At 35.3% G+C, this 124,570-nt stretch overlaps 8 protein-coding genes and 1 long non-coding RNA gene across 12 annotated transcripts; 5 read left to right on the forward strand and 4 right to left on the reverse strand.

The window, feature by feature from the left end:
- The first annotated feature begins 29,727 nt into the window (after nucleotides 1–29,727).
- LOC133815845 (receptor like protein 29) lies at nucleotides 29,728–31,527 on the forward strand. The gene has a single exon (XM_062248632.1). The coding sequence runs from the start codon at nucleotides 29,864–29,866 to the stop codon at nucleotides 31,295–31,297; it is 1,434 nt and encodes a 477-aa protein (XP_062104616.1). The 5' UTR covers nucleotides 29,728–29,863; the 3' UTR covers nucleotides 31,298–31,527.
- A 21,992-nt stretch (nucleotides 31,528–53,519) lies between these two features.
- Nucleotides 53,520–56,714, forward strand: LOC133817321 (ubiquinone biosynthesis O-methyltransferase, mitochondrial). The gene is made up of 9 exons (XM_062249808.1): nucleotides 53,520–54,012; nucleotides 54,160–54,249; nucleotides 54,360–54,438; nucleotides 54,651–54,728; nucleotides 55,071–55,119; nucleotides 55,558–55,607; nucleotides 55,827–55,976; nucleotides 56,255–56,335; nucleotides 56,455–56,714. Exons 1-9 carry the CDS (start codon nucleotides 53,747–53,749, stop codon nucleotides 56,572–56,574), a joined length of 963 nt encoding a protein of 320 aa, XP_062105792.1. The 5' UTR covers nucleotides 53,520–53,746; the 3' UTR covers nucleotides 56,575–56,714.
- A 1,241-nt stretch (nucleotides 56,715–57,955) lies between these two features.
- On the forward strand, nucleotides 57,956–63,191 carry LOC133817322 (citrate synthase, glyoxysomal). Its single transcript, XM_062249809.1, has 13 exons — nucleotides 57,956–58,291; nucleotides 58,499–58,679; nucleotides 60,009–60,094; nucleotides 60,283–60,387; nucleotides 60,853–60,915; nucleotides 61,067–61,176; nucleotides 61,427–61,546; nucleotides 61,629–61,704; nucleotides 61,850–61,923; nucleotides 62,058–62,178; nucleotides 62,304–62,401; nucleotides 62,504–62,627; nucleotides 62,813–63,191. Exons 1-13 carry the CDS (start codon nucleotides 58,031–58,033, stop codon nucleotides 62,945–62,947), a joined length of 1,554 nt encoding a protein of 517 aa, XP_062105793.1. The 5' UTR covers nucleotides 57,956–58,030; the 3' UTR covers nucleotides 62,948–63,191.
- Nucleotides 63,192–66,073: 2,882 nt separating this feature from the next.
- On the forward strand, nucleotides 66,074–68,710 carry LOC133817323 (V-type proton ATPase subunit D). Of its 2 annotated transcripts, none has more exons than XM_062249810.1 (2): nucleotides 66,074–66,232; nucleotides 67,705–68,710. In XM_062249810.1, the coding sequence occupies exon 2, from the start codon at nucleotides 67,717–67,719 to the stop codon at nucleotides 68,500–68,502; it is 786 nt and encodes a 261-aa protein (XP_062105794.1). In that variant the 5' UTR covers nucleotides 66,074–66,232; nucleotides 67,705–67,716; the 3' UTR covers nucleotides 68,503–68,710. The 2 variants fall into 2 exon arrangements, with proteins under 2 accessions (XP_062105794.1, XP_062105795.1); XM_062249811.1 differs by having other exon boundaries at nucleotides 66,075–66,232; nucleotides 67,700–68,710.
- An 874-nt stretch (nucleotides 68,711–69,584) lies between these two features.
- LOC133817324 (uncharacterized) lies at nucleotides 69,585–73,616 on the reverse strand. The gene is made up of 8 exons (XM_062249812.1): nucleotides 73,388–73,616; nucleotides 72,594–72,816; nucleotides 72,346–72,483; nucleotides 72,000–72,078; nucleotides 70,616–70,684; nucleotides 70,397–70,472; nucleotides 70,030–70,086; nucleotides 69,585–69,945 (listed from the first exon to the last, which is right to left on the reverse strand). Exons 2-8 carry the CDS (start codon nucleotides 72,762–72,764, stop codon nucleotides 69,855–69,857), a joined length of 681 nt encoding a protein of 226 aa, XP_062105796.1. The 5' UTR covers nucleotides 72,765–72,816; nucleotides 73,388–73,616; the 3' UTR covers nucleotides 69,585–69,854.
- A 3,589-nt stretch (nucleotides 73,617–77,205) lies between these two features.
- Nucleotides 77,206–81,737, reverse strand: LOC133817325 (glutamyl-tRNA(Gln) amidotransferase subunit A, chloroplastic/mitochondrial). The gene is made up of 10 exons (XM_062249813.1): nucleotides 80,906–81,737; nucleotides 80,337–80,648; nucleotides 79,846–80,025; nucleotides 79,574–79,668; nucleotides 79,157–79,232; nucleotides 78,916–78,993; nucleotides 78,432–78,525; nucleotides 78,297–78,346; nucleotides 78,037–78,150; nucleotides 77,206–77,518 (listed from the first exon to the last, which is right to left on the reverse strand). Exons 1-10 carry the CDS (start codon nucleotides 81,473–81,475, stop codon nucleotides 77,426–77,428), a joined length of 1,662 nt encoding a protein of 553 aa, XP_062105797.1. The 5' UTR covers nucleotides 81,476–81,737; the 3' UTR covers nucleotides 77,206–77,425.
- A 12,621-nt stretch (nucleotides 81,738–94,358) lies between these two features.
- Nucleotides 94,359–98,480, reverse strand: LOC133817328 (uncharacterized). Of its 3 annotated transcripts, XR_009885527.1 has the most exons (5): nucleotides 97,952–98,480; nucleotides 97,538–97,596; nucleotides 94,935–97,117; nucleotides 94,704–94,808; nucleotides 94,359–94,598 (listed from the first exon to the last, which is right to left on the reverse strand). It is a non-coding gene; the product is annotated as an uncharacterized LOC133817328 (long non-coding RNA). The 3 variants fall into 3 exon arrangements; XR_009885525.1 differs by having other exon boundaries at nucleotides 94,935–97,596; XR_009885526.1 differs by having other exon boundaries at nucleotides 97,538–98,480.
- Nucleotides 98,481–98,572: 92 nt separating this feature from the next.
- On the forward strand, nucleotides 98,573–101,645 carry LOC133817327 (sm-like protein LSM7). Its single transcript, XM_062249814.1, has 6 exons — nucleotides 98,573–98,668; nucleotides 98,843–98,951; nucleotides 99,203–99,284; nucleotides 100,721–100,792; nucleotides 101,235–101,287; nucleotides 101,368–101,645. The coding sequence occupies exons 2-6, from the start codon at nucleotides 98,949–98,951 to the stop codon at nucleotides 101,455–101,457; spliced, it is 300 nt and encodes a 99-aa protein (XP_062105798.1). The 5' UTR covers nucleotides 98,573–98,668; nucleotides 98,843–98,948; the 3' UTR covers nucleotides 101,458–101,645.
- Nucleotides 101,646–105,390: 3,745 nt separating this feature from the next.
- Nucleotides 105,391–114,749, reverse strand: LOC133817329 (probable LRR receptor-like serine/threonine-protein kinase At1g07650). Its single transcript, XM_062249816.1, has 24 exons — nucleotides 114,452–114,749; nucleotides 113,996–114,164; nucleotides 112,612–112,683; nucleotides 112,437–112,505; nucleotides 112,274–112,345; nucleotides 111,815–111,886; nucleotides 111,651–111,722; nucleotides 111,125–111,196; nucleotides 110,972–111,043; nucleotides 110,822–110,893; nucleotides 110,647–110,718; nucleotides 110,430–110,501; nucleotides 110,280–110,345; nucleotides 109,887–109,952; nucleotides 109,776–109,814; nucleotides 109,595–109,647; nucleotides 108,503–108,882; nucleotides 108,227–108,422; nucleotides 107,933–108,085; nucleotides 107,381–107,499; nucleotides 106,629–106,839; nucleotides 106,298–106,538; nucleotides 106,062–106,209; nucleotides 105,391–105,969 (listed from the first exon to the last, which is right to left on the reverse strand). Exons 1-24 carry the CDS (start codon nucleotides 114,561–114,563, stop codon nucleotides 105,562–105,564), a joined length of 3,078 nt encoding a protein of 1,025 aa, XP_062105800.1. The 5' UTR covers nucleotides 114,564–114,749; the 3' UTR covers nucleotides 105,391–105,561.
- Between the last annotated feature and the right edge of the window lie 9,821 nt (nucleotides 114,750–124,570).

Genomic DNA, 124,570 nt, shown 5'->3' on the forward strand with positions numbered 1-124,570 from the left:
TCCTGAAGATATCTCCTATGAAGGGTGTCAAGCGGTTCGGGAAGAAAGGCAAGCTCAGTCCCCGATTCTTAGGTCCTTTTGAGATATTGGACAAAGTGGGACCAGTTGCGTATAGACTAGCCCTACCGCCAGCACTAGCCGATAGTCACAACGTCTTCCACATCTCGATGTTACGCAAGTATGTGTCAGACCCATCTCACGTCCTCAAGTACGACACCATAGCGCTCCAGAAGGACTTAAGTTACGAGGAACGACCGGTTAGCATCCTAGATAGGGGGATGAAGCAGTTACGGTCCAAGAGCTTTCCTATAGTTAAAGTCCTATGGAGCAATAGTTCTGAACGCGAGGCAACGTGGGAGTTGGAAGAGGACATGCAGAGCCGGTATCCGGAATTATTTGGTAAGTAAATTTCGAGGACGAAATTCTTTTTAGTAGGGGAGAATTGTAGAGTCCAAGAACTTTACTTAGCTAATTGTTTAGTAGTATTATAGTATGTTTAGTGTTATCATTGTTACTTTGGATTTTTGGTTCAGACCGGGAGTTATTTGGACACTCATAGTAGTACTTATAGATTTTCTAAGTTTAACCTATAGTTTAAGAATATTAAGTATAACCTAAGGTTTGATTAATGTGTCTGATATTAAGGGTTATATTATTATATTATAAGGTTTAGACATCAACCAATAGGATTTTAAGCACATGTTTTGAATGGTAATTAAGGATTAAGTATTTTTGAGGATTAAATTAAATAAGGGTAAAAGTTTGAATGTATAGGGTCAGTCAGCAGCTTTGAGCACGTTGAGGGCTTAGTCAAGGCTGTTTAGTCCATTCAAACTTAGCTAAAAATGTGTAAACTCGTGTTTAAATATTCTGCGTATGCCGATATATCGCAGCTATAGGGGGCGATATGTCGCAGCACGTAGATACGGAAAACACGAATCGATGCACGGTCGCCTCGGGAACAAAGGTCCAGGCGATATATCGCCTATAGGGGGCGATATATCGCCTCCACCAGCATGAATTCAAATACATTTGAATTCTTTTCCCTTCAGCCATTCAAACTCCTTCAACAGTCCAGCATCTTCTGAACGAGTCTTCAGCCTCTGCTGAACGATTATTCAAATGATTTTCACCTAAAAAGCCATTATTTTTATTCAAGTAAAATCAAGATATTTTCATTCCCAAACTCTATAAATAGGACCTAGTACCCAGCCATTATTCACCATTTGCTCTAAGTTCAGAGGCTGCTAGTGTTAAGTGAGTGAGAGAGTGTAAACACTTGGTTTGGGGAAAAACTATAAGCTTAAACATCATAAGCTTATCAAACACTTGGGAAGTAAGTGAGTGCTATAGTATTTCGGTGGATGTTAGATTGATCTTGCAATCTTTGAGGTAAACCCAAAACTCTAGTCCTTTCTGTATTCTATGTTATTTCTTTTCTCAAAACCTTCTACTCAGTCCCCTAACCTTATTCTTATTTTTGGTTAGGGAATCCAAGTTCTTAAGCACTTAAGTGGTGGTAAGCATATTTTCGTTTAATGGTTTAGTCTTCCTATTCTCTTTCATTTCATCTCCTTTCTTTAGACTCACCCTTGTTCATTGTGGTTTTAGGAGTGTTCCAAAAGTCCTAACTCAGTCCATTTTATCCCGGTAACTTTGGTAAGGAAAATAGGCTAGAATTAATATGTTATGTGCTTATGTTATCTATATGTTTATGTTATTAAAAGCGTCATGATATGTATATGTGTATGTAGGCTTGGGCATATGACCCATATGACTAACAAGACCCCAAATGGGTTATGGGCATATGACCTACTTAGCTAGTAGGACCCCATTAACCCCATGGGCATATGCTTGTTTAGTCTATGGGACCCCAAGTAATAATGGCCATTATAATAAGTGTATGTTATATGTATTATGTTAAGTCTTTATGATTTCTTATGAAATTGTGTATATGACTATGTGTTAGGTTTTTCCTTGCTGGGCATTAGGCTCACTCCTTTCTGTTTATGTGCAGGAAAATAAGCTTAGAGGCGGTAAGATTCGTGATGCTTGGGAGGATGTGTATCGATGATGAATGGAGTCAAGGGGCCGAGCGTTATCGATTCGAGGATGTAGTCTCCTTTTATGTTTTTTATGGTTTTACATGTATTTTCCGCATTATTATGTAATGTCTTTTATTTTAAATCTTATTTTGTTTTAAAGACAATGGGATCCCAAAATCCTTCTTAGTATTCTGTTTCTTTGTAAATAACTCTTATTTTCAAGTTACTCAATAAATTATGGTATTTTCGTAAAATGTAAGTTTTTATGTATAGTTTCGATAATGGTCCAATTAGTCTAGATTAGTGGGTCATTACAGTTGGTATCAGAGCAAACGGTTCCTTCGCATGAAGTTCTCCTCGATACACATGCTCAAAGCTCCGAATCGGACCGCCAAGTAAGTGTTTAAGTTACAAGTTACAAGTTACTTTGTCTATGTGTATAGCTAACAACTTTAGTGTTTATGTTTCAGTTAAAAATGAATGGAGCTTTAACCTACCAAGATATCCGAGCCATTAAGGCCTTAAAAAGAATAAGGGAGCCAAGAAACACCATAGGAGCCTTAGAAAGGATTACACGAAGGTTGCTTTTGTTTCACCAAGCAATAGGTGGCCTTCAAGAGGCTAAACAAATAATGCTAAGATCAACGGAACAATATGTATTAGTGATTAGGTTGTTTAAAGATTTCCATCCTGTAATAGCAGCCTTAGAAGAAATATGGGAAGAAATGAATGATGAGGATGAATCACCATTAGCAATGAGATACTATTTCCTCTTAGTTAGGTTCACCGCAAAATTTGAATTTCAATTCACCAAGGAGCAAAAGAATAGGATTCTCACAAACCTTCCTAGAGGGCATTTTGATGCTCATGATAATGATGACTATGAGGCTATAGATGATGATATGTTAGATGACGGATCGGATGTAGAAGATCCCGATTTTTAGATTAGTAGTTTTTTGTTTTATTTACTTTTATGTTATGATTGTAATAAGAAATTTTTTTTTTTTCAAATGAATATCATGTGTGAGTTTGAAATTTTTTTTCACAATCATAATAAATACTAAATAAAATGAATAATGACTGAGTTCGGTGAGGGTGGATACGAATCAATGAACCTGGTTTCCTTGTTGAGAGTTAGGGGGCCTTAGTAGTGGGAACGATTTTACTGATCCCAGCCCTCCCTCAATATGGTTAACTTTGGAACAAAGATAAGTTTCGAGCCTGAGAATTAAGTCATATAGGATGATTAGAAACACACTTAGAAAATAAATATGACTTGTTTTTCTAAGTATAGAAACCCACTCTAATAATAAATAAAGACCTATATAATTTTTCATAAAAAGTCATAATAAATAGGTCCGAGATATGTTTGTTTTAGAATAAGTTTTTGCCTTAGAGCCTATTAGGAAAAAGTTCTAACATGTTTCTTTTAACTGTTAGAACTCTGCTACGATGTCTCTCCGAAGATCTGCTCGCACCAACGGGAACGCTTCCAACGATGTTCCAGCGACCAATGCGGTCCCTACCGTTCGCCGAAGGAGAGTGCGTGTTACTGCTCGCCGCAACGCGCCGGCACAGCCAGCTGACAACACTGCAGAGATTGCCAGACTGCGACAACAAGTCGAGGAACTTCTGCAGCAACAACGCCAACAGGCTCAATCTCAGCCTCAGCCTCCGCCACAGCCACAGCCGCAGCCGCAGCCACAGCCAATGGCCCCAGCACCCCAACAAGTTGGTCCATATGGGGGATGGCCTATGACGAACTACGCTCCTTATCCTGTACAGCACATGGAGCCAGTGTACGAGAGGTTCCGCAAGCAGCACGCTCCGAACTTCGAAGGGACTACGGACCCCTTTGAAGCAGAAGAATGGCTAAGGAATGTGGAGCCGATCCTAGCCCACATGAACCTTAGTAATGCAGACCGCATATCCTGCGTCTCATCTTTGCTCAAGAAAGATGCCAGGATATGGTGGGACTTGGTCCAGCAATCCCACGATGCTGCCACCATGACGTGGACCCGATTTGTGGAGCTCTTCCACAAGAAGTACTACAATTCAGCAGTGCTTGCTACGAGAGTTGAGGAGTTCACCAATCTAAAGCAAGGGAATTTAACAGTGGCGGAATATGCTCGTCAGTTCGATCGCTTAGCGAAGTTCGCAGCAGAGTTGGTTCCAACCGACTATCTAAGGGTGAACAAGTTTGTTAGAGGACTTCGCCCGAAGATCGAGATGGGGGTTAAACTAGCAAACCCGGGAAACACTTCATATGCCGACGTTCTTGAGACGGCAATTGAAGTAGAAAGGTTGCAAGCCAACGTGAGCAAAGAAGAAGCCAGCAAGCCGGAACCTAGGCAGCAGAGCCAACCTCAGGCCAGTCGGAACAACAATCAGTCCAGCAACAGTCAGTCCAACAACAACGGTAACGGACAGAAGAGAAGGCATCCTGACAACAAGCAAGCCGACAACAATAAAAGGGCACGACCAAGTAATGGGGGAAATAGGTCGGGCTACGTGGAATACCCGCCATGTGCCAAATGTCAGAAGAAGCACCCCGGAGAATGCCGTGCCAACACCAAGGAGTGTTTCAACTGTGGTCAAGAAGGGCATCGTAAAAGAGACTGTCCTCAGCAAAAGCCGGAAGGAAAGAAGGACGAAAAGATGGTTCCTGCTCGGGTTTTTGCTTTAACCCAAGGAGAGGCGGATGCTAGCAACAAGGTGGTCACAGGTCAGGTTTCCATCCTCAATAAATTATGTCATGTATTATTTGATTCGGGAGCCACCCATTCGTATATTTCGTTAGGAATGATAGATAAACTAGACAAACCTAGTGAAAGATTTAGAACTAGGTTTGCAACCGAGTTGCCTTCGGGCAAAGTAGTTCTATCATCACGAATTGTACGAGGCGTACCAATCAAGATTGAGGACAAGGAACTAGAAGGAGACCTGATAGAGCTGGTGATCAAAGACTTCGACGTCATACTAGGCATGGATTGGCTAGCACGGCATGGCGCAACGATCGACTGCAGACGCAAGAAGGTGACATTCGATACTCCTGACGGCCAGAAACTGTGCTTCATGGGACAAGCTTCAGGACTACGCACACCGTTAGTATCATCTCTCAAAGCTCAGAGAATGATGGAGAAAGGATGTCAAGCATTCTTAGCCAACATCACGAATGTGGAGAAGGAGACATCACTCAAAGTTGGAGATGTTCGAGTCATACAAGAATTTCCAGAAGTTTTCCCCGATGACTTGCCAGGATTGCCGCCAACTAGAGAAATAGACTTCACGATAGAATTAGTACCGGGCACCGAGCCTATCTCTAAGGCACCATACCGGATGGCACCTACGGAACTCAAGGAGTTAAAGACGCAGCTACAAGAACTCCTAGACTTGGGTTTCATTAGGCCAAGCCATTCACCATGGGGAGCTCCGGTACTATTCGTGAAAAAGAAGGACGGAAGTATGCGCATGTGCATAGACTACCGTGAGCTGAATAAAGTAACGATTAAGAACAAATACCCGCTACCTCGGATTGATGATTTGTTTGATCAAATCCGAGGCGCGACTGTATTTTCTAAGATCGATCTACGGTCCGGGTATCATCAGCTCAAGGTAAAGGGAGAAGATATCCCCAAGACAGCCTTTAGGACTCGTTATGGACATTACGAGTTCTTGGTTATGTCTTTTGGTCTTACTAACGCGCCAGCCGCGTTTATGGACTTAATGAATAGGGTCTTCAAGGACTACTTGGATAAATTCGTCGTTGTGTTCATCGACGACATTTTAATTTACTCCAAGGATGAAGTAGAGCACGAGGAACACTTGAGGATGATTTTGACGCGATTGAAGGAGCACCAACTCTACGCGAAGTTCAAGAAATGCGAGTTTTGGCTCTCACAAGTGGCGTTCCTCGGGCACATCATATCGAAACACGGAGTTGCAGTAGATCCATCGAAGGTAGAGGCCGTGAAGGATTGGCCTAGACCAAAGAACGCGTCGGAAGTAAGAAGCTTCTTAGGGCTAGCAGGTTACTATAGAAAGTTTGTAGAGGGCTTTTCTAAGATAGCCACTCCACTCACCAACCTGACCCGGAAGCAACAAAAGTTTAACTGGAGTGATAAGTGTGAGGAAAGCTTCCAGTTGCTTAAGGATAAGCTTTGCTCAACACCAGTACTTAGTGTCCCAACACCCAACGACAAGTTCGTTGTCTACTGTGATGCATCAAAGTTAGGATTGGGATGCGTACTGATGCAAAATGACAAGGTAATAGCCTACGCCTCACGTCAGTTAAAGGAGTATGAACAACGCTATCCAACTCACGATATGGAGTTGGCAGCGGTGGTCTTTGCGTTAAAAATCTGGCGCCATTATCTTTACGGAGAACGGTGCGAGATTTATACGGACCACAAAAGTTTAAAATACTTCTTTACTCAGAAGGAGCTTAACATGAGGCAGCGCCGGTGGTTGGAATTAGTAAAGGATTACGACTGCGAAATCCTATACCACCCGGGAAAGGCAAACGTAGTTGCCGATGCACTTAGCCGAAAAAGTTATGGGAACTTAGCAGCCTTATCCGGAATAGAAAAGCCACTGCAACAGGAGCTTATCAGTGCCGGAATAGAAGTGGTTGTAGGCAAGTTGGCTAACTTGTCTATCCAATCGAATCTGCTAGAAGACATACGGAATGGTCAGAGACATGATGATTCACTAGCAACGCACATGGATGCAGTCAGAGAAGGCAAGACTACAGATTTCTCAATATCCAGTCAAGGTTTATTGAGATATAAGGATCGGGTATGCGTGCCAGACGATCAAAGTATTAAGAAGACGATCCTAGAAGAAGCGCACAACACCCCATACTCGGTTCATCCAGGGTCTACCAAGATGACTCATGACATCAAGGCAGTCTATTGGTGGCCAGGGATGAAGAAGGACATAGCAGAGTATGTATCTAAGTGTCTGGTATGCCAGCAAGTGAAGGCGGAGCATCAGCGACCTGCAGGATTATTGCAACCGCTTAGCATACCGGAGTGGAAGTGGGACGATATAGCCATGGACTTCGTGACGGGTCTGCCAAAGACAAATAAGCAGCATGATTCTGCTTGGATAGTCATAGATAGACTAACCAAGTCGGCTCATTTTCTGCCTGTTAAGACTTCTTATACGGCAGACCAATATGCAGACATCTACATCCAAGAGATTGTACGATTGCATGGAATCCCCAAGACGATAGTATCAGATAGAGGATCAGTGTTTACGTCAAGATTTTGGAGAAGCTTACAGCAAGCCATGGGTACTAAGTTAAGTCTTAGTACAGCTTTCCATCCTCAGACAGATGGGCAGTCAGAGCGTACGATTCAGATTTTAGAGGATATGCTACGCGCATGTGTACTTGACTTTGGAGGATCGTGGAACAAGTACTTACCGCTGATCGAGTTCTCGTACAACAACAGCTACCAGTCGACGATCGGAATGGCACCTTATGAGTTGCTATATGGAAGAAGGTGCCGATCACCGTTGCACTGGGACGAGGTAGGAGAAAGGCAGCTTCTAGGGCCCGAAGCTGTTAGGCAAGCTCAAGAAGCAGTAACGCTTATTAGACAGCGTATGCTTGCTGCTCAAAGCCGACAGAAAAGCTATGCAGATACCAAGAGACGCGATGTGGAGTTCCAAGTTGGAGATCAAGTCTTCCTGAAGATATCTCCTATGAAGGGTGTCAAGCGGTTCGGGAAGAAAGGCAAGCTCAGTCCCCGATTCTTAGGTCCTTTTGAGATATTGGACAAAGTGGGACCAGTTGCGTATAGACTAGCCCTACCGCCAGCACTAGCCGATAGTCACAACGTCTTCCACATCTCGATGTTACGCAAGTATGTGTCAGACCCATCTCACGTCCTCAAGTACGACACCATAGCGCTCCAGAAGGACTTAAGTTACGAGGAACGACCGGTTAGCATCCTAGATAGGGGGATGAAGCAGTTACGGTCCAAGAGCTTTCCTATAGTTAAAGTCCTATGGAGCAATAGTTCTGAACGCGAGGCAACGTGGGAGTTGGAAGAGGACATGCAGAGCCGGTATCCGGAATTATTTGGTAAGTAAATTTCGAGGACGAAATTCTTTTTAGTAGGGGAGAATTGTAGAGTCCAAGAACTTTACTTAGCTAATTGTTTAGTAGTATTATAGTATGTTTAGTGTTATCATTGTTACTTTGGATTTTTGGTTCAGACCGGGAGTTATTTGGACACTCATAGTAGTACTTATAGATTTTCTAAGTTTAACCTATAGTTTAAGAATATTAAGTATAACCTAAGGTTTGATTAATGTGTCTGATATTAAGGGTTATATTATTATATTATAAGGTTTAGACATCAACCAATAGGATTTTAAGCACATGTTTTGAATGGTAATTAAGGATTAAGTATTTTTGAGGATTAAATTAAATAAGGGTAAAAGTTTGAATGTATAGGGTCAGTCAGCAGCTTTGAGCACGTTGAGGGCTTAGTCAAGGCTGTTTAGTCCATTCAAACTTAGCTAAAAATGTGTAAACTCGTGTTTAAATATTCTGCGTATGCCGATATATCGCAGCTATAGGGGGCGATATGTCGCAGCACGTAGATACGGAAAACACGAATCGATGCACGGTCGCCTCGGGAACAAAGGTCCAGGCGATATATCGCCTATAGGGGGCGATATATCGCCTCCACCAGCATGAATTCAAATACATTTGAATTCTTTTCCCTTCAGCCATTCAAACTCCTTCAACAGTCCAGCATCTTCTGAACGAGTCTTCAGCCTCTGCTGAACGATTATTCAAATGATTTTCACCTAAAAAGCCATTATTTTTATTCAAGTAAAATCAAGATATTTTCATTCCCAAACTCTATAAATAGGACCTAGTACCCAGCCATTATTCACCATTTGCTCTAAGTTCAGAGGCTGCTAGTGTTAAGTGAGTGAGAGAGTGTAAACACTTGGTTTGGGGAAAAACTATAAGCTTAAACATCATAAGCTTATCAAACACTTGGGAAGTAAGTGAGTGCTATAGTATTTCGGTGGATGTTAGATTGATCTTGCAATCTTTGAGGTAAACCCAAAACTCTAGTCCTTTCTGTATTCTATGTTATTTCTTTTCTCAAAACCTTCTACTCAGTCCCCTAACCTTATTCTTATTTTTGGTTAGGGAATCCAAGTTCTTAAGCACTTAAGTGGTGGTAAGCATATTTTCGTTTAATGGTTTAGTCTTCCTATTCTCTTTCATTTCATCTCCTTTCTTTAGACTCACCCTTGTTCATTGTGGTTTTAGGAGTGTTCCAAAAGTCCTAACTCAGTCCATTTTATCCCGGTAACTTTGGTAAGGAAAATAGGCTAGAATTAATATGTTATGTGCTTATGTTATCTATATGTTTATGTTATTAAAAGCGTCATGATATGTATATGTGTATGTAGGCTTGGGCATATGACCCATATGACTAACAAGACCCCAAATGGGTTATGGGCATATGACCTACTTAGCTAGTAGGACCCCATTAACCCCATGGGCATATGCTTGTTTAGTCTATGGGACCCCAAGTAATAATGGCCATTATAATAAGTGTATGTTATATGTATTATGTTAAGTCTTTATGATTTCTTATGAAATTGTGTATATGACTATGTGTTAGGTTTTTCCTTGCTGGGCATTAGGCTCACTCCTTTCTGTTTATGTGCAGGAAAATAAGCTTAGAGGCGGTAAGATTCGTGATGCTTGGGAGGATGTGTATCGATGATGAATGGAGTCAAGGGGCCGAGCGTTATCGATTCGAGGATGTAGTCTCCTTTTATGTTTTTTATGGTTTTACATGTATTTTCCGCATTATTATGTAATGTCTTTTATTTTAAATCTTATTTTGTTTTAAAGACAATGGGATCCCAAAATCCTTCTTAGTATTCTGTTTCTTTGTAAATAACTCTTATTTTCAAGTTACTCAATAAATTATGGTATTTTCGTAAAATGTAAGTTTTTATGTATAGTTTCGATAATGGTCCAATTAGTCTAGATTAGTGGGTCATTATAGTTGGTATCAGAGCAAACGGTTCCTTCGCATGAAGTTCTCCTCGATACACATGCTCAAAGCTCCGAATCGGACCGCCAAGTAAGTGTTTAAGTTACAAGTTACAAGTTACTTTGTCTATGTGTATAGCTAACAACTTTAGTGTTTATGTTTCAGTTAAAAATGAATGGAGCTTTAACCTACCAAGATATCCGAGCCATTAAGGCCTTAAAAAGAATAAGGGAGCCAAGAAACACCATAGGAGCCTTAGAAAGGATTACACGAAGGTTGCTTTTGTTTCACCAAGCAATAGGTGGCCTTCAAGAGGCTAAACAAATAATGCTAAGATCAACGGAACAATATGTATTAGTGATTAGGTTGTTTAAAGATTTCCATCCTGTAATAGCAGCCTTAGAAGAAATATGGGAAGAAATGAATGATGAGGATGAATCACCATTAGCAATGAGATACTATTTCCTCTTAGTTAGGTTCACCGCAAAATTTGAATTTCAATTCACCAAGGAGCAAAAGAATAGGATTCTCACAAACCTTCCTAGAGGGCATTTTGATGCTCATGATAATGATGACTATGAGGCTATAGATGATGATATGTTAGATGACGGATCGGATGTAGAAGATCCCGATTTTTAGATTAGTAGTTTTTTGTTTTATTTACTTTTATGTTATGATTGTAATAAGAAATTTTTTTTTTTTCAAATGAATATCATGTGTGAGTTTGAAATTTTTTTTCACAATCATAATAAATACTAAATAAAATGAATAATGACTGAGTTCGGTGAGGGTGGATACGAATCAATGAACCTGGTTTCCTTGTTGAGAGTTAGGGGGCCTTAGTAGTGGGAACGATTTTACTGATCCCAGCCCTCCCTCAATATGGTTAACTTTGGAACAAAGATAAGTTTCGAGCCTGAGAATTAAGTCATATAGGATGATTAGAAACACACTTAGAAAATAAATATGACTTGTTTTTCTAAGTATAGAAACCCACTCTAATAATAAATAAAGACCTATATAATTTTTCATAAAAAGTCATAATAAATAGGTCCGAGATATGTTTGTTTTAGAATAAGTTTTTGCCTTAGAGCCTATTAGGAAAAAGTTCTAACATGTTTCTTTTAACTGTTAGAACTCTGCTACGATGTCTCTCCGAAGATCTGCTCGCACCAACGGGAACGCTTCCAACGATGTTCCAGCGACCAATGCGGTCCCTACCGTTCGCCGAAGGAGAGTGCGTGTTACTGCTCGCCGCAACGCGCCGGCACAGCCAGCTGACAACACTGCAGAGATTGCCAGACTGCGACAACAAGTCGAGGAACTTCTGCAGCAACAACGCCAACAGGCTCAATCTCAGCCTCAGCCTCCGCCACAGCCACAGCCGCAGCCGCAGCCACAGCCAATGGCCCCAGCACCCCAACAAGTTGGTCCATATGGGGGATGGCCTATGAAGAACTACGCTCCTTATCCTGTACAGCACATGGAGCCAGTGTACGAGAGGTTCCGCAAGCAGCACGCTCCGAACTTCGAAGGGACTACGGACCCCTTTGAAGCAGAAGAATGGCTAAGGAATGTGGAGCCGATCCTAGCCCACATGAACCTTAGTAATGCAGACCGCATATCCTGCGTCTCATCTTTGCTCAAGAAAGATGCCAGGATATGGTGGGACTTGGTCCAGCAATCCCACGATGCTGCCACCATGACGTGGACCCGATTTGTGGAGCTCTTCCACAAGAAGTACTACAATTCAGCAGTGCTTGCTACGAGAGTTGAGGAGTTCACCAATCTAAAGCAAGGGAATTTAACAGTGGCGGAATATGCTCGTCAGTTCGATCGCTTAGCGAAGTTCGCAGCAGAGTTGGTTCCAACCGACTATCTAAGGGTGAACAAGTTTGTTAGAGGACTTCGCCCGAAGATCGAGATGGGGGTTAAACTAGCAAACCCGGGAAACACTTCATATGCCGACGTTCTTGAGACGGCAATTGAAGTAGAAAGGTTGCAAGCCAACGTGAGCAAAGAAGAAGCCAGCAAGCCGGAACCTAGGCAGCAGAGCCAACCTCAGGCCAGTCGGAACAACAATCAGTCCAGCAACAGTCAGTCCAACAACAACGGTAACGGACAGAAGAGAAGGCATCCTGACAACAAGCAAGCCGACAACAATAAAAGGGCACGACCAAGTAATGGGGGAAATAGGTCGGGCTACGTGGAATACCCGCCATGTGCCAAATGTCAGAAGAAGCACCCCGGAGAATGCCGTGCCAACACCAAGGAGTGTTTCAACTGTGGTCAAGAAGGGCATCGTAAAAGAGACTGTCCTCAGCAAAAGCCGGAAGGAAAGAAGGACGAAAAGATGGTTCCTGCTCGGGTTTTTGCTTTAACCCAAGGAGAGGCGGATGCTAGCAACAAGGTGGTCACAGGTCAGGTTTCCATCCTCAATAAATTATGTCATGTATTATTTGATTCGGGAGCCACCCATTCGTATATTTCGTTAGGAATGATAGATAAACTAGACAAACCTAGTGAAAGATTTAGAACTAGGTTTGCAACCGAGTTGCCTTCGGGCAAAGTAGTTCTATCATCACGAATTGTACGAGGCGTACCAATCAAGATTGAGGACAAGGAACTAGAAGGAGACCTGATAGAGCTGGTGATCAAAGACTTCGACGTCATACTAGGCATGGATTGGCTAGCACGGCATGGCGCAACGATCGACTGCAGACGCAAGAAGGTGACATTCGATACTCCTGACGGCCAGAAACTGTGCTTCATGGGACAAGCTTCAGGACTACGCACACCGTTAGTATCATCTCTCAAAGCTCAGAGAATGATGGAGAAAGGATGTCAAGCATTCTTAGCCAACATCACGAATGTGGAGAAGGAGACATCACTCAAAGTTGGAGATGTTCGAGTCATACAAGAATTTCCAGAAGTTTTCCCCGATGACTTGCCAGGATTGCCGCCAACTAGAGAAATAGACTTCACGATAGAATTAGTACCGGGCACCGAGCCTATCTCTAAGGCACCATACCGGATGGCACCTACGGAACTCAAGGAGTTAAAGACGCAGCTACAAGAACTCCTAGACTTGGGTTTCATTAGGCCAAGCCATTCACCATGGGGAGCTCCGGTACTATTCGTGAAAAAGAAGGACGGAAGTATGCGCATGTGCATAGACTACCGTGAGCTGAATAAAGTAACGATTAAGAACAAATACCCGCTACCTCGGATTGATGATTTGTTTGATCAAATCCGAGGCGCGACTGTATTTTCTAAGATCGATCTACGGTCCGGGTATCATCAGCTCAAGGTAAAGGGAGAAGATATCCCCAAGACAGCCTTTAGGACTCGTTATGGACATTACGAGTTCTTGGTTATGTCTTTTGGTCTTACTAACGCGCCAGCCGCGTTTATGGACTTAATGAATAGGGTCTTCAAGGACTACTTGGATAAATTCGTCGTTGTGTTCATCGACGACATTTTAATTTACTCCAAGGATGAAGTAGAGCACGAGGAACACTTGAGGATGATTTTGACGCGATTGAAGGAGCACCAACTCTACGCGAAGTTCAAGAAATGCGAGTTTTGGCTCTCACAAGTGGCGTTCCTCGGGCACATCATATCGAAACACGGAGTTGCAGTAGATCCATCGAAGGTAGAGGCCGTGAAGGATTGGCCTAGACCAAAGAACGCGTCGGAAGTAAGAAGCTTCTTAGGGCTAGCAGGTTACTATAGAAAGTTTGTAGAGGGCTTTTCTAAGATAGCCACTCCACTCACCAACCTGACCCGGAAGCAACAAAAGTTTAACTGGAGTGATAAGTGTGAGGAAAGCTTCCAGTTGCTTAAGGATAAGCTTTGCTCAACACCAGTACTTAGTGTCCCAACACCCAACGACAAGTTCGTTGTCTACTGTGATGCATCAAAGTTAGGATTGGGATGCGTACTGATGCAAAATGACAAGGTAATAGCCTACGCCTCACGTCAGTTAAAGGAGTATGAACAACGCTATCCAACTCACGATATGGAGTTGGCAGCGGTGGTCTTTGCGTTAAAAATCTGGCGCCATTATCTTTACGGAGAACGGTGCGAGATTTATACGGACCACAAAAGTTTAAAATACTTCTTTACTCAGAAGGAGCTTAACATGAGGCAGCGCCGGTGGTTGGAATTAGTAAAGGATTACGACTGCGAAATCCTATACCACCCGGGAAAGGCAAACGTAGTTGCCGATGCACTTAGCCGAAAAAGTTATGGGAACTTAGCAGCCTTATCCGGAATAGAAAAGCCACTGCAACAGGAGCTTATCAGTGCCGGAATAGAAGTGGTTGTAGGCAAGTTGGCTAACTTGTCTATCCAATCGAATCTGCTAGAAGACATACGGAATGGTCAGAGACATGATGATTCACTAGCAACGCACATGGATGCAGTCAGAGAAGGCAAGACTACAGATTTCTCAATATCCAGTCAAGGTTTATTGAGATATAAGGATCGGGTATGCGTGCCAGACGATCAAAGTATTAAGAAGACGATCCTAGAAGAAGCGCACAACACCCCATACTCGGTTCATCCAGGGTCTACCAAGATGACTCATGACATCAAGGCAGTCTATTGGTGGCCAGGGATGAAGAAGGACATAGCAGAGTATGTATCTAAGTGTCTGGTATGCCAGCAAGTGAAGGCGGAGCATCAGCGACCTGCAGGATTATTGCAACCGCTTAGCATACCGGAGTGGAAGTGGGACGATATAGCCATGGACTTCGTGACGGGTCTGCCAAAGACAAATAAGCAGCATGATTCTGCTTGGATAGTCATAGATAGACTAACCAAGTCGGCTCATTTTCTGCCTGTTAAGACTTCTTATACGGCAGACCAATATGCAGACATCTACATCCAAGAGATTGTACGATTGCATGGAATCCCCAAGACGATAGTATCAGATAGAGGATCAGTGTTTACGTCAAGATTTTGGAGAAGCTTACAGCAAGCCATGGGTACTAAGTTAAGTCTTAGTACAGCTTTCCATCCTCAGACAGATGGGCAGTCAGAGCGTACGATTCAGATTTTAGAGGATATGCTACGCGCATGTGTACTTGACTTTGGAGGATCGTGGAACAAGTACTTACCGCTGATCGAGTTCTCGTACAACAACAGCTACCAGTCGACGATCGGAATGGCACCTTATGAGTTGCTATATGGAAGAAGGTGCCGATCACCGTTGCACTGGGACGAGGTAGGAGAAAGGCAGCTTCTAGGGCCCGAAGCTGTTAGGCAAGCTCAAGAAGCAGTAACGCTTATTAGACAGCGTATGCTTGCTGCTCAAAGCCGACAGAAAAGCTATGCAGATACCAAGAGACGCGATGTGGAGTTCCAAGTTGGAGATCAAGTCTTCCTGAAGATATCTCCTATGAAGGGTGTCAAGCGGTTCGGGAAGAAAGGCAAGCTCAGTCCCCGATTCTTAGGTCCTTTTGAGATATTGGACAAAGTGGGACCAGTTGCGTATAGACTAGCCCTACCGCCAGCACTAGCCGATAGTCACAACGTCTTCCACATCTCGATGTTACGCAAGTATGTGTCAGACCCATCTCACGTCCTCAAGTACGACACCATAGCGCTCCAGAAGGACTTAAGTTACGAGGAACGACCGGTTAGCATCCTAGATAGGGGGATGAAGCAGTTACGGTCCAAGAGCTTTCCTATAGTTAAAGTCCTATGGAGCAATAGTTCTGAACGCGAGGCAACGTGGGAGTTGGAAGAGGACATGCAGAGCCGGTATCCGGAATTATTTGGTAAGTAAATTTCGAGGACGAAATTCTTTTTAGTAGGGGAGAATTGTAGAGTCCAAGAACTTTACTTAGCTAATTGTTTAGTAGTATTATAGTATGTTTAGTGTTATCATTGTTACTTTGGATTTTTGGTTCAGACCGGGAGTTATTTGGACACTCATAGTAGTACTTATAGATTTTCTAAGTTTAACCTATAGTTTAAGAATATTAAGTATAACCTAAGGTTTGATTAATGTGTCTGATATTAAGGGTTATATTATTATATTATAAGGTTTAGACATCAACCAATAGGATTTTAAGCACATGTTTTGAATGGTAATTAAGGATTAAGTATTTTTGAGGATTAAATTAAATAAGGGTAAAAGTTTGAATGTATAGGGTCAGTCAGCAGCTTTGAGCACGTTGAGGGCTTAGTCAAGGCTGTTTAGTCCATTCAAACTTAGCTAAAAATGTGTAAACTCGTGTTTAAATATTCTGCGTATGCCGATATATCGCAGCTATAGGGGGCGATATGTCGCAGCACGTAGATACGGAAAACACGAATCGATGCACGGTCGCCTCGGGAACAAAGGTCCAGGCGATATATCGCCTATAGGGGGCGATATATCGCCTCCACCAGCATGAATTCAAATACATTTGAATTCTTTTCCCTTCAGCCATTCAAACTCCTTCAACAGTCCAGCATCTTCTGAACGAGTCTTCAGCCTCTGCTGAACGATTATTCAAATGATTTTCACCTAAAAAGCCATTATTTTTATTCAAGTAAAATCAAGATATTTTCATTCCCAAACTCTATAAATAGGACCTAGTACCCAGCCATTATTCACCATTTGCTCTAAGTTCAGAGGCTGCTAGTGTTAAGTGAGTGAGAGAGTGTAAACACTTGGTTTGGGGAAAAACTATAAGCTTAAACATCATAAGCTTATCAAACACTTGGGAAGTAAGTGAGTGCTATAGTATTTCGGTGGATGTTAGATTGATCTTGCAATCTTTGAGGTAAACCCAAAACTCTAGTCCTTTCTGTATTCTATGTTATTTCTTTTCTCAAAACCTTCTACTCAGTCCCCTAACCTTATTCTTATTTTTGGTTAGGGAATCCAAGTTCTTAAGCACTTAAGTGGTGGTAAGCATATTTTCGTTTAATGGTTTAGTCTTCCTATTCTCTTTCATTTCATCTCCTTTCTTTAGACTCACCCTTGTTCATTGTGGTTTTAGGAGTGTTCCAAAAGTCCTAACTCAGTCCATTTTATCCCGGTAACTTTGGTAAGGAAAATAGGCTAGAATTAATATGTTATGTGCTTATGTTATCTATATGTTTATGTTATTAAAAGCGTCATGATATGTATATGTGTATGTAGGCTTGGGCATATGACCCATATGACTAACAAGACCCCAAATGGGTTATGGGCATATGACCTACTTAGCTAGTAGGACCCCATTAACCCCATGGGCATATGCTTGTTTAGTCTATGGGACCCCAAGTAATAATGGCCATTATAATAAGTGTATGTTATATGTATTATGTTAAGTCTTTATGATTTCTTATGAAATTGTGTATATGACTATGTGTTAGGTTTTTCCTTGCTGGGCATTAGGCTCACTCCTTTCTGTTTATGTGCAGGAAAATAAGCTTAGAGGCGGTAAGATTCGTGATGCTTGGGAGGATGTGTATCGATGATGAATGGAGTCAAGGGGCCGAGCGTTATCGATTCGAGGATGTAGTCTCCTTTTATGTTTTTTATGGTTTTACATGTATTTTCCGCATTATTATGTAATGTCTTTTATTTTAAATCTTATTTTGTTTTAAAGACAATGGGATCCCAAAATCCTTCTTAGTATTCTGTTTCTTTGTAAATAACTCTTATTTTCAAGTTACTCAATAAATTATGGTATTTTCGTAAAATGTAAGTTTTTATGTATAGTTTCGATAATGGTCCAATTAGTCTAGATTAGTGGGTCATTACAACGGCCGAGGTTTGAAGGAGAGGAACTAGGGTTAAACCTGTTTTGCTGCTTAGATCGGCTGGTTGTAAATATTTTGTTGTAATAAACCTTTAAATTATATTTTTGGGATCCCAATGTATACAGTAAACGTTCTAATGAAACGTTACATCTTAACCGAATTTTTAATCCCTAAACCGCTAATCATACTTAGTTACACGTTTATGGCCAAATGACTCGATTAGCGAGTTTAGCACTGTTTGCAATGTGCACCGTAACAGTCCCTGGAGTTTAGGGCGTTACAGGTATAAACCTTCCACACCGCATTTTTGTGGTGCAGTGCAGTTTGAGGTCTATGCGGTGCGGGTTGCGGTTTGAAAAATTGTTCAAACCGCATATGCGGTGCAGTCCAAAAAAATTAGAGAAAAACCGTACCACCCGCACCACGAACACCCCTACCTAGAGTGGCCTTAACCTCGTCCACTACACTTGATAGTCTGGCCATCTCACCCAACACAACCTCATAAGCCTCGGGAGCATGAGCAGAAGTAGGTACTGCACTAGTATCTGAAGCAGTCTATGTCAGGGCATCCTCCACAAATATGCCAGCCTCAACGGCTATCTCAGCCACCACAGCAGCCTCTGCCTCAGGATCGTAAGGTCTTCCATCCTCTAGTGCAGGCTGGATCACATCCTCTAGTGCAGGCTGGATCATATCCTGCAGCATCGCATACCAAGGAGCATCCACCTCTGTCCTCTGATATATGGTGCCGAAGAAGTCTCCCTCGTCTGGTCGAGGCCTTAGGATAGAAATTCACGACAGCTGTAATGGAAACAAAACAAGAAAATTAGAAACGACATAAGTTTATTAGTATAATTCAAATGTTCTTGAATTATTTAAATTTAAAATAACTTACATGTCTCCTCGCAAGTACATCCTTCACATACAAATGCTTCGGCTGGCCTGTGCTCTCCCACTGTAGCATCCCAGGGAACTTGAATCCACAGGGCTTGGCGTATTCCTTCTACAAATCAAGAATCGACTCGTATGCCCAATATTGCAAGGCTGATGGATACCCCTTACAGGTGTACTTTGCCTCCACCTGAGCACCATTAGAAGACTCCACCTCAGTGGTCTACTTCGCCTTCTTACCAACTATTGTAGCACCAATCGCTTTCATATCTCTACTGAATTATTTCACATTTGTATCGAATGAAAAGGATCCCCATGGATACTTCTTAAAATAATCTAAATCCTCGACCATCGACAATGAATCTCTCCAAATAGCATTGTCCTTCTCAGCGGCCATTGGTATCCCCTCCACAAAGTAAACCAAACCGAGCTTGTACAAATCATCAGGTACATCGCACATAATAAAATCTCATTCCAACATATTGAACCTAATGTCTTTGTAATGCCCCGATTTTCCTAATAAGGGTTAGGACCTTGATTAGGAGGCCGGGAGGGCCATAATTGATTTATTATGCTACTCAATGATTATTTGCATGTTTATGTGAATTATATTATAATATGATGTTATATACATGCATGTGGGTCCACAACTGTTTAGTAAATTGTTTTGGCAATTTGGGCCGTTTAGAGCATAATTGTGTATTTGGGTGCATTTTGTGATTAGTGAATGAGATCCCATCATTATGGAGATATGTTCAAGCCTTTCGGCATGAGACGATCATGAAATGCAAGTGTTCGGTTTAGTCATAACGGGTTTAAGATTGGGGCTCGGGGTGAGTCTCAGGGTTGTTTTAATGATTAGAGCATTACCGGGAATTAAAGGGTAATGGGATATGGATTATTGGTGTTCGAGAATATTGAGAATAGCGGGAATTGGAGAGTGTTAATTATGATTAACGAAATAGGTGCAAAAGGACGGTTTTGCCCTTGGTGGCTGTTAAGGTTATATTTTAGACTTAAGGGCATTTAGGTCTTTTCACCCTTAGAGATTTATATAAGCCATTAAGGCTGTAGAAGAGAAGCAAAAACAGAGTACCCTTTCTCATTCTCTCCCGATGGTCTTTTTCCTCCACTTTCTCTCTGGATTTTCAAGCTTTGTTTGAGGAATCAAGCCGGGATAAGCTAGGGTTATGCTCCACCATTGAAGAGGGTGTGTTGCTGAGATTGAGGCGAGTTTTTAGCCATTAGAACTATAGCTTTTGCTTTGTTTTTTGAGTTAAGTTCCAGCTGGTTTTTGAGTTGGAAAGTTGGGTTTCAATGGGTGTTTTGGCTAGGGTTCTTGGGGTTGTGATGCTTGGGGCATGTGAGGATGTTTTTTAGGTTCATTTGGGACTGAATTTGATGTTGGGAAGCTTTTGATTTGAGTTGGAAATGGTAGGATCGAAGGAGGAAATTTCTGGGTTAAAGTTGGCTGAAGGTAGCGCTACAGCGCCCAGTGTAGGGCGCTACAGCGCTACCTGCAGAGGAGGTGGGGCAGTTTGTGGTTCTGAGTAGAGCGCTGGGGCGCTAGGAGGGCAGCGCTGTAGCGCTACCTTGTTTCTTCAGAACCCTGTTTTAAGTGTTTTTAAGGGTTTTTGGCTCGGGGTTTCAATCCTTAAGGCCCGGGTGAATCTACTCACCGTGTGGGCATGTTTCGAGGTCCCGAGAGTGGGGTTTAGACCAAGACCCTATCATTGTTGATTTTCATTAATTGGAGATTATATTTGGTTATGACTAGGTGCCCGCTAAGGGATTAAAGGATCGATTGTTCTCAAGGGTCGTTGTTGTTCTAATTCTCGCTCGAGCCAGAGGTAAGAAAACTGCACCTCATGTGTGACATGCATGGTCATTCTTGATGCATGTTGGATGTTTAAATGTGAACATTGATAGTATATTGAATGCTTAGCAATCTTGCTCATTTGCATATGGTTATTGTTGAGGCATGCTGGATGATTAAGTGTGATGCATGTGATGCACGAGAAACATGTGATTAGGGCATGCCATGAATATTGACTATGGGATTGATCAGAGCTTGAGTCTCTGTGTTTGTGTATGATCATGATTGTGCTAGCAACTGTTAGGTAAGCATGTTGAATGTTCTACTCTTGGATAAATGACATATGATACATATTGATAGCATTGCTTACTTGTGCATGGTACTGACTCATTAGTCAGAATTGGCAAAGGTGTTAGTATCAACTGTGAAGCCGTGACTCATTAGTCAGGTTCGGCAGTGGTACTGGGCACTGGTCACACGGTGCTGACTCATAAGTCAGGACAGCCTTCGCGTGTTTAACGCAAGCCAACAAAGATTAGATCTAATCGACAATCTGCATTGGATGACTCAAAGAGCATTAATGCCGGACCGACCTCAAGTTCGATGAATATTATAAGCGCTTGTGTAACTTACCCATTAGTGACTCATCTGTTAAGTTAGAGACTTACCCATCAGTCTCTCATCTGTTTAAGGCTAGTGGCTTACCCAGCAGCCACTCTTCTGTTTAAGCTAGTGACTACCCATCAGTCACTCATTTGGTTAGAGCCATTGCAGGAAAGCCCAGGTAACGGTGTCGTTACACGGCTATGGGCACTGAGCCCCTAGTGACTTGTTTGGCAGTCACTCATTATGGTTTAACAGGACCTTAAAGTGATATTCACTCATCTGATCAGAGCTATGAGCTCTGTATGATCATTTTGATCATCATATGCATGGCTTTGGGTGCTGAGCCCCGTAGTGACTTGCTTGTTGGTCACTCAGCGTGGTTTACCAGAACCTCAAGTGTCGAAACACTCATCTGGTTAGGATTGACTTGATAGTCCTCCAATCAGAAGGGCAGGATTTCTTATCCTGGATACCCCAGCATTGTTTGAATTCATTTGCATGTTTGAATAAAGCTATGTTTGCTAGGCATGCCAGATATGATTTGATATCATGATATCACTGTTTATGAGCATATGAGTTTTCTTGCTGGGCTTCGGCTCATGGGTGCTTCGTGGTGCAGGTAAAGGCAAAAGAAAGCTGGACCATCCTTGAGTTGAAGGGCTTAGGTGATAACGTGTACATATGCGGCTGCTCGACCGATACTTGGACGAGGTTTGAAAGAGGAACTAGGGTTAAACCCTGTTTTGCCGCTTAGAACGGCCTGTTGTAAATATTTTCTTGTAATAGACCTTTAAATTATATTTTTGGGATTCCAATGTATATAGTAAACGTTCTAATGAGACGTTATATCTTAACAAAAAAATTTAATCCCTAAACCGCTAATCATACTTAGTTACACATTTATAGCCAAATGACTCGATTAGCAAGTTTAGCACTGTTTGCAATGTGCACTGTAGCGGTCCCTGGAGTTGGGGCGTTACAGTCTTTCTCGGGTTCCACACTGAAATATGTATCAACTAGGCAGGAGGATGTAAGGTGAGGTTGAATGTCAGCAACAAGTGGTGGACAGGCGCAGCTCAGGCCAGTCATAATGGCAAACTCGTGCACCCCAAACTTACATAAGTTTGGGCCCATCAAGAAGTGCACCTCATCGCCATGCGGAGACTTCACCTTCCGCAAAAGCAGTGTATGCACCAATGCCCCAGAGAACGAAAAGGCATGGGCTGTGAAGAATGGTCCAAAAATAGACTCATTCACCCTCCCCAATAATCCATGCCTCTCAAACCTTTTCTTCAATTTCGTTAACCTCCCGGAACCCCTATAGGTCATACGACCGACAAAATGATCCTCTATAGGGTTCTCAAGCGGTGGGATACGTTTGGGTGGCATCTGCAAAATATCCACACAAAAAAGAGAGAATTAGTTGAATTTACAAAAAATACTCAATCTACTAGATTGATGAGTTTTAATATTATGAACATAAAATAAAAGATTGAAAAATAAAGCTATTTAAGAGAATAAAAATAAAGCAATAATGAGTTGAAAATAAGTGTTAAAAGAAAAGATTATTAAGATACTAGAATCCACAAAATGTAAGTTTAATAATATTTATTAGTATATTGATTCCCAAGTTTTAGTGATAGTTAAAATAATTTAAACTATAATTTTCTAAATAGATTTATAATTTTAAGCACAAATTACTTCTAAAAAGATAAGATTTTTCTTCACTTTTCAAAATTATAATTTCAAAGCATTTAGTGTAAATCAATCTAATGAAATAACAAATAAATCAATGAACATTATTTATAAGGCAAAACATAATATTTTTGTTCTAAGCATGGATGTGTACAATTTAATGACACATCTTACACAAAGAATATTATGTTTTTGCAAAATGAAGAACAAAGTGCATATTATCTAACAATCTAAAATATGAGATATTAAAGATGAAAGACAAATATGAAGAAGAAAAATCCATAAACTTGTTGCATTACAAGGGAAATCAACATACAACATAAACATTACCTAGTTACAAGTTGCTTCATCATGATCTTAATACTCTTATGAAAAAGATTAGAAGCACATAACTAGAGTAGAAATTACAAAATAAATGACATACATACTTGCAAAATGCTCTTGAAAAACCCAAAATGGAAGAGAGGATGGTAGAGAGAAAATGGGAGAAAGGAAGATAGTAACAAAAAATTAAGTACCCTCAAATGGTCTTGAAACTCCATATTTATAGCCAAAATGAGATTATTAAAATAATCAATTTAAATTAATTAAATTAATTAGTTTAATTAAATAAAATAAATATGGTATGTAGAGGTAAATTATAGGGTGTAATAATGATGTTGTGGTGAAAAATGTGTAGAAAAATGGGTAAAAAGTGGCATTTTGAGCATAGGGGACAAATGGTACACTTAGGCAATTTTAGGCTAAAAAATGGGAAAATGCAGCTATTAGGCTGCTGGTGGCAGGCGGCTGGCATGCGTTGGGCTGGTGGCTGCTTGGTGCCAGGCGCAGGAGTGGAGAAGTGGGCCTGGCTAGTTGGGCTTCGGAGCTGGGCCTGGGAAGGGGCAGGCGTTGATGAAGCTGCAGCTGGGAGATGGCAGCTTGGAAGTGCACGTGAAGGTGGAAGTGCAGCTGGACACGTGGCGGCTGTGGGAGACTTGCTGGAGGCATCATGTGATGCTGCTTGGGGCTGCTCGGTTGGAGAAACCGTGGGATGGCAGGTGGGAGGAAGAGGAGAGAAACGGGCCTGGGCTGCTGGGCTCTAGCATGGGCCTGGTGGGCATTTGGAGAAAATCCATCAATTTTTCTTTCTTTTCTTTCAAAACTAACATTTTTTCTTCTCTTTTCAAGAGCATTAAAATGCAACAATTTATCTACAAAATAAGTAAACATTAAATTAGAATCAAATATTTTCAATTGTAAAATAACTCAAATTAAGTCCATGAAAATACTAATTGAAATTTAATTTACTTTGGCAATTAAGATCAATAAAATAACATTTTTTAAACTTATAATCTAACAACACAAATTTTAAATAATTAAATTACAACATATTATAATAAAGTATCTATAAAAACATATAAAAAGCAAGAAAACTACAATAAGACTAATAAATTAAAAATTACATAAAAAACTAAATAAGCTAATTAAAAACTCAAGAACTAAGCAATAATTAGCACATAAAAAGTGGGAAAAAAACTCTATTTTGTAGAGTTATCAACTGTTGTCTTCGAAATGCCATCGAATTACCATCGAAACAAAAAGCAAAAATCAACATAAACAAGCATGCATCGAAACAACATCGAAATACTATCGATATACTATCGAAATTAATTTTACAAATAAACAAACAAACTATCGATGTGCCATCGAAATACATCTAACAAATAACAACTGACTAAACCACCCTCGAATCCGCATTGAAATACTATCGATATACCATCAAAACTGATTTTACAGATAAACAAACAAACTATCGATGTTCCATCGAAATGACATTGAAATACTATCAATATACCATCGAAACTGATTTTACAAATAAACAAACAAACTATCAATGTGCCATCCAAAATAAAATCAACAAACAAAATATCGATATTCCATTGAAATAGCATCAATTATGCATCGAATATCTCGACATAGCATCGAATTAACATCGATGCATCACCATCAAATTAAAGTGTTCGAACAACCATCGAAATAGCATCGAAATTAATAGATTTATCAAAATATAACTAAAATCAAGATAACATCGAAATACCATCGAACTATAATCGAAATTGCATCAAAGTCAACATCGACATATCATCAAAATTTCATCGATTTTATACAAAAAAAAAACTAAAAACCATGCAAGCATCGAAATTGCATCGATATACCATCGATTGTGCATCGATTGACTATCGCCTTCATTTAATGGTCCATCGAAATACTATCGATGGAGCATCAATTGCACATCGATGAACAACAATTCAATTATTTAAAAATATACACATGCAATGAATGTCATCGAATTACCATCGATTAAGCATCGAAATGGCATCAATCTAGAATCGAATGAACATCGACCCACAAATTTTTTGCAGAACTTAAATACAATCTTCCAAAATGATGCACATAGAATCAAACCCATTTAAAGCTACATTTTTGCAAAATAAAGATTAAAAATCAAACCCATTTCATCGATTTTATACATTACGATTCATTTTAAAAAAAAAAACCATAAAAACCGACTTACCGTTGCCGACGATGGAGAAGAAGGTGGCGACGACGGCTGTGACGAGAGAGAGAGAGAGCTTCGCCTGAGAGAGATAGTGAGAATGTGAGGGGTCAAAGAGGTTGAGAGAAAATTCCACTGAGAGAGAAATGAGAGAGTTCGGCTGGGGTGGGAGTGTTTAATGCTAGGAGTGTTTTTGTCCAAAAAAATTAGAAATGACATATGTTTGGGAGAGTAAGTTATGTTGGCATTTTAAAAAAATTAAGCATGTTATAGGACATATAGTGTAAAATTATGACATTTCAGACCATGTGTTTTGCAAAATAGATAAAAATAATACTCAAAGCTCGATTTTGATAAAATATTTTTTCAGTAATACTGAAATGCCCTCAACTTTATTAATTAATGAATTAAATTATATTAAACTTAATAAACCCAACAAAATTCAAGATGAGAATCTCACAACCAAAATATGAACTTCAAGATGTACCTTGCTTGCAACATCGTCGACATGACCTCCATAAGCCTAGGTCAACCTGAATCATCTTTATGTCTACTGCAACATAAAAAAAACCTAAGAACCTCCATGCTTGTCCATGAATGATGTGTTTTAGCCCAAATCCAACTTCAAAACCTCGTTGAGCTCACCTTCCATCAACTCAAATTTGTTGTCGTCCTCCTCATTGCTGCTGCCCGCTGACTCCCATATCTGCAACCAATCAAGTCCCAGTCGACCTGATCTGAAAAAACAAAGCTAGGGTCGGCTCCACCATGAAGGCACTGGATAGAAGAAACAAAGGATTCTCTAGGGTCGGCAGAGCAGGGGGAGGAGAGAGAGAGGAGAAAATAATATTATATATTTTTTAATATTAAATCTAATTTGAAATTAATTAATTTTTTCTATTTATTTCCCATTTTAAGATCTATTTTTAATTGTTAATTATTTTAATTTAATGGTATTTTGGTCTTATTAAAAACATATTTGACCAAAATTAGATTAAAAAAACTATTTTGATCCATTTTGTAAAATACATGATACGAAATATCATTTAACAAAACACAAAAATCGATCAAAAATTCATGTATAAGACAAAAGTCAAACTAATATTTTTTCTAAAATATATAATAATAAAGTGTACATAAAAAAATTGAAATATAAAATGGGCAATATAGGGAAACTAAGCTCTAGCAGTGGGGAGTTAGGTCATCAGCAACGCATAGACTGATAGTTGAAGTTGTTCTAAGTTGGAGTGATTCTATAGGCTTCCAAGCTTGATTGCATGATTTTCAGTGATAGCTTACTGTAAAAAGCTTAATTTATAGTTATTATTGAACTCCGCACTTTTATCTTTTTACCTGAATTTTAGGTTGAGACCAGACAATAACTACAATTAACTTTTTTTCTTCTTTTTTAGGTGATGTATTTCCAATGTGGTGTTGATACCTATAGTCGTTATATTCCTATACTTATTTGCTGACTCATGTGCTCACTGATAGGGCTAAAATTTGCTATTATTTGAAATTTAAAAGAAAGAAAAAAGAGACATTACGTAATCCGTACCAAACTAGGAGTAATTGGTCTTCTTGCATTTTAAGTAGTTTAATACTTTAAGAGTGACAAAGATGTATGATAGTTGTCCAGTTAATATGATTAATTTTAAAGGATATTTTAAGAGAATTACTAAGGAATATTATTAGTGCCCATAAAAAAGTAGCGTAGTGTTATTGGTACAATTTTATATCGAATCCCACATATCTAAATTTAATAAATATTATAATATATCACTAACTAAACATAAAATATTACCTCATGTCGTATTAGACATCTTAAAATATCAAACAATAATACTTATTTTAGTGGGGCTATCACCATTTAAAATGATATGTTGTTGTTGATTCAATTTAATATTAAGTTTATATTGAGTATGCTAGCCAATATAAGATCGTGACATTAATTGCAACAATGAATATGTGTTGGGCAATAACAATGCGCTTTTCAAATATAATTTTTTTTTTTTCTAATCAAACTGAGAATATAGAGTAGAGTAGTGCAGCTCCAAAAACCATCTTTGATTATCAACCTCTCCTTTCCTTGGGCTATCAATTTCTACCATACATTATAGGTTGGGTGGAGAATAGAATACATATACATATTAATCAACCCTCGAATAGAACACATATATGTCCAAAAACCATGCATGAAGAATTATATATATATATATAAAAATATTAATTGAAGGAAATATGTATCTGACCCGAAAAGAGATTTTAAAATAAAGAAGACTAAATTATGTCAGGAAAGAGATGAAACTTGCTCCCTCTTTACCAGAACTCAACACAACTGCTCTTTCTGTCTATCAATCTTGAGAGTTGAGACCCTACCTTACCTTACCTTACCTTGCCTTGCCTTTGCTACAAAATAATCAAATTTTGAATCACTGCTACATCTGCATCTGCATCTCCCACAATCACTTCAATCACATCATCTCTCTCTCTCTCACGTCTTAACGCACGCATGCATTTACAAAAGTAATAGCACCATAAATGCTATCTATTAATTATGCATATTATTTTAAATTTAATTAATTAAAGTTGATAAATATTTATTTGAAAATAATTCGAAAATTTAATTAAAGAGAGTAGTATTATTTGATATTTAAGTTGTCACACACCATACGAGCTTACATTTTATTGTTAGCTAACAATAATCTATAATTTTTATTAAAATCAAATATATAAGACCCAAGAGTATCAATTTATGTGATGTTGGACACTAATGGTGTCCCTTAGCAACTCCTAAAAAAAAGAATTGCTAAGGAGCACTGGTAGTATCCAACACTATAAAGATGTGACATACCGCTATTAATGCAATTCAACATCAAGTCTCACATATTTTAATTTAATAAGTATTATAAAATATCACTAACTAATAATAAGATGTCAAATATCATCACTCCTACAAAAATCTACACGGAAAGTATCAATATCATGTAAGATATGAGTACACCTTATCATATTATTTTATATATATATGTATACATTTTAACATAATGGTACACTTCTTTGAAAAAAAAAAAACATAATGCTAATGGTACACTTTATTATTATTATTTTTGTAAAACTAAGTACTTAATTGTAAAAGGAAATTCTAAAAATAAAAAAACCAATTGCCAAACAACAAATCTTGTTTACAACAAATTATTGAACAAAATCAAATCTAGGGTACTAGTTTGATTTATTTTGTAAAACACGGTATCTGAATTGTTATTTAATAAAATATAAGAATCGATCGTACATTCGGAAAAAACACAGAAGTCAAACTGATATTTTTTCTACAATTAATGATAAACTCAAGTCGACTTAAAAAGCCTTTTAAAATATCTAAAAACTATTTCTTTGACAAATTTTGAATTAATTGATAAATTTTTTTTTTAACTCATTAAAGAATTTAACTTTACAAGTACAAGTAAAATTTAAAACTTGCCAAAACTTAATTACTTTACATTTTATTAGGTATTATACCATTTATCATTTAACTGGCTACTTTATTATATGTTTATACAGCTTTTATGTATAGTTAAAACCAAAACACCTCTTATATTTGACAAATTAGAATAAAATTATCACTGATATTGAAAGGCACCATATATATTGGACACCATAGTAATATATAAGATTTACATAAATATTAATTATTATAAGATTTATATGTATGTATGTGCACCACATGTGTTCTATAACAATGTTTATAAATAGTATTATTATGGAGTGTTGTTATTTGGTACCTTAAGGTGCCAATGTGACACTTTATGATTGGTTAGCGATATCCTATAGTACTTATTAAATTAAAATAAGTGGGATCCGATATTGAATTACACCAATAACAGTATGTCACCTACTTGTAGTGTTGTGCATCAGTAATACCTCTTAGCAATTCTCATTATTACGAGGGCATCATGTGGCCCAACACTAACCGATCGGCAGTTTAATATAGAGTTCCATACTTATTTTATTTTAAACTAGAAATATATACGTACTAATATTAAATTATATTAATTATATGTTGTATCACATAGTATTGAACACGATTGGTTCCTTGTACCAATGTCATCTCTTAAACTTGATTTTGGTAAATTAATACTATTTTTTTTATTTAATCTTAATAAAGTTTTAGTTTAACAAAACCAACATAAAAAATAATAATTTAACAATAATGATATAAATAAGTAAGTAAATAAAAATTTATTACCCACCCTGCCCACATTAAAAAAAGAAAAGCATTTATATATATTTGCTCCATGCACAAAAGTCAGATATATACAAACAGTGAGTAGTGAGGAGTGAGTAGAGAGTGAGTGAATGAGTGTGAGCGACATGAATACAAAAAAAAACTCGTCTAAATCAGGGTGAGCAGGCCAAGCTGACCATCCTCTCACTGCACCACCATACTCCATACACACACGACACAACACAACACAACACAACAATGTTCTTCTGTTCATTCTCACTGTTCTTCCTTCTTCTTTCTCTCCCTTCTGCTCTCTCTGTCCTCACTCTCATCGCCACAAGCAACAATCTTGGCCATGCAAACAAACAAACGATTCCTCCTTCTCATCATGATCAAATCCACTTCTCAAACGACAACATCCAGCTTCCTCCATCCGAAGCTGAAACTCTCCTCAACATCATGGAATCCATGTCTTCTGACCAAGCCTGGAAGACCTCTTATCCCCACCCTTGCCAACCAGACTCCTCCTGGCCTGGTATAGAGTGCAAAGTGGGGAACGACAATCGGTTTCATGTCTCCAGGCTCGACTTTGGCACTTTCCCATATCCTGCTTGCAAGAAAACAGCTTCGTTCCCTTCCCAGATCTTTGCCTTGCCTTATCTCCAATCTGTTTTCTTCTTCGACTGTTTTACTCTGACAAAAACCACTCTCTCTGTTCCGGAAGCTACGGTCTTCAACTCCTCACTTCAACAGCTCAGTCTCAGGTCCAACCCAGCTCTCACTGGTTCAATCCCACCTCAGATTTCTAAACTCAAGTCCTTAAAGATCTTGACTTTATCACAGAATAATCTGTCTGGGAAAATCCCAGTTGAGATTTTTAGCTTGAATTCTTTAGTGCACCTTGATTTGAGCTATAACTTGCTCTCTGGTACTATTCCAAATCAGTTGGGCAATCTTAAAAGCCTAGTGGGCCTTGATTTAAGCTACAATAAACTGTCAGGAACAATCCCAAACACAATTGGCCGATTGGGTCAGCTTCAAAAGCTTGATTTGAGCTCTAATTTGCTTACTGGTGGCATTCCTGATGGCATTGGGCAGCTGAGTGTATTGGATTTCATGGCTTTGAGTAACAACCAACTGAACAAACAGTTTCCAGAGGGAATAGAAAAGTTGCAGAGCTTGCAGTACTTCATTATGGATGACAATCCCATGTCCGTACCATTGCCATTGGGACTTGGTAAGCTTGTGAAACTTCAAGAGCTCAGACTTGCTGATTCTGGGTATTCAGGTACCATACCAGAAACATTTTCTCAGCTGAAGAGCTTAACCACATTGTCTTTGCCAAACAACCGTTTGACAGGTGAAATCCCAGTTGGATTTGGTGGTCTCTCACATATTTACCACTTGAATCTCAGCAGAAATCTCTTAGGTGGTATTGTGCCTTTCAATATAAGTTTTTTGAATAGGCTGGGAAGAAACTTGGACCTTAGTGGGAACCCAAGTCTCTGTTTGAGTCCATCTGAAGCATACAGTGTCAAGGTTGGCGTCAATATATGTGGAAGAATGAAGAATGGATCTGCCAGCCAGCCATTGATGAGCTCCCATTCTCCATCTCATCAGCCACCCCACCCATTCTTTATGCTTAGTACTTTTGGTGTCTTAGTCTTGCACCAAATATTATTGTTCATGTAATTTTAGTATATGACTATATTCAAACATGACTTGTACTTTAAGTGATTGTATTAGCTAATTTTCTTGAAAATGTTTGTCAAAAGCTAGAGGTTCTTTGTGATGATGTAGATACTTAAGAATCCAACAAAGAAAATTAGAAGGAAAGTTGATATATAATCATTTTCTTTCCTCCTGATAGTTTCTTAAAAGGTTCCTGGTTTATCAAAGTATTCATGCAGCTATTAGTGACTGGTGTGATTGCTTTGTCTTTTGACAGCTTATTATGACTGATATGTTTTTCTATGCTCAACATGTGACATTATGGAAAAATTGGAAGTAGTTACGCTATTTAGAGACAAGAAGAGATTTCAATTTGATTTATCCATTTGGCATCTAAGCAAAATCCCCATCATATCCATCATTATGGTTTGGAATGGAGCCTTCTGCAATTATTTCCCTTTGAAAATGATGTCCTATTTTGACTACTTTTACTTGGAGGGTTCCATAAACTTCATATATATATATATATATATATCATCAGTGTGGATATATCTCAGGAACATTTAGAGCTGCTTTCCCAGAGTCATTTCTTTGCATGTTTTAATACTAATTTTTGTCCAATCAGAGGACTCTGCAAAGTAAGAGGTAATGCAATTGCTCACTGAGGAGTATGGGGACCCCAGAAACGACCATACATAGCATTATAATCAATAGCTAATGAGAAAAAAATAGATTACTATACTAAGAATTTTTATCTGGATGGAAAGCAACCACACATCAAATTGAGAAAGAAAAATGAACCCAATACAAAATGTACAATTAGCCCATTAGATGATATAAAGATGGGCCATGATCAAACTTCATCAAAATCTCATAAATTTTGCTTGGTGAAATGAAAACATTTTCTATTTAATCTATTTTGAAACATTGACATATAGTGGGGTTTTGGGTTTATGATGAAACAACACTACCAGAGGACCAGACTTCAAATGGGGCATTATAAAAATTTGAAAGAGCTGGATCCCACCACAAACCAGACCCCCCTCTACACTACTCTACAGTCTACTTCTCTACAGATTAAAATTACTTTACTATTTGTCAACAGTTTAATGGGTACAATTTTAACTGCTCTCTTTTACTGTTTTCCCACTAACCCTTATAAAATTCAGCTCAGAAAGTAATCATCCACAGGAGTCAGTGTGTGTCATATCACAAAACAATTTTTATTTATTTATGTAAGTTACCTTATGTGAAAAATAATAATAAGTTTCAGAACCAGTCTGTTAATGATACAAGTTGTTGGAGATATTAATTACAGATATATTACAATTTTGGATGTTCTTGCATCTGATTTTTTTTCCCAAATTTTTTAACAGTGAAAAATTTCAAAGCCCACTTGAACATTTTAGCAAGTACAATTTGCATATTATTATGTTCACCTGAAGCTAATAGATAATATTCTAAAAGAAGAATCAAATCCTTAGTTCCTGTTTCAAGGAACACAACAAACAAATAAAATCCAAAAAGGACCAAAGGGCTCTCTAAATAAATGTATGTATAAATATATATGTAGCTAAGGTCTCAACATATAGCTTAATAAAGAAAAAGAGAAATTAAAGGTTTATCTACAGTCACAAGTCACACAGCCCACATTTATCATTTTTTCATGTTTGGTTCTCTGTGATATGTCTTCTATAGGAAAATTACTGTGCCTACATTGGTTTTTGGCCATGCAAAAGTACTTGGGCAGAGCTAAAAAACACATCTATGAAAAAGGGTAGAGAACAAAATTTTAAAGTGTTTCTTAGTACAATGTTGGGCTACAATTTATACAGGTTGTGGGTTATGAATAAGAGAGAGAAGAGAAGAGAGTAGTAACCTAACCATTATAAAAATGAAAATAAAATTCAGAGCTCACGTGTGGGTAAGCAAGTAAATATAAGTTTCTTACCAAATTGTCGTTTTTATAACACTAGGGGTGGATTTAAGAGGTTCAGAAAGTATTAATGTGGATGTGGTTTGCAATTAAGCTTGTTTGTAAGAAATTGAATTGTTGTGGTGGGTAAAAGACAAGACATAACATGGTCTCAGGTTTGAAAAGCACAGTGAAAAAAGGAATCTTTTAAGTCATTCAATTTCAATAGATGTAACTTAATGAGTTGTCAACAATCAGTATAAAAACAATTTTACCCTTCTCAGATCTTAACATCTCGCTTTAATATTTATCATCCCAAGATTGTGATGACTTTTTTCTTCTTCTTTAAATTAATGAAAATAGAGAAGTTCCGAGCTAATAGAAAGATAGCATCTTCTTAATTAGGCCATCTAAAGTCATCTTTTATTTCTTTTATAATATATTAAAGTAAAGAAAATATAAAATCTAGGATTACAAAGATCTTAACAAAATTGTAGAAATATTAGATTGTCTCAAAAGAGTCATATTGTGTATGTTATAAGCATTGATCTAGCTCTCCATATGCACAACATAAAAATATAATAAAGAGAATGTAAAGTATGTAAGAGGTGAAAGAGATGTTGAGTATGAGTTATTTAGACCATATTGAATGTGGCTTGTGCATGTTTAGGTAAACATTGGTGTTGGGATTTATCATACCATAATGTGAGTATCTTGGTTAGTGAACATTGATTTAGGAATGCACTCATAGTTGTAGACGAGCATAATTTGGTGGAAGTTGTTCAAGAAACGTAAGTGTGCATGAGGAACACGACATGTGAAGAAGATGTGTATATTGTTACTTGAATGGTTGAAAGGCTCGCATAGTCTTTAATGATTCAATGTGTAGCACGAGCATTCCTGTAACTCCCATTTCTTTTTACAAATACATTACAACAATTATGAAAAATAAGAGAAGATATTTTTTTTATTCATACTTTTGAGTGCATTACAATGCTAACTGAATGTTAGAGCTATTAAGTAAAGTGGAAGAATAACTAATGAATATGCAACTATAACATTCATGGGCATTTCATTAGTATAATACCCATAGAATGATGCTAAATACAAGAAAACAATCACTAAAGTTATGAAAAATAAAGAGAAATTCATGTTTAGATGATGAATTTTATCTAGAAGGGGTAAGAGATGAAGAAGTTTGCAAGTAAATAGTTGAAAGAACAAGCATTTATAGTACAAAAACTAGCCGTTTATGACCGTTGGTGAATAGTGATCCTGACCGTTGGGGATATAGTTGTTTTCTATTATGGGATTTTAACAATTCTAAGTTGTTGAAGTAACCAACAAGTGGGAATAATTAATTTATGGGTGTTAGAGAAACATTTTCAGAAAAGGTTGTGAGTCAAAAATGTTAAACTAAGTAATATAAGAAGATTGAGAAATTTTCATTTTTTTACTATTCACCGGGTACTATTCATAGTGGGTCCCACAGTGAGGTCCACAAGAGTCCCACAGTAGGGTCCACATGGGTCCCACAGCGGGGTCCACCCCATGGTTCCCACATGATGATGCAGTAGTGCTATAATAATGACTTTAGCAAACCACCATGTTTATATTTTGAATATTTTATTATTCCACTATGTTTTATATTTTAAATATTTTATTAGCATAGTAACCCAAAATTTTCCTATAAATAGCCATTCCAAAACTCATATTGAAATCACAAAAAAACCTCAATTTCCTTTCTCTTACTCTACCCAAAAATCTTCTTAACACCCTTCTAAAGTTCTAAACCTTGAAGATCTAGGCGAAGTTCTGTCCGAAACGCTAGCCTACGAAAACCTTTTAGGTAAGCTCTTTCCCGAGCCTTTCATTTCAGTTATTTAGTTATTATATATGTATAGATTATTTTACTATGCCGTTATAATGCCAAAAGTTATATATAGATTATTTTACTATGCCGTTATAATGCCAAAAGTTATATATATATTATTTTACTATGCCGTTATAATGCCAAAATTTATATATAGATTAATTTACTATGCCGTTATAATGCCAAAAGTTATATATAAATTATTTTACTATGCCGTTATAATGCTAAAATTTATATATAGATTATTTTACTATAATGCCAAAATTTATATATGGATTATGTTACCATGCCATTATAATGACAAAGTTATATATAGATTACTTTACTATGCCATTAAAATGCTAAAATTTATATTTTGATTATTTTACCATGTCGTCATATTTTACAAATGCCAAAATTGAAATACAAACTATTTTTTTATATATCTTTATAATACTAAACTTATATATGCTATTGTCACACTTTGGATTATTTGGACTTTTATTATATGACCTTATTCCTTATTATTATGGACTGATACTATGACCTGGACATTTCCGTATGACCATGACCATGACTTTTAGACCGGGATCTTGCCATGGACATTTATTGTATGACCATATGCCTGGACATAAAATAAACAATAAAATAAGAAGAAAAGAAAAATAGAATAACAACAACTATAAACTAAAATTACATCATGTAGATTTTATGTAAGTTAATAGTTTGTGTTTTTATCAGGAAGCTAACAATTTCGGTTGTTTTATCAAGATGCAAGGTAAGTAGAATCCTCGTCTACAATACAAGTCGTTTATGTGTCTTATGTGCATTTATATGCTTTATATGTTATTCTGACATGTTGTTATGCATAAGTTATTTTTAAGAATGTTATATTTCTTATGCATAAGCACGCTTAATGTTCACAAACAAGTTATTGAAAGCGTTAAAGTAGAGGTACTGCTTGGGAGACCTACGTCCCAAAAATGTAAGGAGGGAGATGTACGTCCCTATATAATGAATGTTTATGAGGGAGAAATTCCCTATTATCATGTTTATGTTCAGGTGGGAATGTGATTCCCTATGTAATGCCGGCAACAGCATCCTCTAGGGCCCAAAAGAAAGGAAAGTGAAAGAAAGAAAATACATAACATGTTGCACGTTTATTTTAATGCATATGAGGTAGTTATTCTACTTACTGAGCCTTAGCTCATCAGATAATGTTTTGTATTGTAGGTAAGAGACCCCAAATATAAATTATTGATGAGTATACGTGGAGCCAACATGACTGTACATATGGGGCTGACCTGAAGGGAGTGGAGTTCTGCTATGCTATTTTATAAATAAACGAGAAACTTGATTTTATAATTATATTTCATTAAAAGTATTTTGTGAACTTTATAATTTACTTAAAGCTTTAAAATTATTTCATGAACGTTGTAATTTACATAAAGCTTTTCAATTTATCGGTTGGATACACCTTCATTTCTACGTTAAGGTGTAGTAACGCCACGGAAATTATTTATAAAAGTATTAAGATTTGTATGTAAGATAAAGTTTTTATTTAGTTGTGAGTATTGTACAGTTTGAAGTTATGAACATTAGTTTATGTATTATTTAATAAAGTTTTTGTAAATTCAGAATTTCAGTATTGTTATATTCAGGTAAAACTTTGTTTTTACACTATATATAAGTATGTTAAGAAAGGAGGTCATTACAATTCCATTGCATGAAGGGTGAACCCATGACAGTTAATATCAGAGTTAAGTTCATTTAAAGTGGAGATGACTTAGTCGGCCTTTCCTAAATGGGATATAGGCATGTAGAAGGATCAAAAGAGTTCAATTCAAATGCTTAAAATGGATATTATCAAGCCTTTAAGTCCCTTAGAAAGTATATGTATGTTGAATCGGGTTGAGACTTGATTGTTATTCTTCATAAGGATATTGAACATCTTATAGTAATGGTAGTTATGGTTGCTTCAAATCAATTTAGTGATGATATTAAGGCATGAGCAACATTAAGCCATTATCAACTATTGTTGAGTTATGAAATGTATGCATAATGCATCAAAGCCATATGCATCAAAGCCATATATAGTTTTATACCTGCTGTCCATATTTTCCACTAAGAACACGTGGCATTCTCAAATGGGCCTCATGAACTCTTAGGAGAGGCCTGGGCCCAACCAGGGCCCAGCGAACACTAAGTTACTAGAGGCCTGATGTAACGCCCCAACTCCTGGGACCGTTACGGTGTGCCTTGTAAATAGTGCTAAACTCGCTAATCGAGACATTTGGCCAAAATCGTGATCTAAGTATGATTAGCGATTTAGGGATTAAACTTTTTGGTTAAGATATAACGTTTCACTAAAACGTTTAACATATACATTGGGATCCCGAAAATACAATTCAGAGTTTATTACAGAAAATATTTACAAGAGGCCGTTCTAAGCGGCAAAACAGGGTTCAACCCTAGTTCCACTTTAAACCTCGACCGTGGCGGTCGAGCAGCCGCATATGTACACGTCATCACCTAAGCCCTCCAACTCAAGGATGGTTTAGCTTCCTCTTGCCTTTACCTGCACCACATAGCACCCGTGAGCCGAAGCCCAGCAAGAAAACATAACACTTTTCATAAACATTATCAAATGATTATCATTATAATCACACTGAATATAAAGCTTTCAAACCAATGGGTGCACATCACATGATTCTAGCGGGAGAGTGGCTGTTAAGTAAGCCACCAGCCTCCAAGCTCTGTTTTGTAGCGGGAGAGTGGCTGTTAAGTAAGCCACTAGCCTCCAAGCTCTGTTTTCTAGCAAGAGAGTGGCTGATAGGTAAGCCACTGGCCTTCAGGCTCTGTTTTCTAGCAAGAGAGTGGCTGATAGGTAAGCCACTGGCCTTCAAGCTCTATTTATTCATCGACCCTCAGGGTCGGTCAGGCATTAATGCTCCTTGAGTCATTCAATGCTAGTAATCGATTAGATCTAATCTCTGTTGGCTTGCGTGATTCACGCTAAGGCCGTTCTGACAAGTAAGTCAGCGCTTCCTGACCTGTGTCCAGTAACACTGCCGAGCCTGACAAATAAGTCACAGCCTCACAGCTGATACTAACACTTTTGTCAATTCTGTATTCAATCCATGTCCATATTTATACAATCAACATGCCTCACAAATATCCATGCATGTCACACTTTGGGGTGCAGTTTTCTTACCTTAGATTCGAGCTAGTACCAATATAAGAACGATCCTTGAGAACGATCAACCTTTAAGTCCTTAGTGGTCACCTAATCATAACCATATATGGAACACCATTAATAACATGATAATCAAAGGTTCCACACCAATATCTAGCCCCCAAGAGATCAATCCAAACTAATCCAAGTAGTAGGGACACTCCCGAGGCCCATAACTAAGTTCCCAGGGTCAAAATGAGCAAACGGGGCGAAAACAAGGCAAGGGCTGCGGCCCTAGCACCTTGGGCCGCGGCCCCCAGGGTTCTCTGAGGCAAGGGCCGCGGCACCCAGCAAGGCTCACTTCCTGACACCTGCTTCTTCGAACTAGGGCCGCGGCGCACAAGAACAGGGCCGCGGCCCCCAACCCTGGGCCATTCCCAAACGCGTTTTAAACACTCCAAATCCTCCAAAAACATACCCAAACATTCCCCAATCATCAAATCAAAGTTCCCAAGCTTCCCAATACTCCAAAACCTTCAAAACCCAAAGCTCAAACTGACCAAAAACTCAACAATTAACAAAGTCCAATTCTAAGCTTCAAAACTTTAAAAACTTAAAACTTCAAACTTAGATTACCTTCGATTGGGTTGTTTCTCGTCAAATCCTTCGGTTAAGAAGCTTCTAATCTTTCCTAGGATCGCTATGCCTCGACCCTCGCTTGATTCCGACTCCTGGAACTCAAGATTTCCTCAAAAAGGCTCAAACGGTAAAACGGACTGTTCTGAGAGAGAACGAAAAGTTTCTAACGTATGTTCTTATCTGTCAAGCTACTTCAAGCTTAAGTAACCTTAAATAAAACCTTGTGCTCGGGGTCCCGAAAACACCCCCGGGGACACTATAGTCAAAACTTCCAGAATTTCACCCTGATCTCAAATATTCCCAATCTATCACCAAATAAACATTTCTATTACCCCAAAATTGACCCCGTTATGATAAAACCGCTAACTCATTATATATGACCGTCTCATGCCGCATAGCTCGAATATATCTCCATAATAATGAGATCTCATTCACATATTACAATATGCACCCAATTTACAAATATGCCCTCAACAGGCCAAATTACCAAAATGGCCTTATCATTTTAAATACTCCCATACGCATGCATTTATCATCATATAATAATATAATTCACATTAACATGCATATATTCATTTTATAACATATTAAATCAATTATGGCCCTCCCGGCCTCCTAATTAAGGTCCTAAACCTTATTAGGAAATTTGGGGCACTACACCTGAAGACCCAGACCCATTGTAACGCTCTAATCTCCAGGGATCGTCACAGAGTGCATTTTAAATAGTGTTAAATCGCTAATTGAGTCATTTGGCCATAAGCGTGTAACTAAGTATGATTAGCGGTTTAGGGTTAAAAACTTTGGTTAAGATACAACGTTTCACTAAAACATTTAACATATACATTGGGATCCCAAAAAATATAATTTAAAGGTTTATTACAACAAAATATTTATAACCAATCAACCTAAGCGGCAAAATAGGGTTTAACCCTAGTTCCTCTTTCAACCCTCGGCCGTGGCGGTCGAGCAGCTGCATATGTACACATCATCACCTCAGCTCTCTAACTCAAGGATGGTCCAGCTTTCTTTTGCCTTTACCTGCACCACATAGCACCCGTGAGCCGAAGCCCATCAAGAAAACTCAATATGCTCATGAATAGTAACAACATGTTACAAAATCATAATGTGCATGTGTAACGCTCTGCATAGCCAAGACCGCTACAATGTGTACTTATAAAGGTGCAGGACTTGCTAATCAAGTCATTTAGTTGAAAACGTGTTACTAACCATAAATGCGCTAGGGTTAAAAAGGGTTTTGGATTCAAAAGATACATTTTATATAATTAAACTGTTTTACACGTGGGATCCCAAAAAGAAACAGTGTTTAAAAGACGGTTTACAAGATTTCCAAAATACAAACAATCATCAGTCATTCTAAGGCAAAACAGACATTTCTGGTTCCCCTATTCCTGCCTTCCCCTCAACCGTGGCGGCCGAGCAGCTGGTCATGTACATTCAGCTCGCAGAGCTCTCCAAGTCAGGGCTGATCAAGTTTACCCTTGCTTTTACCTGCACCACGTAGCACCCGTGAGCCAAGGCCTAGCAAGAAAACATAATATGCATCACAAACAACAATAACAGATAATTAATCCTTTAGGCATGATCAAACACTTAACACTCATATTAACCACATAGCATGTATTCAGAGTCAAAGCTGCAACCAAGCATAAATAGCAATCAAGTTACATGATTAACAGGGCCGACAACTTAGGCCGCACCCTCTGTTTATCCCACTGACTCCGGCCCGCTTAAACCGAGCTCAGTGCATAATAAGTTGTCCTCGGCTGCCAGTAGCCGAGCCGTGCCATGTGCGCTAGTGTAATCTTGGCACTCTTAGGCCGTTGATTTACTGTTCACATGGCATAATACCATCCTTTCAAAGCATACATATTAGGGAACCCTTAGTCCCATTACAATTACACAACCGGGTGCAGTTTTCTTACCTTTAATTTCCACGTTCACTGACTATGAGCGACCTCCCTCGAGCACGATCCGCTTCCCGAGCCCTAGCTTAACACCTAGTCATAACCAAGGTAATGGATTCCATTAATATTCACGTAAAGGTTTCCAGGTATAATTCTAACTTCCGGGACATCGAGTTCCACCAAACACGGTGGTGGAATCGATACCAAGCACCCTAGGTTAGGTTCCCGTGCTTGAAACCCCCCAAAGGTCAAGAATGCACTTAAGGGCTGCGGCCCTTGAAACCTAGCCGCGGCCCGCCCCTGAAGCAGAAACCAAGCCCCTCAGTAGGCAGACACGCGCCGCGGCCCTGCCCTGTGGTGCCGCGACGCTCCCCTTCGGCCAAGCCTCCCTAGCTCCTTTGCTTCGTAGGGCCGCAGCGCTCTAGAACAGAGCTGCGGGCCACCCCTTCGTGCCCAGAAAATCCACCATTTCTAACATCCTAACCTTATTCAAAACCAGCCCAAAGCACCCTATTAGCAAAACCCATTAACCACAAGACTTTTAGTACGATTCTAACAGCATAATCCAACAGAAATCCAGCTTAAAAACTCATTAAAACTCTACTTTGATTTCTGAAACCCAGCAACTAAAGAACTCAAAAACCAGTCATGCAAACTTAGGTTTTAACCTCTAAATTACGAATTGAAGCTTACCTTCTTTGTTGAACCACTTCCTTAACAGATTCCTGAGCTAAAATCCAAGCTTCTCAGCTTTAATTCAATTCTTAAACATAAAAACCACAAACACCCTTAATACTCAGCCAAAACTCAAAATTATAATGCTCAAGAATATGATTCAGCCCTTACCTTAATCTTGGTTGAGTTTCCTTAGCTGAGCACTAGATTAAACCTTCAAGATTCCAACCCAAACCACTGAGTTCCCAGCTGATTTCCCTTGAATTTAGTGGTTTTTCTTGAGAGAGAAAGGAGAAGGAAGAGAAGAGAAAAATAGGTCGGTTTGTGTTTTATTCTACCAGTTTCTCTTTTGTTTAGTCTAACCCTTGGTTAATTAAGTCAATCCCAAGGCTCGGGGTGCCGGAAACGTCTCCGAGGGCAAAACGGTAAATTTCTCCAATATTCTCGCCTAAGCTTCCTATCCTAAAATATATCTCCATATATTTATTTCCATAACCCAAATAATCATATAATACCCGAATTACCCCTTGACTTGCCCCAAGTCAAGTATTAAGTCCTGTTGTGACTTCCCGCTAACTGGCTCCCTAGGATTGCCTCAAGTCACACGCTGCAGATCTACCCACATAATAATGTGGTTCTCACAGATATAACATTTAACCACACTTACCTTCATATAATCACACAAACATGCTTATCATATAATCACGCATTAAATCAATAAACTCACACATAAACCAATTATGCCCTCCCGGCACCCTAATCAGGGCCCTTAAGCCATAACAGTAATTTTGGGTCGTTACAGCATGCCTAGCATTAATAGCCATATTCACGCATGCAAATAAGTCCAAACAATGATGGTTGTGGGCCACGCCCTCCTGTAAGGATGACTATAAGTCAATCCTAAACAGATGAGTGATTAACACTGGAGGCTCCGATAACCATGCTAGGGCTTATAGCCCTAATCAGGTGAATGATTTAACACTTGAGGTTCTGTTAACCATGATGGGGCTGATAGCCCTAATCAGATGAGTGACAGAGAGTAAGTCACTAATATGGGATTTGCACCCTTAGATGAGTGGCTGATGAGCAAGTCACTAACATGAGATCTGCACCCTTAGATGAGTGACTGATAAAGGAGATACTACGTAAACCAAATGAGTGACTGATAAAGGAGTCACTACGTAAACCAAATGAGTGACCAGGGATTCACTAGTGTGGGTTCCTTACCCTTAGCCATGTGACGATGCGGTTACCTGGGCCTTCTGGCCATGGCTCTAAGTGACTAGTCATAGAACTAAACAAGCGCTTATAGTTTTCATCGAACTTGAGGTCGGTCCGACATTAATGCTCATGATGAGTCATTCAATGCAGATATATTGGATCTAATCTTTTTGGTTCTGCCTTCATGACTCTTATGTCGCTCCTGACTCATAGGTCAATGACATATGACCAGTGCTCAATACTACTGTCGAACTTGACTAGTAAGTCACAGCTTCACAATTAGTTCTGACACCATTGTCGATTCTGACTAGTAAGTCAGTGCCACGCACAAGTAAGCAATGCTACCAAGCATATATCACATGTCAAATATCCAAATGTAGAGCATTAAACATGCTTACTTAACAATTACTATCATAATTAGGATCATGCACAAACACAGAGACTTAATCTCTGATCAATCCCATATTCAACATTCATGGCATGCCCTAACCACATATTTCTCGTGCATCACATGCATCACATACTAGGTACAGTTTTCTTACCTCTGGTTCGAGCGAGAAATAACAATTGAACGACCCTTGAGAACGATCGATCCTTTAATCCTTAAGCGGTCACCTAGTCATAACCAAATACAACCTCCAATTAATGAAATCAACAATAAAAGGGTCTTGACCTAAACCTCAATCACGGGACCCCGAATTGTACCCAAATGGTGAGTAGATTCGATCCCGATCCTTAGGAATTGAAACCCCGAGCCAAAAACCCTTAAAAACACCCAAAACAGGAATCTGAAGAAACAGGGTAGCGCTATCCCCTAGCGCCCCAGTGCTCTAGGCAGATTGGCAAACCCTCAACTAGCGTTGTAGCGCCCCCTTATGGGCGCTGTAGCGGTACAACCAGGCAGAAATGCCCTGGTTCTTCTCCCCTTCAACTCCACCATTTCCAACCTGAACCAAAAGCTTCCTGTAACAACCCAAAATTACTAGTAAGGCTTAAGGACCTTGATTAGTGTGACGGGATGGCATAATTGGTAGTTATGTAAATTACTGATAAGATGCATGATTATGTGATATGCATGATCCTATGACTATACGGATATGTGAAATGCATGTTTATGAGTGTTAGATAAGCATGTGGGCCCTGTTTAGCTTGTAAAGGCATAATATAATTTTGGCCCGTTGAGGGCATAAATGTAATTATTTGTGACAAACTATTGATACCACATTATTATGTGGGTATATTTGCAGCATACGACACGAGGTGATCCTAGGGAGCAAGTTAGCGGGAAAGTCACAACGGGACCAGATACGCGAGTGGGGGCGAGTCAAGGGGTATTTTGGGTAATAGACATTTATTTGGGTTATTGGGTTATGAAAATAAATAACCAGAGATATATTTGAAGTTAGAGAGTTTAGGAGGAAGTATTGGAGAAATTTACCATTCTACCCTCGGGGATGTTTTTGGTACCCCGAGCTTTGGGATTAACTTAAGTAACTTGAGTTAGATAAAACAAAACCAAGAAACAGATAGAATTTGGCCAGAACCGACTATTTTCTCTCTCACTCTTGCTTCCTCTAGAAACACTCTCTCTCAAGCTAACCTTTCAAGCTAATGTGGAATCTTGGGCTAGGAATCACTTGAATTGAGGCTAAGGACTTGGGGATTAGCTCAGCAACTACTAGATGGATTTGTTCTTCAATAAATGTAAGCTTTTAATTATGATTTAGCACTTGAATTCTATGAATTGCATATTGTTTTATGAGGTTTATGAGCTTTTGGGTTTCAAGGATTGAAGTGTGATTTTGATGAGTCTTTAGGCTAGCTTTCCTATGGGTTTTGCTGCTGGGAGTATATTAGAACTATTGTGATAATTAAAATATGTTATTGGGATGGTTTTGGGTTGAATTAAGTGAGGTTTGGTTGTTGAAAATTGGGATTTTTCTGGGTTCGAAGGGGTCGGGCCGCGACCCTCTAGAACAGATTTGTGTCAGGAAAGAGGGCGGGCCGCAGCATGGGAAGCTTAGGGCCACGGCCCATGTGTGCTATTTTGGGAGGCTGGGCCTCTGGTAGGAGGCGGGCCGCGGCATGGAGGGCCTAGGGCCGCGGCTCTTATAGGCATTTTTGGCCTTGAGGAGGTTTAAGGTGCGGGAACTTAACCTAGGGTGCTCGGGATCGATTCCACTACCATGCTTGGTGGAATTTGATGTCTCGAAGGCTAGAACTTGGTCTAGAAACCTTTGATCACTTATTATTGATGGAGTGACTAGGTGTACACTAGGGCTCGGGTCAGGATCGTGCTTAAGGGTCGTCTTTCTTAATCAAAGCACTCATAATTAAAGGTAAGAAAAATGCACCCGGTTGTGTGACTATGTTGGGACTAAGGGTTCCCTATATTTGTATGCAATATTGTATGATGGTATTATGCCATGTGAACATGAAATAAATGGCCTAAGAGTGCTGAAATTAATATTGGCGCATAGGACGCGGCTCGGCCACTGGTAGCTAAGGAAAGCTTAATAATCACTTAGCTCGGTTTAAGCGGACCGAAGTCAGTGGGTTGAACACTGGGCTTGGCCTAAGTGAGCCAAAGATAGTGGATTAAACAGAGGGTACGACCTAAGGGCATTGACCCTAGTCATATATGATATGTGTACTGATGCTAACTTGATGAATATGATATGTTGAATATCTGGATGTTAGATTGTTGATTTATCGACTGTTATCACTGATTAGGTGAATGCTATGGCTTGTTGGATAATTGATTAATGTCTTGTAAATCATTTGGTTATGCTTTGTGAATTATTTGGTTATCGATATTGATTGTTCTATGATGTTATAGTTTTCTTGCTGGGGCTCAGCTCACGGGTGCTTCGTAGTGCAGGTAAAGGCAAGGGTAAGATGAATCAACCATGGGTTGGAGAGCTCTGGGGGCGAGGTGTACATTGTCAGCTGCTCGGCTGCCACGGTCGAGGGATTGTACAGGGACGGAAACCTAAAATGTGTATTTTTCCATTAGAGTGGCCTTGGTTATTTATAACTTTTGGAAATCTTGTAAACACGTCATTTAAACCCTGATTTGGGATACCATATACCAAACATTTATTTTAATGAAAATTATTTGTTTATGACGAAAATCTTTTAAACCTAACCTTTATGACTTAGATTCACATTTTTATTTAAATGACTTGATTAGCAAGTCTTGCACTATTTTAAACACACAGTGTAACGGCCTTGGTTATTCAGGGCGTTACACTTCCAAACCTCATTTTAAGTCCCAATTGAACCCAAAAACCATCTACATATGTCTTAGGCATCACAACCCAAGTAACCCTAGCCAAAAACTCCCATTGAAACTCAACTTTCAAACCAAAACCCAACTGAAACTCAAATAGAAAAATAGAGCAAGAACTAAGGTTTTAATGGCCAGAAACTCACCTCAATCTCAGCTTAGGACCCTCTTCAATGGTAGAGCATAACCCAAAACCCTCAAGGCTTGGTTTCCTAGCTTGGTTCCTCAAAAAGAGCTTCAAAATCCAAAGAGAAATGGAGAGGAAATGATGATCGGGAGAAGGTGAATATGGTGCTCTGTTTTGGTTAACTTCCACAACCATCTAATGGCTAATATATATCCCTTAGGGTGAAAAGACTAAAATACCCTTAGGTCATTTCAAATCCTCTTAAGGCCACCAAGGGCAAAATCGTCATTTCCTGCCTATCTTGTTAATCATAAATAACACCCTCCAATTCCTATTATTCTCAATATTCTTAAATTCTAATAAATCATATCCCATTACCCTTTAATTCCCGGTAATGTTCTAATCCTCAAAATTACCTCGAGACTCAACCCGAGCCCCGAAATTAACCTCGTTATGACCATATCGATAACTTGCATTCCATGATCGTCTCATGTGGAATGGTTCGAAAAAATCCACATATAATGTGGTATTATTCATAATTCACCCACATGCATGAAAATACACAATCATGCCCTCAACGGGCCAAATTACCAAAATGCCCTTATAATTACAAATGAACCCGTATGCATGCATTTATCATCATATTATAATATAATTCACATAAAGATGCATATAATAATTTAATGGCATAATAAATTAATTATAGTCCTCCCGGCCTTCTAACCAAGGTCTTAAACCTTATTAGGGATTTTAGGGCATTACACCCATCCTTGGTTCGGTAATTAGCCAATGATCCAAGTATAACGAGATCCCGGACCTGAAATGAAGGCCCAGACCAACGTCATGGGTGCACACAACCTCGATCCTCTAGGATGAAAATCATTGTCGTGGATATCCCAGTCCAAGGGGCGGTTTCCACCATGTGGGATCCGGATGGAGTTTCCGGGTCCATCCTCACTCTTCAACTCATTGCCAGGATATACTCTTTATTCCGTCGTCACTTGCTGATGTCCACCTGGGTAAATGAACCCGAACCATACGTGCTAGTAGAACAAGACCAACTCTTCACCCGACTGACGTGTTCCCGAGAAATCCGACAGTTGGTCTCCTCAACTAACCTACAAAAGGGATACGCACGGAACGTACAATGCTCCTAGGGATCAATACTGCCACTACTCTGACAGATATTGTCCCCAGAATCCCCCTGATAGCCCACACACATCAGTCCGTATCAACGTACAAGGGGCAGCTGTAATGCTCTACCGCGCTTAAGCCAGCCTAGACTAAATATTATGTAATCACGTTATACACTTGTACTACAGCTCCATTAGAGAGCAATTATGCTTGTATCTTTATTGGGCTCGGATTAGTCTGATCTAAGCTACATGGCCACCTATAAATAGGGCCATTAGTGCACTGTAGCAAGGATCCGACTTTTCATGCATGCAAAAATGCTGCTGAACTTGCAGAAAACCTCCATTGCTAAACCCTCTAAAGTTCAATACAATTGACTCGTGGACTAAGGCTCATTAATGCCCCAATCACGTAAAAAAATTTGATCTTGTTTATTTCCTTCCTTTCTTACTAGCTCTTATTTCTAAATATATTTATAGTTTCTGAAAAAACTCAGTAAACATTTTGGTGCTTTCATTAAGAGGTAGAAGAAGCTTGAACCAGTCTTTGTCATCTACGAGGATGGTGAATACCAGACATACTATGTTTGATCCCGCTTAACAGCAACAACAAGACAATGGAGAACCATTGCAAGAGCAGTAACTTCCTCAAGACCAACTGGAGGACATACCCTATAACGGGCCCCTGCCTGATGACTCCCAGCACTTCGAAGAAGGGGGTGAATATGAAGAAGAGTATTATGAAGAAGACGGAGAGGGGTATGAAGACCATTAGGTCGAAAATCCCGTCGACCTCGACGAGGATGATGTGGAATCTAAACCAGAGGACCTGGAAGTGGTTCGTTTAAGACGACAAGTCCTTGATCAAGAGGCAAAGATGGCGGAACAGCAGGAGACCACCAGCTAGATGCAAGAATCCCTCCTAGCTTTTCAAGAATTTATTGTTGTCCAGGGCTTTATAGTTGATCCCGCGACAGTTCCTCTCACAAGAACTTAGCCAGTTGTCCCACTTACAGGGAGTGGTGTTCCTAACAATGCAACCCCCATTTTTCCTCCTGGACGATCCAATCATCCTGGACCCGGTCCTTCGAAACCCATTCAAGACAAAGGGAAGGCCAAAGCAGTCGATCCCATAGAAAAAACAAACCCCCAAAAGAAGACTCCACTAGCTCTTCCCGCTCCAAAGGCTAAGGTGGACCCCAGGAAAGAACGAGTGAATCATGTCCCAGGACGGAATCACCTGAACAATCCGCAGGGGAAGCGCCTGCACGATACCAGGCCCCATAATGTTCCGGGACCTGATGCCTAGGGAAGACGTTTTTATCCCAGTGCATCCGTGAACAAGGATCACGGAGGGCATAAGCGTGGGGATGAGCCGGAAGCCATTAGTTCGAGAGATGACACATCCTGCGTAGATTTGCGAGACGGCCTCAATGATCGAAAGGAGCAGGCCCGTAAAGAGAAGATTCGTCCCCAAGGAGGTGACTTAAGGAATAACCTTAACGACAGGAGAAACGAGAAAGTTCCCGTCGATGATGGAATGGCCAGGCAGTTCATGGAGCAGCTAGCTAATCTCAAAAAAATCACAGACCGCCTAGTCCGAAAAAAAGAAGACGGAGGTTCTGACTCTGAAGATGAAGAAAAGGGACCATGCGTGAAACACATCCTTGACGTCGTATTACCCAAGGGGTTCAAGATGCTGGATATACCCGCCTACACCGGGACCATCGACCCTAGAGACCATCTATCCCACTACAATCGCTTGATGATTGTAGCCCATGTCTGCGACAACGACAAATGCCTATGTTTTTCGATCACCTTGGCCGGATCCGCTGAAGAATGGTGGAAAAGGCTCAAGACAAGATCAATCAAGTCTTAGTTTGGATTGCATTCGACCTTCCATAAGCAATTCGTATCCGCCAAGAAACTTGACATAGAGGTCAGTGTGCTGGCCAACATTAAGCAACATCCCACTGAGACCCTTAGGGCTTACATCCAACGCTTCATAGAGGAAGCTTCAAAGACTAAGGTGGACAATGGGCAACATTTAGCAGCCCTCCAATCTGGAATCAAAATTGGATTCCCTCTCTGGGATGACATGCAACGTAGTAAGGCAACCACTCTAGAAGATTTTATAAGAAGGGCTAAAGGCTTCATCAACTGGGAAGAAGCTCGAATCTAAGCTTTTGGATGGCCTCTGACACCGCAACCAACAACACAGACCATTCCTAGGTACGGGATGCAATACCCGACAAATCCTTATCTGGCACCACCAACAATGTCCAAACCTGCTGAAACTCCTGGGATGTAGCTCATGACCTCGACCGTCTATGCGCCCGCTTCATCAGGATATGCTCCAATATATTTAGCCTATTTTTCTGGGTACAGAGTGGCACCAACCGGATATAGTGTCGCTCCCGGATCAGTTCAACCATCCTAGATGGAAGCAGTAGAAGCGAGCATAAGTCATTACTAAGGGAACTCTTCCAGCAAGAATCAGAGCCAGACCAAGCCCGCAAAGAGGGGAAGATGGGGTACGAGCCCCAATACACAAAATACACAAACTTGGTGGACACCCGGGAGAATATCTACCTCACAACAGGCAACGTAGTTCACTACCAAAAACCAAGTCCCATGTTTAAAGGGGGAAATAACCCAAGGGATGCAAGCAAAAGATGTGCCTATCACACGGACATAGGCCATACAACTGAGGAATGTCGTCAGTTGAAGGACAAGATGGAGAATCTAATCAAGCTGGGGCACCTACACCAGTGGATCAGGATGCCAGCTCCCGAACAACCTTTTGTCCAGGGAGCACCTGTAAGATCTCATTTATATAAGTCTATATGCATGCTCCCTATTGCACAAAATAACATACAATAGAAAACATAAATACATGCATAGATGTGATTTTAATACAAAGATTCATAAATATAATAACAAAATAATTAAAGTACTTACGAGAAGCGTAGCGGTACAATGACTATACCCTTTGGATTTCCTAACATTTTGTCCTTGTTGAATGCTAGGTATTGCAAGGAATCCAAACCGTGCACTTTGAAACAAGACCACAGTCTTCCAAGTTTTTCTCTAAAACAACCTAGTGTTTGTGTGGAAAGTCTCAATACATGAGAAGAGAATTTCTAGAGAAAAAACTAAGAGAGAGTGGGCAGCTAGGTATAGTATATTAGTAGTGAATTTTTACCTTGTCAAATTCATATGACCTAATGCATTCTATAACACTAATATATAACACTAATTTTCCATAATTTACCATCCTCGCCCCCTAATTTAGGCACAAAGCCTTATTAGGTAATTTGGGACATTACATCTGCTCTCTAGTTTGAAAATTCAAGATCAGTAAAAATGAGGAAGGGAGCCCATTGATGCATTTATAGGAGAGAAATCTGCCATCCACACATTTCCAATCCAACAATTTGCATTGAGTACCCTCAGGAAAAATGCATCTGACGGTTCCAAATAACGAAAGTACATTAATTAGCCCAATCATGTGCTAAAGCGTCGATTCGTCAATCAGTGCCTTTCTCATCCAACGACTCATGTTAACTATCCTAAGAAAATCCACATCCGACGGTTCCAGATAGTGAAGGTACATTAAATATCCCACTCAAGTGCTAAAAGCGTCATTTCACCTAGATGGGACGCTTCGGAAAATATGCTGACATCCATCAGTCCCCAGGACAACAAATGAATTTCCACACGTCTTTTGGGTGTGAGTGGCACCAACGTACCATTCACCTGGAGACACGTACCTAGGTCACTGGGAATTCGAAGGGTTGGGGTTAATCAGTTGGCCCCCAAGTAATTGAACTGGGACATAGGTAATTGATATGGGACTCAAGTTGTTGACTGCGTTTTTAGCCAACGACGTGAGAACGTCAATAACGACAAGCCTTCAAGAGAAATAAAAACGACAACAGACGGTATAAACAAGAAAAGTAAATAACACAAGAGATTTTTATAGTGGTTCAGCCCCGATTGTCGGTAATAGCCTAATCCACTTAGAGTTGTGATTTATAGATCCGTACTCAAGATCAGATGGACTGAGCCAACTGAGTTTCTTCAGTACAGATTGCAAAAATACAAGAATTCTCTATTATTTCAGCACTTTCTCTCTCTAGAATAGACAGTCCCAATTTTCTCCTCTAGAAAGAAGAAGCAGAAGGAAGTCCCTCTCTCATCCCATAAACTCTCTATTTATAGGCCTGGGATCCTCAACTGATATCCCCTTATGATAGGGATATTTTATTATATTTATTACATTTAAACATTCAAAATTCGAAATGTAACAAACCCCCCATTTGTGGGAAGAATGAGAGATTCCCGCGTATATTGTTGGAGTTGTGTCTGACTTAGTCTCCTCTAGCTAGTTGGTCCACCTCCTACTCACTACCCATGCAAGTGCTGGTTGAACATGCATGGTGGTAGGATATGCATGGTGGTAGGACATGTTTTTGTGGGTTGAACGTGCATGGTGGTAGGGCATGCACTTCTCTCCTCTAACATGGCACTCTCCTCTAGCATGCCATGTTCCTTCTTGAACCAATCTCCTTGGCTTCTCCTCGGACCAAGGTGGTCCGAGGCAACCTCCTTGGCATCTCACCTTGGACAACATTGGGGCAACCTCCTTGGTGCCTCACCTTGGACAACATTGAGGCAACCTCCTCCATAACATCTCACCTTGGACAAGGTCAAGGCATTCTCCTTTAGTATCTCCCAAACATGTCTGATCGAACATTGTATAGGCTCTCCTTATCAAAATCTAAGTCTCCTTCCTCTTGCATGAGACTCCTCCTCCTTAGCTACTTACCTTGGACACGCTCGAGCCAACACTTAGAAAACCTTGGGAGGCTTACCTCCTACACACCCTTGGGGTCTCCTAGGACCACATCCTCCTTGGGGTCTCCTAGGACCACTTTCTCCTTGGGGTCTCTTAAGACCACTTTCTTGAGTTCTCCTCGGACCTCATCCTTGGTTCTCCTAGGATCACTCTCTTGGGGTCTCCTAGGACCACATCCTCATTGGGGTCTCCTAGGACCATTCCCCTTAACTCTCCTAGAATGCACTCCCCTTAGTCTCCTAGGATGCATCTTCCTATTTTTTGGGAATAACACAAGTGATTGAACCGGGACGAAGGGGCAAGTCTCCACCGCACAAACATGGACGAAGACTTAGGGGTAAATGTTGTCCATATTTTCCACCAAGAACACGTGACATTGTCAAATGGGCCTCATGAATTCTCAAGAGAGGCCTGGACCCAACCAGGGCCCAGTGAACACTAAGTTACCAGAGGCTTGAAGGCCCAGACCCATCCTAGGTCCGGTAATTGACCAATGATCCAAGTATAACGAAATCCCAGACCTGAAATGAAGGCTCGGACCAACATCATGGGTGCACACAACCTCGATCCTCTGGGATGAAGATCATTATGGTGGATATCCTAGCTAAGGGGCGGTTCCCACCATGTGGGATCCAGATGGAGTTTCCGGGTCCATCCTCACTCTTCAACTCATTACCAGGATATACTCTTTAGTCCGTCATCACTTACTGATGTCTGCCTTGGTAAATGAACCTGGACCATACATCCTAGTGGAACAAGACCAACTCTTCACCCGGCTAATGTGTCCCCAAGAAATCCAGCAGTTGGTCTCCTCAACTAACCTGCAAAAGGGATACGCACAGAATGTACAATGCTCCTAAGGATCGGTACTACCACTAGTCTAACAGATTCTGTCCCCAGAATCTCCCTGATAGCCCACTTGCATCAGCTGTATCAACGTACAAGAGGCAGCTGTAATGCTCTATCACGCTTAAGCCGACCTAGTGGGCGTAGACTAAACATTTTGTAATCATGTTATACACTTGTACTACAACTCTATTAGAGAGCAATTGTGCTTATATTTTTATTGGGTCTGAATTAGTCCAGCCCAAGCTACATAACCACCTATAAATAGAGCCATTAGTGCACTGTAGCAAGGATCTGACTTTTCATGCATGTAAAAACACTATTGAATTTGCAGAAAAACTACATTGCTAAACTCTCTAAAGCTCAATACAATTGACTCGTGGACTAAGACTCATTAACGCCCTAACAACGTAAAAAAATTTGAACTTGTTCATTTCCTTCTTTTCTTATTAGCTCTTATTTCTAAATATATTTATAATTTCTGAAAAGCTAGGTAAACAATACATATAACATTTTACTCACAGTTAGTATAAATAATATTTTAGAACTTTTTTTCAATTTTATCACCAGTTTCTTATTATCTAATTGGACGAGTTCCGTAAAAAAAGAACAGAAAATCTGAAACTAACAAACTTCATTTTGCTTCAGATAAAGCTAGTGTAGTGTAGTGTGTGATAAACTTCTTTTACTGTAATGGGCCTGATCAGAATTTAAGCCCAATCTATTATCGGGTCAAACTTTGACCATTTGCAGACGGGCTATTCTCATTTCCAAGTTCAGTTCTTCCATTCAGACGACCGCCGACGAGCGCCATGGCTTCCAAGCTCCTGAGCAAACTCCGAGCTCTGTCCACAACCACGAACGGCCAAAGCACCCTTGCTCGTCGGTACCCGAGCGGCGAAGAAGCACCGCTAAGCCTCATTTGCAGTGCCGGAGCTAGGCTTTTCTCCGATGCCCCGCCTCTACCCCAAGCTTCTACTCCACCGCCTCAAATTTCTCAGTCCGGCGTGAAATCTTCGACTATTTCGTCTGTGGATCAGACTGAACTCGCCAAATTCGCTTCCATTGCTGAAACCTGGTCTGATTAGCTTATCATTTTCTCATCAATTTAAAATCTCTTGCCCATTCCTCTTAACTAATAATCTGTTTTGATGCTAAGACAATAAAACTTAGGGTTAAAATTTTTGAAGTCTTATGTTTATCGGATTTGTTATGGTATAATTAGGTGGGATTCTGAAGGCCCATTCAAACCATTGCATGCGATCAATCCTATTAGACTCGGCTTCATCCGCTCTACTCTTTGCCGACATTTTAGGTACATTAATTTTATTAGCTTCACCATAATGATTGCGAACTTGCTATGTATATTCATATATATATATATATTTATATAAAAAAAAAATTATATGAACATTCTTGTTTCAGGAGGGATCCAAACTCTGCTAGGCCTTTCGAAGGACTAAAATTTGTTGATGTGGGTTGTGGTGGTGGAATTCTTTCTGAGGTACTTTTCTTTTTGCTCATATTCACTCTAATATAGTTATGTTTTACTTTTAATTTACTGTTACCTTATTATTTGTGGCATATGTGTTAATCATGTCATTATTCCAATCCTGGATTTTATGTACAAGCAGTGTTAAATTCGAATTGGTATTTTCTTTTTGAGCTTGAAATATTGTCAATTCTAATTTGTTAATTTTTTTTTTCATATCTTAGCCTCTAGCTCGAATGGGGGCTTCTGTAACTGGAGTTGATGCTGGGGATAAAAATATCAAAATTGCACGCCTTCATGCTGTAAGTATATGACAAGTTTTGTTTTAAACCTTTGTCTTTTAACATGTATTATAATTGTTTGGTCATTTATTGGTACAAATTGCTGCCCAGAAATTTCATCATATGCTATTATTCCTGCAATGAGCTGTTGTTGTGGGGTCGAAAAGGACAATGTAGAGTGGCAAAGAGGCTTTCAGTTATCTTCCTAGTTAATTCCAACATTGGCATATGTGTTTATTTTACTCTGCTAGGAAGGATTAGGGTTTACTTCTGCTAGCAATGTAATTCATGGGTTCGTACATTTCTTGTGGTCTTATGATTTTTGGTTATGCTTAATAATGAGAAATTACTTGTTGGAAACAGGATTTGGATCCACTGACTTCAACAATCAACTATTGCTGCACAACAGCTGGTATGTGATGAACATTGTTTAGTTCCTGGATAAATCAGAACTTTTGGCCTTTTGGTTAATTTTTGTGCAGTGGCTCATTCAAATGGTATGCCCTTGGTAAAAAAAATATATGGTTTATGGCTACATCTTCTTTACTTGTGTGTCAATGTGAAATCCGTCTAAATAATGTCAACTAAGGAGAGGCTTTCGCTTCATTATTTCTCATAGTTTCTGACTCGATACATCACATGCTAAATGTTATCGTTCATTGCTAAATGTTTATGTAAATAATGTTTAATTGTTTTAGACTTATACACCATTTTTATGGTAATGATGCATGTATTTATTTATAGTTCATTGAGCAAGTAATCAACTGGCTGTAAGTTTTGTTTTCTCACTGTATACGTTTTGTACTTGTTTCTTCAATTTAGAAGCTTATGTTATTAATATTATTGACAGAAAAGATGGTTGAAGAACAGAAAAGTTTTGATGCTGTGATTTCATTAGAGGTGTGTTCTCAGCCCAAACCTGCAGTCCCTATTGTTCACCAAAATCGCAGTTTGCTTTTGTGAAATTTATGTTTTTGTGAGTATTAATTTGAAAAACTCTAGTGGAGCCAACTAAGATTATAGAAATTTCGTTTTCAATTTGTTTACAGCTTTTTTTAGTTTCTTCATGCAGTCTCAAGCTCACATCCAATTTGTTCTATGCTGCGCATTTCACTCTAGGTAATTGAGCACGTAGCAAATCCTGCTGAATTCAGCAAGTCTCTGGTAGCATTAACTGCTCCAGATGGAGCTATAGTGATGTCAACCATTAACCGATCTATGAGAGCATATGCCGCGACCATCATTTTAGCAGAGTATCTTCTTCGATGGGTATTATTTTTCGTTTGTTCTACTGCAGCTCATTATATTTTGTTGCATTGCTATTGAGCATCTTATTTTCCATGAAAGATGAGCTTCATATCATTAGAACTTGTTTCTCTCTCTCTCTCTCTGTACACAACAAAAATCTAGGAACTGCACATATCTTTTTTCCCTCCACAATGTTCTTGGAAACTTTGGTTTCCCATGTAAAATAGTGAAAATTTCTCTACTCGGGGCCTATTTTGGAAAAAGCTTGTGGAGTTAATAATACCAGTTTTCTTTCACAGCTCCCCATAGGTACACACCAATGGTCAAGCTTTATAACTCCTGAAGAATTGACCCTGCTCCTGCAGCGTGAATCAATTTCGGTAAGCCAATACATGTTTACCATTAACAACCTATTAAAATTAAAATTATAACGTTAATAGATCTTTGATACTCTTCACAATTTTTTTCCCTTTTGTGCTGATTGGTTGATTTTGTGTAGCTCAAAGAAATGGCTGGATTTGTTTACAACCCATTGACTGGAAGATGGTCTCTATCTGATGACATTAGTGTAAATTACATCCTTTATGGTACCAAAACAGCCTCTACATCAAATAAATAAAGAAATAAATCAATTTTCTTCTTATGAAATAGAATAAAGTTTTTAATAAATTGGCAATTTCTTTATTTATTTTATTTTTCCTCTATACATTGGATGTTTTAAATTTAATACATCATTGTCCTACTTTTACATTTCTCCAACTTCTTATGCCTCAACAATCATATATATTATTAATTTTTTTTTCCTCCTTAAAAAACCCAATATATGTCATTCTTGATTAAGAACTATTATGAATCTGATAGACCAACAAATGGAAATGGGTATATATAGATGATTCTGATGAAAAATATTCAGTCTACAGCCATCGATTTAGAAGAAATATGTAATTAATATGTTTATGGGTAATGATGAAAAATGTTATGTAGTTATTGAAATGAAAAAGAAAATTCCTGGGGAGTTGAGCAGAGAAAGCTGTTAGAAATGACGTCATCTGTTATCTTCTGAGGTGGAAAATAGGTAATAATAAATAGCCATAATAAAAAAGAGTAATGAAATGTGTGAGGCAGACACGACTAATGAATACGATATAATTATTAAATATATCAAAAATTTAAATACGAATATGATATGATTATTAAATGTGTCACTTAAATTTATTTATTTTCATATTGTGTATTATTGCGCTATTGTATCGTAATCTAAATTGTTATCTTGAAAATGTGTATTCAAAATATAAAAATATATCCTTAAATATTATAAAGTGTCATTTTTTTTTCAAAAGAGTAAATAATAATAGCTCTATTTTAATATATATATGATTGATTTGGTTAAAAATAAATCTATTTTAATATATATTGATATAATTGACTGGGATAAAATTATAGGTCTCAATATATAATTCACTGGGTTAAAGTTACATATAATATCTGAGTATATATTTGGTATCCATACATACAAGTAATTGGATTGAGTGAGCTTCCCAAGATGAGCAAATCGCCGCGTTATGGCGGGTCCCTTCCCTTCCTTTCATTTTGTATTTATTTATTTTTTATCAAGCAAAAGAGAAGATAGACACGTCACGTTTCATCGATACAATCCAACGAAAGCTCATCAGACTTTTTATTTATTTTATTTTTTCCCTCTTTTTAACATTTTGGATATATAGCCTCTTAACTTTTATATGTAATACGCGACAATGAGGAGTGCTAGATTTTCAAAACTTTTTTAATAGTTACAGTGCTGAGAACAAAATTTTTGATATTTTTTTACTTTATAGTTTACTATACTTGTTATTGATAGTATACGTTAAATTATTCATAATTAAAATATTCTAGCAAAACGAAGATTGATTTTTTATTTTCCTCTAAAAAAGATCCATTATAATTGTCCCACAAGCAATAGTTCCCACTTGAATGTGAGTATATATATATATATATATATTGAAATGTGGAACATGTTCAAGAAGCTTTCCATCTATTAATTTAATTAGTTGAAGCAAAAAGAGAGAAGAAAAAAAATGTCAAGAGTCACCACCGCCGAGTTGCCAATCACAGCTCGGAGCCGCTTGGCCGTACTCTCAGCTCATCTAGCCGCTGTTTCCTTCGAACCCAATGACCTCTCCTCATCTCTCGACCCACTCTGCGTCTCCTCTCAGACCATCGTCCAACCGCCTGGGAACCTCAAGGGTTCCTTGTCCATCGTTGACGAGAGAACCGGTAGGAAGTACCAGGTCCAGGTCTCCGAAGAAGGAACCATCAAAGCCACTGATCTCAAGAAGGTATGTCATGTCCTCTATGCAGCTATTTTTTTCTTCAAAAATAAAAGGAAATGTTATGATCAGATACAATTTTGCGATATGGGTTTTGTTTAATTCTCCCTGTATTAATTTGGGTTTATTGGATTTTTTTTTCTTTGTAAAAAGTTTTCTGATTGAAGCGGATCTTCGAAATTTGTAGAAAATTAACTTGAGCTTGTGATTTTTCAGATAACGACAGGAGGAAATGACAAGGGGCTCAAGTTATATGACCCTGGCTATCTTAACACAGCCCCTGTTCGATCATCGATTTGTTATATTGATGGTGATGAAGGAATCCTTAGATATAGGGGCTACCCAATAGAGGAATTGGCTGAGAGCAGTACCTATTTGGAAGTGGCCTATTGCTTAAGTAAGTATTCTTATGGTGTTTCTGGATGGTTCTGTTAATCTGTTTAAAGATTGTAGTATCTGAAATATATATAGTTGTGAAATTAGTTAAGAAGAATGTCAAAGAAAAACATGATACTTTGGTGGATAATTGGCGTTGTTCATAGACAAAATTCTTAGTTGCATGGCTAAGGATATACTTAGTGTTTTGACAAAAATGTAGCATTTATCACAGTTCACAAACATATTGGACGGAGTAATGATAAGGGTCACCTGATGGTGTCCAACACTACCGAAGTAGAAAGGTAATCAACATAAGGTGGTGTTAGGCACCATGGGTACCCTATAGCGCTCTATTAGACGTGCAATGACAATTTTCATGTAGTTGCTGCAATTAAAAATGTGACAAACACTCATTGTAGAGCCCAAATTCATTTTCATTGAATTTCTGGGAACTAAGAGATTAAGTTGAATGAGCATTGCCAACAAATGATTGAAGTCTTTATGGACAATTGGAAAAGAATTTTAGAAGCTATAGCTTACATTGTTGAGGCTAAAATCGACAATTCATTTGTAATTTCTTTTTGGGTGGGGTGATTAAGCAAGAGATCTGGTGTTCTTTCTTCTTTTTATGTTAACTGTGAGTTTTAAGAATGATGATGAGCCCCCTTTTCTATAGATCTTATCTTATTTCCTGGCGCGTGTGGTGAAACCTTAATACAATAAAAATTTATCCAGATAGCTTTATTTATTTGATTATTGATTTCAGACCTTTTTCTGAAGCTAAGTTAGTCACTTCAAATAGTTATTTAACTCATCAAGTCGAGATATCATATCCAATGCTGGATGATGCAATCGCGTTAATTGATCAAACTCTTTCCTGCACGCGGTATAATCTTGTTGATCAAATTGTACAAACTCCTTCTTTTGCCAATCTGCTCCTTTAATATTTAGCACCTATCAAAATTTATCCCCAACATAACACTTTAAAGGTTTATTTTATATTTTCCCCTAGATACTCTAGGCACTCCTCTACTACCATTACATTAGAAACCATATGTGCTTTAGTATAAAGGCATATAATTGGTTTATATGCATCTAATGTGGTATGCTTGAAATACTACGGGTTGCATGAACTGTGACTCTGTAAGGATAAATCTAGTATAGGACTAAGCTATTTTCTCAGAGTTAATTAGATCTCTTCTGTTCTTTTAGTCACACTTTAATGGTACTACTGAAAAATTATATTTTTCTTGCATTATTAGCTATGGATGCATTTAGATACAACATATGTTAAGTATAAGACTATATGTCAATTATGCTCGTAGATTAATATGTTGTCCCTTTTCAGTGTACGGGAATTTGCCTTCTCAAAGTCAGTTAGCAAACTGGGAATTTGCTATTTCTCAGCATTCAGCCTTACCTCAGGGAGTATTGGTGTGCTTCTTCTTCTTCTTCTTCTTTATATTAAAAATCTTTCTACTACAGTATTGGGTGCTTTTTATCATGGCATGGAAGCATGGAAACAGTTTCATATCCATTAATTGCTTTCATGCATTAATTTTGTTTTAGCAAGACTATACTTTATGGTCTGATTTTATTCTTTGTTCTTTATTTATTTGTAGGATATCATACATGCAATGCCTCATGATGCACATCCTATGGGTGTGGTTGTCAGTGCAATGAGTGCTCTTTCAGTATTTCACCCTGATGCCAACCCTGCCCTTAAAGTAAGTTGGATAGCATGATTTTCTTTCAGATCTTGTGCACTACCAGGATCTTGTAGCATTTCTAATGCATGGTACATTGAATACTTAATTCTCTCAGCTTGTTTGTAATAGAAAATTGAGTTTTTTTTTCCCTTCCAAATTATGTTTCCGTACACCCTTGAGCTATAAGGGACTTCAATTAAAGCATAGTAGTGACCAGGCTTTAACTTCAACTTAACTCCTGTAGTAAATTGCCATATGCAGTTTGTTGAATTAATATTTTTTCCCCACATATGTTGTATATATATTTGGCACCTTTGTTTTGTGGAAACAATATTCTCAATATTATGATCTGATGTTGGGCAATGGAAATTGTGTGCTTCCTTGAGATGAGTGGTGTTACTGGATTATAAGTGCCTCTTACATTTTGGTGTTGGTTATGGCTTTTTTTCAATCATTATAATCATGTATGCTATGTGGATGTAGGGTCAAGATCTTTATCGGTCGAAACAAGTCAGAGACAAACAAATAGCACGTATTCTTGGGAAGGTTGTCTTCCTCATTCTTTTCTTTCTTTTAGCGGTTTAATCGGTTTCTATGCAGTAAAGTTCTAGCTTTGCCGCTACTTTCTTTATGCATGTGCAAATAGTTATATATTTTGGAATTGTCAATAAATTACATGTTGCATCTTTATTTTCAGGCACCAACAATTGCAGCAGCTGCTTATTTGAGGCTGGCAGGAAGACCTCCAGTTCTACCTTCTAGCACTCTCTCTTACTCGGAGAACTTCTTATACATGCTAGATTCATTGTATGTTCTATAGAAATTATTTTCTATGTATTTGTAGGATTTTATTTTATTTTATTGTGCACAGGTGTTTCTTTCTAAAATGGCATACCTGTGATAAATATGTTATGGTCTTAAGTAAATCTTTTCATGAAAATTTATGAGGGGTAATAAATATATGATTTCTTCATTGTGAAATTTATCCATTTTGAGACCCAAAATGATGAAATCTGGGGTCTCATTTACCTTGATTTTCTTTTACAAAATTTTGCAGAGGCAATAGATCGTATAAACCCAATCCTCGACTAGCTAGAGTTCTAGACATTCTCTTCGTACTGCATGCAGAACATGAAATGAACTGCTCCACAGCAGCTGCCCGGCATCTTGCATCAAGGTAGGCAACTCTGCACCAATGAAATAAAAATAAGGTTTATTTATTTATTTTTAAAATGGCACATCTTGCCTTGTATTTGCAGTGGTGTTGATGTTTACACTGCTCTTGCTGGTGCTGTTGGAGCACTGTATGGCCCCCTTCATGGTGGAGCAAATGAGGTATGCATAGCCTCTATGAATTGGTAGTGATTTAAAGTCTGTTGTGCATACCTTTTGGTGAACAGATTAAGGCTTGTGCTTTCTCACATTACCATGGTATATTGGATAATTATTTTGTTTTTTTCTCTGTATTGCTTTTTGATAGGCTGTGCTTAAGATGCTAACTGAGATTGGTTCTGTTGAGAACATACCAGAGTTCATCGAGGGTGTGAAGAACAGGTATTTTGAACATATCAGTCGTTTGTTTGACTGATTGATAAAACTTTTATTTATTTAATATCTATCTTTTTCTTTTATGAAATGAAAATATGTCATAATTCTTTTCATCCCAATTCTGACAATTCTTCATTCAGGAAGCGAAAGATGTCAGGTTTTGGGCATCGAGTGTACAAAAACTATGATCCCAGAGCAAAGGTTATTAAAAATCTGGCAGAGGAAGTATTTTCAATTGTTGGTCGTGATCCCCTCATCGAGGTAGTTTGACAATTCCTCACTTTTATATGCACTTATGATAGTCGTTCGTTTAATCCACCTAATAAGCAATAACTTGTACCTGGATAGTGAGTAGTTCTCATGCATCTATCTTATGCCATTTGCAGGTGGCTATTTCTCTGGAGAAGGCTGCACTGTCGGATGAGTATTTCGTTAAGAGAAGGCTATATCCAAATGTTGATTTCTACTCTGGTTTAATATATAGGTAACTACAAATAAGACATTATTCACTCAGCCTAAAATTTTATGAACTTCTCTTCAAGAAGCATACAACCGGGAACAAATTACTGAGTTTCCAATGAATCAGGGCAATGGGATTTCCGACTGAATTTTTCCCGGTCTTGTTTGCAATCCCTCGAATGGCTGGGTACCTGGCCCACTGGAGGGAGTCCCTGGATGATCCTGATACAAAGATAATGAGACCACAAGAGGTACTCCATACTTAAAAACTTTGCATGGTCAATTTGTGGGTTTTTACTATACCTGTCACTGCTTGGATCATCACATACATCTGATTCTGATTCTGATTCTAATCATTTCAAGCAATTCTATTACATATTTCTGATTTTTTTCTACTGCTGAATGATGTTGATGTAATCTCTATGATCTGTTTCAGGTTTACACTGGGGTGTGGTTGAGGCACTATACGCCACTAAAAGAACGGTTGGCAACAGAGGAAAAGGCAGATAGTCTTGGACAGGTCTCCGTTTCAAATGCTTCTAAGCGTCGACTAGCTGGATCTAAAGTTTAATCCTTTACTGGGGTTCCGTCTAAAATTATATATCACAAAGGGAAGAAAAATAAATTTCATGAAAATTTGCAGGGAGAAGCATAAATGTTTACAAATCTGCCTATATTAGCAGCAGTATGTTGGCAGATTGTAGGTTATGAATGTATTTACACCTCAAATAAGTGGAACTTTCTTCACTGCTTGTATCAAGTAATGCCATATTAATGGCGAGTTCCCCATATGAATGCAAAGTTGTTTAGACATACTTCTGCTGCTCTAATTTATATGGTTTTTTTTTTATCTTACATGTGCTACTGCTAATGCCAATTTTAAAAAGGAAAAGACTACATTTTGACACTACTCAACATGGATTTGCATACAGTTCCTTTCTTCCTCTCTCTCAATTTTTTTTTTCAATTGTTGTCGTGTCCTTGAATCATTAGAAAACTACATTTGATTGTTACATTACCATTTCATTATAATATATTTTTTTGTAACTATCAAACATACGCAATTACATTACCATTTTAAGAAAATATTATTATAGAGAGAATGCATTATTTAATTACTCTAATGAGGTTAATGTAAAATGAGTGTGTGCTTAGTATTACTTATCCAAACTTAATTACGTGTGGTTTGAAAATTACATTTCTGAAAGACCAATGCTATCCAAATCCGAGTCCAACAATGTGTGGAAACTTGCCTGAACCCAAAGCAAAATCCAATGCCCAATGCCCAAACTTGCCTGATGCTCATCCGACAGTGATCAAACGAGTTATGGTAACCTGTTTTCTTAACCTAAACATGACTGATCAAAACCTAAGAACTTCACTTGTATGCACATAAGGATACAACATGATGCGAGTCCAACTTAACAAGACATAATTGATACGACGCATCTATATCTCTTCTATATAATAAGTGTTTAGATAGGGAAAATTCTTGATTTTAAGAGTTTTTACTTTTTTTAATGTTAACTTTGATGGAATATTTTTATATTTAACATAATATTCTTATATTTAACAGTAGTTTGTAAACACTTAAACTTAAATAAAATAAATAATTAAAAAAATTAAAATATGATATTTTTGAGATATTTTACAATGATAATTATTTTAAAATAATAAATAATTAAAAAAATTAAAAATATATATTTTTTAGATATTTTACAATGATAATTATTTAAAAAATAATAAAATCATACGTTTTATAACTTAAATAAAATTTAATTAAATTTAAACTTACTTATTATAATAATATCGTATTAAACATATAATATAATTAACAACAAATTTTTATTTAAAAAAATTAGCAGGAAAATTAAATTTAAAATCCATATATAATATTTAATATTACATTAAATGTATAATATATAATATTTTGTTGTAACTCCCAAATTCAAAAAATAGAACAAACATAAACTTAAACAAAAATAAATAAATTATTTAATTAAAATAAGATATTTATTTCAAAATTTATATGACATTAATATAAATTTAATAAAAATAATTAATAAATTCTATAAATAAAATTAAGCAAACATGCATATTGCACGTTGCTTGTATCTAGTATCTATATAAAGGAGAGCTTCAAGAAAATTATGTGTCACTCTAAAATCACTTCAAAACACTATTTCTATAAAAAAATAAATAAGATATTTTTTGAGTTTATATTTATATTTATTTTAAATTTTATTATTAGATTACCCATAGATAGTTTTATAAGATATTTTTTGAGTTTATATTTATATTTATTTTTTATTATATTTAATAATTTAAGATATTTAACAATTTAATAAATATATATGAATAACCATAATAAAAATCTCATTTTGGTACGAATCTATATCGTGTGTAGATAACGGAAATTTTTAGTTTTAACAATTGTTTTTGTTAACTTTAATGAAATATTTTTATATATAACAAAATATTCTTATATTTAAAGGTAGATTGTAAACATAATTTAAACTTAAATCAAATTAAATAAATAAATTATAATAATATATTTTTGAAATATTTTATAATGACAATTATTTAAAAATAATAAAACTATATTGTTTTATAACTTAAACAAAATTGAATTAAACTTAAATTTCACTTATTAGAATATTATCATATTATACATATAACATAATATAATCTACTATCAACTAGAAACAAACTTCTTTAAAAAAAATAGCAACAAACTTAAATTTAAAATCCATGTATAATATTAATATGATTGGAGCTCTTTTTCTTCATCAAATTCACCAAAGATATTGCGAATTACATTAGAAACTAAAAATAGTTGATGCATGTATATTACTCTACACTATGAATTTTTCCATTTTTTATTATATTATTATAAATATATATTTATGTCAATGTTGTGTTTAGATGTCATGTAGAGATTATTGATATAAATATTTATATATATATATTATAAACTGTAATTTATTATACTATATATTGAAAAAAAGTGAACCAGTTTTTATTAAAATTATAAATAATATTTTACCCTAATTTTTTAATATATTTATGTCATACATTATATTAAACATATTTTATTTATTTATATGATATTATTTATTTATTTAAAATTTATATGATAATTAAAAATAATATAAATAAATACATGTTTGAATAAGAATGTTTATAACTTTAAAACTAAATAAACGTGTCTTTCACGTTATTTTTATCTAGATTATAATTTGATTAGAGTTGGGTATAAAATTTCAAAATATTCAATTACAAATATAATAATCCAATCGGGATAATATTATTTTAAATTTAATATAGATTACATACCCAACTTAAATTAAAATTTATTATGAACACCCTAGTACATTTTTATCATCTTATTAAAAAATATATAGTGAAAATTGACATGAAATATTGAAAATCAATGATGAGAAAAATGGATAAGATAATAAAACAAATTAGATTGGAAGATAATTTTCAAAATAATGTCTTGTTGGATCGTGAATGGAACTTTACTAAATTACAGATATCACATATATTTTTTTTAATAATTAAAAAAATGATCAGATAGTAAAAAAAAGTTATTATTCTTATTCTTATTATTTATTTATTGTTTTTATTTTCCCTTTAATTATAATTTAGTCACTGAATCGTAGATATATCGTCCCATGTCCTGTCCTATTTAATTATATAGAAAACAAATTATAAGAAACTTGAGAAGAAAGAGAGAGCCCTAAACCAGACAGACCCGTCAGTTTCTGCGAAATTCTGATTTGTTTAGAGAGAGAAACAGAGAGTGTGTGATCACTCTCATCCGATTTTCCTCCTCAACTGAAGCTTCTCTCAGGTATTTTTCTTCCTTCTGCTTCTAAAACACTTTGAGATTTCGACTCTTTTCGAATTCACTTGGAATTGAGTTTTATGCGAGACCTTCTTATGGGGGCGATAACTTTAGGAAGATGAATTCGATTTCAATCACAAATCACAATGGTTTTGATTGTTTTGAAGTTGATCTTGATCTGTAACATCTGTGAAAACCTCAATTTGGGGAGGCTTGATCGGGAGTAGTCAGAATCTACTACGAACCCATACGAATATGATTGATTGTTTTGTGGGCTCAGAAAATGTTTTAGTATTTCAGTTCACATGCTTGACGAGTTTGAGAATGGGTAAAGCTGAGGAGTGAGATCTGAGAGAATTTTAACTGGGTATTTTGTGAAGTAGGGATAAGATCCTAGCCGAAGTCATAGTCCTTAGTTGCATAGAGAGAGACTAAGGGCTTGATTGATTGAGAATTCGGAACTGATTTTACCATTTTGAAAACTGAAAATCCGTAGGACCCACTGATTGAAATTTTGTGTTGTAAAAGATTACAACAAATTCACGTTTTCTTGATTTTGTGAAGAACATATATGTTTATAACTCACCATGATTACTACACTACTCATTGTCTGATATTTTTATGTGAAACAAGAAAAGTTTATTTAAAATAAGAAATTGTGTGTGTAATAGTATTGGTCGATGGAGCATTGACATTGAGGAATATAAGGAGAGGATAGAATAGAGATATCTATTAGGTACCGAAAACACCATCCAACTAGTGACCAACATTTTTTTTCTTTATCAAAAAAGAAATAAATAGTGAACTCTTTTTGTCCGTTAAGAAGGAATGGATTAATCAGATTAGCCGGATTTGATTATATCCAAGTAGGTGTACTGTTTATCAGATTGTACAGGGATAATATACTTCACACCCTCAATTTCATTTTGTTTAACAAATTTTGTAATTCAACACTCTATTTGTTTGGATTGATCTTGAGAATTTATAAGGTATACATTATTTTCAAAATATCAATTTAAACAATTTGAGGCAGATTATGGTGTTTAAGAAGACCAAACCTTGGTAGATAGAATCGTTAGTCTGCCTGAAATTTAGAAGCTAGCACACTTTGCTTGGCATTTTTTATTTAAATTGTCATATTTAGAAACTGATTTTCTTTCCTTGGCATTTTATATTCACATGCTCTTTGTTTAAGTCCTGTTAGAAAACCTTTTGTGCTGTTTTGATCTATTTTCATTAGATTCTTACCTACCAAAAGTTTTTTAATCGTTGAAGAACACTTGCTTATGTTTTCACAACCGTCATTTATTCTAGAAGTTTTGCTTCTATGAATATCCATGGTTAGTTTCTATAGTTTTCTGTGTAATGTTGTTATGTTTTATTTCTTATGAAACGTTATTTTCTCCTTAATTTTCCTTACAATTACAGTACTAGAATTTCTTTTTCTCATATTGATTGGTATTTCTGTTTTAGTGTAGATTTTTTAAAAGATGGCTGGGCAAAATCAGCGATTGAATGTAGTTCCAACTGTTACTATGCTGGGAGTTATGAAAGCACGTCTTGTTGGTGCAACAAGAGGCCATGCTCTTCTCAAGAAAAAGAGTGATGCTTTAACTGTGCAGTTTCGTACGATTCTGAAAAAGATAGTGTCAACGAAAGAAGCTATGGGAGATGTGATGAAAACTTCATCGTTTGCGCTAACTGAGGCCAAATACGTTGCCGGTGAGAACATCAAGCACATTGTCCTGGAGAATGTTCAAACTGCATCTCTTAAAGTTCGATCAAGGCAAGAGAACATTGCTGGTGTTAAGCTTCCGAAGTTTGATTATTTTACTGAGGGTGAGACCAAGAATGACCTCACCGGATTGGCCCGTGGTGGACAACAGATCCAACTGTGCCGTGCTGCTTATGTGAAAGCAATTGAGGTTCTTGTTGAGCTTGCCTCACTTCAAACATCATTTTTAACTCTCGATGAAGCAATCAAGACAACAAATCGCCGTGTTAATGCTTTGGAGAATGTTGTGAAACCGAGAATAGAGAATACCATAACTTATATCAAGGGAGAGTTGGATGAGCTGGAAAGGGAAGATTTCTTCAGGTTAAAGAAGATTCAGGGCTATAAGAAAAGGGAACTTGAGAGACAGATGGCAGCTGCCAAGAACTTTTCTGAGGAGCAGGCTGCAGAGCAGATTTCTCTTAAGAGAGGAATTTCACTTCATGCAGCTCACAACATGTTGTCTGGTGCCGCAGAGAAGGATGAAGATGTAATTTTCTGATATGGGTACAAGTTTATATTGTTATGTTCTTTCTTAGAGTGTGTGGCTCTTTCTCTGCTTCCGGTACAGAGGTGGAAAGTTTCGACTATGGACAATCTTCGGTTCTGAATAAAAAGCTCCCTGTATGCTTCTATTTATTGTGTATTATTTATGGCCAACTTTCATAATCATTTCAGGGTTTTGAATTATGCAAGGTTTTATTTTTTTATTGGTTATTGCTTTATGCCTCATAAAACCAAATCTGAAAGATAGTTCATTGTAATCGTTCTCACTTTTGTAGTTTCAGAAATAATTTCCTAGTGTTTCAGGATTATGCCTGGAAAGTTTGAAAAACACAAGTTAATTTTAAAAAAATTATTTACTTGAGCTAGATTAGAAAGACGCAAATGAGCAGGATTATTTCTGAGAAGTGAGAATCAAGTTTCCTACATCAAAATCTAAACTTGGATTTTCAGTCTATTGTCCTTGCTGTCTTACTAATGAGTATTTTGAATTGCTTTAATGTGTATTTATAAAATGGAGAAAGAGTATAATTAAGTTAACATTGTGCTTTGAATTTTAAACTTAGTTTTTTAATGTCCTGGTCCTGCCTGCACTTGATTTTCTTTCTTTCTAGGCTTTTGATTTGTTGAAAGTTCTTCACTGGACTTGATATATAGATACATGACAAGGATTTGGGGAGAGTTTGAATGAGATTCTTTCCTTCTAGTTCTTCATCTCTTTCTTTCCAAAGATATTGTGTTATAATGAAACTTTCACCTAATATATCAATTGTAATATATTTCCATGTATATATCGTTTTTTTAATCACAATTTTTATCTTTTATATAGAGGATTTCTATAGAATGTTATGCCTCTACAGTCCAATTCTATATATTTTGGGAAAAATTATATTATAGTTTGAAGTTCCAAATGAGTTCTTTTAATTTATTTTCAAAGTTACTGATAAATATGGTTAAAAACCTACCTATACCCTTTCTATTATGTAATTAAATTTTGTGGAATTTTTACTTAATTATGCTTTATACGCTTATAATATTTAGGATTTCTTCATTCCACAAAAGAACCTTACAAGAACCATATAAAACAGAATAAAAAACTGAATTATTCTATATTACAAACTAAAATGTTACAACTGGAATTTTATCAGCAAGCAAAGGATAACATGAATTTCCACTTCTAGGAAGGGCAATGAGATAATGCATGTGAAAGTGAAGACATTAACATTAGATCGAATTGCCCAAGTTTCTTTGAAGGAAGAGCAATGTTTTATTCCATAATTTATTGCACAATTTGACGAATCAAACATTGCTCTATTCAGAATAAAGCCATAGATTTTATAAAAGATGCCTCTAAAATCTCCTTGGTACAGGCTTGGTGTGTTTGGAAGTTGAAGCTACATCTTTCCCAGAATATGCACCTGGCTTCTTACTGGGAGAGGCACTGTGCCATGCAGTGAAGCATAAAAATTAGACAATGGTAGCTCATAAATGTACCAAGAAAACAGTAACAGCTGAAGATTTATACCCATGATTTGTCTGTACAGCATTTCTCTTCATAGCTGCAATATTTTTTACCTCATTACTGTTCATAAGAAAAAGGTCAATAGTCATTACCCAAAAATCACAGAAAATCTAACGAGTCTGATGATGAAATGTACCCGCAAGAAAAATGAAAAATGATTATGTAAGTAAAGCATTTTGATGATTCGAATTGGATACATCTAACTAAATAAAATATTTCACTAGAAAATGAAAACCAAGAAAAAAAGAAGTAGAATGTATTGTATTGGGAAGCAAGTCATATTGGATTAAAACCAGAGAAGAGAGACTCCAATAATTCTGTTTTAGCTAAGCACAAAATTTATCAAAGAAAATAGTGCACACTTGCATACCACTTAAGAAAATCTAATTTTGCTTTCTTCATAATGTTGCTCTTCACGTTGGAAACGTTATAGCCAGGTCCACTGCCTATAAAAGAAATAACATATTAAATTTACTGCCAATCCTCTTTAACATGTTAGGCCAACAGCTTGAAATGGCTCTGGTAAACCGAAGCTTATATCAAAAAACTAGTAGAACTATGAGAAACAACTGTAAGAAAACATATTTACCTCCAAAGAAGCTTCTTTTGCTCGATGGAGGAACCTTTGTGCAGAGTTGAACTTGTCGACTTTGTTTTCCTACAAATGTAAAACAACTAAAGTTTAAACCAGGGAAATTTAGAACAATATTCTGAATCAGAGTACATAAGTGTAATTGTTGAGAGATAAATATCACATTCCACTTTAATCTCATAGCACCAATGTAGGTAGTATAAGTGATAAAATCACATCACAAACCATTCAATCCTTATCTAAGGCTCCTTCCAGGATAACTAGCACAGACTTCATCAAGAGAGCATATCAAATTTAAATGGCTATAGTACAAAAATATATACACATAATTTAGAAGTACTTTCTTGGTTTCCTTATAGTCACAGTCTACAGATAGGTGGGTTTCATTATTCTATCAGCAAACACTGAAAAATAGTTGGTAAGCAAAACAATTTGAGATGCCTCCTCCAACCCCCACCCAATTTTTGGATCTGGTTAATGCTAATTATATAAGAGTGAAATAGAATTAGTTCTAAAATACCAAATGATATACTTTTAAAGTAAAGAAACTGTTTTCTCCTCTCAAATATTGTTAAACATATATAGCACTCAATTAGAATTGAGTAGAAACTAGAGCTGGATATCTTGCTATAAAGTTAGTCTCCTCTTGTTTTTAGCTAAATCGCTGAATTATGATAGATTTCCAATAGGTTATACAAACTTGGGATAAAGAAACAGCTAATTTGATAGAGATTTTAGCAGGGTATGGGTCCAGGTGTACCTAAGGGTTATTTTGGGGTCTGCAGGTGTAATTTCAGTAACCACTTACCACCTTGTTTTTAGTCCTACAATTAGTTTATTCCAGGGTCAGTGAATTCTTTGTTATGGATGTGAATAAAGGGCAGAGTAGAGAGTTGATCAGGGACATGGAATATGTAATGATGATTTAAAGCACGTGCTCTAAGGAGAGAGTTATTGGGTTTCTCGTTTACCTGCTTGACCAAGGGTAGTGTCCTGGCTGTGGCTATACAATACAGTTGTCTTCTATTCTATTCTTCTATCAAAAGATCAGTTGTATAGAAAGTATCCAAGAAACCAAGAGGCCTTAGGAATGATTCCTCATGGGATCTACTTAGCAATATGCTAGAGTTTCTTGCCTCCCAAAGATTCGAGGTTAGGTGGAGGATTCAATTTTGATCTCAAGTTTGCAAATAAGAGATTGGTGATAGAATCCAAGAAAGCTTCAGCAGAAGGTACAGGCAATCAGAGGAAGCTCATCCAAAGGGACTTAAGACTTGGCCTTCGGGTAAAATTGATGAAAAATATTAAATAAAATAATATATGTATTTACATAAAAAGTTGCCAAGATTGGATATAGATTAATAGAGAACGTATAACTTACTGGCATTTTCTTTCTTATATAGTTGTGCAATTCGATCACAAGCTTTATTTTGCGCCTCAGCTGCATCCTTCATTTTTGCCTGGAAATACAATCAAGTTAGAATATGTAAATCAGAGCAAAGTGAATATTTCATATAACTTCCCTACTTAGAGTTATATTGATTAATTACTTATCTACGTAGGTGTATAAACATGCAAACAAGTGCGTGAAGCAACAGAAAAATCCCAATTAATTACAAAATTTGCTGTGCAATTCAAGATACAAACATATAAAATATATAAATGATCACTTTACATGGAAACTTGCTTAAATTAATTTTCGAACGAATACCAGGAAGGAAACCCACCTCATACAATTGCATCCATTTAAATACCACTTTTTTCTGCCTCATCCTCTCAACAACAAGCTTAGTGTTCTCAACACCAAACTTTATTTCATAGAATTTCTTCCACAACTTATCAGTTATTGAACTCAGATCTCTTCCCTGCAAGAATAGTCAGAAAGCACATGTCACGATACTCTTACAAAAACCTAACCAAAACATTACAGTTTTTTTTTCATTATTATTATTAAAAACAGCATAGCCATTCTTACTTCTGTACTCTTCTCTATATGCTCCAATTGGTCAACTGTACAATGGGGTAGTATTCGATCAAGGAGATCCAAATCTGTTTCACCAACATCTCCGAGGTACCTCACATTATCTATAGCTGTATAAACACACAGATCAACCAAAGAAGTAGGCTTCCTTTTCCCAATGACCATGTTTTTACTATCCTCAGCTGTGTTACCTAAACAATTCTCTTCTGGCTACTCCCTGAAAAGTTTTTAAATATAGCAGAGAAGCTAAATTTACTAAGCTGAACTCAGCAAAGAACAAAGCTTTCAATGGCTGAACATAAAATCAAGGCTCAGAACCACACAAAATGTAGTAAACACAAGAACAACAAACACTGGATTCATTCAACACAAAAACAATTACTGTTTTGATCCTCAGAAAGCTGAAAAAGTGGTTACATGGGCATTTAGAAAGAAAAAAAAATTATATCCCAGAAAATAAACTAATGTCAACTAATTTAACTTGTATGAAACCCCTTCAACCAAAAAAAAAGAGTCCACTTCTGTTCCTCCTCGAATAAAAAATAAATTAATTGTAAAAAAAAAAAGACATTATACGAAATTAATAAAAACAGATCGTTAAATAAATTCTAATAAATTGAAACATCACCACATCTTGGATAGATATCAAATATAAATACCGGTGACATCGAAATCAGAATCGATAGGATCCAAATTCAATAATGAAAAAAAAACACATACACAAATTACAATTACTCCCCAAAAGAAATATATATACATATATATATATATATATTAGGAGGACTGACCAAGGGATCGGAGACGGAGAAGAGAGCGTAACCGTTAGGAAAGAATCGGAGACAAAACAGAATTATTTGACCTCGCTAACATGCGCCGGGTTAAGGGAGAGGGTGACGAGGCGTGCGCTCACCTCAGCTTCCCTTCTTCACGGTTACGACGCAAGTTGAGCGACGTGTCTCACTTTTTATCATCGAAAACAACACTCTTCCGCCTATGCTATCTTGCGCACGCGTATCTTAGTTATTATTTATTTAGAGTAATAATAAAATCTGAACGGCAATTATACCAAAACATTACCGACACTTATTTAGCATGTTACTTTTACCCATCATTAATAAATGTCATTAGTTAGTATTGGTGTATAATTTATGTCTACACATTTAATATTTTGGAGGTTTTTTTTTATTATTGTAGAGATTTTATTTGAGTTGGCACCTTATCCAATTCAATATCTTTGTACTAATCTAATCAAATCCAATTAAATGGTGAATTTTAAAAATCTTCATCCAGTTCAATCCAATTAAGCATCAAAATACAATCCAATTTAATTGGATTGATTTAGTTTTTTAATTGTATTACAAGTTTGAACCTGATTTTTTTTTCGAAACTGAGTTAGAACTTGATTTTTAATATTAACTTAAAATTATACAAAAGAATCACTTAAAATGAGAAATAAGAAATAATGAGGAGAATAGATGCGTATTTTTAATGTTTTCTCCTCTAATTAGATGTGAAAGTGTATAAGGGAATAATAATAATTAGTCAATAATAATATAATAAAAGAAATATAAATGTTTTTTAAAATATATTTTTAAAGAAATATAAATAGTTTATTATTTTTTAATATATATTATATTTAATTGGATTGGATCTGTTTTTAATTTGATTTTGACAGTGTCATCCGTCATCTGATCCATTCCAATAATAATATAATTATTCAAATCCAATCTGATTCAATTGTAATTAGATATTAAAAAAAAAAAATTGTAATTGGATTGGAATAGATTGGTTCGGTGTAATGGATTGGTTTGGATATTGCCTACCCCTATCATAAATTATAATTAATTATTTTTTTTGTCATGAAATTGTAAGTGTTGCTATTTGGCATTTGGTACGAATATCACATAAGTTAACACTCTAATTGATTAGAAATACTTTATGATATTTACTAAAATAAAATATGTAGGACTCAATATTAAATTGTACTAATAACAATGTATAATAGTATTTGACACTAGTAATTATTAGCAATACTCTAATACTATCTTCTCTAATATATTTGTTACAACTATGGATATATATATATATATTTGTTACAATTATGGATATATCTCACTTTTAAATTTAGTCAAAAACAAAAACAAATAAATATCCTAAATGTCACCGCCTGATAATTTTTTTCATTACTATAGCTTTAGTTCACTGTCAAGTGATGTGCTCTTCATACATCATACGTCTCTTAATATATTATCAAATATTTTAGAGCTACTAACAGTAATTGTTTTTTTTCTTTCTTTCTTTCTAAATCCAAATCGTGAAAGTGATAACTTGTGTGAGAGTATACCAAAAATAGTTTTAGCCTTTTAATTTATTCTTTTATTTTGGGAAATTTAGAAAACTATACTTCGAGTGGGGGTTTAATACAAAATTGTCACACCTACAATATGACAATATTTCAATACTAAGACAAAACTACCTCAGACATTTTTCTATGTCCTATTATGTCCTTTTGGTTACTCTCTCTCACTATATCCGACCACCACCACCACATCCAACCACCAAAAATCACTACGGCACTAAGTATTAAAGTTTACACAAAGTTTTGTCACAAATACCATGGCACCATCATGTTTTAGTGTTCTTAGAAGAAAAAATTATTGGTAAGTACATATATGGCTTCACTGTAGTGATGGGTGTTCTCTTTAAACGTTTATTTTGTTATTTCGAATAAATTTGTGTCTATATTTGTATGTTTTATTTTTCCTTCAGAACTGGATTTTTTCTGCATTTTTTGTATTCTTTTTACAATTTTTTTCTTGATAGAGTTCGATTATAAAGTAATTACTAATGTAGAAGATAGTGTTTGATGGGCCTCGATGTATCTCAACGTAGCTTGATGATTGTTTGTGTCTTGGAGCTCGATAGAGCTTGGCATATCTCGATAGTATTATATGTTTTGTTTAGGTTTTAATGGCTATGTAGCTCGACATAGTTTGACAAAGCTCAATGATAGTTTATGATAGAGTTCGATGATGATCAATCTTATTTTTATTTGTAGCTCAATTGAGCATGATAGTTCTGGATAATATGACTCAATGTTTTTAATTGATATCTTAATAGAACTTCTATTGGGTTTGATGCTAATTCATTTTTTCTTCTTATTTAGTTGAACACAAATTCTAGAGTTCAGGTATTTATTTTATATTATGGTATTTAGGATGTTTGGGAAATATATTTTCAAGAATGGTGATACTATTGTGATTCCCATGACAAAACAAATCTCAAGAATTTGCTTTCAAATTTCATGCTCAAATTTTGTATTTTAATTAATTTTTATGAAGAATTTTTTATAATAATTTATATTTTTTAAATTGTTCCGTCTAATTTAATATTTTGACCTTGCTTGTGCTCCACCTTAAAATTTATACCAAAAAAAAGTTTTGAAACTTAAATTTAACATAGTTGTTCAGGACTCTAGAAGCAATTAGCGCCAATGTCTTCTTGCGAATCTTCATGCCTTTAAAATTTTGCATTTCAATCAGTTTTTAAGATTAATTTTTTTAATAATTTATACTTTTTAAATTACTCTAATTTTACTTTCTAGCTTTGTCCCGCTCCATCTAATAATTTATACAGAATTTGGAGAAGACAAAGGTTCAACAACCTCCAACCCATATTTCTTAGTTCTAACAATTTTGGCGGTGAGCGAATCTCAAGAATTTTGAGTTTTAAATAGTTTTTACATAGAATTTTCTTAATAATTTATATTTTATAATTTGAGTTATGATTATAATAAATTAATTCATTAATTAAACATATACTAATTCAGATAACTAATGTAAATCCGTCAAGGCGTTTAATATTATCTAGAAACTTGTAAACTCTATTGTAAATTGAATTACAGTGTTAGGTCAATCACAAAAATCTTCTACATTATTATGAAAAAATAATTTAAAATTAATAATACCTAGAATCCAATGAATTATGATTGATGAGAAGGTTGAGAATCCACATTTTAACATCATGATAATATTAAAGATTACCGTTCCCATAACAAGATTATACCATACCAAACACCATTCCCATAAAAAGATTATACCATACCAAAGGACCTAAGTGTTTTTATTTATTTATCTATTTGACAAATTTAGAATTGCTGAAGATATTTGCTCTCTCCAAACACCCTTGCCTTGGGAAGAACTGGCTATGTTTCAAACACTCCTTGAAAGAACAACTTAAAATCTCTTCCCATTCAAGCACTACTTGCTTTTGCTATGAATATATTCCAGTTTCATTTTTCCCATACCGTTTTGCTTCATGAATTCAATTTGAATCAACTAAATATAAAATTAGTGATGAGAATAACAAATATATAAAGTATTAAAAATGAGATCAACTTTGGAATGATGCAGTAGCTTTAACTTTGCTAATTATAATTTGTTTTAGTTGTCTTTTTTCATATAATGAGATATAATTAGTTCTTATATTAACGAATGTTGTAATTTCTATTTTTTCTATTTTCATGTTCAAGTATTTTGTACAATTTTCTATCCAGCTTTAAAATTGACAGTAACTTTCTGTCAAAAAGAAGATAGTAACAACTGAATCAAGGTAATCAACAAGTTAGCATTATTTAATCAAATTTATGACAAAATAATTGTTGATTAAGATGTAAAATGAAATTTATTTTTAAAAAAGATTAAATTAAAAAATTATACAAATTTTAATTTAGAAAAGTTTCCCATGGATATCAACTAGCTATGCAATGACAAAGTGGCCGTGCTTTCTGACTACTTGAACAAAGAAAAGATCAATGGTGGTTTAACTTAGCTTGCAACATCATCTGCTATTAGCGGAGGAACAAATCTGCAATTTTTAAGGGTCTGCTCGAAAATATGACCCACTTTCAGCAATTTTCCCTGTGACCATGATACAAAATGACTTAACTTTAGTTCCAAAAGGAAAATCATTCTCTAAATTAAAGAAAAGGTAACCAGTAGTATTAAAATGAAACAAAAAATAAATAACGTAAATACTCATTTGTTACCATATGTTTTATCGAAATACATATTTAGTATTCTATGTTTTCAATAATACTCATCTAGTACCCTGCAATTTGAATTATACTTATTTGGTACCTTGACCGCAAATTTGATTAATATAACCAAACTACTTTCATTCAATTATATGAATTTCAAATTCAAATTTAACTACTTGTAACTGAAGATGGTTTAGTTATATTGATCAAATTTGAGTCTAGGTAATCAAATATGTACGAGTTTAGATTAAAGGGTACCAAATCTGAAATCTGTATACCAAATGTTTATTTACCCAAATAAATATCCCCAGTCATAATTGACACAAATTACCAGAAGGAATGTGTAAAAAAAGAAGCATCACAAGTGTAATATATACTATAATCAGTTACAGGTAATACCTCATCAAATGCAGCACCAATCATTTGAAGACCAACAGGAAGGCCTGCTGAGCCCCCTTCCACAAATCCACAAGGCAAAACCAATGCCGGTAAACCTGCCAAGTTAACATTGACCTGCATAAAGGACATATTAGTATCACATGTATTCACTTCATCTCTCCTCAAATCAAAACAAATTAGAGGCAAGTTGTTTCTTTTTTAAGCCAAAAACAAATAATAATTATATCAAATTAGATCATAAATAGCACTCAAATGCTCACCGTCATTATATCGCCTGCATACATTGCTAATGGGTCGTTTTTCTTTTCACCTGTAAAAGTAATAAACATATGAGTGATTTAGCGATAGTAAAACTTATAAGATAATCCAAATGCAAAACATTCTAAGCAGCGTACCAATCTTATAAGCAGCAGATGGGGAAGCAGGTGAAATTAAGATGTCATGTTCATCGAGAGCAGTCTTGAAGCTTTTCCGTATAATGGTTCTCACCTGCAACACTAATACACTCATTAACTTCCTCTTAAGTAAGAAAAGGACATTTAAAGAATCATGGAGTGAACATAATAACCACATAAGAAACAAGCAATAATATAAGGTTCAATATTACGTACTAATGTTCATGTTAACATGCTAAAGTACACACTGCCATGCCATATAATAGACAGGGTATCAAAAGTGGGTCATATCTATCAAGAACAAATTATCTTCTGGTGTGTGGTGAAAAGCCTGTTGATTCAAATCTATTTCAGTATTATGGTGTTGGGATGCATGAACTAATTTAAGGGACTCATGCCACCAAACCATGCTTTCACAATTCACATGTTAATAAATTAATTAATATTCCAAAAATTGCAACACTTGGCATAGTGATCTGGCTACCTGCTGGGCACGCTTGTAATATGCATCATAATAACCAGCAGAAAGTGCATATGTTCCCATTAATATCCTCATTTTGACCTGCAAATAATTTAACAAGTTACTCAAGTCACTAACCAAAATATTACTTGCACAGTTCCACCTAAGTCTAGATAATAACTGGCAGATTATTTCCATTCACAGAACACTTAGAACCAAACAAATTGCAAAAAAGCTTCCGACTAGCCAATCGACTACTTTGTACCTCATTACCAAATCCCTTGGCTCGGGAATCCCCATATAGAGAGTATAACTCTTCCGCAGCAGCTTGATTTCCATACCTGTATTTTCCCATAAAAGTCAAGCAAAAACTAATATTTAAAAGGTTAAAATTAAAAAAATACAAAATATAAAGAAAGAATTTTAAAACAATGTTGCAGTAGTGATTTTGTTAAATTTTCAATGTAGAGGCAAGAGATCTGTAGTCTGTACCACTCAAGTAAACCTTAGCCCCTATTTTTACTCTTTACTTTGGAATTAATTAAAAACATTGCTCTTAAGTTTGAAAATGAACAAAGCTAATATGTACTCCTAATCCTAAATATTGTCACAAAAATGCTACCACTACTATTTTTTTCCACACCATTCATCAATAAAAAGGAAGAGTAACATGATAGATTACCTGACCCCATCATAACGTGATAGGTTAGAAGATGATTCGGAGGAAGCAAGAATATAGTAGGATGGCAACCCGAGGGAGAAAGACGGTAATGAAACCTGCAAGTGGACAGTCAACGAGATTGTCACAGCTATTAAAAGAGACATAGACAGCAACAAAACCTACAAAGCTACAACTGAACATCCAAAGATATGTCAATCAGATATTAAAGAACATAAAAGTTTAAAAATCCCACAAAAAGTTGAAAAGGAAAATTAATAACATAGAAAGCAAACCTCTGACACAGAGCATCCTAATTCTTCAAGATGTGAAGCAGCACCACGGATCACAGTAGTTACTCCATTATCAACACCATCATCAATAGTTTCACGGATAAGGCCAACTCTCAGCCCCTTCAAAGGCTTAGATTCCGAAAAATTAATTGAAGTAATATGAGAAGTGAAGTCGGGAACCTCCTGAAAAGACCATTGACAAAATTTAAAAACATAACAGATAACAATAATGCACTAGCATTTCAGAGTACTGCAGAAAAGTTCAATAAAATGATATTCCCCTTGCATTAGTCTTCAGATTCAAATTCGGATTGTGGAATGTAAACAAGATGCTTAAACCAAGCATTTTGGCAATAAAACTATTTTGCTCAGAACTTGCATAGGAATAGTTGAAAACATATACTGTCGTTAACTTGTTTGGACAAATTTGCATATGTTATCCATTGAACCATATTAAGATATAGTACATTTAGAAAATAGAGGAAATTCCTTACTTGTTTACTACTAGTAGCATCAAGTCTATCATGACCAGAAATTGATTGAAGAAGAATCCCAGCATCTGCAACAGATGAACCAAAGCAGCCAATGACATCAAGTGAGGATGCATATGCCATTAGTCCAAACCTTGAAACACGTCCATACGTGGGCTTCAACCCAACAACGCCACAGAATGATGCTGGCTGTCTTACACTTCCACCAGTATCACTTCCCAGGGACACCATACACTGCCTAGCAGAAACAGCAGCCGCAGAGCCTCCTGACGATCCTCCAGGAACCCTAGAAACATCCCACGGGTTTGCAGTCACCTAATGAATGAACAGATGCACCACCTGAGTAAACCAACCCGAGTCACCACTCACCACTCTAGTGCAAAACATGAGAAGAAGAGAGATGAGCTATTGTCACCATCTCCCATTAGCACCACGCCATCCAAAGATATGATTTTTCTACACTCTAAATCTTAAGTAACTTCTTCACTTTCTACTTACATTGCAACCCTCCCAGGAAATAGCATAACTTTATATATTTATAATTTTAAAGAAAGAAAGAAAAACAAAAGAACCTGAAAAGCAGAGGATTCAGTAGTGCTACCCATGCCAAACTCATCCAAATTAGTCTTGCCCACAATGATTCCACCCTGCTCCTTGATCTTCCTCACCGCGGTGGCATCAAACGGTGGGCGATAGCCCTCCAGAACGCGAGAGCCACCAGTGGAAGGCATGTCGGCGGTACAAATGTTGTCCTTGAGGCCGACGAGGACCCCAGCCAAGGGACCCAGTTCCTCATTCCTATTGATTTTGTCATCGAGCTCCTGGGCCTGGCGCAGGAGGGAGTCGGAGACGTGGAGGAAGGACTTGATAGAGGGCTCAGTGAGACGGAGGCGGGTGAGGAAGGAGTTGACGAGTTGAGTGGCAGTGAGCTGTCGGGATAGGAGGGAGTGGCGAAGGGAGAGGATTTGGGAGGAGTGGGTGTCGGTGGGGGCGGAGGTGGAGGTGGAGTGGGTGAGGGGTTGTGAGGATAAGGAAGAGAGCGATTTGAAGTTAAAGGAGGAGTGGCGGTGGCGGCGGAGGAGGAAGATTGGGTTGGAGGGGAAGCAAGAGAGAGAGCGAGGAGGTTGCATAGTGGATAGCATTTTGAAAACTTGAAGCTTAGCAGAATTTTTACACCATACTTAACAGACTCGAAACAAATTCAAACACAAGACGATTACACTAAACAACACAACATGATTATACTGAGCAGATTAAATAAGGTGTACTGTACACTACACACCGGCGAGGATGCGGGCGACGGCGAGTGAGAGAAGAGAATGGTTTTGTCAAACTGTGAGTGAACTCAGTCAAGGTGAGGTGAGGGCTTATGTGGCTGTGCGGCGGCTTGTATTGTTTGACAAGATACGAGAAATAGTTTTAACCATTTATTTACGGAAATTCTCCGGTATTAAAAAAAGGGTACATTGCCTTCTTCTGTGGATAGTAAATATTTCAATTCTTAAGGTAAATACTCATATTTTTTTTCACTTGGTACTCTATGTTAATGACCATTTAGCTATGTTTTGTAGGGAGTGGGATCATCCTACTAGGATGGATGTGGAGGTTGGAAAGGACGAAGAATTATGACAGATAGAGAGAGGATGGTAGCTCGTTTATGTTGTTTGGTATGTATGAGCAGTATGGAACAATAGAGACTAGATTAATTATTCAAATTATTATATTATTTTTTGTAGCATAAATATTTGTTATTTTTTTTAAAGTATAATGTTGACGTAGATTCAACACCAAGACTCACAGATACAACAAATCTGGAAAATTCTAATATAAATCAAAACTTTGTTGGACATAGATTCAACACCAAAACTCACAGATGCAACAGATCTGGAAAAACATAAATGCAAACCAAAACTTAATTCAAACAGTTAGAGTGCAAAGCGAAATGGAAAACAAATAATAAAAAAAACATACCAAAATTATCCTGGTTGAGCAACAATTTGTTGCTTACATCCAGGAGAGCTAGTCCACTATAAAGATCATTTTACAAGCCTAATCACAAAGATCTCAAACCTTCTTTGAGCAACTATTTCTTGAGTATAAAACTCAGTCAAGGCTTCTCTTGAACCATACACCTTAACTCTCATACAATACTCCAAGAACTCTCAAACACTCCGAAGAAATTCTCTCCTCGCGTATACAGATCTCTCTCTCTTAGCTTTTCTAAAAAAAAATTAATCACTCTATACAAAATAAAATAAATGACTAACTTATATAGTCACTTGACACCTAGACAACTAAATATTGTTACAACTAAATAATAGTTGTTAGGTTTGTTGCAACAAAATGAAAAGTTGTGAGAATTACTCCACAAATCCACCTTAATTCTTGCAACTTGAATCTAAATATTGATGAGTGGACATCCTAGCTCAGTACCCTCTTCATTTCTCTCCAAGTTGGATCAAGTTTAAGCAATGCCTAAACTTGTCCAAAGTCAATACTTTAGTTCCCAAGTCAGCAGGGTTCTCTTCAGTGGGAACCTTTTCCAATTTGATCACTTGTTTATCAATATTTTCTCTAATCCAAAACATTCGGATATCAATGTGTTTGGACTTCTCATGATATGAAGGATTTTTGCACAAATGTATTGAAGACTGACTGTCTGAAAAAACAGTAGCTCTTCCCTTCAAAATCTTCAATTCTTGTAATAATCCCTATAGCCAAATCGCTTCCTTGAAGGTCTCGATAGTTGCCATAAATTCTGACTCTGTAGTGGAGACTGCAACAATGGATTGTAGCTGAGATTTCCAACAAATACTATTACCATTCAGCTGGAAAATATAAGAAGTTAAAGACTTTCTATTATCCTTATTAGCTGCATAATCGACATCAACAAATCCCTCTAGAGTAGCTTGTTTTTGCTGTCCTGAAAAAATTAACCCACAATCCATTGTACCTTTAATATATCTCAGCAACCACTTGACTGCTTCCCAATGTTGAGTCCCCGGATTTGACATGTATCTACTTAACACACTCATAGCATGAGCTATGTCAGGTCTTGTGCTAATCATGGCAAACATCATACTTCCTACAGCAATAGCATAAGGTATCTTTGCCATCTTTTCCCTTTCTTCTTCTGTCTTTGGTGATTGATCAGTTGTCAAATTGAAGTGTCCTGCAAGTGGTAGTTTTACTGGTTTGGCATCCAACATATTGAACTTCTGTAGCACCTTTCTAAAGTATCCCTTTCGTGACAACACCATCTTCCTCTTCAATCTATCTCTATGTATCTCAATGCCAAGAATCTTCTTTGCCATTCCGAGATCTTTCATCTCAAACTCACTGTGTAATTTTTGCTTCAGCCAACTCACTTTCTCCTTTTCCTTGCTAATCAAGAGCATATCATCTACATATATTAGTAGATAGATAACTTCAACTATCTCTAAGTCCTTATAATACAAGCATGCATCAAAGTTGGATTTTGTGAACCCAAGTGAGGTAATAAACATATCGGATCTCTTATTCCATTGCTGAGGAGATTGCTTCAGCCCATAAAGTGACTTCTTAAGTTGACACACTAGATCTTTCTGTAACTCCCATTTCTTTTTACAAATTATAACAATTATGAAAGATAAGAGAAGATGTTTTTATTCATACCTTTAAGTGCATTACAATGCTAACCGAAGGCTAGAGCTATTAAGTAAAGTGGAAGAATAACTAATGAATATGCAACTATAACATTCATGGGCATTTCATTAGTATAATACCCATAGAATGATGCTAAATACAAGCAAACAATCACTAAAGTTATGAAAAATAAAGAGAAATTCATGATTTGATGATGAATTTTTATAGAAGGTTAAGAGGTGAAGAAGTTGTGCAAATAAATGGTTGAAGGAACAAGTATTTATAGGGCAAAAACTAGCCGTTTATGACCGTTGGTGAATAGTGATCATGACCGTTGGGGGTATAGTTGTTTTCTATTATAGGATTTTAACAATTCTAAGTTGTTGAAGTAACCAACAGGTGGGAATAATTAATTTATGGGTGTTAGAGAAACTTTTTCAGAAAAGTTTGTGAGTCAAAAATGTTGGACTAAGTAATATAAGAAGATTGGGAAATTTTCATTTTTTTACTATTCACCGGGTACTATTCATAGTGGGTCCCACAGTGGGGTCCGCAAGGGTCCCACAGTAGGGTCCACATGGGTCCCACAGCGGGGTCCACCCCATGGGTCCCACATGTTGATGCAGTAGTGACACAGTGATGACTTAAGCAAATTACTATGCTTGATATTTTGAATATGTTATTATTCCACTATGCTTATTATTTTTAATATTTTATTAGAATAGTATCCCAAGTTTTTCCTATAAATAGCCCTTCCAAAACCCATCTTGAAATCACAAAAACCTCATTTTCCTTTCTCTTACTATACCTAAAAATCTTCTTAACATCCTTCTAAAGTTCTAAACCTCGAAGATCTAGGCGAAGTTCTGTCCGTAACGCTAGCCTACGAAAACCTTTTAGGTAAGCTCTTCCCGAGCCTTTCTTTTCAGTTATTTAGTTATTATATATGTATAGATTATTTTACTATGCCGTTATAATGCCAAAAGTTATATATAGATTATTTTACTATGCCGTTATAATGCAAAAATTTATATATAGATTAATTTACTATGCCGTTATAATGCAAAAATTTATATATAGATTATTTTACTATGCCGTTATAATGCCAAAATTTATATATAGATTATTTTACTATGACGTTATAATGCCAAAAGTTATATATAGATTATTTTACTATGCCGTTATAATACAAAAAAAAAATTATATATAGATTATTTTACTATAATGCCAAATTTATATATGGATTATGTTACCATGCCATTATAATGCCAAAATTTATATAGATTACTTTACTATGCCATTAAAATGCTAAAATTTATATATGGATTATTTTACCATGTCGTCATATTTTACAAATGCCAAAATTGAAATATAAACTATTTTTTTTATGTATCTTTATAATACTAAACTTATATAGGCTATGGTCACACTTTGGACTATTTGGACTTTTATTATATGACCTTATTCCCTATTATTATGGACTGATACTATGACCTGGACATTTCCGTATGACCATGACCATGGCCACGACTTTTAGACCAGGATCTTGCCATGGACAATTATAGTATGACCATATGCTTGGACATAAAATAAACAATAAAATAAGAAGAAAAGAAAAATAGAATAACAACAATTATAAACTAAAATTACATCATGTAGATTTTATGTAAGTTAATAGTTTATGCTTTTACCAGGAAGCTAACAATTTCGGTTGTTTTATCAAGACACAAGGTAAGTAGAATCCTCATCTACAATACAAGTATTTTATGTGTCTTATGTGCATTTATATGCTTTATATGTTAATTTGTCATATTGTTCTTATGCATAAGTTATTTTCAAGAATGTTATATTATGCATAAGCACGCTTAATGTTCACAGACAAGTTATTGAAAACGTTAAAGTAGAGGTGCTGCTTGGGAGACCTAAGTCCCAAAAATGTAAGGAGGGAGATGTACGTCCCTATATGATGAATGTTTATGAGGGAAATTCCCTATTATCATGTTTATGTTCAGGTGGGAATGTGATTCCCTATGTAATGCCGGCAGCAGCATCCTCTAGGGCCCAAAAGAAAGGAAAGTGAAAGAAAGAAAGAGAATACATAGCATGTTGCACGTTTATTTTAATGCATATGAGGTAGTTATTCTGCTTACTGAGCCTTAGCTCATCAGTTAATGTTTTGTATTGTAGGTAAGAGGCCCCAAATATAAATCGTTGATGAGTATACATGGAGCCAACATGACTGTACATATGGGGCTGACCTGAAGGGAGTGGAGTTCTGCTATGCTATTTTATAAATAAACAAGAAACTTGGTTTTATTATATTTCATTAAAAGTATTTTGTGAACTTTATCATTTACTTAAAGCTTTAAAAGTATTTCATGAACTTTGTAATTTACATAAAGCTTTTCAATTTATCAGTTGGATACATTTTCATTTCTACGTTAAGGTGTAGTAACGCCACGAAAATGATTTATAAAAGTATTAAGATTTGTATGTAAGAGAAAGTTTTTATTTAGTTGTGAGTATTGTGTGGTTTGAGGTTATAAAGTTTTTGTAAATTCAGAATTTCAATATTGTCGTAATTAGGTTAAAATTTGTTTTTACACTATATATGTATGTTAAGAAAGGAGGTCGTTACACTTTCCCTGGTTTCTCCACCTTAAATCCCTCAGGTTGTTCCATAAAAATAGTTTCTTCAAGATTCCCATGTAAAAACGATGTCTTTACATCCATTTGCTCCACCTCAAAAACATGAATGGTAGCTAATGAAAGTAAAATTCTGATTGTTTTAAACTTAGCCACATGTGAGAATATGTCAGTATAGTCCACTCCTTCCTCTTGAGTGAACCATTTTGCAACAACTCTTGCTTTGTACCTGGCTGATTCCTCACTTGAAATACCTTCTTTAATTTTGAAAATCCATTTGCAAGAAACAACCTTCTTCTTTGTTGGCCTTTCCACCAAATCCCATGTTTTGTTCTTCCTATGAGAATCCATTTCCTCTTGCATGGCTGCTTTCCACTTATTTGACTCTTTGCTCATTAATGCTTCTTTAATAGTTGCTGGTTCTTGAGCATTTTCCGTTACAATAGCTGTGTTTAGGGAAAATCCACCTCATTTCCAAATCTGGTTATTGGCTTGATCTCTCTCTTGGCTCTGTCTCTAACCAATTGGTAATCAACTAAAGGATGCATGTGATATAATCTTGTAGTGTTTTCAATCTCAGCACTTGAACTCGAACTCCTAGTCTCATCTGTCAAACCACTGGTTTCATCTTTCAAACCACTAGATTCATCTTGTTCATTCTCAGATGCAACATGTAACGCCCCAACTCCAGGGACTGTTACGGTGTGCCTTGTAAACAGTGCTAAACTCGCTAATCGAGTCATTTGGCAAAATCGTGTAACTAAGTATGATTAGCGGTTTAGGGATTAAAAGTTTTGGATAAGATGTAACGTTTCACTAGAACGTTTAATATATATACGCTGGAATCCCAAAATTATAATTTTATAGTCTATTACAAGAAAATATTTACAACAGGCCGTTCTACGCGGCAAAACAGGGTTTCACCCTAGTTCCCCTTTAAACCTCAGTCGTGGCGGACGAGCAACTGCATATGTACACCCTATCACCTAAGCTCTCCAACTCAAGAATGGTTCAGCTTTCTTTTTCCTTTACCTGCACCACATAGCACCCGTGAGCCGAAGCCCAGCAAGAAAACACAATATAACATGATATAATATCAACAGTGATTGTATTAACTATTCAGGACCAACAGTCCAAACAAATAGGTGACTATCACAAAAGTCACAAATATGGGGACAACACCCTCTAGCCATGTGATGATAGGATCACCAGGGCTTAACAGATATCAAAAGTCACTAATATGGGAACAACACCCTTTAGCCATGTGACGATAGGATCACCAGGGCTTAACAAATAAGTGAGCATCTCACTAGCTTTAACAGGATAGGTGCATGGTGATTAGTCACCAACATAACCTTCCTCCTGACTCTAGAGTCATAACTATGGAACAGCGTTCCCTAGCCATGTGACAAACAGTCACCGGGGCCATATGCCCTGGCTCTGAATAACTGGTCTTAGACCAGACAAGCGCTTATAAGTTCATCGACCTTAGGGTCGGTCCAGCGTTAATACCCCATATGAGTCATTCAACGCTGATATCGATTAGATCTAATCTTCACTTGGCTCGGCGTTCGCAACGCTATGCCATCTCTGACTCTTAGGTCAGTAAAACACGACCAGTGTTCAACTCACTGTGAACTTGACTAATAAGTCACAGCTTCACAGATGGATCTAACACCATTGCCGATTCTGACTAATAAGCCAGTGCCATACACAAGTAAGCCATGCCACTAAACATATATCACATGTCCAATATTCGTATGCTTACTTAACTAGTACAAGTACAATTAGGACCATGCACGAACACAGAGGCTCAAGCTCTGAACGATATCATACTCAGTATATAAAGCATGTCCTAATCACATGTTTCTCGTGCATCATATGCATTATATCTAACAATCCAACATGTACCAATAATAGCCATGCATGTCACATTTAATAGTCAACCAGCATGCATCAAGAATAGCCATGCACGTCACATATACTTAGGGTGCAATTTTCTTACCTCAGATTCAAGCTAGAATGATTAAAAGAACGACCCTTGAGAACGATCAACTTTTAGTCCTTTAGCGGTCACTTAGTCATAACCAAATACGGGACACCATTAATAAAAATGATTAACATAGGTTCCCAAACCAATATCTAGCCTCTGTGACATCAATCCAAACTAAACCGAGTAGTAGAATCAACCCTGAGGCCTTAGGCTAGCATCCTCAAGTCAAAAACCCATTTCTGGCCAAAAATGCCCTTATGGGCCGCGGCTCACCACAGCCATGCTGCGGCACACCCTCAGACAGAGGCAAAACCTCCCCATAAATCAACATAGGCCGCGGCTCACCATAGCCATGCCGCGACCCTTTACGCAAAACAGCAAACAACAACCTTTCTTCCCCTGCGTTTTTCCTCGAAACCAAACTTTCAAACCAGTCCCAAACCTCATTCAAACACTCAATCCAACCCCCAAACATCATCTATATCAAACCCTCATCACAACCCAAGTTAAACACCAACCTAGATTCCATTAATTCCAACTATCCATCAAGAAATCACAAACTAAAACTTAAACCAAAAACAGAGTAAAAGCAGAGATTCCATGGCTGAAACTTACCTCATACTTGGGATTAAACCCTCTTCAATGGTTGAACTAAGTTTCTAAGCTCCCACCTTTGATCTCCTAGCTTGTTGCCTCGGTTTGGGTTCTCAAAATTCAAAGGAAAATGAAGGGAAGAACATGTACAGGAGAGAAAGAAGGAGATGAGGATGATGCACTGTTTTTGTTCTGAATTTCTACAGCCTTGAAAGTCAATATAAATCCAAACCAAATGACCTAAATGCCCCTAGGTCATTAAAAGTTTCTAAAGCCTTCCCAAGGGCAAGATTGTCATTTTCAACCTATACCGTTAATTATAATTAACGCTCTCCAATTGCCCCTATTCTCAATAATCTTAAATACCAATAAATCATATCCCATTGCTCTTTAATTCCCGGTAATGTTCTAATCATCGAAATGATCCCGAGACTCACCCCGAGCCCCGAACTTAAACTCGTTATAACTAAACCGAACACTTGCATTTCATGATCGTCTCATGCCGAATAGCTCGAACCAATCCACCTTATAATGTGGCTATATTAATTAATCACAACCATGCACCCATAATGCACAATTACGCCCACAATGGCCAAATTACCAAAATGCCCTTGTAATCATAAATTCGCCCACATGCATGCATCTACCATCATATAATAATATAATTCACACAAACATGCATATGACCACTTAATAGCATCATAACTCAATTATGGCCCTCCCAGCCTCCTAATCAAGGTCATAACCCTTATTAGGAAAATCGGGGCATTACACAACAATTATGGGAAGTTGAACTTCAAATTCAATCATCTCACCATCGCTGTCATTTATACCTGCATAAGGAACTGAATCTCCTTTCACTTTGTTCAAGTGTGGAAAGTTAGTCTCATCAAATACCACATCCCTACTTATAATGACCTTAATGTGATTGTCTTTTAGAGAGCACAGCCTACATCCCTTAGTACCTTCTGGATATCCTAGGAATAAGCATTTGGCAGATCTTGACTCCAATTTATCACCTCTTTTATGTGCCTACGCTACACATCCAAATGATCTAAGGTGTGACAAACTTGGTTTCTCATTAGTCCACAATTCCTCAGGTGTTTTCAAATCAATTTTCCTATTAGGACTTCTATTAACAAGATAGCATGCAGTTGCTAAAGCCTCACCCCAAAATCTTTTTGACAAACCAGCCCCTAAAAGTAAGCATCTAACCTTGTTTAAAAGATTCATATTCATTCTCTCAGCTACACCGTTTTGTTGAGGGGTATGTATAATTGTTCTATGTCTTTCTATACCTGATTCTTTGCATAACAAATTAAATTCATGGTTTATAAACTCTAGACCAGTATCTGTTCTTAAAACTTTAACTCTTAGTCCAGTTTGATTTTGAACAAGTAATTTCCATTCTTTAAACTTAGTTATGCATTCATATTTTTCCTTTAACAAATACACCCAAACCTTACGGCTATAGTCATCTAAAATAGAGAGAAAATACCTCTTTCCACCATGAGTTGAGACACGGCTTGCACCCCATAGATCTGCATGGACACAATCAAGAATTTGTTTTGATTTGTGCTTGCTGAGTTTGAACTTCAATCTATGTTGTTTTCCTCTTATGCAAGTCTAACAAAATTTTAGACTCCCTGGTTTATGTTTCTCCAATAAACCTTGTTTGTACAGCTCTTGCAATCCTTGTTCACTAATGTGGCCCATTCTCACATGCCACAATTTAGTAAGTTCATCAGCTTGCTTTACAACAGCAGCTTCTCCTTTCAATATAGTTTTTCCTGCCAAAAAATACAAACCATTTCTCTTAGTTGCTTTCATAATAATAAGGGAACATTTACTTACTCTGAGAACTCCATGTTTGGATTTGCACTCAAGCCCTTCATCATCAAATGTTCCAAGTGAGATCAAATTTCTCCTCAAATTTGGAACATGTCTAACATTCTCAAGTATTCTTACTGTTCCATCAAAGTGCTCTATTGCTATTGAGCCAATTCCTTCAACCAATCATGATTGATTATTTCCCATCAAAACTCTGCCTTTATGAGCTTTATATTCAAAGAACCACTCTCTAATCGGACACATGTGGTAAGTACATCCGGAATCCATTATCCAATCATCTGAGTTCCCTTCATTTGATATTGAATATAATTCCCCATCTGAGTCTTCATTCTCCTCAACTACAGATGCTGAATCTTGGTTTGAATTCTCCTTCATTTGCTTCTTTAATTCCCAACAAAATTTCTTGATGTGTCCAACCTTTCCGTAGTTGAAACATTTCTTTGGTTCACGCCCCTTGGACTTTGATCTTGCTGGAGACTTCCACCTTGGCCTACTGTGATCTCTTGGCTTTCTGAAATCTCTCCCCCTTAGTTCTTTCTTGAAGGGTCTTCCTCTTGTTAAAAGCATCTCTTCTTTGTTCTTCTCTTTTTCTAGTTGCAACTCAAATTCTTTAGCTTTGACCGCACCAAGAACATCTTCAAGGGATATTGATTCACACCCATACTTCATGGTTGACTTCACCTCTCTGTAAGATTCAGGTAAAGCCTGCAACAAAATCACAACTTGAGATTCCTCATCAATTTTAAAATCAATATTAGACAAGCCAAGTATTATTTGATTAAAAATGTCAATGTTAGCATCAAGGGATAAGGTTGGATTCATTTTGAATCCATATAACTGTTCAAGTAAATTGATTTTGTTTGACACAGAAGGTGTCATATACAGTTGCTCTAATTTCTCCCAAACACCAACGGCAGTCTTCTCGGATTGCACTTTTCTAATGACACTGTCTGACAAATGAAGGATGATTGTGTAATAGGCTAACTCCTGCAATTCTTCAAGTTCATCATCCTTGTCTTTATACTTTTCCTTCAGTTTCTTTTGATCACCAATAACCTTGGAAAGTTTCTGATGAACAAGCAGCCCCTTCAACTTTTCTCTCCACAAACTGAAATCACCACTGCCATCAAACTTCTCCAGTTCAAGCTTTGCTGTTGCCATGAGTTCTTGATTAATCTTGGTTGAGTCTTGAAAAATTTTCTTTAAGAATCGGAACCTGGTTCTGATTTGTTGACGTAGATTCAACACCAAGACTCACAGATGCAACAAATCTGGAAAACTCTAATATAAACCAGAACTTTGTTGGACGTAGATTCAACACCAAAACTCACAGATGCAACAGATTTGGAAAAACGTAAATGCAAACCAGAACTTAATTCAAACAGTTAGAGTGCAAAGCGAAATGGAAAAAAAATAATCGAAAGAACACACCGAAATCATCCTGGTTCAGCAACAATTTGTTGCCTACTTCCAGCAGAGCTAGTCCACTGTAAAGATCATATTACAAGCCTAATCACAGAGATCTCAACCCTTCTTTGAGCAACTATTTCTTGAGTATAAAACCCAGCCAAGGCTTCTCTTGAACCATACACCTTAACTCTCACACAATACTCCAAGAACTCTCAAACACTCAGAAGAAATTCTCTCCTCACGTATACAGATCTCTCTCTCTCTCTCTCAGCTTTTCTAAAAAAAAATTAATCACTCTATCCAAAATGAAATAAAAGGACTAACTTATATAGCCACTTGACATCTAGACAACTAAATATTGTTACAACTAAATAATAGTTGTTAGGTTTGTTACAACAAAATGAAAAGTTGTGAGAATTACTCCACATATAATAATAGAATTTTACAGTATTTTTCCTGATTCTTTCCAAAAAGGGAATGATTGAATTTTAATGGTTTGGATGGAGACTCTCTTCCTCTTAAGGGATTCTCCCCCTCCTCTCCCTCCACCCTTCTCTCCTCTTGCCAAACATAGTGTTGTTAATTCTAATTGAATTGGTATATAATTTAATTACTTAATTACATTGAAGTTTAATAGTATTGATAAAATTTTAAATATATAATATACCAAATAATTATTTATGTATAATTATATACAAATTGCATTAGTCATTTCACTAATTTTTTAAAAATTCTTAATAATTTAAGGTATCAAAATAGCGTTCAAACATTTTTGTTGCCCTCACCTAGTAATACACATGGGGCGAGGAATTGGCGGGGAGTGCTCCCCCCGTCCCCTTCCCCATTTATAATTTTAATCGTCGTCCCCGCCCCATCCCTTCTTATTCCTCGTCGGGGTGGGGAATCTCCTATTGGGGCGGCGAACCCATTTATTTAAAAAATCAATTTTAGATTAAAATTTTAAAATAAAAATAGTAAATTATATGTAAATTAAAATATTGCACAATATTTATGATTTAAAATACTAAACATGATCTCAAATCAAATTTAAAATATTAAAAAAGTTACTGATATACTACAATAACACATAAATAAGGATATAAAATATTAAAAAAATATATAATAATTTAAACAGGGCTCCATCAAGGCGCGGAGTGCCATCCTCGCCCCTGCCCCATTTAACATTCGGAAATTAAAAATTATCCCCGCCCCATTCCCCATTTAGACGGGGATTCCCCGCCCCATTAGGAGCAGGTCCCCACGGGGCCCCGTCCCCATGGGGAAAATGTGCATCCCTACCCCCACCTGTTTTTTTATATGGAAGTGCAAAATTTTGTTTATGATATTATAAATTAGAATTATATCTATCTAGTTAACGAAAACACGGAAGGGTGCACCAACCGTGACTTTTCCAGACCACTTATTACCTTTTTTTTTTTTTTTCAAATTGAACAGTATTTTTTAAACTTTTAACTACGGGTGCACACGGATCAGATTTTTGGATTTCGGGTGCATTGAGTTCGGGTTTTGCGGGTTTCGGGTGGAGAAAAGTGGTACCGAATCTGGTTTGAATATTTTAGATTTTTGTTCGGTTTTGAGTTTCGAGTTTTGGGTTTGGTCGAGTTTCAAGTTGGGCTGGGCCAATTGGGCTTTGGGGCGAAAATGGGCCTTGGTACACATTTTTCAAAAATACCATTTTTACACTTTTTTAATTTTTAAAGATTGTTGTTACAAACTGATTTTTAATTGATTTTTTTTTTACAAATTGGGCCTTGGTAAAATTTTTGAAAAAAATATAATCATGAAACATAAGTTTATAGAAAATTAGAAAAGAAATGTGATTTTAATGCATTTCAAGAAACAAACTACAAAAGTAATATACTAAAACACTTAAACATAAAGTCCAAAGTCCAATCACTTACCTATTATCTATTATCTAATGTCCAAATTACAAATATAAAAATGCCAAAAGTCTCAAAATACAACCATAAACAAACATAAAGTCCATAAAGTACATAACTAGTTAACTACAACCATAATAAAGTCTATAAAGTTCATAACTCTAACATAAAGTCCATGAAAATTCAAAATACAAAGAAATAGATTAGTATTATGTATGGTCACTCCTTCCTTCCTTTCCTTCTTTCCTTTCAAAATTCAAATGTTCAAATAAAAAAAATTATTAAAGAAAAGAAATCAAGGATAATAAATAACAACGCATTAAGTAAAATAAGGCACGAATAAATTCTTACAAGCAATTTTTTCAATTCGTAGATTGTTGTGTAGTTGATGAGGCTGAAGACTGAAATTGACAGAGGATGAAGTTGGCCCAACACTTGTAGGATCATCGGTTATCTCTACAAATATTATTAATATAAAAGATAAATATTAGATTATAAAACATTCGCACACTTAAATAAATATTTATAAGTTATAAGTTGCAAGTTAGACCATGAAAATCCAAATAAAATGTAATAAATTACCTGACTCAAGATACTCTGATGTTTGAAGCGCTTATTATTCATCCATATAGTCTCAAACAATGATGGGTTGATGTGATCTGCTCCACCAATTTTGAGACAAATTAATGCTTCGACCATCCTTGTGCTTAGTGAGCTTCTAAAAGGATCTAAAATTCGACCTCCTATAGAAAATGTTGCCTCAGAAGCAATGGTGGTAACCAGTATAACTATCACATCACGAGCCATAAGTGATAAGATCTTGTACTTGCACCCACTACTAGCCCACCATCCCAAAACATTAAAATTCTCACTTGGTCGCTTAGGTTCCTCTTCCAAATATTTATCGACCTCATTTTTTGTCATTCCATCATCCTTCTCCAATCTTCGTGCCACAAACTCATCATGCAAATTACGTGACTTCTTGGCAGTAGGTGGATGAAGCACTAATAAGCATGACGAAGGTGGATGAAGCACTAACAATAGATTGAGACTGTAGCTGAGTCGTAGATGTCAATGGATGAAGACTTGATGTTGTCTCATTATATTGATCAAACATTGTTCGTATTGTTTGCTCAACCTTTTTCACCATCTCTTTGCATGTCATCTCATCATAAGTAGCATTAAAGCAATGATTGAGATACTCAAGCTTGTATCTTGGGTCAAGGACCAAGGCAATTAGAAGTGCCTCGTTACATTATCAAGTTTTCCCCAATACTTGTCATACCTTAGTTTCATGCTCGTTGACATTGTCCTCAATAACTCGTTCTCATCATCGTTGACTGTTAAGTCATACAACTCCTATTGCATATTGTAGATATCAATGAAGTACTTATTAGCAGTAACATAAGTAGACCCACTAAACTTTAATGTTATTTCGTAAAAAGTCTCCAAAAACCTTACAAACACTAGAGCATTATCACAATCAACATCACTGGGAGCCCCTCCTTTGGTTTTTCATCTTTGTCAACCTCATCAAAATATTTCATATAATTAGCATCTGATTACATCCTGTCAAATGTCTTCTGAAATTTCATTGCACAATTAAGCATTAGATATGTGGAGTTCCACCTTGTTGGGATATCTAAACACAGAATCCCTTTACATTCAATTATTTCCTCCATCACACGCTTCTTAAAAAAATTTAGCCTAGAATGAGAAGACCTAACGAACCTCACAACATTTCTAATTGTTGTAATTGACCCATGTTTTTCATTCAACCCTTTAGCGACAATTATGTTCGCTATATGAGCACAACACCTCATATGTAAAAAAATTCCATCCGTCCACTCACTTTCTCTTTGAACTTCATCTTCAAGTATCTAATGACAACATCATTAGAGGAAACATTGCCTATTGTAATGGTAAACAACTTAGAGATGCCCCACTATAAAAGACATAACTCGATCTAATTGCCAATCGTTTCCCCTTTATGGTCTACCACTTGACAAAAATTGATAATTATTTTCTGATACTCCTAAGCATTATCAATCTAATGAGCAATGATGACCATGTAATTCAAAGTTTGAATGGAAGTCCAAGTATCGGTAGTAATCGATATCTTCTCACGGCTCAAAATATTTTTCAATGTCACATTCTCTTCCTTATATAACTTCAATACATCCCTAGCAACAATCAGTCGAGAAGGGATCTCAAACCTAGGTTGGAGTGTTTTGACAAATCTTTTGAACCCTTCACCCTCGACATGTCTAAATGACAACTCATCACAATATATTGTGTGGGGGCTACCTAGCTTTTTTGTTATAAGATACCACTACTAAGCTTGTTTCCCCCTCTTTCTCTCCCTTTACATGCTGAAAGCTTAAAGTTTTTTATTTCTGCTCATCAATCTTAAACAGACTTAGCTCGCATACTTTCTTAAAATGGTTCTACAAATGACTAGTCTCATGTTTTCTAGTGTCACACAAGAAGTCAGACCCACAATAATTACATATACACTTGGGGGGATGAGGCTCTTCGTTAGGATCTGTTGGGGGTGGAGGAGGATCTTCCTTAATAAAATAATCCAAAACAGATGACCATTTTCCCTTTGTTTTCCCAGTAGGGATGGGAGGTCTACTCCTCTTTCTAACCCTAATTTTTCTACCATTTTCAGTAGGAGTAGGGTTTTCAGTCTGAGTGAGAGGCAGTTGACCTTTATCATCTATTGGAGGAAGAGTTTCATCTACCTCATCAATAGCCCTTACCTAATGCAGCATATTTAAGAAGAAATTAATCAACAGAGCAACACACAAGCCTATAATCCACTACAACAGAGCATCACACAAGCGTATAATCCACTACAATAGAGCCTCACACAAGCCTACAATCCACTACAGCTGAGCAACACACAAGCCTATAATCCACTACAAGAGAACACCACACAAGCCTATAATCCACTACAACTGAGCAACACACAAGCCTATAATTCACTACAACAGAGCAACACACAAGCCTATAAAGTATAATCCACTACAACAGAGCAGCACACAAGCCTATAATCTACTACAATAAAAGCAGCACACAGCAATGAACAAACCTAATATCTAGTATCTACTATAACATGGAGCACACATTCAGACAAGCTTATATATTATAATCCAATATAACAAAGATAATATATTTACCTTAAGCTTCAAAGTAAAAACACTGGCTTTACTTTAGACTAGTCTGATTTCGCTCAAATCTGTAAATCAACAAAAATAAATAATTTATTAATTAATTAGTCAATTAATAGTTATCATTAATTCTTTAAATATCTTTTGATATTGGGGTCAATAGAAGCTGTTACTTGGCTCTCAAATGTATGTAGCTGTCTCTCTCTACTCTAAGTACACAGAAGAATTAAGCAAACATAAATATGAGGTCATTATTAAGCAATAGTTGGTAAAGGTAATTATAACAATTAATAATATTTTTTTAGTTAAATTTGACATTGTTGTTATTAACTAATTAATTTACTTGCTTTTATATAAAAATAATTATTGATAGTTTGGTATTGGTTTTCCTATTTAGTAATTAAAAAAACTGTAATTACATACAAAATATAAATAATTAAAGGTGTGCTCATTGAGTAGTATGGGAGGAGAGGAGGTGGTCGGCTAGCTAGTGGCTGCACCGGTGACACTGTGGCGGCGGTGGGAGGAGGTCCTTGTTGGGCCGGTGTGCTCCCTGAGTATGGGAGGAGGTGGTCGGTGGCTGGCTGCGCCTGCGGGGTCTACTGCGGCGGTGCGAGGAGGTGGTTGTGGTGGGTCTTGCCCGTACGTGAGAGATAAATTCACTGGAGAGAGGTGGTGGTGGTGAAGCCGTGAGGGAGCGAGGGCGAGGGAGGGTCGGTCCGGTCTGGTGTTGTCGTTTGTGTGTGTGGGTGGAGTGGAGAGAGGCTGCCCCGTGCGTGAGTGAGAGAGAAAGATAATAAATTATTTTATTTTTTAGGGTTCAATTTTTTTTTAAAAATAAACTCGGTCAAGCTCGGGTATAACCCGAACTCGTGCATGCTAAAATTTAGAACCCGAACCCGACCTTGGAGTAGGCCCGAAATGAACGGGTGTTCTGAAAAACTGATTTCTTGGTTCGGGTCGGGCGAATTTTGTGAGTTTTCGGGTTTTGCCTTACTTTTAACTCAACCTCATTTATGACCCTTTTCTTTGGAAAAGTCTTAACCGACATTTATGCAGTGTCATTTTGATTCTCCGTCCCTGTTATACGTCACCCTCACCCAGCAAACAAAAATCTCACTCTCTCTGACCGTACTACTGGTACAGCTCTGCCTCTGCTCAAGCTTTTTTTTTTTTTTGTCAAACGTGAAACTTGTCTGTGTTTTTATTTGGGGAAAGCTGAAAAGCGAGTAGGGGATTTGAATAATCTAGAGTTTGTCAAAGTCCCCTAATATCCTAACTCCTTTTACGGTCTCATGAATTTTTTTTTTCCAGTGTTTCTCTTAAGCTTTATAGGGTTTTGGGTTTCTGGTAAGCAGCCCAGTGTGGAGGACTATCTCATTGTTCAAATACAAGAGTAGGTGAAAAAGCCCCAAATAAGATGGTGAGTTTTTAGTTTGAAATCGCCATTTTCGTGTCCCTTTTCTTCTTTTTCTTCCAATGTGGTGCAATTTTGGGCTCTCCTTTGGGTCCAATATTAATCTAATGTTTTAGGGATTTTCCATATTCTAATGTTTAACTAAAATTTTCGTTTTTCGTATCCACATATTTATATATATGTATATATATATATATATTGAATTTTGGTTGGTAATATTTGGTATTGGCTTATAGTTTATGTAATATGTGTTCCAGTCGGGCAGGAAAGAAACAGTTTTGGACCTCGCCAAGTTCGTGGACAAAGGTGTACAAGTAAAGCTCACTGGTGGTAGACAGGGTTAGTTTGCTCAAATTCTCTGGTCTCTCTTAAATTATAAACTACCAAGTAGTTTTAATTCTATTGTTTGTAAATATAGTGAAACTTGTTGCATCTGTTGTAAAATTATACTCTCAATACCTGAATCTTATTTGAGAATCATTGTATAGAAATAACAAGAATTTGATGTTGAATTTTGGGTAAAGTTTGAAGAGGAAATGATTGCCTTATCTTGAGGAAATATCGAACTTTAGTTGAAGAATTAATAGGAAGGAAATCAAATTAGTGGGAAGGAAGAGAGAGAACAAACTTGATTTGAAGTTAGCACATGTGCTTGATCCAGAAAGCACCCACGCATGCACAATAAAAAACAAAATAACAAATTGTACAGAATGGATTTTGACTTTTTAATTAATGATTAAAAACTGAGGAGAAGGAAATGAGCATAGTTGAAATGGAGCAAAAGAAGAAGAGTCTTGGGCAAGAGGAAAGGAATAAAGCAAACTAGTTGGTGTGTTTAATTGTAAGATCTTAAACCTCTTCATATAGACTTAAAATGAAGAGGTTACACTTTGTTGTGTGGTTGTGTGATTGTATGTTAATTAGACCAAACAAGTTTGGAAGCCAAGTTGACTAACCTTAGTGAATAATAAGTTTGACAATTATTAGGCTGTGTGGTGGTGACAATAAGCTCTCTTAACTAAATTTTGGGACTTAAATAATTTAAAATCGACCATGGTTCTCTCTAGGAAGCATATAGAAGAGGCAAGTAGCCTATTGTGTAATTTATATAATAGACATGGATGGTTAGTGTGCTCAACATTCTGGTTCTTTGTCACTGTTATAATATAAAGCCAAGTAGTTTTTCACTACAAGGCTTGTGTGCTTCTGGGATTATTTCTGGGTTTTGTGTTTCTGAATTTTAGGATTATGAGTTACTCTTGTTGTGTTGAAAATAAAAAGGAGGTTGCAGAAAGGAGCTGTAAATTAGACTATGTTAAGTTATTGACATGTGACGATAACATGTATACTTAAAGCCCTTCTACATGAAAGAGTAAATTTGGAAAGGCTCTTTCTTTTGGGAGCAAGAACCCAATACCATCAAAATTGCTTTCTGCAGAATACAGAAGAATAAGATCATGCCCTCAATTGAGCAAAAAGTAAATCTTGCTTGATTAGCATTTGCACTAACGCTAGTGAGGCCCCTATTGAATTTAAACTTCTTCTTAGAAGCACATGCACATACATAGATATATTGCCTTTTATCTATAAAAAAATACACAATATTTGCAGTTCTGGCTCGTATATTCAACCATTAGATCTAGACTTTCTTTAAAAGGGGAAAGTAATGTTGTTATATATCCTTTTTCTTTTTTGTGTGTGTTTTCTCTGGTTAATTGAGATTATTTTACTAGTGTTTTGTTATGAATGTCTGTGCATATTGTGATTGATCACAGTAACAGGGACGTTAAAAGGATATGATCAACTGTTGAACCTTGTTCTTGATGAAGCAGTAGAATTTCTTAGAGGTAATTACTTCAAACCTTATTTTAGTTATATGCAGGTGTATTTAATGTAGTTTTTCATGTGTTAATTGTTTCCCATGATATTTGTATGCATCCTTGCTGTAAACCGAAACCAAGTAAAAGAATCTACTTCATGCAACTTTTAAGCTGTGTTCTTTACATAGTGCTATATCTGTGAGATAACATAAAAGTATTTCAAACAACACTCCGGTTTTTTTTTCCTTTGGACCAACAATTTTGTGGACTGACATGATCAAATTCATCCCAAGATGGTTTTGATGTTGGAATTAATTCATCTCTTTTTTGCACTTATGTATACCTTTTTGAGAAGTAATATGGCCAAATCGTATTGACGATTACTTATTTTTAAGTTGTTTTCATTCTCAATGACATGACTTATGAGAGTTAACTACATGTTGAATTCGAAGTTTCTTGTTACGTGCAGATGCTGATGATCCCTTAAAGACAACTGATCAGACCAGACGCCTTGGTTTAATAGTATGTATTTTGCTTGTGTGTCTATATATATATTGAACTTTTTTATGGAGAGAATCTAAACAAACGTTATAATATCACAGGTCTGTAGAGGAACTGCTGTGATGCTTGTGTCCCCAACTGATGGTACTGATGAGATTGCCAACCCTTTTATGCAGCCAGATGGAGCTTAGATAGGTCTCTACTCATATTAGCTGACCTTAGAATTCTATTTATTTAAACTCTCAGACTATTGGATTGGATGTTTTTGTGATATCATTTGTCATATTCTAAACTTGTTTAGCTTATTAATGAATGTTCCTTCAAATGTAACATATTGCATCTCAGCTATATGAAAGAGATTCTGATTGATGAGTGATCACTTTTATTGTATGCTTGTTATAGCTGATAGCTTACAGCAAAAGAAATAGCATATGTATAAAAACTCAACAGGAGTTATTATTAACTTACTAATAAGTTGTCAATTTAAAATGATTACAATTGAAAGCAGTAAAATTCTCCTAAATTTCCTATATATTTTCTAAATTCTCTGCATTCCTTTGTGTTAAATACAAAAGATTTATTTTTATGTTTTCCAGTTGAGACATTATAACCGAAAAATTATTTTCGTACCTAAGAATATGAGCTGGAGGTTCTGCTCTAGTGTGATTTGCTTGCTCGAAAATTATAGAAGATGGTAACCATGCCTTGTTTAGCAACCAAATACTCAAAGCATACCTGTTATCATGATCTTCCAGATCGATGCAAGTAAATGCAAATATAAGTTCTAGAAAACGACTTTCAAAGATTTATTTGTTAAATTCTATCGACAACCATTAAAATTTAAAACTCACTGTAAACATCGAAATTAGGTCATCCTCAATGTAACACCGAAGTTTATTGAACTCTATCAAATTCACCACCAAATTAGATTGATTTTTTTTTTACAAACAAACTTAGCCAAAATCACACAAAAATATAAACAAAACTACTTGAATTATATTATTTATGCTTTAAAGCTATACCTATCACTACATAAGTTGGGAGGTGAATGAGAAATTATTGTGATTTGAAAAGAATTTTTTTTTTTGTAGAATTATGCTATAATCTTTGTTGAGAATAGAAAAAAATAAATATAAAGGGAAATTCTAGGGTGGGGTACTACTTTTACTCATAACAGTAGAGATGTTTCTGTTTTCGACATGAGAAGAAACTATAACCCAAATTTTTTTATATGAAGGTGTACATTATAATTAAAATAGACATCTCACTAGTTTTTAGGAAATTCTAAATAATTTACACTACTAAAAACAAGATTCAAGCATTCAGTTGCATACGTTTTTTTAATACGCATGCAACTGATTATTTTGAATTCTATTTTCGATACCGTAAATTGTTCAGAATGTTTCGAAAACTAGTGGAATGTATGCTATAACTACAATGTATAGTGTCATATAAAAAAATTAAAATATAATTTCTTCATGTGTTGAAAACAGAGACATGCCTACTGATAGGGGCAAAAGTGACACCCTACTATAAAATTTTTCTAAATATATATGTCTATGATTCTAGTTTTCATTAAAAATTCATCTTGAACTCCCAAAAACTAGCATAACTAGTTTCAAGATAATCCTCTCATGCAGGAGCTAAAAGTGAGCTTCCAATGCCAAGAAAGGAGAAAGCATTCCAGTCATATGGTTTTTTTTTGAAAAAATCTAAAGATTGATTTGTGATCATTATTGGGAAACAAAAAAAAATTTAAAAAGGAACATAGGTATGCTCTACCAAACTTAATCTATCTAATTTTTGTTTAAAATATTTGATACTTTCTGATACATAAATTAAATAAAATATTAAACTTTATATTATATTTATTTTTATTTGTTTTAATATGCCGAGAATTCGTCTACTTCTCCGATCACTAGAAGTTCAAATCCTCTAGTTTTATTTCCTAATAGAATTTTATATATCTAAAGGTGAAGCGGGAAATTTAAGTTAGGTGGGCAAATATAACTATAATCCTCATCCAAACTAAATATATTATATATATTTTTTTAAATTATAAGAACCAATTAAACCCTAAAAATGTATAATTGGAATTATTAATCTATCTAATTATGAAAACTTTAAATTATATTATTTCTATTTGTTTTATTTTTTGAGTAAAGCTCAAAAAACTTAATTATTAGAAGAAAAAAAAATAGTGGATACTCCTGTCTATCCAAATCAGTTAGATTGAACACTATAACTAAAGTTATCACCCAAATTCAAAATATAAATTATTAAAATTATAACTTTATATAAATTCATTAAAACCCAAAATTACTTAAAAAATTTAGTGAATCTAATTGTTTTATATGAAATATTTGATAACTTTTCAGGCATAAATATTTGATAAATTTATGCCGTACATAATTTTACCTATTATAACAATACTTTGTTTAGCAACCAATGACACAAAGCATACCCACTGTCATGGTAAAATATCTTTATATATTAGTTTAACCGTTTTTATTTTTTCGGTCCATTCTAATAGAATCTTACAAATATTTAATAATTATATTAATATAACTTTAAATATTATTATTATCAATAAAGATAATCCTAATTTTCATTTTTTTTAAGTTTGTATAAGTTAAATTTAAATTTCAAATTCAATATCTCTTCTATATAAAAAAAATGGGTAGATAACAGAAACTATTGATTTTAACGGTTTGTTTTAGGGGTGAGCATCTAAACCGGTAAACCGTAGCGACTGACCGCACCATACCATACTACACTGTAAACTGCGGTGTCAAAAGTGGAATGGTTCGGTATGGTTCGTATCTTAGCTAAACCGCGTGGTGCGGTGCGGTGCGCGGTTTGGTGGTGTAAAATTTTGGTTTGCACCACACCGCACCGTATACTTACAAATATGTTAAAAAAAATTAAACTTTACATATATACCATTTTTTAGTAACCTAATCTAAAACTAGGAGCCCACTTAAATTAGGGTATAACTTTATTCTCTAACACATCATACACACCAACAACTTCTTCATCTCTCATCTCATTTGCGCCTCCTTCCTATCACCTCTCTATCTCACATATATTTTTTAACACACTTACACCGTAGAAAACCACCCAAACCACATTGCAAAAAATGGTTTGGTTTGGTCGGTTTGGTGCAACGAAATCACATCGTACGGTGTGTTCTAGCTACTATACCGCACTTATGGCGTGGTGTATTAAAAAGTGTTCAACTCGCCCAAACCACATCGTGCATACCCTAGTTTGTTTTATTAACTTTAACAAAATATTCTAAATATTTAACAGAATATGCATTTTGGATTAATTTTTCATTTAATATGTTTATCTGATTCTTTTATATATAATATTGTTTATTTATTTGAATTTATATAACAATGATACAAATTTAACAGAAATAATTAATAAAAATTCTATAAATAAAACTAAATAGATGTGCATTGTATGTTGTTCTATCTAGTATAGTATATCGATAAGTACTTATGATAGATAATTATTATACAAATCTGGAATGAAAAATTTAAATGTGATGTTTTCTTAATTTTTAAATATATATATGTTTAATATAAATCTTTATATATAAAAAATATGTATAAAACAAATTCTTGGTTCCTTTAAAACCAATTAAAAAAAATATTGTAGACTAAATATTTAATAAGTATATTAATATAAATTTAAATATTATAAAATATCATTATTATGAAATATTATAAAATATCATTATTATGATAGTATTTGATAATTATATTGTTATAAATTCAAATATTATAAAATATCATTATTGTAATAATATCTAATACATAATTCCAATTTTTATTATTTTTTTATCATTTATGTATATTTAAAAAAACACTTTACTCTTTTTTATTATTACTTAATCTAACTTATATATTTATATAATTAAATAAATAAACGTTATAAATACATTATATACAAATGTAACGTGTACAAAAAATGTGAATTTGTAAAAGTAGAATATCATCATTCTATTAAAAATAAACAATTACTGATGTGTGCTCTAAAGAATATTATGGTGGAATGCTTTGTACCTTAACTAAAGATAAGTAGGGCAATTTAAAAACAAAAAACTATAAACAATATTTTTGGTTTAAAATTCATTTTGTCATTCTTTTATTCTTTTATAATATATGACATTATTTATTTATTTAAATTTATATAATAATTAAAATATATATTAATATATTTTCTAAATTAAACTAAGCAACCTGCATTCAAGTTGCATTGCTTTCACCTACTACATATGTACAACTTTAATTTTGAGAACCAACACTTATTAGCTGGCTGTTTTCTTCAGTTTCATTTCTTAATAGCTGACTGTTGTCTTCAGTTTCAATGTATATAGAGCTAGAACTATCACTACAAGGGCCATAAGTTGACATGCTTAGGGTAGGACTTGGGTTCTGCCAGAAGTGATTCCTAGAGCTTCTGTGCTTGGAATTAGTGGAAGAAAACCCAGGATCAGACAGTAGTTCTTGCACCGCAGTTCGGCCTTCGAGAATGCTTACTACTTGCGACATTGTTGGCCGAAGTGTTGGGGAAGCATTGGTGCACAAGAGAGCAACATTAAGCATTAAAATTGCCTCCTCTGAAGAGAATTCTGATCCCAAAGATGGATCAACCAACTCCAATAGATTCCCTCTCTCTTGCAAAACATAAGCCTAACATGAAGGAAAAAAAAGTTGATTATGTCATGAGCATACTTCATCAACACTACTAGTTTGAAATTATGAAACAGTTCATTGATTATTACCCAGTCAAGAAGGTAAACGAAGTCGTCTGGCCGGTAATTCGAGTTGCTCTTTCCACTGACTATCTCCAATGCCACAACTCCAAAACTATAAACATCAGCTTTGTCAGTCAAGTAGCCACGCATTGCATACTCCGGAGCCATATAACCACTGCAGGAACCACAGTCGAAAAGAGGTTTTAGTATGATGAAATATAAACTAATTTCGGGCAGTTTTTTTTATGTATAGAAACACATACATAGTCCCGGCAATCCGAGTGCTGATGTGGGTGTTGTCTCCTTCATTGAGCTTTGCCAAGCCAAAATCAGAAATTTTAGCATTGAAGTCCTTGTCGAGTAACACATTGCTTGTCTTGATGTCCCTATGCACAATTTTTATCGCGGACTCTTCATGGAGATAGACCAAACCTCTAGCAATACCCATGCAAATTTTCTTCCTGGTAGGCCAGTCTAATCTCAGTCTATGAGATGGGTTCTTCCCTGTATATGATTAGAAAAAGTTATGTTAACTTCCTTTTGAGGTGATTTCTATTTAAGCAGCAACACAGCTAAGAGAACTGATGGACTTACCAAAAAGTGCTCGGGATAGACAATTGTTTTCCATGTACTCATAAATCAGAATCAACTGGTTCCCTTCAACACAACAGCCGTGTAGCTTTACAAGATTTGGATGTTGCAGGGCGGAAATCATCCCTATCTCATTCACAAATTCACGATTTCCTTGCTTTGATTTTGATGAGAGCTGCTTTACTGCAATTATGGTGCCATCTGATAATTGACCCTGCATTGAAAAAATAGAGTTCCCATTGATGGTTAGTTTTGCCTACAAAAAAAACATACTAGTTACATATTAAGTGCTGAAAGTAGTCGCTCTAAAATTATGACAAATTCTTGCCGCACTGCACATGGTCTTTCTTCGATTGCAGCATCTACAAAGTACAGATTTTAACATACAAAACCCAGTAAGAATTAAGACATTGCTATGAAGATGTTAATGTACATCCAAGAGATACCGATGGATAATATAGATTTACTATCTCAAAACCCCAATGAAACTGGAAGGGGAGTAGTGCTCTGCCACAGGTATTGAAGTGGCAGAATTTATCAAGTTTAATCAGTAGTTTCTGCAGCAAAATACAAAATCTTCCACAGCATTTACTCCTAAACTTCCAAATAGTCTAACCAATTAGACTGGAAAGGACAATATTCATTTGCAGAAGCAGTTTTTACTTTCACTTGCAACAAATTTAAAATGACCAAGAACAATGAGTAGAAAGAAAAAAACAAAGACAAGCATAAAGTAACATACAAATTACAATTACCTTGTACACTGCACCAAAACCTCCCTCCCCAAGTTTGTTTGCAGCATCAAAGTTTGTTGTTGCAGTCTTTATCTGTCTCAAAGTGAATATCCCAGTTTGCATATCCATATCTCTGAATTCTGTTTCAGATGTGAAAGAGAAACAATTGAGATTTGAAAAGAAAAGAAAAGAAAAATTAGTAGAATTCTGCCATAATCTTTGTTGAGAGTGAAAAAAAAATACGATTTTCGTTTTCATTATAAATTCATCTTGAACTCCCAAAAGCTAGCATAACTAGTTTCAAGAGTATTCTCCCATGCAGGAGCTAAAAGTGAGCTTCCAATGCCAAGGAAGGAGAAAACATTCCAGTCTTATATGGTTTTTTTTAATTAAATTTAAAGATTGAATTATGATCATGTTATTTATTCGAGATCTACAAATTCTGCGCAGCCATTGTGTTAGTAACAGTTGGACATAAAAAAGTCATGCAATATAATTACTAGAAGGGACTTCTTTTGAAATTATGAGTTGAGTAATTTAAGCTTGTAGAGTTTGAAGTTTGTAAGTTCATGCCTTTGTCTGTGGAAGCTTTTCCTCCCAGGCAGCCCTTCCTCCTCAGAATGACTAAGATTAGCAGGCCAAGAAATAGGGAAGTAACCAATATCCCCCCAATTGACAGGACATTAATCTTTTTACCTATAGCTGAAGGTGAAGGTGGTTTGAAGTCTGCAAAAGGGTAAGTTGTAGACAATTTGATAAGAAAAAGAAAAGACTATACATATGTAAGTATTTCAATGCCAGAAGTTTCTTCTCCACAACAATATATTAATAGAAATGTGAGGTACATTGGGAATTCACGGCACTTACTAGGATCTACTGAAATGGCTGAAATCAGAGGACCATAGAACCCTCTCTCTGGGATTCCTGTTGTCCCTTTCCCAGCCCAGTAAAAGTGAATCTTTAGTGTATTACTTGTGACAGATACTGTAAAATTCTTCACAATGGGTTTACCAACATCACCAGCTGCCTCTTTTATATTGAAATCTTTCAGGACCAACTTTTCCTATATGCAAAAGAATTAGCTGAATAACTTACTACTCACAAACAGTGGACTCTACCATGTCTTAGAGTCATTTTAGTTACCTGGATATAGACATCAAAAATGCGCTTTCCAAGACTCAACAATGACCTGTCATTAGTGAATATGATCTCAGCAAAGTGAAGCCTTACAGTGTAGTTTCCATTCATGAGACAGAGCCCATAGTAGGTGACAGAGAGAGGAGAGACACGTGCTGTTGTATATAACTCGGAAATGGGCCTTGAGACGTTAAGAGCAGAAGTATTGGTCAGAGTATAGATATCATCATCCATGTCATTGTCCACGAAGTACCCTGTGCTGCTCAATGCCCAGTCCTGGCCCGAATAATACATTGCAGCACCTCTTTGTTCTCTATCAGCCTCAAAAAGCTGCCCATTGATGTTTACCTCCTTTCCGCCACAATTAATGTGCAAAGAATATCGATCTGTTTCAATTAAAAAAATATCATCAATGGCCTAAGATTTGCAAGGATTTTAAACATCCTATTAGACAACTATACATTGCAGAAGAGTACATTTGATTCATTTGCCAAAAAAAATTCTTCCATGAAATGAAAACATTGATGGAAGAGCAGTGCATCTTATACCAAAATAGGGTGGTAAATTAATGTACTTTCTTGTTGAAAAATACAACTTCACACCTAAGGACATCTTTAAATGCCAATGCTAAATTGGGCATGCTATAATGTCAAAATGCTAAATTTGACACACATTCTATTATGCTCCCATATGAATACACACCATCTAATGTTATTATGCATTTAAACATTATACAGAAGAATGATAGATTAGCAAGAGCTGATATGGAAATTCGTTTAATTTTTCTTCCACTTTAGAAGAAGTTATTTCAAACTTTTGAACACTTCATATCTATCTTTTTTCACTACAATTATACAAAATATTGCTTATCAGTTTCATATTTTATTTCTAATCATCCCATGATCATGATTGGCAGTACCCAGTAAATAAGCTTTATTTGATCACCCTTGCAAAATTTAACAGGACTATTCTTTTTCTTTTTGAATATTAGTAAGGTAAAAAGAAGGTTAACTAAATTTGTTTGACTTAGTTTACAATAAAACACTTGATTGATCAGCAAAAAATGAGCATCGAAAACTTACAGAGTTATATACTTACCATGATTTCCCGAAGAACATGGAAAATTTTGTTTTAGGCATGGATGGATTTTTCTGCAACACACATACACGCTACTTATGACTTGGAGGTAAACAGGGCTTTCAATGGAAGTTAATAAAACAAAAGTAATTATATATACAGATTGAGAAATATATTAAATTATGTACATATAAGTCCTTACAGTTTATCAGCTGAAGAGGAGTAGCTTTCTACAAGGTTTCTGAATAAACACACAATGTATTAGTAACCACAGATTGGAAGAAAATATTAGATGTCGCTATTCGTTACTTACACACTTCCTCGGGGACATTCTGTAGGACTTGAGTTATCCCAAGTCAAATTATTGTAAGAGATATCCCTGCAAAAGAAGAAAAGAAGTTAGATAAATAAATAAATAAAATTAGAAAATCAGTATGGTGATGCTGAATCAGTGTTTTACAAAAGGAAAACATAGTGTTGTAAATTAAGAATTTCATTCTTCATCTAATAATTTTGTGTAATAATAAAATATTGGAGTTTGTGACGACCATTTCTTAATTATATTGTATCATTGGTGCATCCTTTCTATTTCAACTCCTAAAAACTACAAAGGTTATGTAACTGGAACCAAGCAAAAATGAAGCCAGAAATCCTACACCATAAGGAGATATATGAATTGAAGAATGAGCCAAAGAAGAAATCATACACATTGTCATTTCTTCCAAGCACCCAGCCTGGTAATTTTCCAGTAAGCTTGTTCCCTGTCAAAAATCTAAACAAAAGAAAATAAACATTGTATAGCATTAATGAGAATGGGGTTGCATGCAAGTAGGTTTAGGTCATTCCTCTGGCTTACATGGAATCTGCTTTTGACAGCTGCCCAAAAGAGGCAGGAATTTCCCCAGTCAACTCATTATAGGTGAGGTCGCTATATTGACAAGACAAAGCGCGAATCAGTATCCATAAACAACAGAACATAAAAATGGAATGTATCAAACAAATTCGAAGTGTAATAGCCCAAATCAGTCTCTCTAGGTAATAGCAATGTCCAATATGCTTCTTTGATTACTTACAGGCTCTTCAATTTTGTCATTTGTCCAATATAGTCAGGGAGATTACCATGAAGTAAGCACTTCCTCAGTGTCCTGAATCACAAAATCAATATTTTCATTTCTATCAGTTACAGTAGGTTAATTGAGAGGATTAAATCATATAAAAAAAGTCTTGTTGGCAAGGAGTCCAACTCACAGTGTTCTCATAGACTCCATTTTAATCAATGGTGGAAAAGGTGACCCTTTGTGTTTTAAGTCACTTATCCTCCTAACATTAGAGAAAAAGCTAAGTCATATGCTCATATAATTTGAAAGAAGAGAACACTAAAAAGTGAAAGCTGCATACAGATCCGTCAGTCTTGCCAAGGCAGATATGCTAGGAGGAATAGGCCCCTCAAGGGAGGAACCCTGTATATGCCTGCAACATGCAGTGAAAACTTTTGGATCAGCAAGAAATTGCACTATGAATTGAAATAAAAATAAACAAACAGAAACTTACAGTTTTTCAATCTTCGTCCACTTTCCAATAAAATCAGGTATTCGGCCTGAGAAATTATTGTCACAAAACCTCCTAAAATATACACAGGAAAAATAATTTAATATGGTTCCTTGAAAATCATTGTTTACAAGCTTGCATGATCAAATTCTAACAATTTTTTTTTTTCAAAAAAATTGAAGCTTTTGATATACACATAATGAGAATGTACATCTGTATACATGCAAGGTTATATTTGTGCTGATGGATATGTATATTTGTGTATGTATGTACATCTACTCTTATGCTACTATAATAATTAGATTTCCCTCCAGCACAAAGTCGCATATAAAAAACATTTATAGGCATACTTGTGGCCATACATAAACTGTACACATAAGCTTTTAAGTACTGGTGTGATAAACTGGCCTAGTATTAGCAGGAGCTAGAAAAAGCTTGCCCCATATCTTATGTGGTGATATAAAATTTTGATTGACCTGTTTTGGTCGACAAAGCTAAAGACTGATTAAAAAAAAATAGACAAACTTACACATCAGTTAGGTTGATCAACTTGGCCAATTCCACTGGCAATACTCCAGTGAAACCATTTGAAGATACAACACTGAAGAAAGGTAATGATAGCTTTTGTTAAAATCAACAGTTGGAAAATAGTAATGAAAAATAAAATAAAAATTGAGGTACATAATAAATTACAGTTTCTGCAGATTGACCAAATTTCCAATTTCTCGAGGAATAGATCCAGAAAATAGGTTCCCCTCAATGCTCCTGTAGTTTCACATGTATCAATATATTAGTTTTTTTTTCAGCAAAATATGTATATATATGTTATAAACAAATCTTATGAGGTATTTCAAAAGTAAAGTTGAAAGGGTGGCAAGACCAATATCACAAAACGAAAACAAGTTGGACAATGTTTCTTTCTTAATTCACGTCAATAATATGCTAAGCTTTTTCTTTCTACGAAAGTTATTTTCATTTTGGAAGTTTCTCTTGGAATGAAAAGGTTAGAAAAGTGCTCTGATCAGTAATACACTTGGTTGGAAAGGAGTATGTACCTCAGATAATATGAAAATCAAATATAAACCAACAACTCTTTATAATACTATATACACCATTAACAATATAAAAATTTATCATAAGGACTCAACATACAGGTTCAAGAGGGTGGTAATATTGGTTAGAACTTTTGGAAATGGACCAGACAATCTGTTCCCCATAAAAGAACTGCATACACATTCAGCAAAACAAGAAATTAGTTAGCTTCCTCGGATTAATATAAGCTTTGAAAAGGAAATAATAAAGTGTGGTTGCTTACAGGTCAGTCAAGCGCATAGAAGACCATGCTCGAGGAACAGATCCATTCAAGTAGTTTCGACTCAAATCCCTGTAAGAGAAGAACAAGCAAAACTGGTGAGTGAGGATTGATTGACAGATAAAATGGAAAAAGGTAAAATCAGTTCATATCAGATAGGATTACTGGTTTCACTCACAATGATTTAAGATGAGAAAACTTGGAGAACTCTGCTGGAACAGGAGCTGATAGATTCATTCCCTTCAAAGCACTGCAATGTTATTTTTCAAGTACATCAATTAAAAACATTTATAAATATCTACATTGGATACAAATTTTTTGGCTTAAAGTTCCTCATTCATAGCTTACTTGTTCATCTTTGTCGTTAATCAGACCAAATAAAATAAAACTCTTTAATTAAACTTGCATCAGAAAATACTACTAACACAACTATCAATTAATTCTCCACCCTATAAGTGCAACACCCCATTTCACCTTAGCAATTGTGAATGTTAAAAGACACAGTTTAGCCAACTAACAATTTCCAGTCTGTAAAGCAAACTTAGTCACAGTGCAGCAAATCATTGTGCACTAGTGTGTAAGAGTTTCCATTAATGTACTTGAAGCATATACATTTAACATTTGATATATTTCTCTTCATTTCATTTGATAAATTTTCATTTTCACATGGAAAATTAAGCTGTGAGACAGCTGACTGCAGTCACCACCAGTACAACACCAGTCAATTTCTCATGGACTGGGTCAACGTTCCATTCCATTGGTGTGCTTTTAGCAAGAGGTAAAATTCTCTTTGGGCGGGCCCACCACCAAGAGCAGCCAACTCTCTCAAAAGATTGAAATTTTTTAAAAATATGGAATTTCAATAACAAATATATATAAAAAATGGCTTAACTAAGTTTTAATAAGTTAACTTTCAAAAAGCCATAATTATTACGGTTTTTTAACCTGATTAATTTTTCTTAAGTACAATTTAATTATGTGAAAAACTATAATTTATTTGTTAACTTATCCATTAATATGGAAATCTAAAGTCATAAAAACATTAACAAATAGAAATTCTCATATAAGTAACAAGTGGCAAAAAAAAGTGGTATAATTTCCACTCAAAGGAATCAAAAACTACCATGTAAACAGAATGAAGAGCCATAACGACGACTAATTTGTTGTCGTACAATCACATCTACTTATTAAGATATTGATTATCTCATTCATACTAAATTAATAAACATATAATTCCATTTATTTTCCTTTCATCATGCTGGATTCTTCAATTAAACATTAAACAAATGAATATCTCAAATTCTCAACAGCAAAACCCACGTGCCTTTCCTTTTTTCTCTGAAAAAAAGTCTCAAAAGACAACTCATTAGTCGTTTTGCCTCGTCTCTCTTCACGGATCCAAAATAAAAAGTTGCAGAAATACAAAATTAAAAAAGCATGCCCCATAAGAGGTTGACCAAGAACCAATACAAATTCACTCCAAATAAAGTAATGAACAAAATAGTATGAACTCTGAGAAGAATAGAGAAAGAGAGAGAGATTTGGAGTAAGAGTATCAGTACATGCTTACGATGTGGCAAGTGGAATTGTTATTGAAAGTGCAGTCACAGATCACTGAGCTCCCTTTCCCACCAGTTATTGGTTTCGAGCTTCCTTCTTCACTACACGGATCTTTCCCAAAATTCCAATCTTTCTCCCCTAGCTTTCTTCCTATTTCGTTCAGAACCTTCACTGTTCATTTAACAAAACCCAGAACCAATAATGAATTAAAACGAAGCATAATGAAACAGTGCCTGTTAGTTTCTTGAGAAATGAAGGAAAAACAAAACCTTTTGGGGATAAAACCAAATGGGCAATTTTGAAATACCCAGAAAAACAATCTTCACCATTTTAGTTGATTGAAAAGCTCAAAACTTTAGCTTGAACAAGCACAAATTGAACACTACCCATGAACCATTTTCTCATCTTTGTTTCCTCAGAAACTAAATGGGAATTCAATGAAGTTTAAGGGAAAGTACCTTCTTGGATGTGAAGTTTAGCTGAGGCTGCCAATCCAAAACTTGCAAATATGCAAAATAAAGTGGTAGAGAAGAGAAACAGATTCCGCAGTACTATGAAATCAGCTCCCATTTTCGGTCAAATTCTTGGTTTAATTTTTTCCACTGAAACTTAATACACTGTCTCTAGTATCAATATTAATATCTCACATCCAGCTTTGGAGACTAGAAAAAAATAAAAGAGATCGTCTTTACTATTATTATATCATAGAAAGAAACTGGTAAGTGGGACAGTGGCGCTAACACACACAATACAAATAATAAAACTCTTAGTTTTGGTATGTGTGGATGGAGACTTTATAATGGTTTTTTTTTTCCCTTTATTTAAAAAACAAAAGCTTATAATCACAAATTCATCAATGCGTAAAACTATTTGTCTTTATATGGAATTATAGATACGTGTGGCTCTTATCCTCTCTCCATATATAAAATAAAAATATATAAAGCTTGTGAAAAATATGGACAAGATATTACAAAAGTTCTTGTAGAAACAAAGTATTGTTGGGAGTTGGTTCAAATTTAATTAGTGTGAATGGCTAGTACTTGGAGATGTATATTTTGCTTAATGTAACATGGTTTTTCAAAGGCAAGAAATAAAAGTTTATGCTTAAAAGAATAGTAATAGTAGTAAAATAGAACAAAAAGATTGGAGAGAGAGATGGGTTGATTGGTCAATTTTCAAGTCTTGATTCATAATGCCATTTTTGGGTCAACCAGATTCATAATTAAGAGTAAGAAAACGGCTTCCCTATCTTTAGTCACAGGTTTAGTGAGTGGATGAGTTAAGTTTCCATATGCAGAAATTCTTTTGTATTTTACTGCTTGTTAGGGTATTTTTTTTTTTTATATATACACTCAAATTCTAATCATATATTTCATCACATTCTTTTTTAGCTATCTTTTCTAAATGATGTTTTAGGCATTAAGAATGGAGAGAATTATTCTTTAGATTAAACACTAAGTTGCAAAGATTTGAATCTATAATAATTTTTGACATAATACTATATTCATACTTACAACTTATCAATACTCTTATTTTGTTATAATAAAAGCAAAATATTTTAATTATATAAAAGGTTATACTATTTTAAATTTCTTTTAATACAGTTTGAACAATTATTTTCAAACAATTACAGATGAGATTTTTAGTTTTGTAAAAAATAATAATAATAGTATTGCACCTAGATAGGTACTCGAATATCAGCTTTGACATTATTGAGACCCTAATGATTAAATATATATTTTTTGAAATAAATAAAGATTAAATTTAGGGGCCATAATTTATTTTAAATTTTAATAAAATTATATAATTATAATTTTTTATAAAGAAAACATCAGTTTGGCCTAAGTGTTTTATTTGAATATGCTATTGGCTCCAGTGTTTTGTTATATGACAATTTAGATATTATATTTTATAAAATTAATCAAAATAGTACCGTAGATTCAAATTTGGTCAAAATATTTTTAAATATTATATTTCATTTTTAGCTCATCGCGATCACCTTCTCTACTAATGTAAACTCTTCTCATCTCTAACGATCCAATAAATAATTTTATAGTTGAAAATATTTTAATAAAAAATAAGTTTATGATATTATTTTGTAAAACATAAAATCTAAATTCTCTTTTAATAAAACACATTATGTATTCCATAAAAATAATGGGATGAAAATAATATATTTTTTTATATATAAAATTTTACAAAGTGGGCGATTGGGCTAAGGGGTCCTAAGGACCTAACCTACCTTTAATCCAGGACCCTATAAATAAGTCAGTACCCAATGGTAATGATTGCCTGCTAGCTAGCAAATGTAGAACTTCACTTTTAAAATAAAATTATGATCATTCTTGGAGATATTTAAAGGAGGATATTTTTTAATATGAAATGTTGAATAATGTATTTAGCCGTACAACTAGATTGGGTCAATCCATTATTTTCTTTTTATTATTATAAATAAGAAATTTAATTATTTGATATCTTGCGTTTTTGCAAAATATTATTTTGGTATCTTATTTTTTCAATAATGTTCATATGGTAATTTATATTTTAAAATCATATATATTGGGTACCCTAAACTCAGATTTGATAAATATAATTTTGTCAATATTATATGTAATTAAATAATTAAATTTAAATTTGAAACACATATAATTTAGAGCGATTTGATTAAATTAGTAAAAAATTATTAATTAATTTTGAGTTTAGAGTACTAAATATGTACGATTTTAAAATACAAGATACCAAATTTATGAGCATTATTGTAAACATAAGGTACCAAAATGATAATTTATAAAAACACATGATACAAAATGTTTACCTATCCTTATAAATATAAATATGACCTATTGCAAGAAAAATTGTATGAGATAATTTGTGTCCTCACTTTTTGATTTGAAAACTCAATTTATAGTTTTAAAAAATACTCAATGATCACATTTTCTAAGTCTTCAAAATTTTCAGAAATATGGTGATGTTTGGTTGTGGGTAATAAAATATAATGGAAATGAATCAATTTTAATTTTATTTCTTTGTTTGGTTGTATTTTAGAGTATTGGAATGTCATTCCAATAGAATGATTTTTCCATCATTTTTGTGGAATGATTATTAATCCATTTGAAAATGAAAGAAAAGATTATTCCAATGCAAGCTTGAAAAAAATTTAATAATTTTTTATCAATTTTTTTATTCATATTAAGTTTTATTCCATTATATTTTTATTTATTTTCTCATTCTCATTCTTATTCATCAATTTTCATTCATTCCAACCAAACGACACCTATCAGTCTTATTCACCTAAAAACATTATTTTCATTTATTTTCTTATTGTTGTTTATCAAACACTGTGGTTTACATATAATTTTGTCCTTAGTATTTTCTTGTGTCAACTTACATACTCCTCTTTACAACAAAGCAATTAAATAAATTACAAACTATAATACAGTACTTAACCTAAAAAATAATAAAGATATTATTAAAAGAATGTATTTTTTTTTATAGAAGAAGAAAAAAAAAAGTTTACTAAATTTAAATATAAAATCATAAATAATAGGGAGAACAAGTTGACAACCATCTTTGCTTCCTATTGACCATTTTTCATTTATTGAAACCAACACAAATTCACCGACTACTTATTAATAGATGATTCACTTTTCCTTTTTCTTGAACTAACAGCAATTGACAACTACAATTGAAACATGTCACGTTTTGTTACATTCATATTTATACATGCATATAAATATTTATACATGGCATTTTAAATAAATAATTTTAAAAAACAGAATAATTAATAACAAACTAATTTTTTTAAAAATATTATACCATTTCTAATTTATTTTTACCCAGAAATAAACACGTAGCTTTATTTTCCCATACTTTAGAGAAAGAAGGGGAAAAAGAAACTTAAGAAATCTAAGCTATAAATGGCAGAGAACCAGAGAGAGATAGAGAGGGCAAGAACTTTCTATCGGTGGAGAAGACAATTCGCAATAAGAACGTTGCGATTCCCTATGGACACAGAGACAGATAATGGTAAGTATATTTGCCCTAAATAGATACATACATTGCATTAAAGTCACCAATGTTCACAAATGCATTGGAGCTGAGGCTGGTCTACAAAATCAGCTATATAAAGTTAACTTAGTCTACTTTATTTGAAAAGGCTAAATTAATTAGATCTCAAGACGAAGAGCACTCTTGATAGTCTACTTTATTTATCAAAATACATTATTAAAATCCTATTATTTTTTATTTTACCTCACATTTTTATATTACACTATATATCAACTCCTTTATATTTTTTTTACATAATTTAAATATTATATTTATAAATTTCATTTAATGGTTAAAGTAAAAAAAAACATATTAAAAAATAAAAAATTTGCTAATGGGAGAGAGAAAGGAAAAAAAATATTAAAAAATATTTACATAGCTAATTTAAGCTTAGTTACATTTAGAATCTAATTTATTGAGTTTAGTAATAAGTTATTATACATATATATTTAGAGGAACTGATGGATGGAGTAGATATTAAGTCATTTAGCTTTTTTCTTTTTTACATGTGGACTACTTTAAAGCAGCTATTGGGATTGCTCTAAGCTTATATTATTTTCCTTTAATTGAATTCAACTTTATACAAATAAATAATTAATTAATTTTCCTTTGCAGTTAATAATTACAAGTTGTCCATTGTAATATTTGGTTTACAACGAGCAGCAATTAATTGTGCTATTTTTTCTTTGAGTTCCTACCAATATGTCTGCCACGTGACATGTATAATGTTCTTGGTAATAGGTATAGATTTAGGTACTTACATTTAATATAAATATATATATATATTTATATATATAATTAGCTACTACAATGGTTATTATTACAATTTTCATGAATTTAGCATAGCTAGTGAAGAAGTATATAACTTAGGCTTCTTTTTTTATCCATAATCTAAAAATGGCCATATGTGATATGTCTATCTTAAAATACCATGTAAATCAATTCCATATTCCATTCCAATTATTGCATGTGTTATTTGTACTTATTAGAAAAATAAAAAATAAAAAGGAACATAGTAACCATATGCATTATGTATATGCTCCATCAAAACTTGTTGATTAAATATCAATAATCATAGTGTCTTATCAAATTTCTAAGTTTAATTGTGGTGGATAATGACATCATATAATTCACCTTATTAAGAAACTATCGGATAAAATCACATACAAATCTTTTAAATCATATAATTAATCTTATGAAGAAATTCTCGCATAAAATCATATACAAATATTCTAAATTTAATAGAGAAATTTGAGATTTTATGCATAAAGAGCACTTATATTGTAAAAATGTACTCCTTAATGAATACAGAAGTTTAAAAATTATGCTCCAAATTTAAACAAAATTACCCTTGACATAAACTTCTCACATTTCTCTCTCTCGGTCGAACACCTCTCCTTCTCCTTGCATCACTAAGCACTACCATTTTCCCCGACCTCTTTCACAAACTCAAACCCGAAAAAAAAAAACTTAAACGAGCAATCTATCCAAATCATCACATGACATAAAATGCATCAAACACACAAAAAAAGCATCATAGAAGCATTTTTCTATATCTTACATGATTACATTCATAAAAAAATTATCAAATTGTCCTAAGTTATGCATGAATTAGACATCCCATAGAGGATGCATCAGAGTCTATTAAAAGTTTATAATAAAATTATTATATGCATCAAAGATCCACATAAAAAAATTATTGAAATTCTTCGGATTTTTTAGTTCATTCAAAAACATTAATATTTAGGTATTTATCAATGTACTATCGAACGACATCAATTTTATTTCTTTTTAAAAAAACGCAACCAAAATGCAAAAATGACTATAAAAGTATGAAAAAAATGTTCCAAATATGGCATTGCTTGGGAATATTTCTAAAATCACTTATAGCATTAGAAAAAGTAAAAGTTATTCTAAAGTTATGGGTAGATTTCCCTATATTATAATATCTATCTCTTAAAAAGCTCTTCTAGCCTAAGCCATAAAAGTAAATATATGCATCAAACTATAAAAGTAGTTTTGGAGGGAATAGCTTATAAAATGTTAAAAAGTAAAAAAGTTTGAAGCAATCGCAACCAAGCCCTATATATTTACATTTTAAACATGTAAGAACATCTCCAACCTATTACCCCATTATGGTGTTGCACCAACACCAAAACTAAAGAATCTTAACACCATATTTTTTTTCTATTCCAATCACAACACCAAAAATTACACCAAAAAATATATTATTTATTATTATATTATTTTTTAATAAAATAGAATATTCTTTTTATTCTTTTATTATTTAATTAATCAATTAAGTAAAAATGTCATTATTAATTATATGAAACTTATTTCATAAATATTATGACTATCTTGGCGAAACTGAGAATAATTTTTAAAATTATTAGAAGTATGTCTTAGTTTGTCTTGTGTTCTATATATATATATATATTGTTTTCCATTTTATGTTTGGTGTATTTGATTTTAATATTAGAATGTAAGTTTGTAATATTTTAATTATCTTTTATATATTTAATCAATTTCAATGTTAATTTTATTTCTTATAGTGTAGAGTAAGAATTTTCACACAAATTAAAATAAATTATATAAAAAATTAATTATGAAATATTTGAAATTTTATTTAAAAAATTAAATTATATGTGTATTTATAATTTAAAAAACTCAACATAAAATATAAACCCACATAATACTCATATGTTTATATATATAAATATATATATATAAGATATAAATAGATTTAATTAAAAAAAAAAAAAATGACGTGTGAACAGTGCACGGCATATATGCCGTGGCACTGTTCATCAACGGGTAAATGGGGGGATTTTTGGAGTTGAGTTAGAGATGGATTTGAGCTCTCCACGACATATATTGCCGTAATACGGTCTGATTGCATATGGCCTAACCAAGCATGAAGTAATGATCATATTTATACTACTAAATTCTTCTTTTTCGGTCTTATCTATAATGTGGACCACCATTAATGAGGATCTAGATCAAGAAAGCTTTGATTTTTAAGTTCTTATGTTAAAAAAGAAAATAATAAATATGGTATGGAATGATTTATATCTTTAAAGTGAGATATCCAACACCACATGAGGTGATACTCTATGGTTGGTTAGCGATATTCCATAATAGATATTAAATTCAAATATGTGGGACCCAATATTAGATTACACTAATAACAATATGTCATTTCCTTGTAGTATGCCTCTAAGCAATTATCTATATATTAAGAGTATCTCCCATGGAGTGCCAAATTGATGATGCATTGTTAAAATATAACTCACTTTATAAAAAAAACTTGCTCCAATGGTGTGCCAAATTTGGCTAATGCTAAAAATTGGGTCAAATTTGACACACAATATAACATGGTGCATATTTTGCAAGAGCATAAATGCTGTACTTTTTTATTTACTTTTATGTCATGTTTATTATTTTAGTATTATTTTTATTTATTTGCATTAAATGCTATACTTTTTAACTTATTATTTTATTTTTACCTTATACCATCAACAATAAAATATAAAGAAAAATTATTACATCTTATACATTTTTAATAAATATCAAATTAACATTAATGAAATATTAAATTTTATAACAATTTTTACAATTATGCATTGAATTATAATACTAAAAATGATGTTAAATATATAATTTATTAATTTTTAGTGTGAAAGGGTTGTCTTTCTCTCTCAAAATCCCAAATATATAGACTAGTATGGTCAAAGTCTCCTATCAACAAAAGCTAAAAAGATTTATAGATTAATAAAATGACAGACAGCAGTCGAAAAGGAGAGGAGTCAACGTTTCTTTGTAATTATTGGTTCGTATTCATTACTTTAATCCAACCAAATTCTTCTACGCGTTTTTTTATTTAACATATAGTGAAGTGTGTATATCTATACATATATGACTTGGTTATAAGTTAGTGACAGGTCATATGATTTTTTTTTTTTTTTACTTTTATAGGTTTGGCAGCCATAAATGAATTCTGTTTCTATTATTACTGTTACATAGTTCATAGCTAACGTTATTGGTTTGGAATGGAATATTTATTTTTTTGACGTGTAAATAATGTTCAAGTGTTTAAACTATTTAAATGATATCTCATACAATTAATTAAGTTAATAACTTTACTTATTTTTGTATTTTAAGACAAAATGGCTCGTGGTGGGAGGTCCAAATCCCTAAATTTAAAAATGTCTAGGGATTATTATTTAACCATGAATAGTTATAAAAAATTACTATTTAATAAGGATTATAACAAATCATTTTCTAACATTAACAATGCATTTTTTTTATATATATTTATATTTATATTTCTTTACCACTCAATCTATCTAGCTAGTAGTACCTCTCTGCAAAAGTAGTCTCTTTTCTTTGTTTGGATCCATATGTAACATTATGAGCATGGGTATCCACACTATTTTAGATGATGGCAACTGTTAAAAATTTTGTAGAACCTTTTAAATTCCGACTTTTAGTCTCATTTTCTTTTTTTTCTTTTAATAATAAAACATAGAGATAAATTTACGCGGATTCGCGTAGACTACTTTATATGTATTTTTTTAAAAAATTCTAAATAATTTATAGTATCAAAAATAAAATTTAAGTATATTACTTCTCATAAATTATATGAATAGTAAGATAAATTATTCATAATTTCTTAAAAATTTATAAAATGCTCTAAATAAATACAATGTACATGATTATTAAAAAGATTATGCCAAAAATCATCTAGGTGCAAAAAAAAAATAAAAAGTGTAACATTACATCCAAAAATACAACTTGCATTATAGAATTTACCTATATTATATATATATAGGAAGCGGTTGTTGTATGCTCTTTCTTTTGTACACACTGGTGTGTTCTTTTGCTATTTTTTGGTCCATAAATTAGTTGTAATCGATTTTTTTTATATGATAATGTATATTGTAGTTATTTAGAACATTTTACAAATTTTTAGGAAATTATTTGAAACTATATTTTGACACCCTAAATTATTCAGAATTTCTTAAAAATTTACAAGATGTCCTAAATTACCAGAATATATTCTATCATATAAAAAAAAATTTAAGTTACAACTTATTTATATACCAAAAATAAAATAAACACACATCGGTCTGTAAAAAAAAAAGCATATCAATATTAGACAATCTCAAATAGATGGTGTATAATTTGTGCTAAATTTGGCCAAAAATATGTGTCAATGATATATTTGACCCATTTTTTGTATTTGGTACTCCAATGCACAATGTGCCAAAAACTAACTAAAAAAACTAATACAATTATTAATGTTTATTGAAAATATACAAAAACAATTAATTTTTTTATTAAAAGATAAATTAAAAAAATAATAATTTGTATTAATGAATAACAAAAAAGTAATTAAAAAATATAATATTTATTGTCGGTCAAATTTAACTCAGGTTATATTTTCTATTAAATTTAGTACAATTAAGATATGATAAATTTGGTATATATTTTAGATCGACGACATTAGAGTTCAATTTTATTAATATAAACTAAGATATAAAGATACTGTTATCCTTTGCCAAAAAAAAAAAAAAGTTTCGCATGCCATGCAAGGATCGAGTGAGAGGAGACATAAAGGAAGAGAGAGAGGCGGCTCCCTAATTGGATTGGCTAAGTGAGGAACGCGGTTTTCATATTATTTTTTCTTTTAAAATTGTCTGCTCTATTTTGGTCTTTTCGAACAAATTACATTTATTATTTTTTGTTTTTTCACTTTTGTCTTCTATTGTCCTTTCTTTAATTTGTCTTGTCACCTCTCACTCATTTACTATTTTTCTTTTATCAAACTTACTAGTTGTACCACAAGAAAGAAAACTACTAGGATGGAAAGAAAAAAACAAGAGACATAAGAAATAAACGAATTGATATAATTGTTATTTAATTTGATTACTCATTGTTGGATTATTTCTCACTACCTCAATATTTAGGCCTAACTCATCAAGAGTCTCATGATCTTGGGCCAGGCCCAACACATGCCATCCATAACAATTTAGGAAATTTACACAAATATCTTAAAAATGTAAATTAATTCTAAACATACCATAAAACAACTTATTTATACATATACCGTATCACATCGGTATGGTATACCAGAATTTGAAAAAATTAGGAAATCTTGCTTTTCAAATTTTTTTATTTTTCTGGGTTGTAAAAAGTTACATTTTAGTTATCTTTGATACTGATTGATTACTCTTTTATAAATTTTTTTATTTTTAGATCATATTATCTCAGATGCTTTTTTGTTACCTCTAAAACTTATTTGGAGACACTTTACTATAACAATTAGTTATTTTTAGGTTATATTGATATTCTGTATACACCGGTTCATCAGAAAAGTAGTCATCGAATAAACGTTGGTGTCCCTCTACATGACCCCTATCAATGTGGGCTCTTTTTCTTCCTTGTCTTGTTGAGCTACCCCCATCCATGAGCCCTTTGAAATATTGATCATCATGATCATCATTACACTCTGCAATTATGATATCCTC

Source organism: Humulus lupulus, chromosome 2 (genome assembly GCF_963169125.1).
Source record: "Humulus lupulus chromosome 2, drHumLupu1.1, whole genome shotgun sequence".
Lineage (NCBI taxonomy): Eukaryota > Viridiplantae > Streptophyta > Magnoliopsida > Rosales > Cannabaceae > Humulus > Humulus lupulus.

Bases quoted from the DNA above. Each gene is read 5' to 3' on its own strand.
- LOC133817323 (XM_062249810.1), top strand. From the start codon at position 67,717: ATGGCTGGGCAAAATCAGCGATTGAATGTAGTTCCAACTGTTACTATG.
- LOC133817322 (XM_062249809.1), top strand. From the start codon at position 58,031: ATGTCAAGAGTCACCACCGCCGAGTTGCCAATCACAGCTCGGAGCCGC. The intron at 60,388-60,852 runs GTAAGTTGGATA...ATGTGGATGTAG, and splicing joins ATGCCAACCCTGCCCTTAAA to GGTCAAGATCTTTATCGGTC. The intron at 62,402-62,503 runs GTAACTACAAAT...CCAATGAATCAG, and splicing joins TACTCTGGTTTAATATATAG to GGCAATGGGATTTCCGACTG.
- LOC133815845 (XM_062248632.1), top strand. From the start codon at position 29,864: ATGTTCTTCTGTTCATTCTCACTGTTCTTCCTTCTTCTTTCTCTCCCT.
- LOC133817327 (XM_062249814.1), top strand. The intron at 100,793-101,234 runs GTAATTACTTCA...TGTTACGTGCAG, and splicing joins AGCAGTAGAATTTCTTAGAG to ATGCTGATGATCCCTTAAAG. The intron at 101,288-101,367 runs GTATGTATTTTG...ATAATATCACAG, and splicing joins CCAGACGCCTTGGTTTAATA to GTCTGTAGAGGAACTGCTGT.
- LOC133817325 (XM_062249813.1), bottom strand. From the start codon at position 81,475: ATGCTATCCACTATGCAACCTCCTCGCTCTCTCTCTTGCTTCCCCTCC. The intron at 79,233-79,573 runs GTAATCTATCAT...GGGAAAATACAG, and splicing joins TCACGTTATGATGGGGTCAG to GTATGGAAATCAAGCTGCTG. The intron at 77,519-78,036 runs GTATTACCTGTA...TCATGGTCACAG, and splicing joins TTGGTGCTGCATTTGATGAG to GGAAAATTGCTGAAAGTGGG.
- LOC133817321 (XM_062249808.1), top strand. From the start codon at position 53,747: ATGGCTTCCAAGCTCCTGAGCAAACTCCGAGCTCTGTCCACAACCACG. The intron at 55,120-55,557 runs GTATGTGATGAA...TATTATTGACAG, and splicing joins CTATTGCTGCACAACAGCTG to AAAAGATGGTTGAAGAACAG. The intron at 56,336-56,454 runs GTAAGCCAATAC...GATTTTGTGTAG, and splicing joins TGCAGCGTGAATCAATTTCG to CTCAAAGAAATGGCTGGATT.
- LOC133817324 (XM_062249812.1), bottom strand. From the start codon at position 72,764: ATGGTCATTGGGAAAAGGAAGCCTACTTCTTTGGTTGATCTGTGTGTT. The intron at 72,484-72,593 runs GTAAGAATGGCT...CTATTCTTGCAG, and splicing joins ATATAGAGAAGAGTACAGAA to GGAAGAGATCTGAGTTCAAT. The intron at 72,079-72,345 runs GTGGGTTTCCTT...TTGTATTTCCAG, and splicing joins AATGGATGCAATTGTATGAG to GCAAAAATGAAGGATGCAGC.
- LOC133817329 (XM_062249816.1), bottom strand. From the start codon at position 114,563: ATGGGAGCTGATTTCATAGTACTGCGGAATCTGTTTCTCTTCTCTACC. The intron at 112,506-112,611 runs GTGAGTGAAACC...CTTCTCTTACAG, and splicing joins TTTTCTCATCTTAAATCATT to GGATTTGAGTCGAAACTACT. The intron at 111,197-111,650 runs GTAAGTTTGTCT...TGTATATTTTAG, and splicing joins TTGATCAACCTAACTGATGT to GAGGTTTTGTGACAATAATT.